The 126,962-nt window shown below is 41.3% G+C and overlaps 2 protein-coding genes across 3 annotated transcripts; one reads left to right on the top strand and one right to left on the bottom strand.

The window, feature by feature from the left end:
- Positions 1-22,984: 22,984 nt before the first annotated feature.
- stab1 (stabilin 1) lies at positions 22,985-124,481 on the bottom strand. Its single transcript, XM_070837451.1, has 71 exons — positions 124,349-124,481; positions 123,973-124,076; positions 120,064-120,191; positions 118,396-118,511; positions 116,988-117,073; positions 116,543-116,612; positions 116,284-116,379; positions 115,445-115,558; positions 114,787-114,974; positions 114,515-114,651; positions 113,189-113,316; positions 112,787-112,863; positions 110,255-110,377; positions 106,101-106,238; positions 105,302-105,373; positions 104,398-104,511; positions 104,046-104,099; positions 103,744-103,824; positions 103,462-103,620; positions 103,222-103,284; positions 102,640-102,732; positions 101,278-101,364; positions 101,070-101,181; positions 100,044-100,230; positions 98,382-98,475; positions 95,680-95,838; positions 93,816-93,911; positions 93,490-93,585; positions 92,767-92,814; positions 91,021-91,154; positions 90,409-90,520; positions 88,312-88,389; positions 86,154-86,255; positions 85,923-86,027; positions 85,184-85,318; positions 84,265-84,393; positions 83,305-83,358; positions 82,787-82,900; positions 82,004-82,199; positions 80,860-80,955; positions 80,710-80,755; positions 80,467-80,546; positions 80,257-80,382; positions 79,183-79,256; positions 78,396-78,467; positions 76,764-76,883; positions 76,611-76,658; positions 75,019-75,099; positions 74,727-74,873; positions 72,944-73,078; positions 72,790-72,849; positions 70,474-70,650; positions 69,802-69,894; positions 69,317-69,463; positions 67,679-67,735; positions 67,421-67,583; positions 66,703-66,852; positions 64,929-65,033; positions 63,149-63,265; positions 61,304-61,436; positions 61,090-61,150; positions 60,059-60,203; positions 56,455-56,588; positions 53,045-53,210; positions 51,859-51,965; positions 49,857-49,976; positions 47,644-47,778; positions 45,392-45,496; positions 39,735-39,884; positions 39,305-39,409; positions 22,985-23,175 (listed from the first exon to the last, which is right to left on the bottom strand). Exons 2-71 carry the CDS (start codon positions 124,024-124,026, stop codon positions 23,116-23,118), a joined length of 7,644 nt encoding a protein of 2,547 aa, XP_070693552.1. The 5' UTR covers positions 124,027-124,076; positions 124,349-124,481; the 3' UTR covers positions 22,985-23,115.
- Positions 107,129-109,746, top strand: LOC139207687 (nuclear factor 7, ovary-like). Of its 2 annotated transcripts, XM_070837430.1 has the most exons (3): positions 107,129-108,500; positions 109,125-109,131; positions 109,567-109,746. In XM_070837430.1, exons 1-3 carry the CDS (start codon positions 107,163-107,165, stop codon positions 109,686-109,688), a joined length of 1,467 nt encoding a protein of 488 aa, XP_070693531.1. In that variant the 5' UTR covers positions 107,129-107,162; the 3' UTR covers positions 109,689-109,746. The 2 variants fall into 2 exon arrangements, with proteins under 2 accessions (XP_070693531.1, XP_070693540.1); XM_070837439.1 differs by lacking the exons at positions 109,125-109,131; positions 109,567-109,746 and having other exon boundaries at positions 107,129-108,557.
- Positions 124,482-126,962: the final 2,481 nt, after the last annotated feature.

The raw sequence follows: 126,962 nt of genomic DNA, 5'->3' as shown, positions 1-126,962 counted from the left end.
TGTGTAGCACCTTTTCTTTGAGCTTTAGACTCAACAGACTTAATAGATTAAAATGATTTAAGTGGGCGGGGGGCAGACACAGTCTCTATGGGTTATAACTGGGTGGATAACGGTTCTAATGGAGAAGCGTGTTGGTGTGCAGCTCTGCCTCCTGGTCTCAACTCTGGATTTTGGCACTAATAAACTCAGCCAAATTTCTAGATTAGAGACCAAAGTGGGATGGAGAAAGACTGCCAATTATAGATGAATGAACCCACATCATTTGGTGGGCACCACCTCGGTAACCAGTGGTTGAATGATATGATGATGATGACATGTGGCTATACATGTCATCACTAGTCAGATTAGGCAGGGGACCAGAGAAAACCACAGACTACGACGTTGTTTTTGCAAAGTTACACAATGACTCCACATTAATTTTAGTGACCTCTGATTGCTGTAATTGGGTGTCGTTCCCACTGACACGAATAAGAATCTTACATTTAGCCTTAGCCAGCAGTTTCAAATTTGGCTCTCTGTCACCCGCTCTGGCCCCTGGGATGCATTTGACTACGGCCGCTGTCGTTGCTGGCTTCACGTTTCTGACTATGGAGCTGCCAATGACCAGAGTCTGTTTCTCAGTGAGTCTGTAAGAGGTCTGTAACATTACAGCTGTTGGTGATTATGACCCACCTGGTTGCAATCTGTCATACAAAGAGGAGGAGGAAGAGGAAGGAGTCGTCAGGAGAAATGAGAGGGACTTGGATGCAGTTGAAATTAACAATCTCCTCAAGAGGCACTCAGCAGTTGACAGGAAATCATGCGATCTCAGCAGCCGGAGCTGCTCCTCTTTGTGGTGTTAATATAGTCTATTAACAGTCTGTCGTTTCTTGGCTTCTGTAGAGTTTTATTCAATGTTGTCAATCAAGCTTTAATATATCAGTCCAGCAAGTGTAGGTATAATAAAAAGTAAGATAATAATTTGAAAATGTTGAGCAGCTCCAAGCATTTAACATAAGCAATTTTGTCTCATTGCTGCAGGTCACGAAAATACTGACTGAAATACTGAAATATTTGTGTGAATGAATCCTGAGTTTTAGTGAGTTTAAGTACAAAGTGTTTGAATGGGCAGCAGGGCTTAGCAGCTCTGATGTTCAGTCTGGCTAACGCCTAGAGCTTTCAGTGTAACATGCAGCTGATGTTAGCTATTACCACATCAAACCATCTATGGTGTAGAGCCTGTCTTAATCACCAAATCATAATAACTCTAGTAATCTGTAGAAAGCCAATACCAGAGGACCGGAGAGACCTGACTGGCTCAGAGCTGACAAGCATGTTGGAAATATATTTGGTATCAGACCAGTGAGAGCTTTGTGAATCAGAATAGATATTAATGGTAGAAATACAAAAGTGTGATTCTTTATGCCTTTTCAAGAAGTTTACTGATGTGAGCTTTTTCCCGTCAGTGCGGTTAGTCTTTTACCCTTCTGGAAAAAAATGCCATATGAGACAGCACAAGGATTGAATGGATCCTTTACTACTGATTCTCAGATTACCATCAAAATCCTGGAGGCCCAAAAGGACAAATCCAGGACCAGGCAGAGATCACCATGGCCAGAGACAACTTCAACCCTCCTATTGTGTTCAGAATACAAATGCTTTTATTAGCCAGGTGCTGCATATTTGCACATACAAGGAATGCTAAATGGTCTGTATTTTGTATAGTTCCTTTTTAGTCATTTTGACTACTCAAAGTGCATTTACATTACATCCTCATTGACACATCATTCATTCAGAAAGAATCTAAGTTGGAGGAGAACTTGGTGGTTGCTTATGTACCTTTAAAGACATGAAGAAAACAACAGAATGCAAACCAATAAAAACTGTACAAAACAAAATGAGGAAAAAATGTGATGTGTTCGTTGCTGATGCTCTGAAGTGTAAACAGTGACGCTGACAGTTACAGTCATTTTTTTGAAGGTTTAGGTTCTTTGGGTTAATTTGACCCTAAACATAAAAAATGCCTGTTTATTTTAAAACAACAGCTTTATTTAACTTTAATATCATCAATATAATATTAACACATGATGCAATACACATGCTCAGGGCCTTGTCTTTCCTCAGTAGCACATAGTCCTCCAGTTAGGAATAGCCTAGTCAATATTCATATTGCTTAGTAAGTTTAAAAGTTTAAAAGTAGTTGTTGAAGAAATTTACATTTAATTGAAAAAAACATTAAAAATTCAAAAAAATTGGTGACTTTCAAAGCACAGGCTGTATGCAGTAAACTGCAAGCTAATGTTGGCTAACTCTCTAACCTCTATGGGAAATTCCACTAGTAAGCTAATAGGCTAGCGGCCAAGAAAGCAGCCCGACGAAAGTCGGAACAAGCACTTAAATTCGGCCTTGTGAACTTAATATAAGTGAATTTTCAGCAGCTGGTAGGCATATTTCTCACCGGAAATTCCCTCACTAACAGCTTTTGGTGGCCTGCTCAGAAGAAGTAAGTCAAAATGTACATAGCTTTCTGAAACGTCGCAGTTCGTACAACGGTAAGCACCTTGCATTGTGGGACACAGTAGATGAAGTAGACTGGTCCCATGCATGCTGCAGACTTTGCTTTTGTTTGCAATACAGCCCTAGTCTTTTGTTGTGTTAAAGCATTAGCCTCCTATGTTACTTCACAGATGATGTCACAGTTGGCCACCATGTTGGATTAGTGACCTCACAGGTGATGTCACCAGTGCTCATATGGAAGATTGTAAACAGACATTGAAAAGATAAAACCCACTGAGCTGGTGTCGACCTGGCTCCCTTAGATGGGATGATGCCGCGGGTGTCCCTCACACCGACAGAGGCCATCCAGTCGAGCCGCTGAGTTTCTGCAGGGTGTTCCCCCCGCTGTCAGATTCAATCAGCGTGCAATATCGGGTATAGGGGACGCCCGAGCTCGACTGGTTTTCGTCGCGCTGCCTCTGTTGGTGTGCCACTTGCGTCATCCCATCTTCGTATTTACTTTTCAAGTATGAATTTTTATCGGGACTCAGGGCTTGGTTTGGGGACCGCCACTTTGAAGCCTTGAGTCCCGCTTTACAGGAGTCGCCATATTGTTTTCAAGGCCCTCGCCATCTTGGTCTTTTTTGGCACCAGAGGAGACAAACTGCAGCTAGTTTGTTTAAGGAAACGGGACAGGTAGCTGAATCCATGCAAAATGTGATACAGAGTTTTACTACTGTACTGCTGGTAGTTTAACGCCATTCATGGCCAGATATCATCTAAGGCAGTGGTTCTCAAATGAGGGTACGCGTACCCCTGGGGGTACTTGAAGGCACTCCTGGGGGTACGTGAGATTTTTAAAAAATATTTTAAAAGTAACGTCAATTCAAAAAACCCTTATAAAATATATTTATTCAATAGATATTTCAATAAAATATAAGTGTACATTCATAAACTGAATTTTATATCAAGTCAAGTAGGCTATTCAATTTCATTACCCTAAACCCAGAGTCTCCCCCATACCAGGATGGTTTGACCCAACCTGGCACGTGCCACACGGCATCACCTGTCACCTGTCTTGAGAATGCAATGGAGTCGTGGTTAAAGTGTAGCAGCAATGCTGCTGAAAACACGGAAATTCGGATAGTATTCAGAAGAATATGTTTTAATGGGATTTACGTCCACGAGTTGCAACCCACCCAAGGCCCTGTGTTTTTTCTGTGGGAAGAAATTAGCCAACAGTGGCATGAAGCCGGCACATCTTCAGCGGCATCTCAAGACAAAACATGCATGTCATGAGTTTTTTAAGAGGAAACTTACTGAATTCAGGTCATCTCAAAACACGATGCGGAAAGCCCAGTTACAATATTTAATAAATCAGACACTGATGACACAGTGCTGTGTTATTCCAACCTAAAATGCTTTGCCTTTGTTAGAGTATACTTGGATGAAAAAATATTTCACAGGGGGTACATCACTGAAAAGAGGTTGAGAACCACTGTTCCAATCCTTAGCTTCTCAATTTGAAATACTGTTTAAAGCGAGTAAGAGTGTCAATTTACTGTTAAAATATATTTCTAATCGATGCACTTTGTATATTTCATTAAATCCATGCGCTCCTTCACAGGGAAGAACAACAAAAAGACCACATCATTTCCTGTCAAGTGTGGAGACGCCTCTTGCAGAGATCTGCCAATTTGTCTGCAGTTGGGATCAATGTGGCCACTGTAATAGCTGTGACACATCAGAAATGGGGGGGGGGGGCAAGGCCTCTCATCAAATAGATCAAAGCTAAAGTCATTAAAATCAAACAACCAAGAGCTACAAGCTCGAGCTTGATTTTCAAGAATAGAAAGTAGAGCTGGATATTTTTACAGCCTGATGCTGACCACTATGAGGAGAGAGAAGACCAACTTCACACTGTGACTTATACAGTATATCTGTCTGCAGAGGAGGAGAGTAACTAAGTACAATTACTCAAACACTCTTCAAACGACTACTTTTTACTGCACTACATTTATTTGACGGCTTTATTTACAGTTTACCGACATACAAGTACAGCTGAGAAGATCAGCTGATTGGCACCTGAGTTTCAGAAAGGCTGCTGTTACAACAGTTCCTCTGTAGCAAGCCAGCTTGTTTACCTAATTAATTTTCACTGTATGTTGGCTACAAACTGTAATGCTAAATAAAAGGCTTTTAAATGTGTACATAACAGCTGCATACACGACATTGTGCTAGATTAGGGCTGAACCTAACACCCTTGGTAAACCTGCTGTGCCTTGTTAAATATGATTGGACAACTGCCATTCAGGGGTTATTTAACTGTAAATTGACAAGGAGTGCCTGAATCCACATTCAAGGTCCGGTAGTAAAAACTAATCTGTAATCTGTACTTTTTTATTGGACTTTATTCTTTATTTAATCTTTATTGAAACAGGGAAGGCCTGTACTTCCCGACTATTAAAGGGCCAGTTCATTATAAATCAACAAGATAGATATAATATTTTCTCACTTATTGCTAGTAGTATCCAGCCATTCAGATAGCTTTAGTTTTATTTGCCAATATTTTGAGATAAAAGATGAATTAATAATCCTTGTGCAAAGATACCACAAAGGGGAGGTGAGATTTATTCATTTATTCATTTTGTAATTGGGGTGAACAAAAATGTTAACAAGTGCTCACATCAGTTCAACTGTGGAACAAAAGCGTGAGCTAAATGTTTGAGATGTCTACAATCAGTGGCCAGTTGTTTTAGCCAACATGTTTTTTTTCCCCTCGTGATCATTTTTAACACAACTAATCACATCCTGCTGATGTGAAATCTTGTTACCAAGGTGACAGCTTCACCGTCGGTTGTGTTGGTGTAGTGTGTCGACCCTGTAGCTGGAGAGTGAGTGATTTAGGGGGGCGCGGTTTGACAGGAGCCCAGGGCCACGCTGGGTTGTTTTTGTTGTTTCAGAGCTGCAAGCGGTGCTTCTGTGCTCAGTCTGCTGACATCATCTGTCTGCTGTGGGAGAGGAGCAGGTGGGGAGCAACAAATAAGAGCCAAAGAGGGAAAAACTAACAATCCAGTGTGTATGTGTGTGTGTGTGTGTGTGTGTAGGGGGGGCACCTTTGATTTACAGCTGTTAATGTCGCTAAACTGTGACTCAAATTTGGGCTGCACTTTTTCTACCCAGACTAGCTCACTAGCTTTCATGTGAATTAAGTGCATTTACAGGTCGACAGGTACATAGGTGGTACAGGCAGGTTGGTTTATTACAGATCTGCGACAGTCACAAACACCAGATTTTTTTTGCTGTTGGGCTGTTCTGACAGTTCAAAAATATAACAAAAACAGTGCTTCGACTGAAGTTGCAGACCCTGCCTTTAATCTGTAAGTGTTGTCTCTTTCAAACACCCGAGGTAGTTCAGCTACCTGGTTGGGTTTCTTTACTACTAGCGCCAAAGAGGTTGAGTTGTCATTGCAGTTTAAATTAATTTTGCAGCTCTTAAATAATTCGAAAAATACATAGCCATGAAATTGAAACCAAAATAGAACTTTTTGGTAAAAACTCAACTTGTCGTGTTTGGAGGAGAAAGAATGCTGAGTTGCATCCAAAGAACACCATACCTACTGTGAAGCATGGGGGTGGTCTTCTGAAATTGCCCATAGGTGTGAGTGTGAGCGTGAGTGGTTGTCTGTCTCTATGTGTCTGTGTCTCCCTGTGATTGGCTGGCCTCGCCTGAAATCAGCTGGGATTGGCTCCAGCTCCTGATGGATAAGGGGTATAGATCATGGATGGATATATTGCAAATTTAAACATAATTTACTGAGAACTTCTCTTCTCTGAGCCAATGGTGCTCACCCCCTTGTAACGGTCTGTCTCACAGGTAGAATCACGATTTCAGTGCCATCAGCATCTTGATGAGTAAGCAGTGCCAGTCGGGTCAAGTTGTGGTCTCAATTTTGACTGATGAGGAAGTCTCTTGCCTCTTCAAAGCTCCACTTGAAACCAGCAGGCTAAAGCGAGTCTGATTAAACTGCAGGCCTGTTGGTTGGACTATAGCTACACTAGTAGCCAGTAGCCAGTGTTACTAATTACTAATATTTTGTGACTGCATGAAATGACATTGGCAGGTTCACCTTTTGTTATAACATTCACTGGCAAAGCTTTTTTTTTTTTTTTAAGCATTTCCCCTTATACACTATATTGACTATGGCTTTTTGTCATAACTGGCAATAAATGTTTTTTTTTTCTATTGAAGCCACATCTCAGAAATTATTACCATTTTTTAATAATATAAAATCAATACTTGGAAAATGTGGCAATTGCAGGACTCCTTAGATGTTACTTGATGGCACCATTCTTTTCTTACCAGCAAGGGTCTCTTTTTATAGAAGGCTTGAACAAAGAAAAAATGAGCAACTTGGTGTTTCTGGCTGTCTGTCGACCATCTTGGTTTCACTTTTTTTTTTCACTTGCAATGGCTTCCCACTGGGTAGCAGTGTATGAGATGAGGCTGTAGCATCCACTGCAGTGGCTGATGTGCAACTATGCCATCAAAAAGGCAATTAAAACACCAAAGTCTCTAGTTACTTTTAGCCCCCTAAAAGGGTTTCCACAGGTCCTTAAAAAAAGTCTTAAGAAGTCCCTAAAATCCCTTAACAGTTCCAAAGAAAGTTAACAATCATGTAGCCTTAACTTTCTTGGTTAATGTTCATTGCTTATGTCAAGTAAAGTTGAATCCCCTCACTGCCCAGAACTGTTCTTGAGGCTTTTAGGCCTCTGTGGACTGAGTGATTCATGATAACAGCAATGTGTGACGTCGCAATCTGGGATGAAGTGAGTAAAAGCAGAATGCATGAAGTACAAATTAATGATTTGTCATGCTATAAAGGATCAAATTAATACGTGATTTTTAAGAGATGAAGTATTTTACAAATGTGATAATTAATAATCATGAGTACAAAATGAGTAAAGAAATGTACTGATGATTTATGTAATGGAAATGTTTTAGATCATTGTATGATTTGACAGTAGAGAGGTGAAAGGAAGACAAAGTGTTATAATACTTAATCAGGAAGTGTATGTGACACAAGAGAATGATAAGCATAATCAATAACAGTTATGGCAGTTGGTGCTCAAACTGATGCCTCCAGGGAAGGGAGATTTTGAGGAACTCCACAAATTGAGTTCCTCTTCTTAACAGTAACTTACGAGAAACACCTTGAACCTGAGATAATAACTTAACATGGAACAAATTGCTTGGAGGCAGTTGAGATTAAAATATAAAAGGAGCATGAAAAGAGGAAGCTCTTGGTCAGTCTTGCGCAGATTCCTGGTGCTAAGACCTTCGAGGGACTTCAGCGGACTCAGAAATCATCTATTCAAGGAGCGAGAATTGAGCAACTTTAACACCACAGAAAAAGGGACTTTGTGAAAATCTCCGGCCGAGACAGACAGGCTCCGGCGTCGGACAAGGGACTGACCACTTCCCTTTGGCCGGGGAGTTTTCAACTCAGAGACTTTTTTGGCTCAACCTGCAGCAAAGGAAGGACAGGTGAAAACACCATTCTTTGGACAAAGTTGGACATTTCATCCTGACATCCAGGGCGCTGCAGGGAAGGAACGATCCACGGCCGAAGGATCTCCCTATTCTCCTTCCCCAGATTAAAAACCAACAAGGAAGCATCAGTCAAGATCAGTTAAGTTAACCTTTCAATATCACAAATATGCACTGGACCAGGAAGAACCCAAAAGCAGGACACCAGACTCACTCAGACAGATGAACGTGTTTAATACGGCTGTCAGGCAAACAATACTCACGGACAACAAAGACAATGACAAAATACTTTCCAATGACTCGATGCAAAGGTTTTCTGATGGCTTGGCAAGATACAAGCGGCACATGAACGTATGACAGGACAAGACGATCTGGCACGGGACACAGGGAGACGCAGACAATTTATACACAAGGTAATGGGGAACAGGTGGAAACAATCAGGGTGGGGGAAATTTTGCTTGAACTCATGATCAACAGCTGACCTCTTAAATTAGAAGCTTAAGCCCTGGTGGTCTGTGTGGTAATTGTCCAGGGCATACTCTCAAACAAGATGTACAGTGGGGCAAAAAAGTATTTAGTTAGCCACCAATTGTGTAATTTCTGCCACTTAAAAAGATGAGAGAGGCCTGTAATTTTCATCATAGGTATACCTCAACTATGAGAGAAAAAATGAGAAAAAAAAAATCCAGAAAATCACATTGTCTGACTTTTAAAGAATTTATTTGCAAATTATGGTGGAAAATAAGTATTTGGTCAATAACAAAAGTTCATCTCAATACTTTGTTATATACCCTTTGTTGGCAATGACAGAGGTCAAACGTTTTCTGTAAGTCTTCACAAGGTTTTCACAAACTGTTACTGGTATTTTGGCCCATTCCTCCATGCAGATCTCCTCTAGAGCAGTGATGTTTTGGGGCTGTTGCTGGGCAACACGGACTTTCAACTCCCTCCAAAGATTTTCTATGGGGCTGAGATCTGGAGACTGGCTAGGCCACTCCAGGACCTTGAAATGCTTCTTACGAAGCCACTCCTTCGTTGCCCGGGCGGTGTGTTTGGGATCATTGTCATGCTGAAAGACCCAGCCACGTTTCATCTTCAATGCCCTTGCTGATGGAAGGAGGTTTTCACTCAAAATCTCACGATACATGGCCCCATTCATTCTTTCCTTTACACGGATCAGTCGTCCTGGTCCCTTTGCAGAAAAACAGCACCAAAGCATGATGTTTCCACCCCCATGCTTCACAGTAGGTATGGTGTTCTTTGGATGCAACTCAGCATTCTTTCTCCTCCAAACACGACAAGTTGAGTTTTTACCAAAAAGTTCTATTTTGGTTTCATCTGACCATATGACATTCTCCCAATCCTCGTCTGGATCATCCAAATGCTCACTAGCAAACTTCAGACGGGCCTGGACATGTACTGGCTTAAGCAGGGGGACACGTCTGGTACTGCAGGATTTGAGTCCCTGGCGGCGTAGTGTGTTATTGATGGTAGCCTTTGTTACTTTGGTCCCAGCTCTCTGCAGGTCATTCACTAGGTCCCCCCGTGTGGTTCTGCGATTTTTGCTCACCGTTCTTGTGATCATTTTGACCCCACGGGGTGAGATCTTGCGTGCAGCCCCAGATGGAGGGAGATTATTAGTGGTCTTGTATGTCTTCCATTTTCTAATAATTGCTCCCACAGTTGATTTCTTCACACCAAGCTGCTTACCTATTGCAGATTCAGTCTTCCCAGCCTGGTGCAGGTCTACAATTTTGTTTCTGGTGTCCTTTGACAGCTCTTTGGTCTTGGCCATAGTGGAGTTTGGAGTGTGACTGTTTGAGGTTGTGGACAGGTGTCTTTTATGCTGATAACGAGTTCAAACAGGTGCCATTAATACAGGTAACGAATGGAGGACAGAGGAGCCTCTTAAAGAAGAAGTTACAGGTCTGTGAGAGCCAGAAATCTTGCTTGTTTGTAGGTGACCAAATACTTATTTTACCGAGGAATTTACCAATTAATTCATTAAAAAACCTACAATGTGATTTCCTGGATTCTTTCCCCCCATTCTGTCTCTCATAGTTGAAGTGTACCTATGATGAAAATCTTTTGCCCCACTTTTTTGCCCCACTGTATGTTGTCAGTTTGGTTGACAGATGCTGGTTGCCATGGGTGAACAGCTAAAGAGGTACCTGCATGCTGAAAGAACCTCCAAGCAGAGCAAACCCTTCTCCTCCTGCTCCAGATGTGTCAGATCTGAGTGACACCTCTTGCGATTTGTTTGCGCCAATCAAAGAGAGAAACTGGTAGATCCCATTATTTAACCTGTTTTGTCAAATTGGTGTGCAGGGTTTCCCACAGAATTTTAAAAAATGACACTAAGCAAGGAACAGAGAAGGTTTTGATTGGATTAAAATGAAGAGACCTTGAAGGCGCTGAAAGGTGAGCGAGTGGGTGCATGCATATGCTAGTGATGTGCAGGTTAGCTCTGCACCAGGGTACACCAGGGTTCCTCCTCGATCAATCAATCAATCAATCAATCAATCAACCGACGCTTTACGCACACTGTAAAAGTCTAATTAATTTAAAATCTTTTATTTACAAATTAGCAATTAAATGCTGTCGAACTTGAACAGCAAAATGGTAGACCATTTCATTGCGATGTTGTGCAAGACACAGCAGTCCATGATTATCCTACCAAACCTAAAATGATGATGGGATGCCCAAAGATTACACAATGCAAAAATATGATGTATTTCTTGTATTTACTCGTTATATTTCCCAGCTGTTCGCTTCATACACACCCGCTCCAGTTTGTAAAGCAGCTTGCCACCTGCTGTGTCTAAACACATCCAGCATCTTTTTAAGATGCTGATGATGTGGCGTGAGTGTATACATGCTGCTGATTGAAGGACACCTCATGGTGAGTCTGAGCATTGGTGAGTGGTGTCATCAACCAGGGGCCAAGGCATATACTCTCCTAAAACAAATCGTTATAATTTACTCTGTGTACATCCAAGCTCCATGAGAACAGCTTGTGGTAGCCTAAAACATCTCAAGTGGTACTCCTCACCCTCAGCAAAAAGATAAATATGATCTTGGAAGATCCGCTCCCTCCCTAAGGGCACGATCTGCAACATCTGGCAGCAGCAGTAAATAGGCCATTGTTCTAGTATAGGTGTAGGATGCAGGCCTACTTTGGGCCTGTAAATAGCATCCTACCTATCCCTTACTAATTACTGGGTGGCACGGTTAATATAACTGATGTGAATATACAGTGGGGCAAAAAAGTATTTAGTCAGCCACCAATTGTGCAAATTCTCCCACTTAAAAAGATGAGAGAGGCCTGTAATTTTCATCATAGGTACACTTCAACTATGAGAGACAGAATGGGGGGAAAGAATCCAGGAAATCACATTGTAGGATTTTTAATGAATTAATTGGTAAATTCCTCAGTAAAATAAGTATTTGGTCACCTACAAACAAGCAAGATTTCTGGCTCTCACAGACTTGTAACTTCTTCTTTAAGAGGCTCCTCTGTCCTCCACTCGTTACCTGTATTAATGGCACCTGTTTGAACTCGTTATCAGTATAAAAGACACCTGTCCACAACCTCAAACAGTCACACTCCAAACTCCACTATGGCCGAGACCAAAGAGCTGTCAAAGGACACCAGAAACAAAATTGTAGACCTGCACCAGGCTGGGAAGACTGAATCTGCAATAGGTAAGCAGCTTGGTGTGAAGAAATCAACTGTGGGAGCAATTATTAGAAAATGGAAGACATACAAGACCACTGATAATCTCCCTCCATCTGGGGCTGTACGCAAGATCTCACCCCGTGGGGTCAAAATGATCACAAGAACGGTGAGCAAAAATCCCAGAACCTAGTGAATGACCTGCAGAGAGCTGGGACAAAAGCAACAAAGGCTACCATCAGTAACACACTACGCCGCCAGGGACTCAAATCCTGCAGTGCCAGACGTGTCCCCCTGCTTAAGCCAGTACATGTCCAGGCCCGTCTGAAGTTTGCTAGAGAGCATTTGGATGATCCAGAAGAGGATTGGGAGAATGTCATATGGTCATATGAAACCAAAATAGAACTTTTTGGTAAAAACTCAACTTGTCGTGTTTGGAGGAGAAAGAATGCTGAGTTGCATCCAAAGAACACCATACCTACTGTGAAGCATGGGGGTGGAAACATCATGCTTTGTTTTTCTGCAAAGGGACCAGGACGACTGATCCGTGTAAAGGAAAGAATGAATGGGGCCATGTAACGTGAGATTTTGAGTGAAAACCTCCTTCCATCAGCAAGGGCATTGAAGATGAAACGTGGCTGGGTCTTTCAGCATGACAATGATCCCAAACACACCGCCCGGGCAACGAAGGAGTGGCTTTCTAAGAAGCATTTCAAGGTCTTGGAGTGGCCTAGACAGTCTCCAGATCTCAACCCCATAGAAAATCTTTGGAGGGAGTTGAAAGTCCGTGTTGCCCAGCGACAGCCCCAAAACATCACTGCTCTAGAGGAGATCTGCATGGAGGAATGGGCCAAAATACCAGCAACAGTGTGTGAAAACCTTGTGAAGACTTACAGAAAACGTTTGACCTCTGTCATTGCCAACAAAGGGTATATAACAGTATTGTATTGTAACAGTATTGTATTGAGATAAACTTTTGTTATTGACCAAATACTTATTTTCCACCATAATTTGCAAATAATTTCTTTAAAAATCAGACAATGTGATTTTCTGGATTTTTTTTTTTCTCATTCTGTCTCTCATAGTTGAAGTGTACCTATGATGAAAATTACAGGCCTCTCTCATCTTTTTAAGTGGGAGAACTTGCACAATTGGTGGCTGACTAAATACTTTTTTGCCCCACTGTAAGTGTTAGTGTAGTGTTTATTTACAGGGTTTACAAAAAGTTAGGGATATTCGACTTTCAGGTGAAATTTATGGAAAATGTAAAAAGTTAATGCTACAGTGATATTATATCATGAAAGTAGGACATTTAAGTATCAGCATGCAATGGTAGTTTCTTCATTTTAAACAATTTATTGAAAGAAAATCTAACAACAGTGGAGGGTAAACGTAAAATTGGGATGTGGCCAAAGGACGTCCACTCCTCTCCTTTCTGTGACTCTTCCAGTCCCTGTATCTCTGTTGCAACCTGCTGATGACGCTCTGTGACCCTCTAAGCTCAGAGGACACTTCTGTCTGAGGACCTGTTTGAAGCCTGTTTGAAGCCTCCAGTGCCTGCTGATCAATAGTTAGGTGTCGTCTTGGTCTCATGATGTCAGAATGTGAACAGCATGATGAGGAGGACTGTTAAAATATCAATTCTAACTGAACCAGGAAATGTATTGGTGGTGGTTCATCCTGAAATTTCCGAATATCCCTAACTTTTTGTGAGTAGTATATTTAAAAAACACATAATGTTATACCATAATAAGTAAAATAGTGAAAATAATTCTTGAAAATATTTTAAATGATAAGAATATCACTTTAAGTTGAATATTATAATAGTGTATATGAGAGTGTTTTTGAGTGAATGATGCCAACTTAGTACTTGAACTAGAGCTGTTTCTGTGCAATGATGTGATATATCAAACAGAAAAACACAGGAAGTGAATATGAATGTATATATGAATGTTGTGAGAGAAAAATTTATTATTTCTAATCTGAGAGACTTTATCCTGAAAAGAAACTGCAAACTCATTACATTTGCTTGAGGAGGCAAATTCAGAGGAAAGTGATCTTGTGGAATCCATCAGTAGAAGAGGAAAGAGGCCCTATTTTGATAATTGACAATAAACCGTGAAAATGTAAAACTGCCTGGATCATTTTATTTCATTCTTATAGGAGTAGATGGCATTTAGTCTTCACTGGTGCAGCTCAGTCTAAAACTTAATGTTTACCATATCATCACCGAAAGGCAATAGGAATATTCCTGGATAAACATGTTAGCAGTGTGTTCATGTGATGCTTCTGAACCAATTTGTTAATGTGTCAGTTGCAGCACGGACGAAAAAAAAATACAGTGATGATCAGAAATCGCAACATCAAGTACTGTTATAGCAAATCAGAACCTTTGGGAAGCAATAGATCTAATGTATGACCCAGTATTTGTGTAATAGTCACATAGCTGATGCTAATGTCAATATGTATGCTAAAGTCACCTGTGATCTACATTTTAAAAAGTTATTACATAACACTGCAATCCCTCTACCATTCCCAGCGGACCAAGGGCAATGTATGAATCTGTAGTTAGGGAGAGTGGCCTCAATAAGTTCACCCAGTTTGATCAAGACAAGTTTTTGTCAGTCCAATCCAATTTATGAGAGGTAATCATTTCATTTACTGTACCAGTCAAAAGTTTGGACACATCTTTTCATTGAATTCTTCTCTGGAATGGTTTTCCAACAGTCTTGAAGTTGAGTTCCCAGAGGTGCTGAGCACTTGTTGGCTGCTTTTCCTTCACTCTGCAGTCCAACTCATCCCAAACTATCTCAATTGGGTTTAGGTCGGGTGATGGTATAGGCCAGGTAATCTGGCCATCACCGTCCTGGTCAAATATCCCTTACATAGCCTGGAGGTGTGTTTGGGGTCATTGTCCTGTTGAAAAACAAATGATAGTCCCACTAGGGGTGAAACAGATGGGATAGCATGTTGAATGCTGTGGTAGCCGTGCTGGTTAAGTGTGCCTCGAATTTTGAATAAATCACCAACAGTGTCACCAGCAAAGCACCCCCCACACCATCACACCTCCTCCTCCATGTTTCACGGTGGGAACCACACATGTAGAAACCATCTGCTCACCATTTCTGCATCTTCAGTATGTCCATTGATGAAATCCTTCTTCAATGCTTCTGACACCTGGTGTTTTAAATTGTTTATTCCTGCATGTAAGACTATGGTCATCCTCAGTTATGATTTTCTCATTACAAACCAGAACATTCTGCAAAACTGCAGAATTCTAGATATTTTAGGACATTTCCTGCATAGATGCAGCTGAAAAGGAGTTGACAACAGTCTGCCCAAACACAAGTCACCAGTATGGGGAAAGAGGTGATTTGAGCACAGTTGAAAATGATCAATACTACCACAAAGATAAAGGAACTCTATGGAGTGCTTAAGTGCAAGTGATTCAATGGAGCTATATTTTGGTAGGCGTGGCCCTTGTTCACTGGCAAGCTGGCCATTGGGAAGTTTGTAAAGACACCCCCAAATGGCCAATCCATTCCAGGTTGACTTAGAAATAAATAAATAAATAAATAAAATTAGTACAAGATGCAGCAAGGTCACCATATTATGCATAGAGTTAGATATATTAGGATAGAGGCATATGTTTATGTTCCAAGTTCATTCACACTCAAGACATCATTGGATTCTCTTGATATTAAAAAATCTGCACTGGTGTTCAAATTACGGCTAAAAGTGTCCCTAGGTCAGACCAGTAAAACTCAATGAATTTTTGATGGTGCACCATGGCTCACCGAGGCAACACTAGGATTTGTCCTGGTGTGCCAGATGGCCAGTAGGCTACACCACTGGAGACGAGCCAAGACAGTGCCGCCATTGCTCATGTTGGAGCACTGTCCAGGGCAAGGCAGAAGTCTCCATAGAGTGCAATACGCACAAGATGCTGCTGGCCTGGCTCACACAGTGTGGAGGAAGTCTATATGACAGCTGCCTCTAGAGACAGACTGTATTTCTGGGGGAATTGTTCTGTTATGCAGCTCAATGCAGTAAAACATGGCCTCGATATATAGATTTTTTTTCTCTTTATGGCCACTTCTGGGCTCCATAAGATCCAGTGTTGAAACATTATTTGATTATTGTTTCAGTGCACTAATATGCTAAAGCAAACAATTAGTTTGAAACCACTCATCAGACTGCCCTCCCCAGATGAGGGAACAACACATCTGGAGACAAGTTCTGAGTTGAACTCAGTGGGGTTCAGGTAAGGCTTACATCTTTCTAAGATGTAGGTAACAGATGGCACTCCGTATATGCTTGTTGTGGCCTGTTTATAGCTGCTCTAGCTGCAAGGCTCAGAGTTAATTAATTTTCCTTGATGTAACAACAAATTATCTCTCCATTATACCTGTGGTGTGACACTAAAGAAAGACATTACAGAGCCACTGATTAAAAACTCTTATCATGCCAATTTGTCTAAACTTCACAGTTCTTCAGTTACAGTAGAAATACAAGCAGGAATGTAAAAGAAGTACATTTTCAAACAAGTATTTGCAGTGACTATGATGCCACAGGAAATAAAACTTTTTGTACTTCCATATGAATAACTCTTAAAATAAGATTAGGGAAATCAAGTTTAATAACAGATGGTGAACTTTGACATGCACTTTGAGGAAATAACACAGCTAAAAGACATGTTTGGAGTTTGTCACACCACAGAAAAATGAATTAACTATCTAGTCAAATTTGAATGATTAAAAAAAAGTGTATAAAATTTGATTTTAAAATAATCTTAAAATAAAATAGTCTAAAAATAGTGTCTTGAAAGCTGACTCTCTTGAAACCACGTCCACCCCGATCTCTGTGAATTTGTCCATTTTAATCTGTTCATTATCTGATTTCCTAGACTTTCACTTTTCAACTGGCACTTTAAGCTGGCCAGTCTAGATCACTGTTGGAGGTAGCTTTGTTAGCTTACTTTAGCCTACCGTTACCAGTTTAGCGTCTAGGCAGTCAAGCCAACCTTGATAACCATTGTTTTGATGGCTTGTGTTGACTGCTCCGCTGTTGTAGACATAACCTGTACGGTTGTAGACAGGATGTCTGTTATGACATATCTGAGAGTTAGAGCAGCGTACTGTAGCCGCAGGCTTGTTAGCCGACCTGCTAGCACCAGTGTCAGTGTAGTTTCGTCAGTAGCTGCTGCAGTCACCCCTCTCTCACCCACCACTGCAAGTCGGTTTTCAGTCCTCGATAGGCCTGTTGTTAGTGCCATTGACTGGCGAGCCTCCTCCCTGCCAACAGGGTTAAACTACACACACCAGTGTTATGGGACTCCATTACAGGTAATAGTTTTGGCCATAGGCTTGTTAGCAGACCTGCTAGCACCATCACAGTCTCATCACAGTAGTCTCATTAGCAGCTGCTGTGACTTTGGTATGTGGAACATGCTTTGGCGTTATGGGAGTCGCCATCTTGGTTTCATAGCTGTCGCCCTCTTGGCTTTCTGGAGCCAAAAGTGATGTTTGCTCCCCAACGATCGCCTCTGATTGGTTAGGTAGTCAAGGTAGTCACACTCTAAAGCATACCCTGCTTTATCGTCTATTTTCCTCTAAGTGGCATCATAATTTACTAAATGAACATCATGCTGTGTTGAAGAAGACTTGAAACTAGTGAAGGAGACCATTCATTAGGTACTGAGGTAATAAATCAAACGAGAAGTATGGTCACTTTTTCTCATAGATCTCTGTTCATTCACGCTTCTTTTTGCAACCAGTGGAGTCGCCCCCTGCTGGCCAAGAATACAGGTTTAACAACTTCTGCATTGGCTTCACTTTTCAGATCCAGAAGCAACATCCATTTCTTATATACTGTCTGTGGGGCCAACGGGCCTGGTGAGGGTTGAAAACCGGCTCACACTTACGAGGGGTGACTGCAGCAGCTGCAGACTAGACTACGCTAGTGCTAGCAGGCCTGCTAATGGCGTCAGCAATGCGATTAAGTCTATCTGGAGTGCCCATGATAAGTAATGTAGTGCTAAGACAGACACTGCTTTAACTCATAGACACATTCTCAAAGAGAGATCTACAACAATAGAGCAATCAGCACAAGCCACCGAAACACTGGTTATCAAGGTAACGCTAACTTAGCAGTGCAGGCAACTGTTACTGTCTTCGAAAAGACACCACCTGTGAAGCATTTATTTATATAGCGCTGTGGGAGGGGTCATACTAAGGACCCTCCAATAAGTCATCGAGCCACAATTTCAGCCCCACTGTTAAGGAGACTTTTCGGGGCTGAGATGAGGAGTAAAACACACAGCTGAGCTTCAATTTCCTCAAGTTCATGTTCTTCAGCTGAGGAATACATGACACAGTCTGACTGTAGTAGAGACATTGGCACATATATATACCCAAAGTGTCATTCATAATTCACACCAGGAAGAGACCTTCATGCTAATCAAACCCTTCTTGGGTCACTCTAGGCCCCCTTAATATCAACACCAGATTGAAGCACAGGGCTGAAACATCAACACTGCATACATTACTTATCAGGAACACTAATACCCACCCAAGAAATCCAGAACTCAAAGGTGGTGAAAAACTGTTTAACAATGGAACTCTTCAACAATTCAGTACTACATTGTTTACAGTCTTTTCACGTTTTCACAGTCATTTTCTAACTTGCTTGACACAAACTTCAGTTAGATAAATTCAATAAATGAAAAGGAGACATGCAGAGGTGGAAAAGGAGCCCCAAACCCCACATTTAATAGACAATCTGCTGAGTGTTTTATAGTTATACATTTCTGCTTTACAACATAACTGCATTAATATTCTATTCTTGTAGCACTTGCAGACACTGCGCAAACTGCAGTGTCTGTGTTTGACCATTCAATGATGTTAAGTCCTGCCAATTCTGCCCTGGTAGTTTGGGAAGCATCAGAAAGTATTGACTAGCAGAGGAGGGACTTTTCTAAACCAATATGGCAGAGGAATGAAATGCAGTTCCGGTTCCTCTGGTCAAAAGGCAGAGGTAAAATTCATCACAAGGTTCTTGGTCCCCTGCTTAACTGGATAGTAGTAGTTGAGTCAAGTGTCTGGGACGACTTAGTCAAAAGGGGCCATATAGCTGGTCTCCAGTGCGTATTTGACATGTGGTTGCACTCACAACAAACTAGCTTCATCACTACAGTTGTTCTCTTCACACCAGTGAAATCTGAAATAGGGTTGATTTCCTGTAAAGTTAATGGAGTTGAGAATGTATCCCCAGGGAGTTTTAGGATATCTGATGCTGCCACACCAAGGTGGAAGCTTACCTATGTGCCTCCAGGGAGTTAATGCTTTGTGCTTTCTGCTGGAGCCTGGAAAATGGTAACACCTACCCACGTGTTTCGCTGATTCAAGGATCAGTGGTCGCCCTTCAGCCCCTTTATACAGAGTCCAGCTTGATGAGGATGATTTGGTAGTAACCACGCATATTGTGGTTTTCAGTGATCCTGCTTTTTCTTCTGCACTGGAGCCTCCTATTCAGGGGGAGCTGTTATGTCGTGTTCACACCTATCCAGGGACTTTTTTTTCACTGTGAGACAACTAGACTCAGAGTGGCTGTACATTGTTCAGGTGTGTTCAGAAAACAATGGGTATTTTCTCAAATGAACGACCAGGACTACAACAAGAGAGACAAAACATGAATAACGTCCTCTGCTAGTATAGTGTCAGTGTGAGAAACAAACTGCCCAATCGAAGCTACATATGTAAATCACATGCTCAGTGCACACATACAGAATCAAACCCTTGAGACGTGCCAGGATGCCTTTCATTTTGAACTGAGCCTTGAAAAGCATGCTGACGTCGTCCACTCCCACAAAAATGATCATGTCAGAGAAGGTTCAATATAATGCAAAAGTCCCATCAGTTGGAACCGACAACCTGGTGACCAAGCAGCTCATTTGAATTCCTTCGTGAAAGTGAAGCACAGAGTCGTATTCTGCTCCAGTCAACTCAAGGTTAAAGAACTTAAATGGGGTAGAAGTCAACAGCTTCTTTAGAGCCTTCCAACACTTGAACAGAAAAACTATGCATTGGAACACATGCCTGGAGAAGAAACTACTTTGTTGTGTGCTAGTATTGGCAATGTGAGAAAATAACTGTCCAATCACAGTATGTAAATTAGGTGTTCAATGGAAATACGCCCGCAAGCTTCAGACTCATGAGAGACGAGAGAGGCCGACTCTTTGTGTGTGAATACATCGTTAGAAAAGAGCTTCTCGGTTTTCTCTACACAGACACCAGCTGTCAATTCCAGCTGTTTAACATGGACACAACGTTGTCTCTGCTGAACATCAGACCTGATCACGATGTGAACCAACGCCATCGGTTTTAAATGAGGTCTGCAGTGGCGCCAACAGCCAGACTGCAGCAGTGGAGGTCAGGGTCTCTGGTCTTCACTGCCACCCCCCCTCCACCCCCTTTCTCTCCCCACAGCACCGCTCCTCAGGCAAAACCATTTCCAAGCTGCTCTGCTCTGCAGCCAGCCCTGCCGCTCAGCTCTTTGTGTGTTGGGGGAAGGGAGCTCAGCGGGCAGAGTAGCAGCCGGAACTGTAACCTCCACAGCTGCTCGCTCTCCATTTTGGAAAGGTTACCTCGTCACAGACATTCTGATCTCAGTATGGCTTGAATGTGTAATTAAACTGCTTCATGTACATTGTGCGCACTGCTTTCTGCTGAACTGTCAAACCAATAAACTGTCTGACAGCCACATGGACAGCAGAGGGAGGAGGTCAGGCTTGTTTTTTTGTCCTGAATGTCGTCAGCAGAGACGGAAAGCTATTTAAAGTGAAGGTCTACAGAGAGAGGAAGCGTTTGGGGTTTTTTAGTGTGAGCCAGCAGTAGAGGCAGCCGAATAACAACTCTCTTTTTCTGCTTGGAGATGCGACGAGGAGCCGAGGAGAGAAAGGAGAAGAAACAAACTGGCTCCTTCCATTATAAACAATATGGCTGCTTTCACACAGCAAACCTGAGTTAAATAAAAACCTGCTGGCAGTGCAAACAAAACACATTTCATGTGTTTAGACAGCCACAAGGAAAAACAGAAGTGGGAGAGGAACAGATGTGGAGGCCAATGAAAGACATAGACACATCAGAAACAACCAGAGTGAGGACTGGGGCAGATTTCTGCTTTTTTGATGTTAACAAAGCAGGTACAAGATCACTTCTGGCAGCAAAGACATCACAAAAAGCCAAAAAGGGTCATAACTTCATGTGTCTCAGCAAATGCTTGAAGCATGATCCTGCATACATACCCAGCTGTACTGAGTTAATACACTGAACTAAGATGGTGAATGTTCAAAAATTGCTTGCAAAACATCAACATGCTTGCTTTGTCATTTTGAGCATGTTAGCATGTATTGATTAGCTCAAAGCACCACTGTGTTTTAATAGAGCATCACAGAGACACCAACTCCACCGTGTTTTCTGACCATTTTTATCCAAACAATAAACGTATCAACTCCACAGATGTTAGCTATAGGCTAGCTAGCAACAGACACATCAACCTTGTAATTCACCAAAAGCTCCCGTTCTCTCCATTATTCCCCTCCAGCCTCTCCTTTTTCATCTCGTCTTTGTGCCTTTATGAAAGTTTCATAAAGCCCAGCATAACCCAAAAGCTGTAAAGTCCTCTTTTTGTAGTGAAAACAATTTCCAAGATTCCAAGATGAGAAACATCTGGTTTTCTCCAACCAAACCAAACGATAATCAGCTAAAAATGATAAACAGACAAAAACTGCAAATCCTCACACTGGAGAAACTGGAATTAGCAAGCATTTGGCATTTCATTCATTGGTGACTTTTGGTGCTTTGGCTGACTATTCAGTCTTTTGTTGGCAAACCACCCACAATGTGAGTAGAACATGAGATGAAAAAGTGACATTGATTTCATGGAATAGTTTTTAGTCTTATAGATGTATCTTTTTGTTTTTTTTTCTCAAACATTGAAGTAGTTGGACTAGTTGATAACACAGTCCAGAAAAGCAGTAACCTCCTGGAATCTCTGCTGGTTGCCTGACGACTTGAATTTTGTCATTGTATTTTTAGTTTCAACCTGCAGAATCAAAATTTCAGCTTCGAGCATGGTGGCTTTGAGAGACTGAATGTGATTCATCTGTGACACCAGCCTAATTAATTACACCCAGCTTTGGGGATATGCAAGTCAAAACATGTCTAGAAGTCTGACTTCAACTTATTCCTGCATGCTTGTGTGTGTGCTTGCATGATTGTGCATGCATGTTGAGGTGTGTAGGGCCTGTCATGACAAGGTAACATTGCCTCATTATGGATCCTTCACCTGCTCTCAGTGCAGCCAATAGAAACACATCACACCAACCTTTTTTTTGTAATCACCCATGATGACATCAGATCGCCATCTGTCTGTGAGGTTTGTGGAGGTCGGTGGTATCACCAGTGTCAGACGAGCCTGCAGTGATTTCCACCATTTAACTGTTTTCTCACCATCTCAGCACATGTAAAGCCTCTCTGCTGACACACAACACCGTCCATGATTAATGACAAACCAGCAGCAGATGGAGTTTAATGTCTTCTCAGAGGTTGTGATTATAAATTATGGTGGACATTTTGGTTGAGGAAATGCAGCTGCTCCAGTGTGGAAGTTTTTTGTGTTTAGTACTTAGCCAGTTTCTCTTGCCCCCACTCAAGATGTCAATCTTTAAAAATTAATTACAAATATATATTTTCATTTTGACACTACAGTTTTTAGCAAACAATCAAATAGGAGGAAATAGTGCATTTGTTGGGGATTATTCTCTGAGTTCAAATAAATCAAGTCCAGACAAGCTCTTTGTCTTAGAGCTGTTGTCCAGCAGGCCTGATTGAAGACACCGTCACTAACACTGCTATCTTTTTTATTTTAATGTAAACATAAGGTACCTGTGGATCACACATTTGCAAATGGCTACCCACGTCCACATCCTCTTCTTTTAGCCCTGTTTTTTATCTTCCTCAACTTCAGAGAAAAATATCAGGCTTTTTAGCTGCTTCATGCTCCACTTTGTCCACCAGCCAGCCTCTAACTGTGCCTGTCTGCTGTTTGGTGCTGAGCTTGTTATGTACTGTGGGTTTGTTGATGAAACACAGACTAAATACAACAGTTAACGTACAACTAGGAGCTAAAACACCCACAGAGCTCCATAGTTCACAACTCCCAGAAACACATTTCAGTTACACAGTATAATTTGATACTTTGCTAATAACAAAAAACATTGATTTGGTTTTTCAGACAACCTTTATTTCTTATTTATTGTTGTTTGTTACAGATGAACTAAGTAAAAACTGACCCATGATAAAGCCAAAAGGTCAGTGTGGTAAACATACAGCTCCATACAGTGTAACTGGTTCTACTGGCCCAGGTCCAGAATATTTGGAGGTTCTTCAGGTTCTTCTGGCTGACTAGAATCCTGTAGGAAGGAGAGAAAATGGTCAAACCAGGAAACCAAAACCAAAAGCGCACTTAAGTATGTGGAAGAGTTACTCTTTTTTATTAGTCACTTTCATTTTAACTGGTGAAATTGACATTCAGCACAGGCAAAAAATGCTGTGACCTTTTTACTAATGATAAGTAGTGATGTAGTTAGCAAATCTGTGCACTTTTCCAACCTCAGTGTCTGAATTTGTAGTCACTGTTGCACCCAAATAACTTTTCATATTCACACACTTAAATTGGAAATGCAAAAAAGTTGCCAGTGCAGAGCCCAGCTGTGGGAAAGGAGAGGAGTGCTCTAAAACTACCAGTGTGGTGGACAAACACTGTAGAGTTCAGTAAAGAAGGATTCGGTATTGATAGGCCTGATGCAAATTTTTTGGATTGACCTGGGACTACTCAACTTAGTAATGTGAGAGGGCAAACAAATGGAAGTGTGTTGTCCGTCAAAGTCTGTCACTCAATGTAATTGGACTCTCTGGAAAAGTACTGAGTAGCACTGGGACCCCACAAGGAACCGTTCTGTCCCCTTTACTCTTCTTACTGTTTACATCAGACTTCCAGTACAACTCAGACAGCTGCTTTCTTCAGAAGTTTTCTGATGATTCAGCAGCTGTCGGCTGTATCAACGGAGAGTGGGAGGAGGAGTGCAGGGACTTGGTCAGGAACTTTGTGGATTGGTGTAACCTCAACCACCTTCACCTCAACATTTCCAAGACTGAGGAGATGGTTGTGGACTTTAGGAGGAAGAGGCCCAAACTGGTCCCTGTCGCTATTCAAGGTACTGAGGTGGAGGTTGTCCCCAGCTTCAAATACCTGGGGGTCCAGCTGGACAACAAGCTGGACTGGTCCAGCCACATGGAGGCAGTGCACAAGAAGGGGCAGAGCAGACTGTAGTTTTTAAGAAGGCTTCGCTCTTTCAACATCTCTAAGCCTCTTTTGTGCACCTTCTACCAGACAGTGGTGGCGAGTGCACTTTTCTTCGGGGTGGTGTGCTGGGGTGAGGGGGCTCGCACAATGGACAAAAGTAGGATCAACAAACTGATTAGGAGGGCGAGCTCTGTTATCGGGGTGGAAATGGACACAGTTCAGCACGTGGCTGGGGTGAGAATACTCAGGAAACTGAACTCTATTATGAGCAATGATACTCGCCCACTTCACCATCTTCAGGTGTTTCGCCAGAGCACCTTCAGCCACAGACTAATTCCACCTAAGTCCAGGACTGAACGCAGCAAGAGGTCCTTCCTCCCTACTGCCATCAGACTTTTTAATGCTGCTGAGCAATAGTGTGTGTATGCAGTAGTTTTTATATGCTGTGCATAGTATGCTCTACTGTATATATGTATATTTCTCTTCCTGTCTTCCTCCTCTCCTTCTCCCTAGCCAGTTTTGCACAGCATATCTTTGTACAAGATATTTATTTTTATTTTTTGATATTATGCCCAATAGATTTCTATTTATTTTTATTTTTTACATTGTATACTAGCCTTATGTTATATTTTTCTATTTTAGATTGTACATATTTCACATTTTTATATTTTCATATAATGTTTCCTTTTTTACTATTGTTTTTGTGCCTTAAGTGTTGGTTGTCTTGTGGTGGCAGTTTGTTGTCTGTGGGGTGTCTGTATGTACTGCTGCGGTGACAAAATAATTTCCTGTGAAGGATCACTAAAGGAACTATTCTATTCTATTCTAAATGTTATGTATATAGTTTCCAGTATACCAGTGCAGCAGTGTTTTGGTTCATTGTGGCTCAGGGCCATTGCTAAGCATGATCCATTGCCACCAGATATTAAAAGAAAATCCAGATATGAATCCAGATATGGTCGCGGCTGATTGTCACGGTCACAGTGCGAAGGGGTAACTATAATAAATAAGCTAGCATGGGGAGCTGTTGCTGTTAATCAATCGCCTACCTGTTTATTGCCATCTCTCTTACCAGCAGAGGCCCAGGAATGGTGGAAAGCTTCAGGTGAAGCTTCACTTCACTTATCATCCAGCTGCCTTCCCTGACAACCCTGCTAAAGTAGCGTTCATCCTCTCTCATCCGGAGGGCAGAGCAGAGGCATAGGCTACCGCAGACTGGGCAAGGCAGTTGCCAGTGTTTAAATTGCTGAAGTTGTTCACAGAAACACTCACAAAAGTCTGTGATCACACTGCCCCAGGAAGAGAAGCTGCTCGAGCCCTTTCTCAGATATCACAAGGAACCCAAGCAGCAGAGCCAAGATTACAACGGAGGAGAGGCAGCATCAGCAAAGGGAGAATCTCTGCTTCTACTGCGGTCAGCCAGGATGTCTTCTCTCAGCTTGTCCACTAAAAGAGCTCAGGATGGAGGGGGCTGGTGAGCCATTTGCAGACCCTGGATATCCTTCACGTGATTCAACCCGAATTGAGGTATGGTACCTGCAACACACGCCTATTTTGTGCTGATAGATTCAGGAGCTGACGAAAGTTTAATGGACTGGGAGTTAGCTTGCCAATGGGACATACAGACCATTTCATTAGCACAGCCACTGGAGGCCAGTGCTCTCAATGGCCACAAGCTTTGCTCAGTAAGCCGCAGGAGGGTAAGGTTAAAAGTGATTTTAAATAAAGAGCACACAGAATTCCTGACTTTTCACCTATTTGAGTTAGCTCACATCCCATTGTCTTGGTTAAGGACACATAATTCCCATATTGACTGGTCCACTGGCGAAATTAAGAGTTCGGGAGAAGGATGCAGTTCTATCCAAGTGATCAAAAAATGACACCAAACTCCACTCATGCGCCTACCTGTCACGTAAGTTATGACGTTAGAAAATTGTGAACTGAAATTGGTTGGAGGGAGTTGAACAGCCCTTTTTGGTATGGACAGAATTAGAGTATAGAGTATAGAGTATATTTACTAAGCAAAGAGACTCAATTCTAGACAGACTAGATGGACCCTTTCCTTTGATTGGTTTAACTTCACCCCAGGATCACAAAATGGAAAGCCTGATGCTTTATCCAGGATCTTTGACCCTGATCCAATTCCTAAAGAAACAGAGAGCATCCTATCACCTGACTGAGTGATAAGAGTCATATCCGGGCCCAAGGAGGACAGAGTAAAACAAGCCAACGCACAAATCCCTGTTCCCAGTGTCAATCCCACCAATTGTCTGTTTGTTCCTGAAACTTTATATTCTCAGGTCCTCCACTGGGCCCACACATCCCACCTTTGATGTCACCCTGAACCCTGTTTATGGTGAGGCATGCTTCCAGTGGCCTAAAATGGAGGAGCATGTCCGTGAGTATGTTTCCGTCTGTACCACGTGTGCATGTAATAAGACCTCTTCTCAGGCTCAGATGGGACTCCTCCAGCCACTTCCAACTCCGGAACATCCCTGGTCTGACATATCCATGGATTTTGTTACTGGACTTCCTCCCTTACAAGGTAATACTATTATCTGTACTGTGGTGGATCAACTCTCAAAAATGGTACACTTTATCCCCTTGTCTAAATTACCTACCGCCAAGAAGACGGTGGAGGTTTGGATCCGTTTACAGATTGCACACATTCCCCAGTGACGTGGTGTCAGACCAGGGGCCACAGTTTGTTTCCCAGTTTTGGAAGGAGTTTTGCAGTCTCATCGTAGTCTCTGTTCACACGAGACCTTCCCATAAACGTGGCTTCCAGGAAGTTGGCTCATTTCTGATGATGGTTTCTCAGCCATAGAGGTCCTCCTGAAGACGCCCCATGACATTAGGAGCACTAGGAGGAGCCAAAGGAACCTGATTGTTTCACAGATTACCTGTTTCACGTAGTACTGTCAGGACATAATGACAGTTGCAGCAAATTTGGCAAAAGATTTTTTATGTTACCAACTGTTGCTTTAAGCTAAAAAGCTTTCAGTGGACTGTTGAATGGAACAAAATGGACTATGGAGTTTTATTGAAGCACATATCTGTAGCAGGAGCAACTGTGTTCTTCACTGCTAGATATACAGCTTAAAACATGAGTAAGTGACCACTTTACCTCCCACAGTGATGGTCCTTCACTGCTAACTCTACCCACGGGATCTGAACTGACTTGTTTACCTTAAGCATAAAAAGTGACAGCAACAACACTTTCCAGTCAAAGAAGATACACTCATTGGCTCAGACAAGCTAGAAACAGACTTGACAAGGGCCTTGTATGTGACTCCAAATTCCTGATAGAACACCCTAACAAACCTGGATAAATGGGATGGATCATAAGGAACTATTATCCCACTCTCTCTCTCTCTCCCAGTCTTACACATAAAGAACCACACACCCACTCTTCCCCCTCCTCTCATCAACTGCATCCTCCTGCTTTTGTGGTTTCCTTCTAAGGTATGAGAACACATTTCTAGATGGACAGAACCCATAAAACACCAAAAGATGAGGAGTGCTAATAAGTTCTGGCTGTAAAGTACAAAGTGGGTGAACCTGACACACATACAAGCAGATTTTCAATATTTTGTGGGTACTGTTTTTGCAGTGTGTGTGGATACAGTCCACTATAAGACTTATTTTAGATCAGCTCTGAAGGAGAAGGAACAGCTACACTACCACTCAATTCATTTTGGGGGGTTCCACAGGGGTTTGCCATGAATAGGCTTTCCACTACCATATTCCCTAGAAACATTAGGTGGCAGACAGGAAAGTGGGGCGACATTATCAGAACACCAGAGAAGGAAAGGCCAAAGAAAACGGAAATAAAGTGGGATCTAAGTAAGAAAGTGGCAAAAAGAGTAGGAAAAATAATCAGAACTAGGGAGTCAGACAAAGAACCAGATATTAAAAAATCAGAACTGAGCAATGCAAGGCAATGGTACATAGGGATAAGAACAAAAGGAAAGATTGCATCTGTTTGATAAAGAAATACAACACCACAAGAGTTAAGGTGGGGAAGACAAGCTTCTCAAGAACTGTACCACTACAGGAGACCCAAAGGCTCACAGTGCAGAAGAAACAAGAGTGAGCTAAAGGAAGAATGCACAGCATGAATATCAGATCTCAAGCTAGCTTTTGAAGTTTTCATGATATACCATGCTTCCAGACTGGAGCAGATGAAGCAGCATTTAATTTGAAGCATGAGCAGTATGAGGCGCCGGTCCAAATGCAAATGCCCCTGCTGGCAAGGAGCAGCCAGTACGTGCAACCAGTATGTGCCATGAACATTCGTGGACCTGGCACATACTGGTTGTGGCAGCCAGCTTACCAGTCCTCACACAGTTGAGCCAACAAATGGATCCTTGCAATGGAAAAAAGTACAGCAGGGTTCAAATTGACAACATCAAAGCCGTATTGATCCATGAGGCAGGACAACATATCAATCTTTGGGTCAGTGAGACTGAATCATCTAGACACAGGAAACAATGTGGACTATGTGGAATTTGAAATCTTTCAAACTTGGTTGTGGCAAGAAGTCCGAAAGCAGTTTCCAGAAAAGATGGATGCATCAAAATTGTAAGGATAAAAGCTGAAATACAATGAATGTCCAACTAAATTCCTGTGTAACTTCCAATTCAGATGGACAGAAGAAACAGGCAACTCTCATGGCATGAAAACATAAAAACATGCTCATGTGGGGATTCTTGAATTCTTGACCTGCTCTTTATGGAAAGCGTCTTGAGATAACACTGTTATGAACTGGCGCTATATAAATAAAGATTGATTGATTGATTGATTGACTAAAAAACAGAGAACTTATTCAAGACAATGATAAAGAGGGCCATGCAACAAGAGATGCAAAAACATCTGAACAACATGGGTAGTGATTGTGATTGTGATAGTGATGAACTGGGACTTTTTTGCAGAACATGTAGTTCATCATGTGGAACAGTACAGTAAAGAAGAAAAATAATAAGAAAAGCAGAATAAACTAGTATCCACAAGATCTAAGCCCATAAGAAACTCAGAGTGCAATGGTGCAAAGACACCTGTTGTGCCAAAGTGGCAGAGGGACAAGACAAACTCATTAAGGACAAGCAGCAATTCTGTCAGCAGGAAGTTTAATCCTAATCATAAAGCAAAGCAAGCAGGCTGCTTGGTGACAACAGGTATATTGCTGACTCGCAAATCGAGATGGTAACCAAAGCACCCAAACCTCAAACTGTGACTCAGGTGCTTTCCTTTTTGGGCATGACAGGGTATAGCAAGCAGCGGATTTCTGACTATGCATTAAAAACAGTGCCACTGTGTGCAATGATAAAAACAATGGGACAAAGTGGCAACAAAGACACTTTATTGTGGACTGAAGGCAATAAGACAGCATTCTGTGCCTTTCAAATAGAGCAACAGCATGTGCTAGGCACACCACATTATACAACACCTTTGTGTTGTATGTAGCTGAAAGATAAGAAGCCCTAATACAGCAAATGCCAACAGGTAAACAGCAAATAGCCCCTTACTTTACAAAGCTCAATACTATTGAACAAGGTCTACCACTGTGCAGCCAGGCGCTGGCAGCTGCAACATTTGCTTACCAAAAAGCTTGTACAATCACAATAGGACATCCAGTATCTTTGTATATATCTTACCACCTGCATGCACTACTTGCAAGCCAACGATTTGTATTCAATCAGTGAATGGTTCATGTTTGATAAATGGCACAGGAAACCATACTGGCTATGCAATCAGCTTGTTGAATGATAACAGACAAACATTTCCTGTGCTGTCAAATGGGCTTTAACAGCAGCTGGCAAAATATCAGTATGGAGAAAGGTTAATATCTAACAGATTCTGCATATGCATATGGTATCCATGCTTATGGCAGCATTAGTGGACAGAGAGGTTTTGAGAGTGCTGATGGAATACCCATAAGCCATGGAGCTGCAATAGCACATCTATTTGCAGCCATGCAGATTCCAAATGGATTGGAAATGGAGTCCATTTCATCAACCTGGTGTGATGTTGGCAAAGTTCCTTTCCAGAGAAGTAGAACCAAGGTTTTTCCATAACAGACAAAATCAGTTCAGACAATGGTCCACATTTTGCCAACACGACAATAGAGATTCTGACAAAGTGCTAAGGAATCAAGCTGAGGTTTGGGTGTATATTCCACCTCCAATCACAGAGGCTGTTATCTCTCGTCGTGTCTGTTAAGTTGGTTTTGTTCACTCCTGTTTTGTCTCGTCTCTCACTTCCTGTTTTATTTTGAAAACTAAACTCTCCTCTCATTTCAGGTTGTTGACTTCCTGCCCTTGTGTGTTTTCCCGCCTTGGTGATTGTCTGCCCCGCCCTGATTGTCTCCACCTGTTCCCCATTACCTCATGTATAAATAGTCTGCGTCTCCCTTTGTCCTGTGCCAGATCGTCTTGTCCTGTCTTCATGTGGTCCTTCTACCAAAGGAAAGTATTGCTACTCTTTGCCTTGTATTCAGAAAGTATCGTGAAATCTTGTGTATCATTAAAACCTGTGTTAAACTGACTAAAAGCGTCCTGGTGTCCTGCATTTGAGTCCTCCATGTTCTTGAGCCACTGGTCCTAATAGAGGCAGGTAGAAAGGCCCATTGGCACTCTAAAATCACAAACAGGGACCACCACTTAAACAGATTAACATGGAGTTGGCAAATTATGTTAACAGTCTAACTGCTATCCATAAGACCACCTTTCCACAGGTCGAGTGACATTGCTGAAGACCTACAAACACAAAAAGGAGATTGGATGTACATCAAAGTATTCAAAAGAAAATAGAACAAACCCAGACACACAGGACCTCATAAGGGGATCCTTGCTCCACAAACAGCTCTCAGAGTTGAACCAGGAAGGACACTAATGTTGGGCCTCACCACACGGTGAAGACCACATAGTGAAGACCACATGTTTCTTTGTCTGTGGAACTATGGACTCCACTCCCCAGTGTCCCCAAGTTTCACAGATAGGTGTGAAATCACCCCTGCACCCAGCTCCACAGCCACCATTGGCCAGAGTGGGACACATGATTTTACGACCTCAGGCCACAAAACCAAGTCAACCCCACTGAACTTTTTCTTTCTGGACCTCTCTCCTCAAGAGGAGAGAGACCTCTCTCCTGAAGAGGAGAGAAGCTCTCAACTCAGCTAAGCTCTGCCTCAGTGTGGCCTGTAAAAGAGCAGCCACCTCCTTCGTGGTAGCGACACAAAGTCCTGCCTGAACCAAGCAGATCAGCACCAGCAGGTACGACCCAGAGTCTGCCAGCTGATAACCAGAGCAACAGGAGCACACCAGCAAGTTAGCATCAAGCTGCTAACTACCCAGGAACCAAGGAGCGACTGGATCCTCCAACCTGTAACCACAGCAAGGACACAGAACTAAACCCCTTTCTCTCCAGCAACAAGCTGACAACAAGCAGCTCACCTCAAGGACTCTTCTTCTCCCCCTTTAAAGACTGGTAACAAACTCTAACTGGGTATAATTAGCATAACATTACTGCATACATGATTTATCCTTGTTAATGTATTGACTTGCTTTAATGTTCACTGAGTTTGATTATTGTGATGTGTTGTAGATTACTGTGCAGCCATTAAGTTTAGTTGATGTTAGTTTGTTCACACAGACACAGGGTCTACATGCAACTAACCATCCTTTCTTAACCTGGCACCTTTATCTACACACACACACACACACAGTTTTACAACAGGCCTAGACTGAGGGGCTAAGCTAACAGCTACAGCACTTAGCTTTTCTTTGTTTCCTCTGCCCCACACCCCAGGGGGTCTGGCCATCACTATTTGGGCTCTCCCACCTTTATGGACCCATCTCACATTTCTCGGCCTAATCACACACACACACACACACACACACTCTGCCCCTGTTGTTGTTAGTTAGTCATAGACACATAGTTAGATTGTTTGATTGATTTTGTTCTGTTTAATACATGTTTTAATACCTGCTGTCTTCTTTAATGTTGTACAAGGGTGAATACTGCCAACCTCTACACTGTCAAGAACTCCAAAATCCTTCAGCTGGCTATCAATGTGGTAATTTTGGTAGTAATCATTAAATTAATTATAAAACATAATTCCAAATTGATAGTTTAGTATTTTTATGAGACTAAGTCAATTAAAACGGCTATCTTTTCCTTGTTTTTCGAGGTGGTGCCCCAATTGAGGTGGACTTTATTCAAAGTTCCATTAATTTTAATAATTATTAATTATCTTTGATAATTATTAATTATTTCTGATAGCCAAATTGAACTTACCACTTGTTAAATCCCAACACTTATGTCTTCCAGTCAGGATTTCGACCACATCATAGCACTGCAATGGCTCTTGTTAAGGTATAAATGATATTCAGTTAATCATGGACAGTAGCAGAATTTCAGTCTTAGTATTACTGGATCTCAGTGCTACATTTGACACCGTCAACCACAACATATTACTAGACAGGCTGGAAAACAACATGGGACTTTCTGGTACAGTATTAAACTGGTCTGAATCCCACTTGAAGGACAGGGACTACTTTGTGTCTATAGATAATTACACATCTGAGAGAAATAAAAATGACACGGCCTTTCCCAAGATTCCATTCTCGGGCCTTCTCTTCTATTCAACATCAACTCCCACTGACTAAAATCATGGAAAACAACAAAATATGTTACCATAGTTATGCAGAAGACACAAATAACCATATATAACATAACCATATCATAATTTTCTTTAATTAAACAAAGAAAAGATAGTAATCATTGTTTTTGGAGCCACGTAAGAAATATTAAAACTGAGCACTCAGCTTCATACTGTAATGTTATAACCCATGAACCAAGCCAGAAATCTAGGTGTAGTCATGGCCTCAGACCTAAACATCAACCACATTAAGCAATTACGAAGTCAGATTACTATCACCTAGCAAATAAATTATGTATGAAAGGATTTATGTCAGCAGGATTTTTAAATATCTGTCCAAGTGATTATCTACAGCAGGCTTGAGTGCTGTAACGTTGTCTTTACAGGCCTCCCCAAAAAGTCAATCAGACAGCTAAAGTTAATTCAGAACGCTGCTGCTCAAGTCCTCGCTAAGACGAAGAGAGTACTACATATTACTTCAGGTCTTAGATCTTTACACTGGCTTCCTGTCTGATTTCAAAATACTACATTTAATTTAATTTAAAAATTGCACTAACTGGTTTAAGGCAAAAATACATTTCTGACCTGCTGCTTTGCTATGAACCATCCAGACCTCTCAGATCATCCGGGACAGATCTGGTTTCTGTCTGGGACAGGTCTGCTTTCTGTCCCAGAGTCAAAACTAACTAACATGGAGGGGCTGTATTCAGTTTTTATGCACTACATATCTGGGACAAACTCCTAGAAAACTGCAGGTCTGCTGTAACTTGCAGTTCTTTTAAATCAAGACTGAAGACCTTCCCGTTTACCACTGCCTTTCATTAAGTCAAATATTTTTTAATTTCTTGACTTTGTGTTCCCCTTCTAAGAAGCATGTCGCTAACAGACAGAAGGATTAGGAACATCAGATCCAGAAGGTCAGATTATGTCCACTAGCTTTGTTAATAATCTGTTCTTCAACAGATTTGATGCCCAGGCCCCTGCACTCCCTACAGACACTACCATCAACACCTCGATTGTTCTGCCCCCAACAACACCCATTCCACTCTCTCCCCCTCACCCTCCTTGCAGCCTCTCATCTTCAAGGGAGGGCCACTCTCTCACCTCTATCCCCATCCCCTCACCCCCATCTTCAGTGACTATACTGATCTTCAAAGCCCTCCATAACCTCGCCCCTCCATACCTGACTGAACTCCTTCACATAAACACACCCAGCCGGACTCTCATCATCATCATCCTCCATCAACCTCACGATCCCTCCTGCCCGTATGACCACCCTAGGGTCCAGAGCCTTCAGCCGCTCTGCCCCCCGCCTCTGGAACTCCCTCCCACCGGACATCAGGAACATCAATACTTTGACCATCTTCATATCTCACCTCAAAACCCACCTGTTTAAACAAGCCTACTCACTGTAACATCACTCTACAGATCTCCCACCCCTTGGTTTTTTACATTTTTTGACTTAACTTGCTTTTTCACTGTTTGTTTTTAACTGTGTGTTGTACAGTGTCCTTGAGTGCCTTGAAAGGCGCCTATAAATAAAATGTATTATTATTATTATCACAGCTGAAGATGTTAGAAGACAGCTGGGGAAACTCCACTCTGGCAAGGCTGCAGGCCCTGATGGTATCAGCCCCAGGGTGCTCAAAACCTGTGCCATCCAGCTCTGTGGAGTTCTTCAGCATGTCTTCAACATGAGCTTGAGTCTGCAGAGGGTCCCAGTGATGTGGAAGACGTCTGTTGTAGGAGTGAAGCTCGACTCTCTGACGGTGGTGTCAGAGAGGAGAATGCTTCACAAAGTGGGAGCTATTCTGGACAATGTGTCCAACCCACTCCATGAAGTGCTGGTTAGATATAGGAGTTCTTTCAGTGCCAGACTAATTGTACCATGATGCACTACAGAGCGCCACAGGAAATCATTCCTGTCTGTGGCCATTAATCTATACAACTCCTCATTCTGAGTGTACATGTTGTTGTATGTTATTACTATTGTTATCATTATTATATGATTCAGCTCCTCACTCTGTGTGTACATGTTGTATTATATTATTATTATTATCATTATTATTATTATAATTATATAACACATCTCCTCACTCTGAAGGTACATGTTGTTATATATTATTATTAGTAGTAGTGGTATTATTTGTATCATTATTATTATTATAATATGGTACAGCTCCTCACTGAGTGTACATGTTGTTATATGTTATTGTTGGTTGTAGTAGTAGTGGTAGTATTATTAGTATTATATAATACATCTTCTCACTCTGAGTGTACATGTTGTTATATATTATTAGTATTATCAGTAGTGGTATTATTGTTGTTATTATTATTATTATAAGACTCTGGACTCACCTGGTGCAGTAATTTACCTCTGTGATAATTTGTAATAATAATTTTTAATACATCTTTTTTTATTCATACTTTTATATATTTATATTTTACTTTGTGTTTGAAGCTTATTCTTATTCTTATTCTTTTGGAGCTGTGTGTAACAAAAAGCAATTTCCCCCTGGGGATTATTAAGGTAATTCTGATTCTGATTCTGATTAACAGGGTGGCTCTTAGTGATTACCTTAGTTGTTTGTTTGCTGTTTTCCCACAGAAAAACAATTGGTGCAAAAACAAAGAGCAAAAAGAGCTACAGTGAGTTGGTGAAGGCAAGATTTGCAGGTACACACAGCATGGACTCAGGAACTTAATGGCGCACCAGAGGAACATCAGACCATCAGAATATCAGAGGGTTGGATAATATCTGGTCAATCACAGGAGCAATCCCAATAAGAGGAGTTGTGGGCAGAGCATCGTCAGTGGCATAGAATAGTAGAAGATGGGTGAACTACCTGTGGTACAACCAACAGTGATTTGCTCAGTGCAGGCACTGGAAGGAATAAAAGAACAGCAACATGCAACCTCAGTGATGATGTTGCAATTAGATTCATCCTGCACTTATTTGTTGTGGTAAATCATATATTCTGTGTTAAAAAAAACATAATCTGTGTGTAAATCATAGTGTTCTGTGTTTGACCTGTATGAATTAAAGCATTCCAATAGGGTAAAAAAAACTGTGTTGGAAGAGAGGAGAAAACTGTCCGGTCTGGACCGTCCTGGATTTAGTCCAAGCCAGAAAGTTGCTATCTGAGGAAAAGAGGGTACCAAAGGGAAAGATAACAGTTATTCTTGCTGAGTCAGGATGATATTGTTAAACATTGAAGGAGGACACAGAGCTACACAGTCAGGATGATACTGTTAAAAAAAAGTGGGTGAAGACTCAGCTACACAGGAGAAACACCACAGGGATATAGGAGAAAGTTTAGAGAACGGAGATTTAGTAGCAGTCCGAGGACCAAGTCGGGTTTGTTGTGTTTGTTTGTCTGTACACAATAAACTCTTTCACATCGGATTCTGATAGACTTCAGTGACTCTTCCTTCAAGACTTGTTTTTTGACATCAAAGGTCTACCAGAAGAGGCAAACAGAATTTTTGAGAAATTGCTGGTGAAAGCTCCAGTCCTGATCTAGACATGGTGCTGAGGGTCTTTTCCTCAACACAATGCTGGCAGAAGAACAGGGAGTACGTGAGTGCATAGGAGAAGAATGTGGTACGTCATCCCACTGCACACAGATGAAGAAAGGAATTTAACCAAGGCATTACAACATTTGGAAAAATTAAGAAATTATCATGTTAGGAACAGTGGTGGTGGGCTCGGTTACAATCCACATCATGGAAAGGGACTAAACTAAGCATGGTCTTGGGAGTGATTCTAGTGATTTTGGTGCGATTGTGCTGCATACTTCCATTTGTCCAGGCAGTGGTAAAAAACATGGCACCTGATGTCACTGGACAGTTTCCTGTAATTCCTGAAGTTGAAGCTGAGGGTGACGTTACTGATATTAAACACTAAAAAGACAGCCCTCATGTACAAATACAGCATAGATGAAAGCACATAATTGTACTTGCTGCACATAGTATTCACAACAATGACAGACGCTCAGCGGGGACAATTAAGACATCTTTGCTTCTCCTTTGCGATTTGTGTGCGTGAGTGAATATGGGGAAAATCTATTCATGTTTCTTCAACTTTAGAGTAAGTTTATTTACTTGTAGCATGCATATGTTTGTGTATTTTACACTTTGATGCGTTAGCTTCATAGCAAGTGAATGCCAGTTTGGGTTATGTTTGTATAGCCATGGTTCTCTGAGTACCGCACGCAACATTTGTTTTAGAGCTGTTTCACCAGACATATTTGTCAGATTTAAACTTTGTAACTGTACATTGATATTGTACTTTGCTATTTGTTATTGATATTGTACCAGTGTTTTTAGCGAGGTCCCATCCACAATTGGGAAAGTAACATTTAGATTAGTTTAGAGGACGTAGCGTGGTAATTATTTACAGGTCTGTATTTTGTATCTTTCAGGTGCCGCCATACCTACAAGTGAAGCACCTACTGAGTTTCATTCATGAGAGTCATGATTTTAAGCTCATGGGTTCATTCTTCGCGTCGGAGTCTTCACCTGAAGGCAAAAACCAGTTATGCCACCTCAACACAACATAAAGCTCCAACCACTTTTAAATAAATTGCTCTCTGGACCAATATCATTGTGCCTTTCCCAAACACGACACAGACTGATTGGCTACTCAAAACAGTTGCAAAACAGATGAAACGCAGAGAAGTGTAGAGAAGCAAAGAAAGCAAATACAGACAACCTAAAAGTGGCAGGAACTATAGGCTTGGTGTTCATGAACTATGCATCAGGTGAGGTGGAAAGAATGTTTTGAATCTAGCAGAGGCAACGCTGTCAGAAAGTCAGAGAGAAAAGACTTCAACAAATGGCTATAGTCTGCGGTCAGTGTCACAACATAAATGACTGAATTTCATTGTAAATCATAAAATTAAACATTTATTAGATCACACTACATAATGAAGGGACAATTGCTTACAATAGTAATTACACAATCTTAGATGTACTAATTTTGTTATAGTACTAACAGATAAGGTATGGAGGGACACAGTATCTGTGGAACAACAAGCAAGACAGGCTGTTGACAGCCAAAGAATCCATATTCAGTGATCAGTTTGGAGAATGGGAGGAGGATGACAGAATACTAACAATCCTAGAAGGTATACTGGGACCACATTGAGATCATACAAAAACCCTGATTATGGACAAGACAGAGCATGAGTACTTCTGCAGAGCACCTTTCCTCAAGTTTCCATTCATTGCACCATCTACATCCTGAGGAAAATGGTGATCTTTAGCTACGACGTGAGGCAGATAGTAAGCTTCATATAGGAAATGGTAAACCTCTACAGGATATATGTCAGAGTCAGGTGGATGTGGGATGTCTTTAACCTGGTTTGACAAGCGTCATCTGGAAAACTGGATCCCCACATGTAATGATAGCAACAACAACAGAAAGCTTGTTGAGGACAAGCCACCATCTGCCAAGACAATTTGCCCTACATCATGAACACCATGACTCAGACTCAGACCAATGTGCTTGGATGACCTAGTAACCTTTTTTTACAGCAAGGCCATCGACCATCGTACACGGGTTGAGCATGGGACAGATTCTCACACACGAAAGGCTCTGCATCTTCACATAATATTATTGGTAATCATTTCATTTCAAGTAAGTTCTGTAATATTTTGGACTGATCATAACAGTTTTAAGTAATCAAAAGATTTCAAATGACCACAAGCCCCTAATTTTTTTTTTATCTAGGGTTAAGACAAGTCCAGAAACATTGGTGTCTGGTGAGAGAACAAAAGGGTTCAAGGAAGGTTCAAGGTCACCATGACCTCAAGTTGAGGGACTCATACTTTCAGAAATTTCTAGGGAGGACATGGAATAGTGGCAGGAATCTAAGAATGCAAAGCTTCCCAGAAAACCAGGGAAGCATGAAGACATTGATTGGAAAACCCCAAAAGTGGAGGTTAGAGGAGGATCACTCAGGACACACCCACAACGAGTGCTTTTCCATGGAAAATTTCCTTGGTTTACTCTGTATTTGAACATAAAAACTCAGTAAATTGTGTTTTTTCTGCCTCTGTTATGTCTCGTCAAGTTTAGTTCATGTGTTTTTCTGTTACTTCCCGTTTTATTGTGGCGTTCAACTTTTCACGTTTCAGGTCCCTTGACTTCCTGCCCTAGAGTGTTTCCCGCTCCTGTGATTGTCTGCCCTGTCTTGATTGTTTCCACCTGTGCTCCCTTCCCTGGTTTATATATTGTCTGCGTTTCCCCCTGTCCTGTGCCACATCGTCTTGTACTGCTGTGTTGAGCGTTCCAGCGTCCTTAGTCAGTTTTTGTGAGAGTATCTTGTTGTGAGTGTTTTGAGTCTAGTCAGGTTTGTATCTATTAGTAAGAATTTTTTGATAGTGTCTGTTTTTTGGTGCCTTGTCCTTGTTGTTTTTTGTGCAACATTATTATGACTCGTGTTGAGCTTTTGAGTCCATCTTCCTGTGTGTGCATCTGGTCATAACAGCCTGATTCTTAGGCTGTTAAATTCTTAAGTAAAATATTGTTGATGTAAATGTTCAGAAAGACTCTGATTGGTCAACTTACCCCAAACGGCTCGGTGAAGGCTCTGGAGCCGCTGTACAGAGGGTTTGGGATGGAAACCAGCGTGGGCTTCTTCCTGCCACCCACCGCACCGTCCTCATCCTCATTCTGTCACAGAGGAAACAGGAGTGACTGTCAACTGTTAGCAGGGTGGCAGTAAATTACCAGCAGCTGAATCACTGATTAACATCTGATGTTTTTGTAATGAGCGATTACAATATCAAGCACTCCTAACATTAAAATCTGTCCTACAGCTCCAAAATTCACAGTTGAGGTATTAACACATACAGACATTTGAAACACTCAGAACTCTTTGAACCAAAGAGTATTTGGTTCTGGGCCGCATCATCTTGTACTGCTGTGTTGAGCGTTCCTAATATTGTTCTGGGAACAATATTAGCTGTGTGTGTGTGTGAGAGAGAGTGTGTCTCACTCTGAAATAGTGGAAGCGGAAGGCGTCGGTCTTGTGTTTGAAGACATAGTATCCAAGTGCTGCCAACAAACATGCCAGCAACACCGACACCAAGATAGCTGATGCTGTGCCGCTTGAGTGGGCGTGGCCTCTAGAAGCATGATGGGAGCTCTGTAGACAACAGGTATGACAAACATGCATGAGAATTAGAGAGAGAGAGAGAGAGAGAGAGAGAAAGGGAGGGGGGATGTGACTCAAAGGGAAAAAAGAAAAAAACAGGACTGATCCGGGTCACAAACTGATTCTAACGGCCATTTTGTTTTTGATCACAGGAAGATTTTTACAGGATACAGAGGAAAGAGAGAGATGGCCACCAACCACGTTCAAGTAAGTCATCAAAGATTAAATGTTGGCTGACTTACAGATTTTATTTTTGAGGTTCTGGCAGTTTACATATAGGTTGAAGTTTTTGTGAGAGTTTGGACTTCAACAGAACTTCTTTTACCACACAGAAAGGTATTTATTTTACTGTAGTGACAGGACCCTCTACATTAGTGTTCCCCAGTCGCCATGAATTTTTGGTACTTATCTACTGATGGTGTTGGTGCAGCAGTTTGACTAGTGTTTGTCCTCCAACCTCGTAAAACACAACATGTGGTTACTCACTACTCTATTTGGATGCAATGAGGAGTCTCAGAGTGGTATCAGTGCTTGTGAATTATTTTGGTGTAATTCACAACATACAGGAGATATTCAGTGAGAGAAGGTTTTTCTCATGTAACATGTTGCAGGAACATGTATCATAGATGGTATATATGTCACCCTCAAGTCAGCATTCTATTTTCCTGACTCCACTCCGGTCCACGGAAAGGTCAAGTCCATCTTTGGGGTACCCCCTCACATACCCGAAACTAGATATTACTTGCAGAATCCTACATTGTGTTTGATTTGTGCTGCACCTCATTCATATGTGTTTCCACTGTGACATCACAGCAGGACATCTTGACATGTGATATTAAACTTGTGGTAAGATCACATGGTCATACAGGAAGTAAAATGTTGATTAAACAAGTATCATTAGACTGTAGTAACAGCAGCAGGGACTGACTTACATCTTAGTTTTCACCAGCTACTTGACCCAAATACTGAAGATCCCGACGCAGAAATATTCAGGTGTTTTCAGGCAGAAGACAAAGCCAATGAAAAGATGTGAGTGGGTGCAATTTACTGGACGCGATTTACTGGATTTGATCCAATAGATCGTCTCCTCCAGCAGCCAAGAACAGGCGGTGAACTGGCCACAAAGGCTGTAATGTAATCCTTCAGAGAAATTGTGCCTGACCAAAGTACGTTGTCTAAAAGTGCTTGTTTTTGCCACTGACAATGAGTGTTATAACAGCTAATTATGGTTAAATGTAAAGGATCTTACAGGTCTTGCTCTGTAGGGATACTTTCCATTATGTTGTCAAACACTTTGAATAACTGAGCCTCTTAATGGCAAAAACAAGCACTTTCAGTGGACTCTGATCGGTGCAGTTGCCGTTAAAGGGTTACAATATAGCCATTGCTGCCTGTTTCGCGGCTGCTGGCTGAGACGATCGACTGGACCAATTCCAAAACTTTTTGTACCAATCCAGTCATTTCAAACTCAAAGTAAATCTTATGTAAATCTAAGGTCCAAGTTTAGAAATACCAGAGTTATGCTTCAAAACCTGAAGATTCATGTCTGAGATTAAAATGTGTTTGGCTGACTCCACAGCCGGTATGCAGAGGGGATGAGGACGAGTCATCATGAGATATAAATAATTATTTAGCCAAAGGCTTCAGATTAATCCGTTATGATCATCTTTTGTGTCCCACATCATGAATATTGATCAGAGTTGTGATGTTATCAGGGTGGAAACTCGGCTGATTGAATCTTCATTTCCTGAAAACTGTGCCAAGGAACTACACACAGCCATCTGCTCTCTGCCCACATCTGTAGCTGTTGCCTGGCAACAACAGACAGGTCATCCCATTAGGAAACGCTGCAGAAGGGGAAGGTCGTCATGGCGCCTCCTGGTGGCCGCAGTCAGAATGGCAGCATTTCATGATTCGGTAAAGGGTTAATCTCATTGTTAGCGAGCTTGTAATGTTATAAAATCATCAATTAATGACGCCCGACTGTAATGACAAATTAACGTGGAGTAGCCAGAAATGCTGAATATACCATGTGTCACTCAATAAATGTTTCCATTAATCACTAAACTGCTACATATCAATTTATGGATTACACATAAATTTATGAATAGAAACCGTGGGGAAAAAAAGCTCTGTGGATGAAGAGAAAGTGAGCTAAAGACAATCAAGACGTTGCACAAATATTGGAATTTATTTTGAAAAAAACTAAGATGAACATTTGGAAAACAAACCCATTACCTAAAATTTTTCTAAGTACTTACTTGATTTAACCTGTTCACATTTTTTTCATCTTCTCTCCTTTTTCAAGGTGGAGGCATTTACATTTAGCCTGAACCTTGTTTATTAACTGTTACTAACTGTTACTATGCTAACCTAACCTGCCGTGTATAACTAAAGGTTAGGTTACTATATATGTCCTGAGATACAATTTTAGATCAAGTTTTTTGCCTCTATGTCCACAGGTTTAAATATCTGAATAATATTAAATGCAATTGCACTCAAAATTATTCAACCTCCGCCACAGCCATGCTTCACTGTAGGCAGGGTGTTCTTTTCAGCGTATACCTCATTCTTCCTCCTCCAGACGCTGATCCATAGACCTGAAAAGTTCCACTTTTGTTTCATCGCTCCAAAGAAACTTCTGTGGCTTATCTATATGGTTTCAAGCATATTAGAGCTGACTTGTCGTGTGCTTTTGGGTCAGTAGTGGTGAACGTCTTGGAGTTTGAACATAGAGGCCATCAGCGTTTATTCTGTGCTTTACTGTAGAAACTGAAACCTCAGTACCTGCTGCCATCAAGTCTTGGTGCAGGTCTTTTGCAGTCACTCGAGGGTTTTTGACCACCTGCCTCCTCAGAAATCTGGTGGCAGCCATTGATAGCTGCTTCTTTCTGCTTTGTCCAGGTAGTGTAGCCAGTGTTCCTTTAGCTTTGGACTTGTGAACTAGGCTTCCAACAGCTTTTAGCATTTAGTGCCTTTGGTATATTTTTGTATTCTTTTCATTGTTTGTGCGAAGCAATGATCTCCCCTGTTAACATTTTGGACAGTTCTCTTTGCTTACCCATATTTCTAAAATGCATCCAAATGTCACTGTGAACAAAGCCCGAGCCAGTCTGGGTATTTGATGTGTTCTATCTGAAGCACAGCTGATGCAACTAATGAGGCTCTTGATTAGTTGCATCAAGTGTGCTTGAGACAAAACCTGATTTGCAAATAATTGCTCTTATGAGGGATTCTAATCAGGGGGTTGAATAATTTTGAGACAGCAGTAGTCATTAAAAGTGGCATGAAAAGTGGGTAATGTAAACTGGAGGTGTAACGTTAGTTAGCTGTGAGCTACGCCTTTAGCACGTTTGTATTTAGCCTGTATATCTTTTGGTGAACCCGCACCATTAAAAATACCATGTTGCATTGGCTACTATCAGTTCCTCTTTTCACTGTAACTACGGAAACAGACAATAGTAACCTGAATTACTCTTAAAGCTGAGGAAAGCATCAGCATAAACACAATGATTATGAGGCAAGATTGGAATTCAGATCCTCTACCACACGATTCCTAATTAAACAGTATAAAGTCTTTATATAGTAGATTTATTGAACTAAAAGAGCTGATGTCTGCCAGGCAATCTCTGCTACACTTAGCCATAATCTAACCTCAACCTATAACCACTTTAAGCTTCACAAGATATTTTTTAAAGTTTTAATTTTTTTCAAAATCTTTATTACCATCATTGGTCCCCCTGCCATGTTTTTAATGCTGACTCAAGCAAGCAACTGTTTCAAAAAAGTTGTTAATGAAAACTTATATTCAATATGGGGATTATTGGTGTCAGGTTTGGAATTAATCTGGAGATGCTCTGCCTCAGAATGAGACCAAACTTTTCTTTGGGTGTTTGTTTTGACACAACTAAGGCCAAAATGTGGCCTGCAACAAACAAGTCAAGGCTTGATTTTAGCCTTGCTGTTTGTCTTTTGCTCTGTGATTTCAAAATGAAGCAGTGGTGGATGACTTGCGGCCCTTTAAGAGGACTAAGGAGTCAGCAGTCAATAAAATTAATATTTTAACTTAAATATTTTTGAAAAAATGTCGTTTGGGAAAATTCATAAATTAGGTTGAATATCTTTAGTAGGCAGACAAGACCTCATAGGCCCAGGACATGCTCAGGCAAGACACCAGTAGAAATCCCCTACTTCCCCCTGAGTGGGCGGCGGCATTACATCATATCAATATCAATATCTATCTGACCCCAAATCAACGTGAAGATTTTCACAAACAAATGAAGGGCCATGTGTAACGTTAGTGTTGGCTGCAGCCTGATGCTGTGAGCTGAATGTGAGATGATGGCTTGTGCCGACTTCACTCTACAGGATTGTTTCCCTGATTTTCCACACACCAATAGTTTTCCAGGATTGCAGACAAAAGCTCCAGGTGAAAGGCTTGCACCCCTGAGCACCCATCATTAATGTAAACTGTTCAAAGACATGATCAGAGAGTGATCATATGATCCAAAGTTAAATAAGAAAAAAATTAAAAGTTATCCAAGACTCTTGAGAAGTTTACAGTGGTTATAGGTTTAGGCCAGGTTATGGTCAGACGTAGAATAGATCGCTTGGTAAAAATCTGCAGTCCACTGAGTGCAGATCTGTAGTGTTTTGTTTTTTTTAATATTGTGATAAATATGGACATACATAGTGTACTGTGAGTTTTTGGTATCGTTAGATTCCTAAAAACAATATCATCACAAAAAAAGATACTGTTATCAGTCAAGTTAATCTTTTACTTTGTTCATACTGCATTTTGTCTCTCCTTTGAATTACACTCAAAACACAAGTTTGGGGAGGTGGAGAGAGAGTCTGTCACTATCACTGTATGAAAGCCTCAAGATAGCAATTACACTTAATAGATGGGAAAAGGCAACCGGATGAACTGATAAGAGATCCACAAGGCCGTCAACACAATGTCAACTGAAACATAATCACAGGGAGCTTGTGTGTGACATCAAAGGCTGACAACTAACCACTGTGACATACTGAGTTAATGTTGTCTGGCCATGACCTTACATACTGCTTTCCTCTTTCAATTTTTCACATTCTGTTCGTGACAAACAACCACCATTGTATCAGATTTCAAGATGGAGAAAAACACTGTCTGAATGTGCACATGGTACAGTATTATCATATGTGTATTATTAACATGATATCAATATTTAATTTCTAAATATCATGGTTATCGTATTTGCATAACGCGACACTTCCGGTCTAGAAATTATTAGTAATCTTGATTGTCCACATATTGATAAAACGAAGCAGAAAAATATTTCCCACAGAATGTCTTTTCTCCATGATTTCTAAGTATCTTTATACGTCTTTAGATGTTTACATTGGAAAGCAGAGGTCATGCTGAGTCCAGCAGTACAATCAGTGTATGAGATTTTAAAACTGTGTATGTGAGTAACGAGCTGGTTTCAGCAACTCTGAATTAAACCATCTTCACTCACCGGTGGGGGGGGCGCTGTCAGCGGGGCCTCGATGACGTGGATGATCCCGTTGACAGCAGGAATGTCCCAATCTACCAGCAGCCGCTGGTTAACCATCTTATAACTCTGATGGGAGATCAAGAATAACGAAGACACAAAATTTTAAAAAGCACGTTATCAAATACAGCATGCTGACAATAATGATGATGATGATGATGATGAACAATTCCACATCTTTCACAGAGAACTGATGCACTCTCTTAAACCTCATCACCTCTGGGTCATAAAACATGCCCTGCAAGAACTCCGGGCTGGCATTAATGATCAAGGTCAAGTGACTCCCTGATTTATGACAAGCTTTGAGTCAAACTACTTTAACACTCCCACATTCCAGGATATGGGCTGAAAAGTTCACAGCACTGTGAACACGAGAACAAATGGATAGAACCTTCACTAAATTGAATATATGTTCCAAAAAGAACAAGAAATGTAAGCTGGAGGTCCAAATGTCACATTCAACAAAAAAAAACATGTCTGCGTGTTGCTGATTTACATCCTGCTCTCATCCTCCTCAACGAGGGGGAAAGATTACATTCCTGTAACACTGAGCACCTTTATTGTTACTCTTATCCCCTTTTATTTGTTGCGTTGGTGCCTATGTGCAGTTCAAAGAGGCATATGTATGCATACTGTTTTTGCATGTGCTAACTTTATGTGTAAACCACATTGCCATAATGACAAATGTTAAGGGACGTGGGATCATCAGACAGACAAAACTTGCACTGCAAGCCAGCATGTAGCAAATCCTGCTAGCTCCTGAAGTGCTGCCCCAGTCTGTCCTTTAACACCATCAAGTTATCCAGCAAACTATTCAATGTCTGAGAGAAAGACTTGGTGTTAAATTTACGTTTAGTGACAGTTATGTGTTCCTACTGTATTGTGCAATCTTGTGAGTCACATAAGAAACCCCACAAGTGAGTTGGAGTTGAACATAATTTGTCCCATTATACAGACTTTTGCATCTTTTGCTCTTCATATTAAGCCCAGCCACCTCTTTACCTGCCATGCTGCCAGTACTCACCCAATTCAGCCAATTCTCTGGGAACTACAAACTAAATTTGCACAAAAATGAACTTTTAAGTAAAAATTTCAAATTAAATCACTCTAAAATGGTAATATTCTCATAATCCAGCTGACTGTCTGTCATGTGTGACAACGGAGGTGAGTTCCTTCAAAGAACTTCATTTTAGCACTGCATGGATTTTCAATCCCTCTTCCTCCAAATAACTTAATGGATAACTTTGTAAAGCACTGTGAGACAACTCTGTTGTGATATTGGGCTATACAAAATAAATTGAATTGAATTGAAATTCTCTCTTCTCTCTTTACTTGACTCAGCACTTCAGGAATGGCAAAGGAGGGATTTCACATGTTTTAAAGATCTTTTTATTAATAATAGTTTTGCAACATTTGAGCAAATTGCTGAAAAAACACTATTTTTCTCAGGTATCTGCAAACCAGACACTTTCTCCACTCTAAGATATAAAATTTCCCCAAAGCACCTGAGATAAACACAGCTGAGGTGTTTCTTAGACTACATCCGTTGCACAAAGGTCTATTTTCATCTATGACAAACTGACAGGTATAAGACACATTCCTCTTGACAAAATAACTATAATGGTAAAAGTTGAAGAAAGGTGTACTACAACATCTGTATGTTGGGGGAACATCACTAACATCTGAAGGATTTGGGACACAGAAACAACGCATTGTAGGTGGGGCGGAGTCAGGCTTTTTACCGGCTGCTACACAGGCTCCATCTTTCTGTCTTTCAGATTCATTGTGTGCATATTGAATCCGGATTAGATCTAATTACAATGATTCACTCACGTACACTCAGTGGTTAGTTGTGTGCTTAGTGAGTAGTTCAATGGTAGTTCAAAGGGTTTTGTGTGTGGGGAGTATAACACTAACAGTTTTGAGCCAAGAACTTATATAACTTCTAATAAACTTCAGATTGAGATGAAGTTGATTAATTTTTTCCCTTTTCTGTGGGCAGTGCTGTGAGGAGAATTTAATGAGTGTTAAAGTCTGTTATCTAATATAAATACTGATCATGTATTGTAACTCACTGATCTGAGTTATTTTTCACAATATTCTTCATAATATTTTAACGTCCTCTTGGCCATTGTTGCATCATATACATCTTAAATGTTTGTGTTTGGATTCATGAGCCCGGGAGGTATGTGTGTGTGTGTGTGTGTGTTTCTGACCTCACTGTTGCCGTGGGTAACAGTCAGGTTGAACCCAAGTCTGGATATGATGACGTCCTGGTGTCTCAGATCCTTGAATGGCCGTCTGCTGTGATTGGCTGAGATGTGATACTGAAGATCTCTACCAGACAGAGTCTACACACACACACACACACACACACATACTGGCAGCTCCATTAGTTGATCCATGCAGGTGTTCTGATTAAACTGATTCAGTTCCAAAGGCTAAAAACTTAATTAGGAACTATCAAGGTTAGTATAAGTGTAAGGGTGAGTATCTGTCTAATTCTTAACAAAGAACACAGATTAGAGTTTCATTGGAGCATATGTCAACCGTATGCTTTGATTTTGTCATTCTTTACTGAAAAGCCTACATTTTGAAAATATAAAATTAAACATGATCACGAAACACAATAAACACATTAAAAACATTCAAATACTTGTAGTCTCAGATATTTCTCTTTTATAAGAATGGCTCCAACAATATGTATTGGTTATAGTTAAGTATTGTCAGTTAACTATTAAACATGTTAAAGTAGTTGTAGTTGTGGGTTTTTAATAATTCTAATTCTAACATTTAATTTCAACTGAATAGACTTACTGTAACCATTCCTACAAGGCTAACTCTGTTTTAATTGCTTATTATTAATTGCGTGTTATGTATCTGAGAGAAACTTTAGATATTTCCATTAGCCAACCTACTCAGTTTATTTTTCTATGGTTCAGTCTTTTTCATAATTTCTGTGAAATTTGTTTATCGTTTTGTCTTAAATCACTGATTCTTTGTTTCTAGATGTTAGAAGGTTTTTCTTATGTTACATATTGCAGGAACATGTACCATAGATGGTATGTATGCTATCCCTAAGTCAGCATTCCAAGGAAAGGTCATGTCCATCTTTAGGGTACCACCTCACAGACCTGAAACCAGATATTACTTGCAGAATCCTATATCTGTGGAAGCTTTACTCTGTATTCTTTGGTCTCTCATCGATGCCTGCGATGTTAGACTCCAAGCTTTAAGATCCAAGCTCGTAAACACATGAAGCTTTTGAATGCATCCCTACACTAGATGTCTTCTTATGTCTTTAAGGATATCTCCAGTATTTTCAAACCTGGACAAAATGACTGGTTGGTACAGAACGTTTTGGATTTGGTTCAGTATGGCCTCATCCAGCAGCTGCAAACCAGCTATAATGGCTGTAATATATCAGTTTAAAGTCACCAGACTGCACTGATGTAAACAGTAATTTTACCCCAAAGAACACGATAGTTGCTGGTCTATTTGCTGTGATTTAACATGTTTAACATGTTAGCTAACATCCAAACTAACTCTTTAAAACACCAAAGTCACACAATAGCACAAACAAACTAACCAAACAAGGCAGCAGTAGACTGTTCTCGTCCACTCTGTACACTGCTGACTGACAACTTCTCTTAGCTCAGTGTGTCAGCTGAGTCTGTCCCTGAGCAGCAGCTCTGGCTCATTGTTTTGGCTCAGTGTCATTGTGCTACGGGTTCACTCACTGAACAACTCATGGACTCACATGACTGTGTGTGACTTAATTCCCTGCTCAGGTCACCATTACTCCACTGTCTTTACATAGCAATGAGTCGTTTAATGCAATATGAATGTTGTATAATGAACCTTTTCACAAAAAAGATCTTACAAGTCTATCTTTGTAGGGATCCTTTCCGTAATGTTGTTGGACACTTCAAATAGCAATCTGAGTCCGTCAGTAGCAGAAACAAGCATTTTGATGGGCACAGTTGCCTCAAAGGACTACATTACACCACTGTAGCTGGTTCACTGCCCGTTTGCGTTCTACCATCTGAGATAATCTACAGGACCAATTGCAAAGGTTTATGTGCCTACAAGTAATTTCAAACCAAAAACCTGTAAACATAGTTATCTTTTAAATAAAGCTAGTTCAGCTGCCTTTGACTGTGAAATAGAAATGAACTTTCCTTGAATTGGTAGATGCATTGTAATTGTAAAACAGTAACAGTTAACCTAGTAGCTGATTGTTATGTGGATATATGCAGATTGGCAAGTTAAAAAAGTAACATAAAATACTGCTGACTTGTTTAAATTATTGGTTTTATATATGGAAAATAGTTTCAGTCAGTTAATTTGAACTCATTTTAAAAAAGTGTCGTTTTGTAATGAATTGAGTGATTAATAGGTAATTATTGAAGGGTTGGAGTTGATGTACCTTGTTTTGGGTGAAGCCAGCGTTATGAGGAACAAACAGCGTGACCTCAGACTTCCTGTGGGACAGAAATTCAACAAGCTGTCTGCCTTCTGAGGATGAGCCGCTATAGTCCAACAACATCTACAGAGAGTGAAAGAAAGAGAAAAACACACAGGATGGTGACGTTATTTAATGTGTAGACCTGGTCAGGTCAGGTCATCTGGCTAGGGTTAGTGGGAGTGGGAGTGGGAGTTCAGGTATTGCCTCCATGCCCACCCATTCTTTAGTTGTTCACTCCACTTATGTCTTAACTAAATACAAATCAAAAGTCTTTGTCCTGATTGGTTCACACAGCTTGCTGTATATTCCTAAAAGCTGTGAAAACAGCAACACACTTTTACACTTTACACATGACATGACAACATACACCACAGATATCAGATTAAAAAGATTTACTCTTACTTTCAGAGTTAACTAGTTTACAACCAGCTCAACTAGCTTACTGTGTAGTGCAGCAGCAGCTCAATGTTCCTATGGTGAACATTTTCAAGAGCACTGATATTAAGTTATAAACATATAAACATTGTTTCGAGAGAGAGAGAGAGAGAAAGGTGATGACATGCGGCAAAGGGCCACAGGCTAGAACTGAACACAGGTCACTGCGGTTAGGCCATAAGCTTTAATGGTATGCAGTCTACTGTTCAACTATTCAATAAACTGTTTACAAAAATATACTATTTATTGATAATATAATTTGGAATAACTCGCTTCCTACACAATAATAACCCCATATCATGGAAAACTGGACTGTGTGAGTCTGTGTTCTGGATGAAGAAATATTGTATCAACAGACGTTTTGAGTAGACTTGAGACTACTAAAATTATATCATATTGTTATAAAGACACAATAAAACTACAACACATAGACCAGTCACCATGACTATTATACTATGACTATAGCAACATAAAAATGGCTGATGTTTGTCACACTGCTGTAGAAGATGGTCTCCTATTTTCTTTCAGCTCTGTCGAACTGAACATGGCAGGAAGTTAAAGGACAAAACAACTGAGTCGAAGCACTTCCTAGTTGCTGACACACACAAGATCAATTCGAAAAGGTCATGCTGTTTATAACACACAACAGGACTTTAAACTCAATTTAGAAACTAACAGGGAAAGGGAAGAAGAAAAGAGGAACTGAGCTGGATTAATGTGATAAAACCACAGCAGGAATCAAACAGCGTAGCAGCTTAAACTTTTCACCTTTTCTTCCTTAACTACAAGACACGAGGACATCTGTAGTTTTGTACTTTTTGAGCTCCACAATATAATCTCTTTTATTGATCAGACTTTCTCCTGAATCTTCCTGCAGCTTCTTTTTGGAGGGCGGGTCAATAAACAGTGAGCCTGTCTACCTTTCAGCTAAAAGTAGCTCCCTTTTCTTTTCATTAACTTGTCCTTGTTGACTGGAAGTCTTCCTAAGCTCAGCTATCCTCAGGAGCCATCTGTGCTATCTTGTCTTAAAATACTGACTGCCCTTCTATTCTTTTATTCTTTAATATATATAACAATATACCCATTAATTATCTTGCTAATGTATGTATAGTTTGTAGTTCTTGTTGTAACTTGTCGTCTGCTTTGTTAAGGACATTTGTTGAAAAAACTGCTTTTTATTCTGTGTGTATGTCACCGTTCTGACAAACTACACTTCTCTGTTAGTTCTGACACGCCTCTTTGTCTGAGAACACAGACTCCATGTTGAAATCCACCTGGATCAGATCCAGGGAGTTCTCCATCTCAAAATAAGGAAACATTAAAGTACTGATCACAGAACGTAATGATTGATGTCTCCATGAATGAATGAATGAATTAAACAGCTGATCAATTACTGCAAGCACAACACTGTGGTCAAGTTGTAAACACACTGTATGTTCCTTATCAATAACAGCCAACACTGAAAATACTGAGTCAAGTTGTAATAAATAATCCGTATACAACTAAATGGTCCAACTGGCGCACTCACCTTGTAAAAGATGGAGAAGTTACTGTACGTTGCAAGGACACTCGTCAGGACGTCATTGCAGAAGTCTCCATTTCCAATGTATTCAGCGGGACACACGCATGAAACATCTGCGCGAACGCACACACACACACAATCACTAGGAACAGTTTTGATATATTAAAGTTGTTAGAGGTGTGTGTTGGTGACTAATAGCAGGCGGAGGTAGAATTAACTGTGATTGATATTAGACTCACTGATTCATGGTAATTTCATTTATTAATCCTTATTGCAGCACTGGAGCCCACATATTTTAAAGTCTTTTTTAAAATCTTCTGCTCATTTTCAAGTTTGTACTCGTATTTGAGGGTCATACTGGAAAATTTGAACATGCTGTCATGTACAGAAAACACATTATCTTTCTCATACTGTGTATACTACATACTGCTCTTTTCACCCTCTTTCTGAACGCTCTGTTTTAGTGCCTGTCTCTTTCTGGACGTTGTCTAGAAAAGCCCAGTCTGCTCTGATTGGTCAGCCCCAACAGGACTGAGCAGGCATCCCCCACCAACCTTTGCATAAGCTCTACCATTTCCTGAGCACAGTCTCCGCTCCAAAGGGGAACCACATTATCCGTGCAACATGCTAACACAGAATTCAACACTAACTAACCTGCTAAATAAACAGTATAACAACATAGTTAAGAAAGCAGTCCAGAGTAAACTAACATTTACACTGAGAGGACATTTCTAACACAAGTTCATCTGCTGCATCTTCACTTCCTCAGATGGTGTGAGGACTTTTGTGTTGATTTTTGCAGCCAAAAACAGCCCATTTTAACATGGACACTTTACTGCTAGAGCTAGCTTTAGTGGACTACAAGGTGGATTCCTGTTTTCAGTGGGCAGGACCGTCGCCTGGCTGAGGGGCTGAAGGAGGTCTCATGTTCACTGGATCCCTGTGTGTGCCGTCACAAAAGGGCCCAATCTAGTTGGTTTTAGTTGTTATCTTCGAATATTTCTTAATGCCAGACATTGAATGCTTCCATCAACATGAACATTGATGGAAATCAGACCAGGACTTTATGCCCCTATCCTGCTAGACTGAGTCAGAGGAAAACTCTGTGACTAAACAACAACAAACTAAATACGCTCTTCAGGAACTAAAAATGAAAAATTGTCTGAACACAGAGACTGTGCTGCCGTAGTACCTTTGACCCTGTAGCAGTAGGCGTCATAATCGCTGCTCTGGTCCACAGGCTCTTTGTAGATAACCAGGCCCACGTGGTTGTCTCCACACTTGGCTGAGGGGAATTGGGTCGGATAGCCCACCTTCCCCCCCTCCATCCAGCCGGCCACACACAGATGCATCCCCAGCTGTCAGGACCACACAAGAACAACCACACAGCATAAATGACTCATCACAGGTACCAGCATGATAATAATACTTAAATAATACATAACAGTCACAAATTGTGTCCAACTGATTGATTTAACAGCCAATTTTACACTTCTTTCTCATACTTCTTTTTCAATACTGTGCTGTTACTCTGCCTCGCTGTCTATGTGAAACTTGCGAAGATGGAAAGGGGGCATTATTGTTGTTCTGCCCTTAAGCCTCCAGCTGAGGTAGTAACTGAGCGTAATTAGCATCTCTGCAAAAAGGATGAGCCAGCAGGACAGAACTGCAGTACACTCCTATGCTGTTGTGTTGCAAGTCATGCTGGTCAGGCTTGAATGTCATCATGATATCTAAAATCATACAGTCAGGCAGCATTGTGTTGATGATGTTTGGTTTGGCAACGTTGGGTTAGTAGTGAATCTTTACAACAATATTGTGGAAAGGACATTTTTCAGTCCTGTTAGTATATTTAACAAGATATCTCAAAAACTTCTAAGAGTTAAGCTTCATTTATTTTTTTGATAAGGGGTTATGCTATATCAGCTGTGGCTACATGGATAGACTCTTTGAGGCGGCTGCAAAGGCACCACATGGGGACTGGAAACTGTGACTGGGCGCTTGCTTTCTTCCTCATATTTCAGATAGTGGCGGAGATTGTTGATAGTGAAGATGACATTGGTCACATTGCAAATAGACTGTTATCTTCTCAATTTCAGTAACGACAACTTCTCTATTGCAACTCCCCGTCACAGTAAATGAAAGAAAGTAAATAAAGTGACTGCAGGGAATAGTCCCATGAACAGTAATGAAATGAGACAGACCTTCCCACCATTGCCTGTATCTAACTAAAGGAAACAAGTCTGCCTGTATAAATGTATGTCTGTATGTATGTATATGTGCGTGTGTGAGTTTCACTTTTCTCAATAACTGTTCATTCAGTGTACTACTTGTTTGGCGGACGTATGGTGAGAGACCCAAGGAAGTGATGTGAAGTTGAGTGTCAAGTTGGTTTGATGTGAATTGTTAGAGATATCATTAAAAGTAAACATTTAGCAACTTGAAACCTCTCCAATATGGTGACCACAAATGCCAGGTCTCCAATATGGTGGCCTTTTTACCTCAGATGTGTGTGCCTATCTCGAGAACTATTAATCCAATTGGCTTTACACTTTGTGGGTGTATTGTTGAGGACCCATCGGATGAGTGGTTCTCAAGAATGGTGCATGCAGCAATTGGCCCACTCTTAAACGGCACTGCACTGGTCACGAAGTAAATGAAAGAACGTAAACAAGTTATTGTGGTGAATGTGTGTTGTGTTCAATACTTCTTTCTGGCAGTGACATCAATGCTATCATGGTAGAACTCCATCAACGCCTTGTGTCAAGCATAAATCTGGCTTCATAGTTCAACATATGGAGAAATAAACTGCCCTACTCAAGAGAGCAGATGAAGAAAAGGAGCCTGAGATACTGAGAGACTGACCCACTGCAGTGAACAGGTGTTGTGCTATTTTTGACTTTGCAAGAGACAACCTTCGCCGTGCTCATGATAAGGATGGGGCCTTCTGATGCTCTCTGCTTTCCATGGATCACTGCTGCAGATCGTCGCCCTCCGCTCCACTTTTTACTGTTATTAGTAATATTATTATTATTCATCTATTCATTATTGTCATGTTATTCACTGTTACCATATTGCTCATTGTTGTTCTTGAGTCGTTGGACCTCTCTCTTAACCCTCCTGTTGTCCTCGGGTCAAAATGACCCGCCACTGTGTTAAAAACCAAAAAAAATTCCCCTAAACGATATTTTTTCAACTTGAAATTTGATGACTTTTCCTAGAGTGATCCCAACATTAGAAAAAGTGAATTGTTGCCTTTATTCACATTTCCATGTAAGCTGTACTAAAAAAGGTACAAAGATCGTCTTCGGGTCAAAATGACCCGACAGTCAAATTGAGTTGAAATCACAGTCACAGAGTTAGTTACACACCACAGAATGTGAGAAGGTTTTAGTTCTGTCTCAGATCAATCAGTAGCAGACATAAACAAGACAAGACAGGTGGTCTTCTTGCAGACTGCACTGCCTTTGATCTGACCCAAATGTAACAATATTGCCCCTTTGTCTGTGGATTCCCAGAGGCTATAAAGGTGCTGCAGATGACAGTACCCCGAATTATTTCTGTGCTGAAGCCATGAGTGCTCGTCATAACGTCGAACAGGCTCTAGAGCTGATTTTTTCAGATGTCCAGCAAGACAACTGTGATTCAGAAGAGGAAGTGGAGGATGTATCAGAAGAAGAAGATGGGGAGGAATACCCTATAATACCCATAATCTTAGCAGGTGTATACAGTCATGCGACTGCAGCTAGTCTATGGGATGCAGAGAGTGGAAGGCCAACTTTCTGAGCCACAATGCCACTCAAACTCTTTCACACCTACTGAAGACTGCTACGATTTGATAACCGGGAGTCAAGACAACAAGAAACAATAATGCAATTGACAGTGTCATAGCAACGAGTGGTGTCTTGAATAAATGCAATCTTTCTGCCAGGTGAAGAGGGAAAACTCAGGTATTCACACAATTTGTGGTGAATGACAAGTTGTTTCTTTAAGCAAAATAAGATTTGGTGTTTCAAATTCAATTAAGTTGCTTATATTGGGGGTTTAACGAAGATGGGTCATTTTGACCCGGAGGACACGGGGTGTATACAGAATATGAGGACAACAGGAGGGTTAATTAAAGAGTTTGGTCTAGACCTTCTCTTTATGGAAAGCATCTGGACATAACATTTGTTATGAATTGGCACTATATAAATAAAGATTGACTGAAGATTGATTGAATGTATAGAAAGGCAAATATTTTTCGATCTTGTGGTTCCTTCATGCCACTCATCCAAGGCTTCTTTAACTATGCTTTGGTGAGACCCCTTGCTTTCTAATAATACTCGAAAACATTACAAATGCTAATGTGTGCCTCTCAAGAGAGGGACTAGTGTTGGGGTGGTAGGACAGGAACAGCTGAACACTGCAGTTTTCAGCAAACGCTACCGAAATAGGAGGAAGGGTGGCTGCATTATCTCCTAAAAACACGGTCTTCATTTGCTTAAATATTTTTTATCATAAATTTATTGTGTGTATATACTGTGTGTATGTGTGCATATGAGTGAGGTGTATTGACCTATCTGGTGTCACCATGGAAACCTCTTTTGTAGCTGGGTTTACCTGTTGTGCGTCTCCAAGCTGTTTGAAGTTGGCCAGCGTGGCACCCTCGGCCTGGCAGGCAGCGTTGGCCTGACTGAAGTTCATCTTGTACTTCCCCTCCGAAGAGCGCAGGTGAAACACTCCGGCTGTGTTGGCTGAACCACAATAACCATGTTACCTTTACCTCAGCCTCATTTTTACTGTCATCCTGCTCTGTTCAGTACAACAGTTAAATCACTATTGGTGAAAAGAAAATTCAGTGCATTGATTTGGGGCTGAAAAATCTGACATGACAAACTGCAACAGATTACAATGGATAACCACAGCTACAGAAAAAGATGGGCTGTATTCGAAACTGCATACTATACTAGCAGTAAGTACTGATTTAGCAAAAATGTAGCATGCCGTAGATGTTAAATATCTTGCAAGTTAGTATGTTCGCAGTGAATTAGGCAAGCTATTGCTGGTCACTGATTGTGCAAACATTGCGATATTATATTCAGATATTTTCTAATCCGATTTACATAACTGGCAAGACAATTATCAGTTTATGGAGCAGTTCCATACTGCATGCTACTGAGAAAAGCATCACACAGTATGGAGTACATACTGCATACTACTTTTTTCCGGTTGTATGTAGTAGACAAATACAGCCCTCAGGCGTTTGTTTCCCTCATTCTATTAAAAACATAACAAACTTTGACCTCCAAACAGTATGTATGAAGTAATGAACTCTGCATAGCCAATACATCCTGATTAATGAGCACCAGGTAAGAATAATCTCTGGGTATTGACAGGCTTAACGAGCTCTGCGTTTAACGAGCTGCAGCAAACCCTGCGCCTTAACAAGCTCGGGGCGTTGCCTGTTGTATTCCAGCTGAGTGCTTATTCACGTTTGTTTCCCAGTCCCTGAAAAAACACTAGTCAAACCTAGAACTAATGAAAAATGTTCTCCATAACATCACCATGGTTACATGAAAGCTATAAAAGGTCAGTTGCTGTAGAATCAACAGTTACCATGACAACTGCAATGCAGTAGGACTGTGGAGCCAACACACAATACGTACGCTGTGCCATAGTTCAGGGGCTGCATCCTTTCAAGGCTGCATTTAAAGACCGACTGTGTTGCGTCTTATTTCGAAGGCTCCTTCAAATGTGGCCTTTTTTCCCTGAATTTTCAAAGATTCATTGCATGTCGGTGGTAATCCGAAAAGAATATGGTGTCCCCAAATCCAAGATTACACTTTTAGATATAGCTACGTATTGGGGTTCAAATCACTTGATTACATAACAAGCAAACCCTATGAAACCAGTCTCAGATTTTTATTACCATAACAGGCTAAGTTACGTGATGTTAGGGTCTGTTAGGGACGTCTGACTTACAGTTACAGCCTTCCAAAAAAACCCATTAAAGCTTAAACGGTTCATCAGTTGACTTATACCTTACTGGCACTAAGAAGCAATTTTAGAGATAATTTATACTTCATGTACATAAATTGACGACAGCAAACAAATTTCGACAGGTCGTGGACTATGCTTGGTTTTTTAGACAGTTGAATACCACTTTCAAAGTCCGGTTTATTGATTAGCTATCCTGAACTTGGTTATTTTGCTACTGGAGCTTCCTTTGTTTGTTGGTGTGAAGCAAAATTTACTCTAACATTTCACATTTTACGAGGCAAGGAGCATACTGCTCTATGCATAAAACTCAGGGGGGGAAATGGTAACCTGTTCACCAAAAACTTGTCCACTGTAGCTTCGAGGTAAGGCAACAATTGTAACATGTCCATTTGACCAACTTGTACTTGAGGTTACAGTTAAACTTGCCCTCATCCTATACAAAGCTCATCATAATAAGACAACAATTAGACAAAACCAGTTTTCTTTGTAGTGTTTTTTTGTGCTGTCACAGGGATGAAAGCTGTGACTTTCAGTCTTCCTAAGTTTGCATTGCTATGTTAAAATGATTGATTGAAGTATTTCATTTTTCTCTTGTTTTCTGTCCTCCAATGACTGTACTTTATTTTAAGTATTTTTGTCATACATGTAAATATATTTATCACACATGTAAATATATTTATCACACATGTAAATATATTTATATTTAGCAATAGCAGTTATATTTACAGTTTATATTTATATGTTTTATATTCTATTCTATCCTCTCCTTTTTCACTCTTTGGCATTCGGTGCGGATGGCAAAGCAAGATTTTGTACAGGGAAACTTGTTTCTACACTGTATACATGACAATAAACACTTTGAATCTTTGAATCTTGAATCTGTCTGTGATTAGGAAAATTATAGAGAAAAATGAGCCTGTTGAACAAGGTGGCTGCCATGCAGGACAAGAAAGGGACAAAAAAATACAGTAGTATGTATGTACATGTATATGTGATTTAAAACTAATATAATGCATTTTAATCATGTGCAAAATTGTGTTTTGCAAAAACACAATTTTGTGGTTTTTTGTTTTTTTGTGGTTGTTGTTGTTAATTGCCACAATTGATTTCCTCTGCCTTAAGATTGCAAGTATCCAGGGTCAGGAAACCTGCTGTAACTTGGTTGGTCTTGGTTTGTCCACATGGATGAGGCGTTGGGACAAAGGCATTCCACCAGTACCCTGTACCGACTGCCTCCATCCCTGAGGACACACCGGGGCTAAGTACAAGAGGAGGAGGAGGAGGAGAAGAAGGAGGAGGTGGAAGAAAGCCATGAAGATAAAAAGGATGAGCTTCTTCAGCTAATTAAGGAGGACGTGAGGTTGAAGAGAGCCGCAGAGGAGAGTACAGAGAGGATGGATAGGCTCTTCTCCACTTAGGGATTTGAAAAATAAAGTAAAATATTGAGCGAGGAATCTACCTACCTACCTACCTACCTACCTATTCAACCTATTGAGCTGACTAAAGTTTAGGGTTATTTCAAATATTAAATACTGTCAAAGTTAAATGAAATTATCCTTATAAACTATGCTAATTAACTGTTGTCAACTAGCTAATGTTAACATTACTGTTGAATAAAAGTACTCAGCTAACCAATCTATTGACCCCTCTCAGCCTGAGATACATCACCTGCTGTGGAGCATCTCAATTTCCTCCAATAAATGGTCAAACAAAATAGATAAAATTAAAATTTCTGGCTCCATTTCTGCTGTGCCCCAATTATCACTGCTCCTGTCGCCTAGTAAACAGCTGCAGTTGACGAGTGACACAAGGGGAAGGGCGGGAACAGCTGGTGATGCAAATTCTCGGTTTGGCCTTTGCTGCCTACAAAGGCCATGCCTGCGTCCCTCAAAGGGATGCGGCCTCTGAATTAAGACACAGCTGCTATCATATGTTAATATGATTACACTGCAGCTACCAATTTGTTACTGTAGTATAGGAAGTCACTGTGGATGTTACCATGGTAAGAGAAGTCATAGTTAATGTGTTACCAAGGTAACGCCAGCCATTGTGGATGTGTTACTATGGTAACAGCAGTCATTGCGGATGTGTTACAATGGTAATAAAAGGCTGCACATATGTAGTAACCTCTGTCACCAAGGTAACAGCAGTCACTATGATAACAGAAGTCATAACACATTCATTACCATTGTAATTACCAATACAAATCAGTCCAGATTGTTACCATGGTAATGCAGGTCCTTGCAGGTGGCCACTGGGTCGCAGCCTCCATTGTCTTCCAGGCAGCGGTCAACAGGGGGCACCACTTTCTCCAAACACTGGACTCCATTACCCACATACCCTGGCAGGCACTCGCACTCACGCTCATTCTGGAGGAATCAGATTAGTGATGGTTAAAGCAGCAAGTAGTCACCCAGCCATTCACCAAGAGCTGCAGAACTGCCCCCTTTATTGGAGGCGTCTACTGGAGGGGGGTGGGGGGTGGGGGGGTGGGGGGGTGGGGAGACCTCTTCCTCCTCGTCTCCCATAGTTAAAGTGCCAAATAAGAAACTTTCCAGGCAAAGACATGGATTTTTTTCTCCTGAGGAATGTATGTTCTGTCAACATAACTAAGCAACAGCAAGATGTAAAGACCTATCAGCCTAAGCTGTGGGTGAGAAGCAACTATTTATTTGAAAACAACGTAAGCAGTTATACCTGAACTGGAGAGTATTTCTTCATTGAAGTAAGAGCAAAGAAGATCTTTTAAATATGAATTTAATTTCTATTTTTGTTCATTTGTTTTATTTCGTTCATTTTTTCATCATATATATCATCATACAATATTTATCTCATTAATGCCTCATTTATTCAATTATTAGAAGGCATTCAGGTAAATAAATGTCCCCATTTGTAAGCAAGAAGTTTTCTTGGAGGCACAGTTTCTTCTTGTGAGACTCACCTTCAATCTTTCAACAACTGCAAAGGTATTAATTTCAAAGTAGTTATCACGCTACATATGTCATATTAGACCTGATAAGAAACCTGTTTAGGGTCATTTGATAGTTCAACTTGTGGCACGTTGGGAGAAGAGGATCATTATGGTTTTGTTTGTCGAGTTTGTGGCACCACTGCTGTCTGCCACTCTCTGTTCTGGATTGTGTCAAACAAAAAATTGTTTGAAGAAAAAAACAAATTCTTAATCCTGCCAACACAGGTAAACAGTGATAAGAGGAAGGTTTTGAAGAAAAAAGATAAACAAAGGTCTTTACTCACTGGACCAGTGAACTTGCAGGAGGCAAAGTCACTGCAGCCGCCATTCGGCTCTTCAACACACCTGAACAACAAACAGACAGAAAATAAGCAGCCTGCTGTCACATCTCTAACTGTGAACATCGCACATTCATGGAAAACCTTCTGTGATAAAGAAGAGAAAACCACAGTCGCAGAACAGGAATTTAATGCAGAGAAGATGATGAGCCACGCCCACCTGTTGATGGGCTGGCAGGAGTAGCCGTCTCCTTGGTAACTAGTATGACACGTGCAGTTGACGAGCAGTCCCGTCTGGTTACAGTCTGCGTTCTGGTGACAGCCGCCATTATACTCAAGGCAGAGGTCTGGGGCTGCAGAGTGTTCAATAAAAACTGTCAACCGATCTGCTCACATGGTGGATTAATGTCAGAGCAAATGAGTATCTCACCTGCAAATGTGCGTCATCCTCATATTTACACATCCCTTTTATGCAGTATATGGAGAGCTTACATCAAGAGATTTCTGATATCAATACATAGCATAAAAATTCTGCAGCTTTAAAAAAAAAGCTTTTATATCTAGATTGGGTGAACGTTACAGTGAAGCTGTTCTGAGCAGCTGGGTGTGGAAACTGTGATGATTGAGGCTGTAAGTAAGAGATTATCCTGTTTATACCATGCTCGTTAGTCAGAGGAAAAAAACGAAGACCATTCATGTATATTTTCCATTCCATTTGCAACCAAAATCGAAATTTTTTTCACAAGCTGTAACTGCGGTTCCCAGGTAACGCCTGAGGGTCTGATTAATACGTGGATCAATCATTACCATCCCATTAGGCTCTTATGCAATGGAAATGCTGTTCACTCCTCCAGTCAATAGGATGGACCATGGATACAATGTGGCAGCAGGAGATATTTCTAGTCCCTCAGTTCATAGATCCCTTTGGCTCAGCTGTTAGCCAGAAAGCTAACGTTATGCTAGCACGATTTAACGTATATAATGCTGCATACAGTTGAAATTGACGTTGAAGTACAAGACTAGCTAGTTAACCAGCTGTGTCACTGTGCCCAAATCAATATCAAGACTTTCACAGACAAATAAATGGTGGTGTATAATATTACTGTTGGCTGCAGCCTGAAACTGTGAGCTGAATGTGAGATGACGGCTTGTGCCGACTTCACCCTACAGGATTGTTGCCCTGATTTTCCACACAGCGACAGTTTTTCAGGATCGCAGACAAAAGCTCCAGATCAGAGAGTGACCATGTGATCCAAAGTGTCAGTGAGTTCAGAGGGGATCAGTCTACTTCCTGCAGCTCATGTGTCTCCACGTTGTGGTGTTCAGAGGATGAGACACTGAAGGACCAGTGGTACAATCACTGTTTTTGATTGTAAACAGAGGCTCTGACTGTGTCCCTGTTGCTATGGTTACTCCAGCACGTTAAGTGAGAACAGTGAAGAGACAGTTTCACAGGAACTACTTAATAGGTGTCCATTATCACTTTTTAACGGACACCCAGCAGCCAATCAGAATCAAGTATTCACCCAGACCATGATATAAGAGGAAGTAATCTTAACCAAGTCCAGTCTCATTACCTCAAACCGCCTGTGTCTCTCTAAAGATCGGACTGAAACAGGCAGGAAGCGAAGCTGGCTGAGGGGGAGTCTGATAACTACGTTTAGGTTTATGAAAGCTTGTCCAGTTACCTTTTGTCCCCAAAAATAGTAAAATAAAAGCTACAGTCCCTACACTGTTGATCTAATGTGGATGCAAACTCCACACACTACACTGGTGTATTTTTTGTGAATAAGAGTTTGAAGTTGTTTATGCAGGGTCAGGGTGATCAAACATTCTGACCTTCTTGTTATATGGTATGAAGGAGGATGAAGAGTTTAGAATCTCTTCCAGATTATCTCTCTTTGGTGGCTGCAAAACACTTTGCAATTTGTTTTTTAAATAATTAAATATATTAAAATATAAGACATTATATTCAGCATATGACACCATTACCATGTCTCTTTAAGTTCCTTCATGTGCAAATGTTCGACTGGTAAATACTCCTCCTGAGCAGCACAACACTCACGTGGTTCTGGACTGCAGAAGGTGCCGTTCCCCTGAAACCCAGATTTACACTGACACCCAACACCTGACACACAGTCGGCCTGAGCGTGGCACTGCCGGCACTCCTCTGGGATCGAGCCTGGACAGACAGATGGATGATTCATCAAGGAAGGAAGTTAAAAAGATGAACAGAGTTTAAAACTGTAAAGTAAAGTAGTTGGTAAATTGCCATTTGGCAACAATGCACAATTGTGGGCAGTGCCATTAAAAGTATTTTTTCTCTAAAAACATTATTTTATTGAAGACAAGACTAAACAAATCCAACTCATACTTTGTGAAATGTAAAACCAAATATTTGAATAGTGAAAATAATATAATGTAATATAATTGATGGCTTATATAATCTAAAACAGCACAAAATGCTGCCTACTATTTCAATTACCATCCTGTCTTGACTACACTGTACTACCACCGTGTATTTTTCACCTGTAGAGCACCTGTATTGTCTTCTATGAGGAAATTATTGTTGTTAAAACTAACGTATTCACTCGCGTATTCACTTGAAATGTACACAAAAGTGGACCAACATATAGTTTGGGTGGGATCTGGCAGTTCCTTCTGTTAACTATGATTTCCAATGATGTAACTTACATAATCCAGATAATACATTCCACTTGACAAAATATCTGTATTTACAAAATATAAATAAAAATAATGTTTGTTCACTTAAATATAATCAAAAGTTGTAAACATAGTTTCAGAGTAAGCCAAGTGTGACAAGAGGCTGCCTGTGGGGGCTGTAGGGGAGAGCCAGGCCCCCCAGAGAACAGCCGGAGCCCACAGAGAAGGTCCAGAGCACAGCCTGGGACTGGCTGGGGACGCTGCAGGATGCATATAGTTGCCATGTGGCAACAAACTAATTTTAACATTTAAAAAAAATAAAAAAATTATCACATCAATCATCACATCAATCATGGTTTCAGTGATGCCCCAGACACTATTCCAAATTTTCCTTGACAGAACTTTGCCAAAATATTGAACAACTAGTCGTCTTTGGGAGTCCTCAGATCATGACCTTCTCAGTGTCAAACTTCCATGGAAAAAGGAGGCTCAAACATAATTTAGTGGTGATTTGATCTGTTCAATCATTTGTCCTAAAATAGTAAAGAAGACGCTTTTCACAACTAAACAGTAAAACATGGATTTGATTTAACTGCCTTTTAGTGAAAGTGGGATGAAATAATTGTTGCCACATGGCAATGCCATGCAATAGAGGGCTGATGATGGCAAAGGAACTTAAAATCTGGTGGAGGACATGTCTGGTGATATTCTGTTCTTGTTATTGTCAACGAAGACCCAAACCAACACTGAAATGATCCTATAAACACGTATTATCTGAGTAGCCAAAGCCTGATGCATATTAATCCTCTATATCTGCTATAGAGCTGAGTCACATTGTTACACTGGGTAACACGTTCCTTCATCAGTATGAACAAACACACACTGTAGTTTGTTTTGACTCAATCACACATACACGGTCCTGCTGCCCCAAATACTCACTAGAGCACCAGATGGGATTATTCAGTCGCTGAAAACAGTCCCCTCCTGTTTGAGGTTGGGACAGCGAGCCACAGACATGGCAGGCAAGTCAGCCAGTATTGAAACATTGTCTGTTTTGGCCCTCTCATGGGATTTAATGACAATAAGAAAAATACAGAGTAACACCAGACTTAGTCTTTCAATATCCTGGACCATGATCTTTTACTCTCATTCCGGTCCTCACACTGAGGAGGGAAACTCACCGATTTCATTCTGACAACGATCGCCCTCCCAGCCAAGGTTACAGAGACACTGTCCAGAACCTTCAATGCCTTCATCACATCTTCCTTGTGTCCCACAGCTGCAGGCTAAGAGATAGGGAGAAAAACATGAGTCCATCTGACTCTGATGATATAAAATACCTAACAACACAGTTGTATGGATGGAGGAGTTATTTCCAGGGTAGTGAATGTCAGGTGACTGATAGCTGGAGCTATTTGAGGTTTGGTTAGACATGAAACCTTCTTGGTTGAATCATCAGTACAAAAGATGAACAACTTTGTTGGAAAATGTTTGCGGACATGAAACATGAACTACAACTCCCAGGGTGCACTTCAGTTACAAACACCCAATCACAGAATTTCAATCTCTCTCATGCGCTCCATTAACCCTGAGCTGAAGCTGAAGATTACATTTTGTGGAAACCTAATGGGACATTCAGCAGTTTAAATCAGTTCACTTTCTGATTCTGGATTAGTCTGGGATTAATTCAGTAACCATGGCAACAAGTTTTGTGCCTAACTGCATCAATGAAATGTTTTGAATTCGCTTGCACTCTGATTCACACCTGTGACTGGCTTCATCTCCATGGCAAAGAGCCTCGTGTGTGGATAAACATCGGGGAGATCATTAAGAGAAAACTTTGAAGCGTGAACAGATGATGATCAGCTCTTGTGGCAGCAGCTGTTTAATATTTTTAACCCAGTCTGCTGGCTGACTCTGTGTTAAGACAGCTGGCAGGTTTGTCCTGAGCTAGAAGCACACCCAGCTGTGTGATGGTGAGTGTGGACTGTTGCTATGGTGACAGACTGCAGGAAAACTGATGGGAGGGGGAACTGTCTGCTGACTTCTGATGTTTTTTTGGGTCGGTGGGGGAGTAAAGACATTAATCAAGGATAAAGAAAACTTTGTGGTCCAACAGCTGTATTTATAATTGTGTGTTAAGGGGTTATACTGTAGCACCGCAGCTCACACTCACCTTCTCAAAAATTTAACACACACCACATGGGGACAACAAGAACTTGATTGGTCACCTCTGCATGATTGGGTTTTCTCCTGTTTCTGATGCCATTGGGGATTGTTGGTAGAGAATAGATCATGAAATTGGTGAAAAGCTCAGCTCCCCTTTGGCAATATACATCTAGCAAAGCAAGTTCTGCTGCAAACCTTCTACTCACCATCATCACAGTGCACTACAAAGACACAGCAGTAGTCTCACTGATCAGTAATGAAACAATAGATGCATGTATGCTGATGACACAATCTACTGTCAGTGGTATTTGTCATTTCATCCAGTGACAGCAACGGTCAGCAGCCCTGCCTAAACATGAGAAGCTGCTACCAAAATGTTTTGAGCATTGGTCTTTGCTAATGAAAAGGAGCAAGGAAATATAAAAGGTTTGAGGGTTTGTTCATTTCAACTGGACTACAGTATCGTGATTCATTCAAAGATTAATGAGTGATGGACAACCCTGCCTCTAAGACTAGGATATGATACTAAAAATGTAAATATATTCATAGATCATGATAATGCTTCTGCTGTGTAGCTACGAATTAGCGTAGCGGTGAAATAATCCTCCCCCACATTGCATTTTTTTCCCTAACCAACAACTGATTGGTTTAAGTGTAAGGAACTTTTTCTTTGGTTCACTACAGCCCTGGAAAATTTTACTTTATTCTGGTATCTAGTTTGCATTCAAACACATTATGTTTTAGCTTTGAGTTGAAATCACAGCCGGCTGTGTGTTTTGAGTGTACCTGTGCAGTTGGGGCCGTAGTGGCCGGTAACACACATTTCGCAGGCCTTTCCTTTGAAGCCTTTGTGGCACATACATGTTCCTGATCCACGCAAACCATCGTCGCAGTTACCATGGTTGCCACAAGGGGCTTCCAGGCCACCTGGACAAACTGAAACGCAGGGAAGGGACAGAGTCAAAAAACACAACAAGGACCAGGTGGGATCTTCCTGGCAACAAAAGAGACACAAATGCACCGTCACTGGGGTTCAAACTAACTGCTGACATTTCGATTTGCCAAACACAGGTGTAACTAATAAATTGAACAGAATCCGTATTCCTGTGACTCTTCAGTGTCACCTGTACTTCTGCTACGACAGCCCATAATGTCTGCCACGAAAAAGTTCAATAAAATTACATAATGGGGAAGATCTTCATCACCAACACAAACCCAACGAGCTGTGTTTCAGGGAGCGAATATCTGCTGGCCAGATTTCCTTTAAATCAGCTCCAGAGGATGATTTCAATTGGTTCTGGTGACCCCCTGAATTTCTTTATAACAGCAACATGCAGACAAAATTAGAAACCTAAACCTAATGTGTTGATTGTCATGAAAAGTCCTGATCTCACTCCTGCCCTCCAGAGGGTAAAACCTAGATTTGAATGGCCTAATGGCCTCTCCTCCTTGAATGAGGTGACTACAGGAGCATCTTCTCGATGCGTCGTCCTTTAATCCTTACCTGTACAGTCTCGGCTGTAGTGGTTTTTGCAGCATTTCTGGACCCAGGAAGAATACTGACAAACTCTCTTACACATCATGCCATGATCGTCCAGGCCAATGTACCAAGGTGGGTACTTGAATCGATAATTGGAGCCGAAGCTATGACAACGCTCCGTCTTTCCCTGGAAGAAGGCGGTACTGACATTCATCTTAACATAGTTCACATACATACAAGCGGCTAATGTGCAGGTTTGTTTAGTAGACAGGCAGATCTTACCGTATCCTGGTGTCTGTAGGAGCAGAATGGAGGGAAGAGGCACCGTCCACAACGCCCCTAAGACATTTTAGACAGAAAGCTTCAGTACAGCTTCCAATACGAGGCTGAAGGCTGAGCTCAATATAATGACCATGGCAGTGTGGTATTGATATTTGCAGTTGTGGAGTCATACTTGAAACACCTGTGTTAGTAATAATAGTTATAGTTGAAGCTCCATTAAGGCCCAGTCACATTAGAAATAGGCACAGTGAAATTCATTCCTGTGTGTTTGTGAAACATTTTGTTCTCGTCACAATAGCTGCCCAAGCTTCGTTCTGCTAGAAAGTGTATGGTGCTAACACACTAGAAACTTTCTGGTGTGTATGTATCATATTTTGACCTGTAATTTAGTCTCAGGATTGTACATCTTTTAATTCAATACAGAGTTACTTATAGGGAAAAGGCTGTCTGTCATTGAACAAGTTTGTTAGCTTGATTGATGACAGTAAGTTTTTGTTGAAGACATTCAGAAGACACATTTATACCATTTTATATTTTTTGTGAATCACTGCATCTTTTCAATTTAGTTTGTAGTGAGATTCAGTGATGGTGAAGTCGATGCATTTCATCAGTGCCAACCACGGGGGTCGAGGTCGTCACTTATCAACCCCAGTCTTGTCTTTAAAATGAATGAATGAGTGAGTTTGGTTGCCGACCTTTTTTAAACATTTATAGATGAAAAGCCAGGTTAATAATCATGGTCAATAAATATGGTTGATCAGCATACTTGCCAATCTTGAAATATCATAGCCAAAATAGACCAAACGTAACCTTTGTTTCTGCAGATTTTCCCCTAGAAAATTGTTAATATTAGACAGTTTTCCTGCATTCTTGTGACTTTAGGGTGATTTTTTTTTCCGAAATGAAAGAGTTGGGTGGATGGTGTGGATGGGTTGGGGTTAGGGAAAGGGGCATTAAAAAAGGACTGTCTGGAGAATCTGGAGGGTTGACAAGTAGCTACATCTACAAATTGTATGAAAAGATTGTTCAAAGACAATGGATCTTGCAGGATCATTTTGTCCAGAAATCAAACAAACCAGAAACAACTAAGGCAGTTCATCTTCACCTCAGCAGCTACAGGAAGCTATTATCCAATGGGCTAGGATAAAAGCATGATGCACTACTGCACCATAATGGATAAAGTGAGAAGGATAGTTAAATTCAAATCCTGGACCATTCTGAACTTATGTACAGAGCCTAACTGTATGAGCTGAGCAAGGTGTGAATCCCTTTTGGGTTACAGGGTTTGCATGAGGGGATGTATGAGGCTTTGTTGTATCTACAGTACCTGTAGCAGCCAGACACAACCACGGACAAACAGCTGTCTGTCAACATGGTATTATCAGTGTGCATGGACATGCAGGCATTATCAGTGGTTGGACAGACCGCCACACTGTGCAACCGTGGGGATACTCCGTTATGACTGACATGTTATAAATTAGTTTTTCATGTGTGCGTGGCATGAGAGCGTGTGAAAAGAGCCAATTGCGAGTTGCGACAATTGGCATCGATGTCAACAGGCTATAAAAATGTTGACATTTGCATTGTGAGTATTAAGGCGGTAGCAGTGTTACAATTATTAGCATTAGCTGTACTAACGTAAGAGGTTCTGTTCTCCATGCTGTCACAGTGCGCTCCCAGGCCAGGCGGCTCCAGTAACTGGTCGATGCCATACGCTATACCCTCTTTGAAGGTCAGGTGACGCTCCACCAACCTGGCTTCATTTTCATTAATCAGTACACCCCCCTGAACACTCACACACACACACACACACACACACACACACACACAAAATCAGTAACTCCCACTAGTCCATCATAGTCACAGATCAAAAACAGAACAGAAAAGAACAAATCACAATTTGTCACGAATCATTTACAATAACTAAATGTATAATTTATCATTTATACTGTATAATACTATATTTTCTAATAACCATAGTATGTCAATATGAAACAATGTTCTTTCCAACAAAACCATTGTAACATGAGACAACACTAGTTGCTATAGCAACAGCCAGCTGCTAGGTGCAGAAGCCAACATGGCTGCCTCTTTGGTGTGTACAGGTGTATGTGTGTTCTCACCACAAGGGTCCTGTCACAGCTGCACTTGAGGGTGGATCCATGCATGGTGCGGAACACTGTGAATTTTTTCCCAGGCTGACTGACACCCATCAGCTACACACACACACACACACACACACACACACACACACACACAGAAAATCGTATGTTTCTAAAGCTACCAGTCAGGCACTCTCTCCTCCTGCTCTTTATCCTATACCTATACCTTAGTTCTTGATTTGGGTGAATATTATTTATGTCTTGACAGATACTCTGCTGTTTAAAATACTAAAACATGAAAATTGTACACTGATCACAGGTGTGGAGCTGAAACAATTAGTTGTTTAATAGATTAGACAATCAATCTGCATCATGCTGATTTGATTTATTTAACAAACAAAAATGTGAAACATTTGCTGCTTCCCTGTTCCCTATAATAAAGAAATATATCGTATGTATCATGATTTGACATATTTGACATTTTACAGAAAAAACGACAGATTTATAGATAATTAAAACAGTTATTAGTTTCAGCACGCACAGGTTATTTTTCTTAATCATTGTTGTCCTTGCGGGTTGTAATGTTGTAATGAACTTTTCATCCATTGAAATATTTCTGTATCAAAATATCAGTATCAAAATATTAACAACTTTGTTATTGATCTAGCCATCTTTCTACTGCTGTTCTCTCACCTTAGAGTTGCGTATGATGTGAGCCCTCACAATGGCAGCCAGTTGGTCTTGGTGGTCGGGGCTGGAGAGCCAGCGCTGTCTTTCAGCTGGCAGGGCGTTAAGGGCCTTGTCCGTGGGCCAGAACATGGTGTACGGCTGGTGGATGGACATCTGGAGCACAGGGAGTAACCCTGCATCCTGCACAGAGAGGTGAAAGTACAGACTACTACCAGTATAAGGTAGAGTAATAGTAAGGTTTTTTGGCCTCAATCCTACTTGTAATGTTGAGAATCTGCTGATACCAAGTGTGATCTCGTATCTATTTATATATGAATTTGTATGAGCCCAACTGCAAGAAAACTTTACTCAAAATAAAGTATATCTACTTACCACCAGATATATTGCAAATTATCAACAGTTCTTTTCAGTCAGGCCTTTTTCCTAGGGCCCTGAAGACAGCAGTTATTAAACCTCTCTTGAAACAGACTAATCTAGATGCCTCAGGGATAAATAAGTACAGACCAATATCAAACTTGCCTTTTCTGGGAAAGGTCATTGAAAAGGTTTTTCTGCAGCTTAACACCTTCCTGGTACAAAATAATTCCCTCAGTCTGGTTTTAGACCACACCACAGCACTGAGACTGCACTTGTTAAAGTTTTAAATGACATCCATCTGAGTAGCGACATATCAGAAATCTCAGTTCTAATTTTATTAGATCTCAGTGCTGCATTTGATACTGTTAACCATGAAACCATGAAATACTGTTGGACGGATTAGAAAAGTGGGTGGGACTATCTGGCACTGTGTTAAACTGGTTTAAATCTTACTTACAGGATAGGGACTGCTTTGTGTCAATTGGTAATTTTAAATCTGAGCAAAAAAAAATAACTTGTGGGGTTCCTCAAGGGTCCATTCTCTGACCTCTTCTTTTTAATGTTTATATGCTCCTCTTGCTCAGATCATTGAATCTCGTATCATACTTGTGCAGATGGCACACAACTCTACGTAACAGTGTCTCCACATGACTACAGTCCATTACATGTGCTAAACAAGTGCATCAAACTAATCAATGAGTGGATGTGCCAGAATTTCCTACAACTAAACACAGACAAAACTGAAATGATTGTTTTTGGCCCCACACCCGAAAGATTATAAGTCAGCACTCATCTTGATTCCATGAAATTAAAGCCCATTAATCAAACCAGAAATCTTGGTGTTATAATGGACTCAGATCTAAATTTCAATTCCCACATAAAAACAAAAAACTCATGCATTTATCTTCAGCAGGCTGGACTATTGCAAAAGTATCTTCACGGGTCTTGATAAAAAATCAATTAGACAACTGCAGCTTGTCCAGAATGCAGTGGCCAAAGTCCTCACTAACACCAAGAAGGTGGAGCACAATGCACCGGTTCTTAAATTCCTCCACTGGCTCCCAGTGTGCCAGAGGATAGATTTTAAAATCCTTTACTTGCTTACAAAGCAAAAAATGGTCTTGGACCCAAATGCACAACTGACTTTCTTATAAGGAATGAGGCACCCAGACCCCTCAGGTCATCTGGTGCAGGTCTACTCAGCGTTCCAAGAATCAGAACCAAGCAAGCTGAAGCAGCTTTTAGTTTCTGTGCTCCCCACCTATGGAACAGCTTCCTGAACACCCAGGTTCTGCTTAAACGCATTTAAATGAGGCCATAAAGCGTTACTGTTACTGTGGCTTTCCAAAAATAGAGCTACATAACTTTCTTTTAATTTGTAACTATTTATGCACATGCTTTTATTGTCTTCTCTTAAGCTGTGTTTTATGTTCCTGTAAAGCACTTTGAATTGCCTTGTGTCTGAATGGTGCTATATAAATAAAATTGCTTTGCCTTAAAAACTTACTCATAAACAATATTAAACACTAAACTTCTCTCCAACTCAAAACATACTTTAGCCACATTTGCAGCCACATTTATGATGCCAGCACTGTTTCTGTCTGAAATGCCTTGAAAAATGTTGGATGGATTTCCATGTCATCCATGTCCCCCTCAGGACGAATTGCAGTGACTTTGGTGATCCCTTTAACTTTCAAACGTAAGGCTTATCTCCAATTTTATGCAACAACATTGGTTCATAAACACTACGAGTTCATAAACACTGTGGCAGTTTGTGTAAAGCAAGATACCAAACCACTGTAAGTCTTAAATAAAGTATGATAGCATTGCTTTCTGAAACTGTCCATTTTGCATAATTAGGTACATTTAAGTGACTGTACTCGTACTTTTACTGAAGTAAAACTTGATACTCTGGCGTATTAATATTCAGGTTATTGACACTCAGGTTGATGAATTTTTTACCTCAATGAGTTTGTAGAAGCGGCTGTAGCCATAAAATGCAGCTGCTGAGGTGAGGTTCATCTAAACAGAGAGAGAGAGAGAGAGAGAGAGAGTGAAAGGTCACACTCCCTGTCTGTCGATTCCAGCTGATCATCAATCATTTAACTCAGCGCACCATCTTGGTCTGGCTGTTTGTTTTGTCTTCCAGCTCGTAGGGCGTCAGCAGCGTGTCAATGTGGTGAATGACTCCGTTATATGTGGTGTAATCACTCATCACAATCCTCGATCTGTTGTTGATCCAGACTGAACCCTGCAGGGAGACACAGACAGGTGTGGAGAGAGGAGGAGGTTAGGCACACAGTGAGAAACAAAGATGAAGGGAGTGGATGGATTGTGAGACAGGTGAAGACGCAGAGATGGAGAGAGAGAGAGAGGCATTTTAGCTTAACTCAAGCTTGACACAGACATTTGACATCAGTCATTTTGTGTTAAAGTCATAAAACAGCACAGATCTATTCAAGAACCTGCTCCATGTGTAGCTACTGAAGATAAAATCCACAGAAAAAACCTCTCAAACACTCACTTTCTTTAAAATGTTGAGTGTTAATCTTGCTCCGTACTGGAGGACAGAAACTACACAAACCTTGGATTGACAGCAGTAACCATGGATTCTAGTCAAGGATGTTTAAAATGACGCTAGCCTGTTGCAGCAGGTATGTGTAGGTTCAAACATAACTTAGGCTGAACATAACAAAGGTGTTATGCTATGACTTGGTGAAAACGGGATGCACCATACAAGTTAGTAAGAATGTTCAGTTCTGACATCTCTCCTCAGAAAGCATTTCTTTTATGGTTATTTCCTGTTACAGACTACATTCCTGTATATTTATGGTGACAATAAAGAGACTTTCACATCTAATCAAAATTTGCTTTATTAGCCTGAAGTCAACTGAACTTCACAACCAGGCTGTGACTGATTTTACCATAAATTCAGTAACTAAATTGCCATATATCCATTAGTTAAACACAAGCTATTAAGAAAAAGATCTCCCAATCTGTGTAAGAGCTGCCTTACATTAAAGGTACTGTGTGTGTCGGTGTGTGAGTGCTGCAAGTAAAACGTATCTTGTATCCTATTCTGTGTACAAATAAAATGAATTGACCACACAGTATCACAGTCCATTTCTGCCTGTTTGTCCCTATTAACCCTCTAGGGTTAATAACATGAGGTACAGGTTCAGTCTTGACTTATAATGCTTGCAATCATTTATTTAATCGTGACTTTTTTTGTGGCATTAAGAACAATTTGGGGATCTGTGTTTTGAACAAGGAGGCAGACATATCTGCGCCATCAACTCCTGTCCAGTCTCTTTTATGGAGCAGTTTATGCTGCAGAAGATACGGGTTAGATAAAAGTGGAAGGTCCAACACAGCTTAGAGGATATCATAACCTCTTTTGGTTTGTTCTCTCCAGCTCTCAAAGATCAGCACTGTCAAGACATCTTGCTGTTGGTCGGTGGCATGAATCTGCAGTTACATTCACAATTTACAACCTAATTCATAAAACTATAAATTCTTTTTTTAGTGTTCAGCAGTGTAGTCTCACTGCAAGAGGGTTCTCGCAGCCCTCTAGGCTTTCTGTGTGGAGTTTTCTTGTTCTCCCACAGTCCAAAAACGTGTATGTTATGTTAGTTGTTGACTCTACATTGCCCGTTGGTGTGAATGTGAGCAGTCTGTCTGTGTGTGTGTTAGCCCTGTGACTGACTGGCGACTTGCGAGCAACCTTTGACCTGATGTCAGCTGGGATCACGCCCCACACCCTTCTAGGGGAAAGTAGTTGGGATAATGGATGGATGGACATATACGCAATGTCTCCATTGAGTAGATGATCAATATTATTCAGTCCCACACGTGAGGCAACATTATGATGTGTGTGTTTGTGCGTGTGCATACGTTACCTGCTGCAGGCTGAAGTGCAGTGTGTGTCCGGAAGTTGCGATGGCAACCTTGGTGGATTTGAGGTCACTCAAGGTCAAAGCTTCACAGGAAACTATGTGGTAACGAACCAGGTCAGCAATTCGATCAAGTTGCTTCCAAGCATCAACCTGTACACACAAACACACACACACCGACACACACACATGCAAGACAGTGATGGACACGTCGTACACTAGCAACCATATTCCAAACTAAATGACTCGTTATCTACATATACATCTAAGATCTAGAAGAAACAGATGTTGTACACACAGAGGAGTCGTTGTTTGTTTCCTCTACAGGGACGAAGACAGTGAACGGTCCGTCACCATAAAGACTACGAGAACCAGATGCCTGAGAAACATAAAGAAAACAAAGAGAATTAATATGATGATGGCTTAGGGGTCTCTTTCATGAAGCAGATTCAACCTAAACTCCTTTTTGACTAAAAAGTTCAAAAACCTATGGATTTAGAGAACCAAATCTCAGATTAGATCGCAGATTAGGTAAATTAGGCCCATGGATGAAAAGCAAGATGGCAGCAATACAAGTGTCACACTCAAGAAACCTGGTTTCTTGAAACCTGGTTTCCACTCTGCTGCCGGCCATGATTGAGGGTTTAGGCAGGGCTCAGGCGGCGGTTCTCAACCGCACGGATAACATCTTGGAGAAGCTTTCGGCTCTGCAAAAAGGATTGGATCGATTGAGTGACCAGAATGGACAATAGAGTAAGCCAAGTCTATTGAATACGGCTGTCTCGCTCTAACCCAAATAATCTGATCTGAATTGGCCTCCCCTAAGCAGTGGCCTTGGCCAAGGTCACTGCTGGAACAATCTCCCCTCTGAGTTCACTGCAGCTGGGACGCTCTTCCCCATGCCACCCCCCATCCACCTGGTGCTTGTTGGCTTGTCTGGAACCAGACCAGGGACGTCTCCATAGCAACCGCCATTCGCCGATGACCGCGAATGAACTGAGGCGGGTTTTGGGAACTGATGAGCAAACACATCAGGACTTACTCCTGCCCTACATCCAACGCCTTCGCCAGCTTCCACCCCTCCAGTACGAGGGGCGTGGTCCAAGGGTTCGCCTATCGGGGCTGTAGCCAGCGGCCTGCCTTCTGCGGTGCTGGAATATCTCCACTCCCCTTTTCCCCTCCCCTGTTGCAATGTTGTTATTGTCATGTGATGTGCTAAAAATTTGTGCTGAGGTTTTTTTACCGGTCCCACACTGCACTCCACATGAGTACAGTCTGGTGTCGCATGTTTTTTTCTCCTCCCCTCTCTCTCCTCCTGTTTTCCTCCCCACTTTCCCCCCCCCACTGTAAAAATGGAATTTCCCCCCTTGGGGGATCAATAAAGGTGAATTGAATTGAATTGAATTGAATTGAATTGAATTGAATTGAATTGAATTGAATTGAATTCACTGAAAGTAAACCAAGACATGAACCCCTTGGATTGGCTGTAGTAGCTGACTGCATAGGGATTTAGTTTCAGAGCAGCTTGCTGGCAAACCAAACTTGTAGCGCCTATGATGAAAAAAATGAATTACTACAACAATTTCTGTGTTTACTGTCAGACTCAGAGACAAGGAATTACTTCTGCAGGAGGCTCGTGCTACACACTCTCAATGAACACAATTATGAGACTAAGGCAAAATATTTTTCCTTTAAGTTTATAAGTTTTAATACAGCTAATGATTCCTCAAGGCTTAGCGCTGTCAGGTTGGGTTGCTACTGGTCAACAGCAGAAACTGCGGGTCACACTTCAAGCTTCAAAATGCCACATTCTCACAGAGCAACATCTAAAAATCATCTTCATTTGATTAACAGACCGTAAGCTGTGTTTACTGTGTGGGTTTGACTCACAGACATCATTCGACGGAAGAAGGTGTTTGCTGAATTCCGGGAAATCTCCTGTAAGACAGACAGACAGACAGACAACACAACTGTGAGGGCGGAGGGATCTGGCAGTGGGAGGTCACAGGTGAGGAGGATGTCAGGTCAGGTCACATGACTCACACTGTTGGTGCTTCCTCTGCAATCGATGCCATCACCCACGTGGCTTCCAAGGCAGGTGCAGTTCCTTTGACCCTGACCCACATACTCACAGCGAGCATGCATACTGCAGCCGCCATTGTTCTGCAAAGAATAGATTTTGGTTATCCAGAGTCTTAGTTCATATGATCTCACTTTATAAACTTGGAGTCTGTGTGTAACAGCTTGCTGTCAGCAGACTTAAATAATTAGTGAAGACACCCAACTGTGTGATCTGTTTGTAAAATGATGAGCTTTGTACATGCCTGCTACAGGACTACAGGTATTTGACTGTAGAGATACAATGAAAAACTCAACAAAACAGAATTATTTCACCAACAAGCCATAAAAATAGCTCTTGTGCATAAGAGTTGGTCTGAGCTGTAGATGCTGTAGATACATAATCCACTGACGAAATGTAGGACATCTTCTGCCTCTGCGATCTGCATGTATCTTTCAGTTCGTTCTATGTTTTCTTTTTTAATATTCACTTAATGCCCCTGGTCATGGTGCACCCCTACAATACCCTGTTGTCCCTTGCATTTCCCTTTATTGCCTATGTCAGCAGCCACCTCTGCCCTGACAAGCCTTTATCTGGCCCTGTTGCTGGAGGGCTAGATAAAGGATAAAGGAGTTTTCCTCCACACATCAAAAACTCTCTCCATGGTTCTATCTGTGCCTGGGAGTCAGGAAAAAAACAAAACAGGCACTGGAAGAAGGCAAAATCTGTTGTTCTGGTCTGAGTTTATTGGGTTCAGCAGCACCAACAAGAGTTCTCCCAGCAGCACATAAACCATCCACTCATCTACTAGCACAGGTTTCAGCCAGTAGGCAGGAATATAGTCATACAGAAACCTTTTACTAATTGGGTTCAACCTGTAGACACCTATCTAGTGATACTGCCCACTGACACCATCCCAGAAATTATTCCGCTATCCAGTTCAAATAGCTTTCCTATCGGCTATCCAGTTCAGCTAGCAGGCATGTACATAAATTTAAACAGATATCATCAGGTAATTGAGCTGCAGCTGCGTTCATAAATCACACAGATACCGTCCACAAATTGGGTACGTGCTACAGCTACATACATAAGTCACACAGCTGCTAATTGGGTTGAGCTGCAGCTACGTCCCCTGATCTGACGGCTGGTGCTCGAGGTACCTGGTATTCTCAGTCTCTGTTTGGCTCAGATCTCACTTTTCTGTGCTTTTTAAAGCCATTTTAATACTCCATACATTTGTGCATTACACCATACATTGAAAGTGTTAAGTGCTCTGACTGAAATCACATGTAATACAATAATTTGATTTTAAAAGGCTCAAATAACATAAATCTTAATTATGTCTAAAGCAAAGAACTCACTATTCAACCACACTTCAACTAGATACCGTCTGCACTTCAAACAGGTTGGATCACTACTCTAAAGGCAAAAGATTAACACAGTATACACACACACACACACACACACACACATACATACATACATATCATGTGTGTGTTTATGGCACACAGATAATATGTATCTAACAAGAAAAAATCTATTGCTAGGAAGTGTTAGCATCTTGTAACAGGACACATGAAATCAGGTAAAATTGGCACAATGACACACAGACATACCTTCCTGCAGGGGTTGACGGGGTAACAGAACCTCCCTGATCCTTGAAAGCCCAGTTTACACAAACAGGCCGTCTGGAAACAACAGAGCAAGCAGGTTTGATCTGACTAGTTTTTTCTCGTGTGATTTGGATGGAAGAACGGGTGATAAAAAGGATTGGCCAGGATAATTTGCAGGATAATCTAAGTTTCTTTTTTTCCAACTGTGAAAAAGAAAAAATATTTTGTTTTAGCTCATTTTTAAATGTTTCTTGTTTTAAATAGGACTGGCAGTGTTTGATAAATGCCTACAGCTATTTAGTTCTGTGCGTAGAACTTTTGGCTAATGATCACAGGGCTGATAGTACAACTCTGAGCTTCTTCTATTTTGTCAGTGACAACAACACATTTTTTCAGTGTCATGTTGTTTTGACTGATGCCAATTAAAATATCCTTGAATGAGATGAGGCAATGACAATACATTTTTGAGGACATTTCGAGGTTTATTGGGAGAGGAGGAAGCTGGGAGAAGGAAGTGAAATGCTGCCCTTTATTTTTTGGAGCAGGTAGCGCAAATATTCCACATTGCATGTGTAAGCTGCAAACATAGTACAGTTGCATTACTGTGGACATATTAAGAGGACTGGCAGCTAAAACTATAAATTTACTTAGTGATGCTATTTGGTCCTCACTAAAATGAGACGCTCCTGAAACTTTGATCTGACTCAGCCTGAACCGAGTCTCAGTGACTGCTCAGTGTCAGGTCAGGTCTATAGAAATCTGACATTACTGCAGTACAGTGTTGTCTTACAGTGTTGGCGCCTGTTCTGATGCACTCTGCTGACTTGTGGCAGCCTCCATTGTTGACCAGACAGCCGTCAAACTCTATGAACACACAACAGGTTGGAAATTCATTAAATGACGCATACCACATGTAAATCAGACAGCTTTAGAGTGATTTAGAGGATGGTGTTTCCCTCTGCTTTGTTCTAACCGAAGCCAAACAAGTCCTCGACCTATCTCTGTGCTGCTCAACGATGAAACAATATCCATCTTCACACCTGGCTCTGGAGGACGTGAAGGACAAGAGGATTTCCAGACGTGCCAGAATTTTACTTTAAAATTCAAGTTAACCCATTTAGCCTACGAGCCCCCAAAAGGTCATAGTGGGATTTTTTTCTGAAATTCTTCTGCATTCCTTAACAATACATTTTGCATTCTCCGACTACTGTTGAGGCTGACTGAGACAGACTGTAGCTGTGATTAAGATTTTAGCCATGTGATGACAACTTTGGACATTGCTGTTGTTGTGACTGTAGGCATGGCTGTGTCTTCAGTTGTTTGATTATGGCTTGTGTTGTGCAGTGAGCTGACCTGACCTGCATATCGAATATTGAGCACTATGCTTCGGTGCTCCACCCTGCTACCATGAGCTGGGACAAAGTTATGGACGAATGTCCCCCTGGCGTATCGCTTGGTGAGCGCACAGAGCGTATATGAAGCATATACATATATGTAGACATTTCCACCATACATTAATGCAGAAAAGACATAAATTGTTGCATAATAATTCACCGGAATGCAGGGAATTAAGCATTTGGCTCTCAAAATTTCCTGGCCATGTTTGTCCCTTCTGGGCTACTGTACAAACATCTGATACATGGCTGACCCAAAAGAAGGGGACCCACTCCCTATGTAGATATAAAGGGCTAATTCTAAGATAAAGAAAACCCAATGATATTTAGTTTCAGTTGATTATAAACTGCACGTTGAACTTTTAAAGTCTTATTTCAAAAATAACTTTCAACAACACTTGTTCTGGTCTTGGTAGGATATCAGGAGCTTCAGGTTAGGGGTTAGGGGTCAGAGCGTCACTCTTACATACCCAGGCAGATGACCCCGTCTCCAGTGTACCCCTCTTTACAGGTACAAGTCCTCTCTCCTGCTGACACCTTTGTGCAGACGGCAAACGTTGAACATCCACCATTAGACCTGCTGCACAGATCCAGCTCTGAGAGAGAAAGGGTACTCAGATTTGATACGCAACATTTGTGTGTGAGTCTGTGTGTTTGTATGCATGTGTTTAAGTTTTTACCTTTGCAGTAAGTTCCGTTGCCTTCATATCCAGCCACACACACACACGCAGCAGCTGAACCCTTTGGTCCTGTTATACAGCTGCAGCAGAGGACGAATACTTATGTCAAACATTTCTACTAAAGCTGTGAGATGCCTATTTTTAAAGGAAAATGTACAGCTTTTCTACACCCAGACGCTCATGATCGGGATCTTTCTCACACCCATACACACCAGCTGCAGACACAACACCAGGAGGACTTACTTGGCGTTCTCATCACACACACCTCCACAGGCGTCGTCCTTGATCTCTGAGGCACACACAACGTTGATAACAGGTGATAACAAGCCAGAGAAAACACTGAGTATGGTTACAGTTCCACTGTGTGTGTGTGTGTGTGTGTGTTCGTCTTACCTGTAGAGCAGGAGGCTCCTTTCCACCCTTTATAACACACACACCTGCCACTTCCTTCCAGACCGTCCTCACACTTCCCATGGTCACACACACACTCTGCACCACACACACACACACACACACACACAGGTTAACTTTGACAGTAGCATTTCCATGGAATTTCATAGCATCATTGCATCATCACTGTAGGTTTGTTAGCCTCATGAGTTCCAGGTTGTGTTAGCATTATAGTTTTGTGAGCATCGTCAAACAGGTTTGCTAGCATCCCATGTGTATTGGGGTCATATAGGTTTGTTAGTGATGTGATGTGATGGTTTGTCTTGTAAGCTTTTTAGCCCTCCAAGCATTTTAGCATCTTGGGTCCGTTAGCATCACTGGTTTCAGGGGTTTGTTAGTCTTGCAAACATGTTAACATCACACTTTTGCTTGCATCATTTGGATTATTAGCACGTTTGTTAGCCTCTTACTGTGTTAGTGTCACTGATTTGTTAGTCCTGCTGTTTTTTTTTGCGTTTAGCATCCCAGATTAGTTTGCAGTAGATTTCTGAGCTGCTTAGGTTTGTTAGTCTTTCAGGTTTTTTAGTATGACAGATTTTTTTAGTTTCTCAGCTTTGTTGTTGTTCACCTGACAGACAGCGTCTCATGAGCCAAATTTTTGGTGTGAAATATATACAGGAATCAATTCAGCACATTCCAATGAATTAACATGCATAAATAATAAGCAGACTTTAAATTTGTGACAAAGTCCAGTGGACGTGTTTAAAGGTCCATCTCATTGCCCATGCTAATATTACCTCAGCTGAGCTCTGTTCGCTTGTTGTCATTTCTCATTGTGACTATATATATATATATATACACTGTATATCCACTATCAGTCTTTCTTAGAGGCAGAAACATGTTCCAGGGGTTTTCTGTCCATAGTCTAAGATAAATAAGTGACTTCTGGTGTGCAAGACAGCAAAACTGGATCACATCATGGTCTTAAAACCCTTTATTTTGTTAGCGTTTAGCAACTACAGCTCCCCTGAGGCTTGGATGATGCGTCATAAAGTCTGCTGTTGTTATACAGTCAGTCTAACCAACCAGCCCCCTCTTGTGGCCAAAATATATTTTGTGTTTCTGTCAGAATGTGTGTGTTCCTCACTGGAGGAGCAGTTGACTCCATATCGTCCTGGCTCACAGTCCTCGCATGCAGTACCATGGAAACCCTCGTAGCAACGGCACTCCCCATTGCCATGGTTACCATCCTGACACTCCCCGTGATTGGAGCACCAGCTGCCGACATCTCCAGGGCATTTGAAACACTCATGACCATAGTAACCTGGGCAACAGGAGTGATCCTGCAGGACAGACCATCAGTATGATCGTTATTAAGCCCTTTAAAGACCTGGAATCTGCAACACTGCTGACTTCATCTGTCTGTTCAAGACAAGTCAGACACTGACACTTGTTAAATGTTTATTATGTCTTTATTCAGGTATCCCAAGACCATATAGGAAAGCGCCCTGATGCTCTGTGATTTTTGTCATCTGGTCCTCAAAGGGTCCTCATTGAGTTGGAAAATTATGATACCAATGAAGAAGATTCTTTACAGTTCTCTCACAGGCTGCATTAATGCTAGATTTTTAAAACATATTCTGCCCTGGAAGACAAATTGACCTTTTAATCCTCCCATCCAGAAAAAAACTAACAAGGTGTAGAGTTGACACTTGCAACAATCTGCATTAAATGTATTTTCATTAAAGTAAAATAAAAGACATTTTTAGAAAGAGCAAAACAGATTGAGAAAAAACTAAAATGAGTTACTAGAGGTTAAGTTAAATTTCAATTCAGAGCCTGTTCTCTATTCACAACCCAAACTATGGTACTTTGTAGAAGTGGTCATACTAGTGGTCGAACTAAAGGACTAGTAGTAGTGTCATCATACCGTAGTCACCCGAAGACATTTTATGACACAGCCTGGCACGGACTTCCTCCTGGATCCAACTCGCTTCCTGTATTTACAGTTGGGTCGCATGTTGGCTGAAAACTGTCTTCGGACCTGCAGTAGAACACATTCGAAACACAGCAGAAACCAAAACTGAGAGCTGTACGAGGAAATAAAGGCACCTACAGAGGTCATCGAGACAAACTGATGGCTGAAAAACTGCATATAAATACATCTCTGGCTTTATTCTTTTTTAAATAAGAACCTGCTCAAAAGTAAACACAACACTGATGGAAACATTTTCTCAAGTGTGTGGTGCAAATATCAGCAACACCTGCACAGCGCTGTGTGATTAAATCAAATCTAGTTCCTCTAGTCCCCACTTTGCGAATGTTACAGTTTGGTAGTTTATTTAACTCTGAGGTCACTTTTGGAGGGCAGTGATTGTGTTCCTGGGTAATGCAGCACAGGTGCCGGTGTTATTGTGTCAACCCCCTGAAGACTAACAGCTTTCTTACTGGTTTGTACTTGAACAGACATCGAGGTGATCCTTCACAGTCTGAACACCTTCCCTGGAGACAAGGACAGAGAGAGGGACAGAGTGGCAGTATTAACTGGGACAAACATCCATCCATCCTGACCACAGACATCTCAGAGCCTGTCTAACCTGTCTAACGATTTTGTCTAATGATGCAGAAAAACTGGTCCACACATTTGTCACTTCCAGGTTGGATTATTACAACTCCTTATTATCAGGCTGCCGCTAATAAGTCCTTGAAGACTCTCCAGCTGGTCTAGAAAGGTGCTGCTCATGTTCTGACGAGAACTAAGAGAAGAGACCATATTTCTCCCGTAGTAGTTTCTCTTCACTGGCTTCCAGTAAAATCCAGAATAGAGTTTAAAATCCTTCTCCTCAGCTACAAGACTCTTAAGGGTCAGGCTCCATCATATCTTAAAGAGCTCATAGTACCGCACTACCCCATTAGAGAACTGCACTCCCAGAATGCCTAGTGGTGGTTCCTAAAGTCCTCTAAAGTAGTGATGGAGGCAGAGCTTTCAACTATCAGGCTCCTCTCCTGTGGAATCTCCTTCCAGTTTGGGTCTGGGGGGCAGACACCCTCTCTACATTTAAAAACCTTCCTTTTTGATAAAGCTTATAGTTGAAGCTGGCTCAGGCCCTGGACCAGCCCCTAGTTATGCTGCTATAGGCTGAGACTGCTGGGGGACTCCCCATGAGGCACTGGGCTCCTCTCTCCTCCTCTTCCTCTCCATCCTTATGCCTCATGTGTCTTTAATGTCTGTTACTAACTTGGTATCTTCCCTGGAGCCTTTCTGTGCTTTTCTCATCTCTCAGGTTCCTGTGTTCATCCACCCATCCATCCATTCATCCTTCTGTCTGTCTGTCCACATGCACATTAACCTGTCCATTGATCCATCACTCCATCCATCCATCACTCCATCCATCCATCCATCCTTACGTTGACCTGCAGGGTGATCTGCCTGCTGCATCTGTTGCGTTGGATTTTGAGGACCTTAGGGAGGACCATGATGGCACCGTACTGTGTTTCAATAAAACTACCGTTGAGAGGAACGTCGTTCACAGCTGTCTGGAGGACAAGAGGAAGAGAAACAAATCACTCCGCCTGATTAGACCGCAGACCACACCAGTGTGGTTGCATGTTTTAGAAGATTAACTATAACTTAATATTATTATTCACAAAAATGTTTCTTTCTAATCTTCCCATCAGTTTTTAGATTAATTTCCGTCTTTCAGATGCAGCTGTTGGTCTCACTTAATTTCTACGAACATAAACTTGCAGAGGCTTGAAACTTAGCATACTTAACATAGTCCATCACAGTCAGCATTTAGGAATCTTTAATTTCCTGTCAAAGTTTCAGTATCATCACCTGATGATGCAGCTTTGGCAGGAACTCTCCTCAGTGGAGCGTTCAACCTAGAACTGACAGTCAGCTGCAGAAAAGCATTTTATTGATAATCACTGCTGTACTAAAATTGTCAAAAAATAACAAAAAGCAAATGATAATTTTGCTGGTTTTTAGCCGAATCTCAGACCTCAGATGTCAGAATGTCCTTGAACACACCATGGGCATATTATTCATATATATCTATATATATTTGTAAACATAACTGCTCTCAGCTGTTCCACCAGACAAGAATGATGTAAATTATGTAACTAACACGTGGTTTGACCATTTGTCTACATGATGACTGTGATGGATTGTTAACCTTATAACTGCCTGAAAGGAAGGAAATGTAAAAGCTGATAGGAACATAGCAGCTGCAGTCGACAAGTCTGCAGTGCTCTGGTGTGATAAGAAGCTCTTGGAGCGTTGGTCACATGACTGTACAGCTTGTGCTGGGACAGTTGTTGTTACCTGGTTGTTGTTGTTTAAGTGGAACTGGACCTGGTAGTCGCTGCCCAGCAGTGTACTTTTCAGCATGCCGTCAAACAGGTGGTCGGGGAAGAGCAGCTCTTTGGGAATCACATGGTACTTGAACACATCAGAGTCCTGGACAGAGAGCCAGACAAATGTAGAGATACAAAAATAGACGGACAGAAAGAGTGGGTGAAAGGATAATTCTGGTTTGTTGTTGTGCTGATTGGCAGCTGTTGGAAAAAATCATCTGACCAATCAGAACCTTTTAGGCAGAACTATGAATAAGGAAATCATCTTCATGTGACAGAGCCAGAAAAATGTCTACTGGTGTGGATGATGTGTTTGCAGTGATAAAGGTTGCCCTAACTCAACATACAGACGTGACAACTCTTGAACCAACATATTTCAATCACTGACAGATAGACTGCTCTACCTATGATACGATGCTGATGGGCTTTATGCAAACAATATTTTATAATTAAGCAATATGATGATTTTGAAACAAGTTCTTCAGCTACGTAGACATATTTCTATGGTATCCGGATGAATTAATGGAAAGATAATGGTGGGCACCATCATGAAACCACAGAGTATAAAATATTTTCTCTAAGTAGAACACAGAACAAGTGAGTTACAGAGCAGAGCTGTATTCTATGGCAGACAAAATAAATGCTATTTCATTTCAGCTGGTCATCATTCATAGAGGCGAGCACTGGCTCAGATCATCTGGACCTACCAGGAGGGAGGAGTTAGTACTGCTGAGGTGCTCCCTGATGGCTTCATCTGTTGGCAGCAGGAGGGTGAAATCAACTGCACTCAAATTCTCTGACAGATTGTACATCTGTGGAAACACACACACACACACACACACACACACACACACACACACACACACACACACACACACAAACTAAAACACACTGAAAGAAGACAAGGTTGAATACAGAGCCACAGACAGATATCTTACCAGAGCGTACTGTCTGACCAGAGTGAAGGTGGACGAGGAGTTCAGGAAGGCCATCAAGGTGGGAGGCTCGGGGGGGAGATCTGAGCTGGGTGGGACCAGAATCTGAGCACACCCAAACAAACCAACAAACAAAAGATTTCTGTTTATTGGAGTACAATGTGTCACCCAGACCTGCTGACCCTCTTCCTCCTCAGCTTCCATAGTTAAAGTGCCAAATAGGAAACTTTCCAGGTAAAGACACGGACTTTCCACCACTGAGGAATAAATGTCCTGTCAACATAACTAAGCACCAACTCTCTCTCCCCCTGTATTACCTGAGATAAGATGAAAGCCAGACCTGCATTCCTGAGGAATTAGCACTTTTGCTTTATTTCTGTTAGAATTAATGTAAATTAGTTAACCAAGCAGTCAATGAACCAGTCAATAAAAGATTTCTTGATAAACTCCTACGGTTTAATACAATGGAAAATTAACTGGTTATTAGAGTAGCAGTTTAATACCGCTACTCTAATAACCTGGTTTATGGTGGAACCACATTGTCATCTTTTGGCCAACAGACAGACATCTCTGTAACAGCAAACATCAATCTGAGTCCCAATCTGTCACCCACTGTAGTGGTGAAAGTTATGTTTTGATAGTTAAGTAGATAAAGTAATCTTATGTGACAGATTGAATAATCTGCTAAAATGTGTTTTCCTGAATGTTTATTTGACCACTACGCCTTTTTATACCTCCAATTTCATGAATGCATGACCATAGTGATATATTGAAGTGTGTGACTTTTGCAGGTAAAACTTCAATTAATTCACTAAAGTCAGGAAATATGAGCAGCCAGTTTAAGATTAGATGATGCCTCCCCCATGACAAACTCCACCTGCTTTGGATAGAGGACAAAAAGGAGTGGACTGACAATTTGCCTCTGGGTGGTTCTCAGCTTCAGCTCAAGAAGATCCATCTATTCATTCATCGTCTTTAACACTTATCCTCAGGGGTCGCGGGGGGGCTGGAGCCAATCCCAGCGGACATCGAGCAAGAGGTGGGGTACACCTTGCACCAGTCGCCAGTCAATCGCAGGGCCAAGCTCAAAAAGATCCTTTTGTTTATTGTATGTTAGTTTTCAGGATTTCTTTAGCTTCTGTTGTTCCTCACCTAAAGTCGGCGCACAATGTAACTTTTTTATAGGAGACTCTGAATGTCTCAGTGTCTCAGAAGAACTGTTGTTTTCATTTTCCTTTCGTTTTCCTTTTTCTTTTTCAGTTTAATTCGGCCAACAGAGTTGTTTAGCTAAAGTTAGTGTAGCCAGGTTAATTTTATTCAACATTTAGTCACAGCGTCCCAGGGACTCAACTGGAGTTGGTTTGCAGAACAATTCTGACTTCCTCTAAGAACAAGGCAGGGACTTCCAGGCTCAGATCCTGCCCTTTGACCTCTGAAGTGACTTCGCTGCAGGCAGCTGTTGGGCCTTTATTTTGCTCAGCAAAATAATTCCACTTCAGAGACGTTAATCAGCCCCAGCATTAGTGTCTCACCATTGTTAACTGAGTAAAGTTTATCTCACTATTCAAGATCTTTTACTTCTTTATTTCATTGTTGTCTTCAACTCAGTTTCATCTTTTGAGAGTGATCAATGTAATGATTCAATTGGTTTATTTATTTCCCTTCAAGTAAAGCTGGCGTTCCCTGTCTTTTTTAACAAGTGCAAGGATTCAATTTCAAAGTCTAATTTATTCATGTCCCTCTCATCCTCCACCTCTTCATCTGACAACCTACACAACAGTCCTCTACAACAGCTCTATATCACCCTGTATCCTCAAGAGACTTGTGTTTGCTGAGCTGCTTTTGGATGATCCGACCAAATTCCTGAACAATTTGATGATGATACCCCTCCCACGAATTCCTTTTCAGTCAAACATGGAGAAAACTAACGCTGCTTCACTGGGCCTTTCAGGATAATGTTGTCTGTCTGTTCAACGTACCAGTTTGCCATAAAATCTGCAGTGGATGTCAACACCTTCCAGTGGATGAATCTTTTTAACAAACCTATGATTTTTTTGTCTAGTGCCACCATCAGGAAAAACTAGATCCACTACTGGTAAAGAAAAACAAAATCACTAATATGTTGTTCACTGTTCTTGGCCTCCCTGCTGTAGACGCTCACCTGGTCTACGATGTGGATGTAGCCATTGATTGCAGGCAGGTTGTGGGTGAGGATGGAGGCGTTTCCAATGTGGATCCCCTGGAACAAAACAACAACAGTTAAATATATACCCTGAGTGTACTCTGTGTGTGTGTGTGTGTGTGTGTGTGTGTGTGTGTGTAAACTCTGAACTAGTCCTTAAAATACGATATGTCAGGTGTGATTGTGATGTTTTTGACTGAGTACCAGACGCTGGCAAATTGTGTGTAATTAATGTCTAATTTGCTGAGGCAGAAGTTAATTACACCACCTACACATGTGCCTGAGCTCTCCAGTCTGTGTGAGTGAAGCACAGATCAGAAGACGCAGTTCAGAAAAAGGGTATTTATCTGAGATCACCAAGGTCAGAAAATATGATGTGATGCTGCATAGAATGATTCAATAATGAAGTAATTAAATGAATATTTGAAGTCATTCACTGAGGCTGTAGTTCATCTCCGCCTGAGAAAAACTGTATTATTCTGTGGTTTGACATTCGCTTGTGAACTGGAGAGATAAATTAGAAGATAGATATCAATCTCATGTCTCCTGTGGGTGTACAGAGCTGGATGTGGTTTGACAAGGTTAACAGAAAGAGTAGAAACAGCCTTGCTCTGTTTAAAGTAAAAAAAAAACACACCTACTAATGCCTCTAAAACTCACTAATTAAGATCGTTACTGTTTACATGCTAGCCCTGTGATTGACCAGTCCTTGGTGTACCCCCCCTCTCGCCCTACAACGGCTGGTATTGACTCCAGCCCCCCCTGCAATCCTTAAGGACAAGCAGTATAGACAATGAATGGATTGAAGGATGTTTACATGCACTGCAGTAACCTGGTAAATGTAAATATGTGGTTACATGCAGCAGGGCAGACTACTCCTCACAGCATAAATGTGTCTACATAGACACCAGCTTTCTCTAATCTCCTGCACCAATTATGGAAACCAGGTTCCTTGTTTACATGATCATCAGAAATCAGCATACTGGAAAAAGCTGACTGTAACCTGAGGGGTGTGCTATGAAGCAAGATTAGTGGGTTAGTGAGGTTAGTGAAAATCTTTAATATTAAACACACTAAAAGAATGAGGAAGGCACAGTAACTACAGACCTTCATGTTGGATCATGTTTTTATCTTTGGTCCTGAATAGCTGAAAGTCTGTTTTACACTGCTGGTACTGCTGCTACACCAATTAGAAAATTGATTAGTCACTTTGATTTGGCCACATATCCTTCATTATATGCACTATGCTCTACGTTGAAAATAAATCAGGCATTTAGAGTCACCGAGTGGTAAAATAAATATATTAACTTATTCTGCCAGCTTTCTTCTTTCGCCTTATTTGGAACAACAGTTTTCATATTCATGTTTCTCCATTATAATGATCCGTTCCTCTTGACTGAAGTAGGCAGCATGCGATCGATTGCTCCTTTTATTTATTGAGAAAACATTAATTTCATTCAGAGTAAAATGACGCATAAAACACCTCTTTTAGAGAAAGATTCACAGAGTCAGAAAGCCTGAGTTACCAGAGACAGTCGATAGAGACCTTCATGATAGCTCTGATTGCACGCTTAGGGTTTGTCGAGCCAGCTCGAACTTGTTGAACTTGCTTCGTAGTGGTTACTTGTGCAGTGAGTGAGGTTGCCAGGTTTGTGCCAACACAGAAACCAAACCCCGTGCTCACCGTGTCAGAGCCAGAGACGGCGCAAAGAGGTTCTGCATGAATAGATACATTGTTTGCCAGCATCCAACTCTCCTTACAGCCACTAACTGTAGTCTTTACATTTCTGTTTGCTGGTTAAACTGTCTTCTTTTTCCCTGCTACACTGTCAAGATATGTGTAGCTTACCTTTCAAATACTCTGCCGTGCAACTGCAACTCCCACATGGGCGAGACTGTGAGTGTGTGCACATGAATTGTTGCAGACGGTGTGCACATGCTAATAACCAATGTGGTATTTGCAGAGATGGAGAGTTGTACACAAAACTGATTCTCACAAATGGTGCCTTAGTTAGTCTTTGTAAATCCCACTAAATGCACCTACAATGCGGTCTGTCACAATTATGCCCTTCTTACCTTGCTGCTGTTGCTGATCTCCCAGAAGGTGGGGGGGTTCAGGGTGGGCAGCCTGCTGCCCACCAGTCTGCCCAGATCTTCTACAGAGTAGATCCCCAGCAGGAAGTGGGCCCTGAAACAAGGAGAGCAAAAGGAAATGGTTACAACTCATTTCATTGACCACAAACTCACAACGGGCTCTGAGTGTGGCTTCAGGCCTGGAGGATCTGTGTTCCATCACTGTCTAAAAAGATTTACACCATGACAGATGAATACTGGTTACTCCTCTTCCTGATGGATCCAGTGCATACATGATTATGCATCACCATTGTCAGAGGAAACAGTAAGCTTCCTCAGCAGGACAATGGGCACTGACGAAGGTCAATGCTGACAATATTCTACATTTTTCACACATTTCTTCAGAACACCAAAACCAACAAAGTTCTCCTTAATCTATGCATGCACCCATCCACTTTCTTCTGCTTATCAGGAGTCAGGTCGTGGAGTCACTCCAGACGTCCTTCTCCCAGACAACACTCTCTAGATCCTCTTGGAGGATCCCGAGGCACTTCAAGGCAAAATGACATGTACACAATCCCACCAGTAGTCTAATCAGTGTGTGAGGTGACTGACCGCAGGAAGTGAGGCAGGTGGTGTCGACTTCTCCAGAACTTGTCCTGAGCTGTGGTCATGTTCCTCAGAGCCTCTCTGGATGGAACCAACACTGTGAGGTTCCCACTCAGGTCCTCAGAGGAGTGACTGTAACTCTGACAACACATACACACATATATATATACAGTGGGGCAAAAAAGTATTTAGTCAGCCACCAATTGTGCAAGTTCTCCCACTTAAAAAGATGACAGAGGCCTGTAATTTTCATCATAGGTATACCTCAACTATGAGAGACAAAATGAGAAAAAAAAATCCAGAAAATCACATTGTCTGATTTTTAAAGAATTTATTTGCAAATTATAGTGGAAAATAAGTATTTGGTCAATAACAAAAGTTCATCTCCATACTTTGTTATATACCCTTTGTTGGCAATGACAGAGGTCAAACATTTTCTGTAAGTCTTCACAAGGTTTTCACACACTGTTGCTGGTATTTTGGCCCATTCCTCCATGCAGATCTCCTCTAGAGCAGTGATGTTTTGGGGCTGTCGCTGGGCAACACGGACTTTCAACTCCCTCCAAAGATTTTCTATGGGGTTGAGATCTGGAGACTGGCTAGGCCACTCCAGGACCTTGAAATGCTTCTTACGAAGCCACTCCTTCGTTGCCCGGGCGGTGTGTTTGGGATCATTGTCATGCTGAAAGACCCAGCCACGTTTCATCTTCAATGCCCTTGCTGATGGAAGGAGGTTTTCACTCAAAATCTCACGATACATGGCCCCATTCATTCTTTCCTTTACACGGATAAGTCGTTCTGGTCACTTTGCAGAAAAACAGCCCCAAAGCATGATGTTTCCACCCCCATGCTTCACAGTAGGTATGGTGTTCTTTGGATGCAACTCAGCATTCTTTCTCCTCCAAACACTACAAGTTGAGATTTTACCAAAAAGTTCTATTTTGGTTTCATCTGACCATCTGACATTCTCCCAATCCTCTTCTGGATCATCCAAATGCTCTCTAGCAAACTTCAGACGGGCCTGGACATGTACTGGCTTAAGCAGGGGGACACGTCTGGCACTGCAGGATTTGAGTCCCTGGCGGCGTAGTGTGTTACTGATGGTAGCCTTTGTTACTTTGGTCCCAGCTCTCTGCAGGTCATTCACTAGGTCCCCCCGTATGGTTCTGCGATTTTTGCTCACCGTTCTTGTGATCATTTTGACCCCACGGGGTGAGATCTTGCGTGGAGCCCCAGATGGAGGGAGATTATCAGTGGTCTTGTATGTCTTCCATTTTCTAATAATTGCTCCCACAGTTGATTTCTTCACACCAAGCTGCTTCTATTGCAGATTCAGTCTTGCCAGTGTGGTGCAGGTCTACAATTTTGTTTCTGGTGTTCTTTGACAGCTCTTTGGTCTTGGCCATAGTGGAGTTCGGAGTGTGACTGTTTGAGGTTGTGGACAGGTGTCTTTTATACTGATAACGAGTTCAAACAGGTGCCATTATTACAGGTAACGAGTGGAGGACAGAGGAGCCTCTTAAAGAATAAGTTACAGGCCCGTGAGAGCCAGAAATCTTGCTTGTTTGTAGGTGACCAAATACTTATTTTACAGAGGAATTTACCAATTAATTCATTAAAAATCCTACAATGTGATTTCCTGGATTCTTTCCCCCCATTCTGTCTCTCATAGTTGAAGTGTAGAAAAGTTTGGGGACTTTAGATTGTAAGTTTTAAAACATGAGTGACTTTAGAAAAGTAAGTCTTACACACCTGAGTCAGTCTGTAGAAACTGTACAGCTTTGAGTTCATTTCCAACTCCTACAAACACACATACACGTACAGTTATTATAGTGTCAAGTCAGATTTTGCACGGTAGACAAATCCAGGTAGTTGTAGCAGTGTGCCCAACATTCATGTGGCAGCTTCTCATTTCCAGCTGGCACAGACCGTCAATTTCACCAGTTAAAATGTGCAAACGTCGCAAGCGGCAGGTCATATCAGCTGTCAATATTTAATGTTGAGGAACTTAATAACCGGCTGAAATTAAAAACGACTGCTGGGAGGTTTGTGTTTCTCTCAGCAAGCTGGTACTCATCATCAAGATCATTTGTGAGGGAAGACCCTCTACTCTGTAACACAGCTGCACAATCAGAGTGTGTTTTCCTGGTTCCAACAAATCCAACTACATAAATAAATATTAGAATAGAAATAAATAAACTAGCTGATCAAGTCGTGTCAGTCATAACATTTTCCCGGCAATAATTTAAACTGATCAATTTATTTGGTTTGACTCCCACATGTAGTTTGAGAAAAACAGGATGTACTAAAGTCAGTAGGTTACAGCTATTATTTCAATGTGTCTCATAGATGTTTAAGCAACATGCCATACTCTATGTTCTGCTCCTATACAAATAAAATCAATATTTAAGCACACAGATCAGGTCAGGGGCCAAAAAAGGGCCGTCCTTATATGATACTGGTCTGAATACTTACATCCAGTAATGATCCATAGCAGATGACTCCATCTCCAGCGTAGCCATCAGGACAGGTACAGGTATGAGATCCACTCTCCTTCATCTCACACTTTGCCTGGCAGAGTGTACAGAAGATAAGGATCATGAAATGTATGTAGCAAACTGAGATCGAAGCAATCACAAATGATTACCAGTTCTCTGTTATTCTCTGTTAGCACAACCCACAGTCAGAATGGCCACAACTAACTCCTTTAAATCCTCAGTGAATTAAACAAACTCTTCCTTCATTGCTGATCAATGTGTGTGTGTGTGTGTGTGTGTGTGTGTGTGTGTGTGTGTGTTTACCAGGTCATGGCAGCCTCCGTTGCTCTTGAGGCAGGGGTTAATGAGGTCACACACGTTACCATTCCCCATGTAACCAGTTTTACATACACACTCACTCTGCAAAGACAGACACACGTGAATAAACAGTCTTCTTCAATATTCATAGTCAGAAAGCTCATCAGTAACTAGTTGACAAATCACATAGACAACAGGAGATAATGAGAATAAAACAGAATAGACTTGGAGTGGGGGGTGGTGTCGTTCAGGTTCAGGTGTGTCAGCCACACCTATTGCCAACAGGTGCATAAAATCTCCATAGCTAATCAATTCAAATTTAGACTGGGTCATAAAGAGCTCAGTGACTTTAAACATGGCACTGCCATAGGATGCCACCTTTGCCAGAAGTCAGTCTGTGAAAATTTCCAGGGCTGCCCCCTAGTAGTCGACCAAATGTTATTTGATGGGAAGAGCCTTTGTCAGACATTGGCTGGTTGGCTGCAGGAGAAAAAAAAAACGTAGAACTCCTTTCGTAGTTAGGTCAGAATTAGGTCAAAACTCATATGGCAGGACTGAGTGTAAAATGTTTAATTTGAAATGACAAACACAGGAAGTGACGTCAGTCACGGACAGATATTGTGGCGAGTCCCTGCGGATATTAGCTTGATTACCGATAGTAAGTTGTTGGACAAGAAATGTTAAGTGTAGGATCATTTCAAAAGGGTGATAATAGTCTTTGGGCTGTTTTTCAGGGTTTGGGATTGAGCCCTGAGTTCCAGCGAAGAGTCTAATGCTGCAACATGCACAGACATTTTAGCCAGGTGAGGTCCCCAACTCTGTGGCAACAGTTTGGGAAAGCCCTTTGCTAATCCAGCATGACCGCCCCTGTGCACAAGACATGGCTGGACAAGTCTGGTGTGGGGGAACTTGATCGGCCTGCGCAGAGCCCAGACCTCAACTCCACTGAACACCTTTGGGAGGAAAGGTGAAGGCCTGGCACACCAGCTGCATCCAACATTAGTGCCTGACCTTACAAATGTTCCTTTGGGTGATTGAATCAGAAAAGAGTGTCGGCTATGATAGCTGCAAAGGGGGTCCAACTCTATAGTATTAATGCCCATGGCTTTAGATTGGGATGTCCAACAAGCTTGTGTAGGTGTGATGGTGAGGTGTCCACTGACTTTTGGCCATATAGTGTATCTCTGTGAGTTGATGTGATGGTTGAATATGTTAACCTTTTCATGCATGAATTATGGTAACCTCAGTCAGGATTTTTTTACAATTTTTTTTTTACAAATTTTATAAAGATATATTTACATGTCCAGTAGTTGAAATATAGCCAGTGATGCATGATGTACACTTCAGTGGACATGTGGTTAATCATAATTTCCTCCTAAAATCAATACTTGGAAAATGTAGCAATTGCATGACTCCTTAGATGTTACTTGATGTCCCCATATTTTTCTTACCAGCAAGGGTCTCTTTTTATAGAAGGTTTGAACAGAAAAAAATTAGCAACTTGGTGTTTCTGGCTGTCTGTCGACCATCTTGGTTTCACTTTTTTTTTTCACTTGCAATGGCTTCCCACTGGGTAGCAGTGTATGAGATGAGGCTGTAGCATCCACTGTAGTGGCTGATGTGCAACTATGCCATCAAAACTCATGCATATACAAGAAAACAGCTTTTGAATAGCTGTACACTGTAGTGACCTCTATGCATGAAAGGGTTAAAGTAAAATCATGAGAGAACACTGAAAACATCAAAAATGCTTTAGAGAACGCTGCTAGAGTCAGGACTACTGGGTGGGCATCACAAGCAGAGAGAAAAAAGGTGCAAAAAACTAGAAATTGTAAAAAATTTCCAAGATCATCATTTGTCAGTAACTGACCTGTCCAGGTCCGATGTGGTTACAGTTGGCGTTGAGGCTGCAGCCTCCTCGACTCTCCATCTGACAGTTGTTGATCTCCACACACACTTTGCCGTCACCTGTCCAACCCTCAACACACACACACGACACATTGCCTGGACCCACATAGACACATTCTGCCTGTGGAGAGGCAGACGGAGGGGGGAGGGAAAGTGAGGGTGTTATAAAGACATCTTTGATGAACAGTCTTCAGTTTCATAATTATCCAAGTTTGAATATGAAATAGTTTCCAACAACACAACCCAGAAACTGTCAGTTTACAATCCGTATGAACAGAAGTGATCCAGGGCACTCTGACGTGTGTCTGTACTCTGAGCAGATGTTTAGTGGGCAGTCAGATTCACACAGAATGAACACAAGGACACCTAAGCAGCTGTTGTTACTGGGCTTAATAATGCAAAGAAATGCACAGTAAACCGTAGACCAATGGAACAGTAAACCCTATGCATTTAATTACATTATTTACCTACTGGTTTCTCTCTCCCTCTCTTTTTAACCAATTTTAAAGATTTCCAGTTCAGTGTTCATGGACAATGAGGTTTGCTTAAGAAAATTATTTGGGTGGAAAAGAAAAGAGGAAGTATTCTTTTTGATGAAGGTGACTGATGACTGAAGGGGAGGTAGTTTGATTGGCAAGCAGGGCTTTTTCATTTTTTTCTCTGGCCCTGTGACATTATTAGGTATGCGTCCTGCTTTTGTAACACGTGTAACATGAATAATGATAAACTCATTATCAATACACACAGGTGATGTTAGGCTGTGGGTGTGTTAACCAGAGGTGGAAAATGAGTATTCAGGTCCAACCACGAATCTCTAAAAACAGCTTGTTATCCAATTGATCCAAGGAGGGTTTAACTAGATTATTTTGCTTACAAAGGAGGAGAATTTTCTCAATCCATAACCCATTTTACAACTCATCCCTCAGTTTATCACAATCTGGAAATACATGGTTTTCACTGGACAACTGTAATCTGACACGTAACTAAAACTGTCAGACAAATGAAGTGAAGGGAAAAAGTAAAATATTTACCTCTGAAATGTAGTGGGGTAGAAGTATAAAGTTGCAGGTAAGAGAAATAAAGCACTTACAGCAATACTGTAAAATATTCACGCTTTTATACCCTTCCATAGACTTTTGTGATGCTTCATTTACCTGCCTTAATGCTCAAGCTTCAGACTGTGCAGAACTCTACAGCCAAACTCCTGACCAGGACAAAACACACTTCTCATTTAAAATCCTGCTCATTACATACAAGGCTTTACATCGGACCAGAGTACATCTGTGAACAAAAGGCAGCCACAGGCTCCAGATTAAGGTCAAGGTGAACTTTTGGTGTACTGATGCCTTGGGCAAACCGTAAAAGATTATATAAAGCTTTTGATAAATTTTCATCTTGAATAGTTGTTCTACCAGCTGACCGAGTTTGAAGCTGATCGCTTCAACCCCCTCGGACTAGTTCGCTCATTTACAACCACTATAAATCGCTGAAATTTTGACACTTAATTCAAAATGGCCGACTTCCTGTTGGGTTTACGTCAACGCTCCAAGAGGCTTTTTTGTCTTCCTGTTAGTATTTGGTCTGCAGGCACTATCTCAGCTTTCAGGCCTTAGAACACATTTTTATAGATTTGCCCTCTTGTCTGAACATGAGACTTATTTGTTGGCGTGACACAACTACAGTTGCACTCAAAATTATTCAGAGAAAACATTGTGCCGTCTGTGAGGAAGCTGAAGCTCAGACATCATTGGACCTTCCAACAGGACAATGATCCCAAGCACATTTCAAAGTCCACCAAGGCTTGGCTCCAGAAAAACTCCTGGAAGATACTAGAGTGGCTTTCACAGTCTCTTGACTAGAACCCCATAGAAAATCTCTGGTGGGATTTGAAGAAGGTGGTTGCAGCGAGCAAACCCAAGAATATCAGAGAGCTGGAGGCTGTTCCTCATGAGGAACGGGTTCAGATTCCTCAGGAACGCTGTCAGAACCTGGTGTCTGGCTGTGCATCAGTGCAGCAGGTCATAACAGCAAAAGGGTGCTCTACTAAGTACTAAGTACTAAAGATGCTTGTCAAGACTGCATTAGTCATTAAAAGTGGCATATTGTGTTGAATTTGGAGAAACCACCTGTAATATTAGTTGTGTTGAGCTATTTCAATTGTTCTTGTTTGAGTTGCACATTGAACATAGCTGAAAGTTCGTAAATTTAATTTAAACACCTAATTTGCAACGGAGGTTGAATAATTTTGAGTGTAATTGTAAGTGATATATTGTGTTATTCAGTAGCTCAGTTTAAAAATAAACAATGGTGAATGAATATGGTGAATTTCATTAGTTTTTCCATAAATGTGACAATATCTAATTTCACTTCTGCTCATCTGTGGTTATAGTGAAAAGAATTTCTCCATTAAAAAGATATTAAACAAAAAAAGAAGATGTGAATATTTTAATGCGGTTACTCAAATTAAAACTCTTTCTGTCTTGTCATAATTAATCAAAGGTGAAATCTTCTGTACCAATTCAATATCTTGATAATCTGGTTTTATCATTTTTAGTTATTGGTGAGAGGGTGTTGCAGATTATTTTTGAGTCAATTGGGAAACGAGGTTGAAATAGTTATGAGTGCACCATTCACACACACACACGCATGAGCAGTAAGTCTTACATTGATGTTGCAGCCTCCACGGTCGCTCTTCAGGCAGAAGTTGATTGGAGAACAAGAGTGACCATCACCCTCATATCCATCCCTACACACACATCTGGTACAACACATACACACACACACACACACACACACACAAACACACACAGTAAACACAAAGTAATCACAGGGCCAACACATAGAGACAGAGTCACCAATTAACCTAACCTGCATGTCTTTGGATGGTGGGAGGAAGCCGGAGTACATGGGGGAGAACATACTAACTCCACACAGAAAGGTTCAAGGCTCAAACTGCAAACCTGCCAGCCAGCAGATTTGAGCCCAGAACCTTCTCGCTGTGAGGAAACAGCACTAACCACTGCGCTGCCCTCAGCTGTGATATTCACTGAATGCTCCTTTAAATCATGGTAAATGATAACTGGGTTGTAGGTGATCAGCTCTCAGCTAGCGACAGTCATACGGGATGTACACGTGGATGTATGAATGGGTGTAAAGTTAGTACAGTTCAGGGTTCATTGACATCAGCTGATGATTAGCTGATCAGCCTGAAGTGTCGCTGTAAACCAACAGGTCACAAACACACGTCAGAGAGGAAAGTGCTGCAGTGGTTCAGGTGGGAGATGTAAAACACCTGGATGAGCACCTGGACAGCCTCTAGTGCGGAGCTGAAGCCTCCTGGTGTTGATGAAATGCTAACATGGTCAAAATAATTATGCTAGCGTGCTGATGTTTAGCAAGTGTAATGTTTACCATCTTAGTTTAGTGTGCTAGCATGTTAAGATTGCAAAGTGACACTAAAGGCAAACAGCTGCGGCCGGTATGAATGTCATTGGTATTGCAGGTATTTGGCCATAAAGCAAACCAGTGGTTTAATCAATCAATTCCCTGAGGGACATGAATACTGAGGTTTTTCTCTGTAGACCACAAATGTCAACCTCAAGGTTGGCGCTGGCAGAAAACGCAGGGGATCACCAAAGTCAGTAGCGTTCATCCTCTGGGAACCATGAATGTCTGTACATGTCATGGAAATCCATCCAATAGTTGATGAGATATTTCAGTCTGGACCAGCAGTGGACCAACTGGTCTGACACTCTCCTCCCTAGAGCCTCAAGTAACACGTTTATGGACTAAATCTATCTACAGTCCTACTAACAATTACACAAGATGTGGAACAAAGAATTGGGCCAAAAAAAAGAAATAAAAACAGGGAGGCCAACATTGCAACAATGACACATTACCACTAACTGTGGATCAAACATGAGCAATAATTTCAGTAGACAATTCTCTGTGTTTAAGGGCCTTCAGAAGTGCAGATTAATGTTGGCTGTCAGCCATCTAAATCTTCCTCTAGATGCTCACTAAAGGAACATTGCTGCATTAATTGCATCTAATGTTGTAGCTGCGTGTGGGAAGCGAAACCCAGTCAGTATTGTAGTGAACTGTGAGTGAATCCTGCTTCTGTCACATGACTGCAGAGCGGAGTGACATGGGCTAAACACACTGTAAACATCAAGATGGTGATAGCTGCTTACTAAAAATGCACACCATAAAAAGTGACTAAAAAGTCACAGATGAAAACAGAACTAAACAAGGTTTTTGTTTAGTTGAATGACATTTTCATTGGATGTTTTATTAATAACAGTCATGGTATTAGTGGTATCTTACTTAGTATTCAGTCCTGTTTTTTCACAGTATGCGTGGATGTGACAGTGTTCGAGCAGCCCATCAGAGTTGCAGGGTGTGGCCCTTTTGTCACAGTTTTCTCCAGAGAATCCCTCCATGCAGGATCCTCTCCGACAAATACCACCGCTGCCTGGACGGTTATCACACACACCGTGGAGACAGCGACACTCTGCAGACACACAAGTCATTTGATCATTTCAGGTTCGTCAGTCAAGAGTCAAGCAGTGTAACACCAGGTAAAACACACCACTGGGCACAAACTACTTTTCTATATGAGGGTTCTTTGCAGCCTCTGAATGCAGCAGAGTAACGCTTACAAAACTGAACAAGTTGTACACTTCAAGTCTATACAGGTCTGCAGGTCTATACACAGGTACTGTTACAATAGAAAATAGAAAATGGGACTAATGGATGATTCCTTGTCAGAGTAAAAATCATGGACCAGAAGATGAATCCTGACTTGGATGATCCCTTAATTCTGCCTCCATCATGACGTTGCCATTTATGCTTTTAAGTGATATGTCTCCGCAATCTTTGAATGAAGTGCCAATAAATGCATTCTCAATGAGTCACTAACATGGATTCAGACTCTTCGTCTGTGTGCAAACTCACTCCCCATTTATTATATAGTGCGCTACATTTACTGTCCGTCATTGTGAGTGTTTAAATCTATCCACTATAATGTGTCCTCAAATATCCCACAATGGAACAGAATAGTAGTGTCCCTGGCATGCACTTTACTTTCTGCCAACAATCCCACAATGCAATGCTTGGCAATTTTGGCAAATGAAAATTGCTGTTGAGACATGACACAGGTGTCCGAAATCTCAATTTACCACTCACTATACTGTTGACTATTGAGTGTTTATTACATTGGGAGTGGTGAATTAGTGAAGCGGAGAGTGATTTCAGATGCAGCTGTCTTGTTTGAATGTGTGAACTGGCACTTTGAACATTTCACAGGTGTCAAGTTGCTCTTTGACTTCCTTGCGAAGGAGGAGCCGCTACCTTCGTCACACTTGTCTCCATGCTTGGATGGATCCAAGCAGATGTGGCAGGCGACACCCTTGAAGCCTGACTGGCAGCTGCACGAACCATTGCCATGGATACCGTCAAAGCACTGCATGTGGTAATATGACAGACAAACAAACAAATGAATAAAACGCATGATTGGCAATCAAGGCTTGGATGACAAAGTGGTTTGTTTGGTGCTCACCGTTCCTTTGTCGTAGCAGGGATGCTGGAATCCTCCAATGCAGGGTTTACAGTCCGGACCGTAGAAACCCTTACAGCACTCTGCTACCTGTTACCACACACACACACACACACACAGAGTTTAAAACATACATAACATACACAAACTACACAAGATACTGAATACAAGGAGTGAACACACTGACATCTTATCATCTCTTAAGCTGATATGGTTTGAATGTGTTAGCAAACAGTTGCTTATTTACACATTCAGCAGATACAGAACAACAGTGTGATCCATTTGGAGTGATGTTTGTGATGCCCAAATGATGGATGTGAGTCCAATATTCACTCTGTTTAAACTCCGTTTATGATCTCTACCAACTCCTGAGGGAAGTATCTGCTTCTTTAGCTGCTAAATGCTCCACTATGTTCACCAGCTGGTCTCTGACTGTGACTGATGCTGAGTACGTAGTGCACAGTGTTTTTGGAGCTTTGCTGAAAACAGCTGCCTGCTGCAGCCACAGACAACGTTATCAGAGCGGCGAGAGTGAACCAAAACATAAAAGTTGCTGAAAAACACTGAAAGGTTCTGTGGAGCTGAGGGCACCTGCAGAGTCAGGTGATGTTGACCTTTGGGTTGGTTACTATGAGTCACCCTGTTCACACACAAGTACCTCTGTTAATACAGAATACTGATTATAGCCGCTTAAGAGTTGAAAAACTATCATAATTATTGTACTTTTAGGCAAGGCAATTTTATTCATATAGCACCTTTCAGACACAAGGCCGTTCAAAGTGCTTTACAGGGACATAAAACACAATAAAAACACAGAGACATTAAATTTCATGTAAAAGATAATAAAAGCACAAGAAAATAAACAGTTAAAGCTTAAGAGAAGATGCATTCAAATACAATAAAAGCATGTATATAAATAGTTACAAATTAAAAAAAACAGTGATGTACCTTTATTATTGGAAAGTCACAGTAAACAACAATGTTTTAAGGCCTGATTTCAATGCGCTGATAGTTTATGTGTTCAAGAAGCTCTCCTAAAGGTGGGGAGCACAGAAACTAAAAGCTGCTTCACTTTGCTTAGTTCTGAGTTCTTCTGGGAACGCTGAGTACTTTTACTTATTATGTCCTCCAGATTTCAATGAGATTCTTGTGAGGTTTCTAATTTGAGGGGGGTTTGTGGGTGATGTCACTAAAAAAAGCTTTTGGTGACAAAAAATGCTGAATCATATTTCCCTGCATTTCAACACCAACCAGAAATACCACACAAACAGTCAAAATAATTTTTCACTTGAAAGCATCATTCATAAGAAAGACACCTGAATGAAGTTAACAACAAAAGCAAAGCTCCTGATGCAGTGATCTCACCTGTTTGGTGGCGTTGCAGAATTTGGCGCAGCCCGTGCTGAGTGTTGGCCTGAGAGGAGACGTGGTGTATTCACAGCCTTTCTGATGACTCTCCTGGAGACAGACACACACACAGCTGCTAGCTTTCTGTTCTCGTCCATATTGCCCACCGGGTTTCACATAGAATGTTGCTGGAAATATCTTAACAGTCTGGGAACACGTGAGTTAGCCGTTGTACAAGTGGCTCTCAGTGTCTAAGTTAGACTGATCAATTGATCGTCACTTTCTTCTGAGAGAACAGCTGTTTTAGTATTTTACTTTCACAACATCAATTCTAATCTGCGCTCTCAACTGACATCACCATAACACCATAAACTTCAACTCTTTTATTCTGGAGGGGCAGAGGTCACATCGGAAGTATTAATGTTTCCATGAACACAACTTTACCAAAAGCTCCTCAATATATTTTCCACCAGTTTACTGATCCATTTGCACAGATTTCCACATCAATATTTTTTTTACCGTATGACTGCCTGGGGTGCTCTGTAGAACAGAACAGAACAGAACAGAATAGAAACTTTGCAGTATAACAATGTGTTTTACCATTTCAGTGCTGCCATCTGGACACGCAGTCTCAAAGAGGTAACTGCAGTGAACACATGGACCCTGAAAACACACACACACACACACACACACACTCCTTTATATTTAGTTTATAAGAGGATTATCTGTCTATCAGAGGAAAAACTACCAAAATAGTACAAAAGGACCCCAAATTACGAGAAGCCACCCAAAATTATTTCAACCATAATTTAATTCAACTCTCAGCCTCCCTCTGCTCACCACAGTGATTTTGCTCTTGATGACATCACAGCGGTGAGGCAGGATGGGAAGGATGGAGGGCGGGTAGAGAAGTCCATCAATCATATGGATGATCCCGTTAGAAGCCACAATGTTGGTGTCTGCCAGATGGACGCCCTTCTCACCCAACAGGATCTGACCCTGAAGAGGAAAGGAGGGGGGGCACCTGGTGTTAATGTAAAATTGCTAATGTTTACTGTGAATTAGTCAGAAGACGAGTCAAGTTATGAGAAGCTCTGTGAAGAACCAATCAGAGACACTTACATCATCGGACATCGTGATGGTGACAATTTGATTGGCCATCGTCTGAATCTGAGGGAGAGCAGCCAACTCGTCCACTGTCAGCTACAAAATAAGAAAAATCATAAACTAAAATGTTTTGTTTTTAACAGCCGTAGAGATAAAAATGTAAACTTTGTCCTGAGGATGGCCTTAACAGAAAGGTTGTTACATTTAGAGGGTTCATCCTCTGGAGAACAGGAATGGGATCAGGAAAAACTATGACAGAAGGGAGGTGTGACAGGAGGGTGGATTGATTAAGGAGGGGGGGGGGGGGGGTGACTTACCACAGCCTGCGAGAACACATGGTGTCTGAGAAGTTCCTGAAGTTTATGTTTGGCCTTAGAAAAAGAGCAGAATTCATTAATTCATTGAAAAGTCCTGATAATGTGTACATAGCATAGTGATAGCTAAAATGGCTAACGGTTGGTGGCTGGGGGGGTTGTTGACATTATGCTATGAAATGACTGAGACTGAGGTTAAGAAGTCACAGTGTATTGATATTTAGACTTAAACAGATTGTTGGTTTTCGTCTTATAATGTGATTTGTTGTTGCTGATGTGTCCTTTCAAGCATGTTATCTACACAAATCCCAAATACACCCAGTAAATTAAAGCATTAAGAACTAATTACACCTACATCGTTCAGCATGTACAAGATGCTGCCATCTCTGGCTCGGTCCACGGCCTGGTTGGTGGGGATGAACACAGTCAACGGTCCTGGACCCCGCAGTGGGGGAGGCGACCCGCAGTTCTGCAGACACACACATGCACATCATATCTGGTCAGTGTTGTGGAAATCTGAGAGGTTGTTGAAGGATTGTGGAGGCAGACACAGAGAGACTCAGATGGCTTACGTTGTGGTAATGTTTACTGATCAGGAGAAGTGACACTAGCAGTGCAGCAGTTCATGCAGGCAGTGCCAGCATCAATTCTGAGGATCCTCTCTTACCGTTATAGGTATATATTGTCCTTTGAGTGAGGGGCCAGATTTAGATTACGGACCAATATGGAGGCAGCTAGTCTGCTCAGTATTGTTAGGAATAGACAAAATCTAACCTTGACTAGAACAGAGAGTTCTAGCATATCTTCCTCCTACTCCGGTAGTGCCTGTCTGTCTGGAAAGCCATATTAGGGCAACATAAGGCCTTAACATGGAGACAGGGCTCAGGCCTGTGGAGGTTAAAGTCACCTGCTCTAACCTATAGGATCATTTGGGATGACGTCAGCTAACAGCTGAGAGGAGAAACCTTGTAAGGGAAAAGGGTAAGTTTTCCCTCACAGTCAGAACCGAGGATTTAGCAACAATTCCCACAACTGGCTCCAAGTTGTCTGACAAGTGAATAAGTCCCACCTTCTCCTTAGTTACTGCTGTTATGGCTGTGAATCTTTCCATTCTCCCACAGTACATACACTACATATTGTACGTACGTGTGTGTGTGTGTGTGTGTGTGTGTGTGTGTGTGTGTGTACATATTTCTAGTATATTTGTGGGATGAAACCAAACGTCTGTGTGATGTTATTGGCCAGAACAAAATGCTCACATCAACCAGAGACAGGAAGCGGTTAAATTTTCCATCCTTAGCCAGAATCTCTCCGATTGTCTTATCAGCAAACTGGAAATGAGAAGGACATGACTATGAAATTGCTGACATTCACTTTCAAAACAGTAAAATCATCAGTGTTAAAGATATACAGTTAGATGTTAGACAATTAGACCCTCCAGTTAGCAGGAAATAATTGAGCAAACATTTAAAGTATAATTATTTCCAAGATTCTTATTGAAATGATTGTCTGTTAAGGCACCATCTATTGACAGATGAGGTAACACAATGATCTCAGAGCTGATGACCCACTAATGAAACTCCTTACATTAACATTTGGTTCACCTGGGAGGGAAGGCAGAGCAAACCAGCAGACTCTTATACATCCATGTCTTTAACTCGCTTATGTGTAAAATGACATACTATTTTATCTGGTCTCTGCTAACGTCAAGAGCAAACCATTAAAATGGCCAAATAAACATAGAAAGGTCTGATAACTACAGACGATGAGACTTTAGACACATCAGCCATCTGACCGATGTCACAAAGGAAACACTGTTTGGATCTCTGTGATGTGAGGTCCAAAAACACATCTGGAATCACTGCTTATTGCTATAGGTGCTGCCAAAGAGAACGACAAGGAGATCTTTGAGATTGTTACTTAAACAATAAACGCATTATGGTATTCAAATTCAAGACACTATTCTTTTTTTGTTCTCCATTTGATTCAAATATTTGTTAAGTTGACCTGTGTTTTTAGGTAGTTTTCCATATTTAGTGAAGTGACCCTTTAACTCACCCGTTCATCACGAGCAGGTGTGTTGGAAAGTGTGCTTGTGATTGGCCGGTCGATGATGTGGATGATCCCATTGGCTGCTGGTAGGTCTTCCTGGATGATGGTGTACTGCTTGCTGGGGTTGTCCATCAGGATGAATCTCTACATAAATCACAGACCTCTACATCAGTCTAAGCATAAAGCCATAAAAGTCGAAAAAGAATGAAAACACTTGAGCAACGGCGACTAACTACTGCTACTAACTGTCTCTAGTGTGTTGAATGAAAGATACTGCTGTTGAATGCTATAAATGTAATTTTGGTGTGAGCAGCATAATCGAAATTCTATTCACTTCCATCGTATTACAGATGATTTGGACACTTAAACCAGACTTAGTTGCTAGTTAAGATCCTGCGTTTAGTTCATCTGGTCCCGTAGTTTCTGGAACATTTTGTTAAAAGGGATTTTTTTTCATTTTGACACATTTGAATACACAACTTCCTTACACTGCTGTAACTAACAGGAAGTCCACACCCATCATCCCACAGGAAGCCAAAATGCTTGGTGAGCTCTGTACAGTACAGATCATTGATGGCCAAACACAACCAAAATGTGTGGACAAGCTATGTGGTCCTATCCTTTAACATGCAATAACTTGGTGAGTAAAGACATAAAGATCTTTTGTGATGACACACACAAGGAACTAGACATTTTTCATCAAGTCACTGATAACACACACCTATTAGGATAAACATGATCAGTCATGGCAAAAACTCCACCCCCTCTCAGACTCAACACAGACAAACAGGAAAAACTGCCTATAATTCCACGTCCCTGAGGAGAGACACGCACTGAGAGACAGACAGCAAGATTCACACCAAAACCACCAACACGTCCACTGAGAGAGGACAGCTGCAGGAGGGAATACTGGATTTACTGGAATACTGAACACTTGCACTTCAACCTGCTGGTGATTCAACATAACGAACTGGAAGAGCCACGACTCAAAGTGAAAGTAACTTTCTGGGAACGTTGTGAAGTGTGAACTGTCTGCTTGCTGTGTTTTCATCTTTGCTCAGAGACAAAATGTCATTCAGATCAGAGGAGGACTTCTGTTGTCCCATCTGTCAGGACGTCTTCAAAGGTCCTGTTATTCTGTCATGCAGCCACAGCTTCTGTAAGTCCTGTCTGCAGAGATGGTGGAAGGGGAAACAAAGACGCGAGTGTCCGTGCTGTAAGAGGGAATCTTCAAAGAGTGATCCACCCTGTAACCTCGTGTTAAAAAACTTGTGTGAGGCCTTATTACTGGAGAGAGATCAGAGAGCTTCTGAGACTCTCTGCAGTCTGCACTCTGAGAAACTCAAACTCTTCTGTCTGGATCATCAGCAGCCAGTTTGTGTCGTCTGTCGAGACTCAAAAACACACAACAACCACAGATTCAGACCGATTGATGAAGCTGCACTGGATCTTAGAGAGGAGCTCCAGAAGTCCCTGAAGCCCCTACAGGACAAACTGAAGCTCTTTGAACAAGTTAAAGGAAACTGTGACCAAACAGCAGAACACATTAAGGTCCAGGCCCAGAACACAGAGAGGCTGATTAAGGAGCAGTTTAAGAAGCTTCGTCACTTCCTACAAGAGGAAGAGGAGGCCAGGATCTCTGCTCTGAGGGAGGAAGAGGAGCAGAAGAGTCAGGTGATGAAGGAGAAGACTGAGGCTCTGAGCAGAGACACAGCAGCTCTTTCAGACACCATCAGAGCCACAGAGGAGGAGCTGAGAGCTGAAGACGTCTCATTCCTGCTCAACTACAAGGCTGCAGTGGAAAGAATCCAGCAGCGCCCCCTGCTGGAGGATCCACAGCTGCTCTCAGGAGCTCTGATAGACGTGGCCAAACACCTGGGCAACCTGAGCTTCAACATCTGGAACAAGATGAAGAAGGTGGTCTCCTACACCCCTGTGATTCTGGATCCAAACTCTGCCGACCCAGAGCTTATCGTGTCTGAAGATCTGACCAGTGTGAGATCTGGACAGCGACAACAGCTTCCAAAAAACCTGGAAAGGACCAAATTCTCCTGCTCCGTCCTCTGCTCTGAAGGCTTCAACTCAGGGACTCACAGCTGGGACGTTGAGGTTGGAGACAACAAGGACTGGGAACTGGGAATGTTGGGAGAGTCCATCCAGATAAGCGGACGCCCGCAGGCTGGATTGTGGAGGATTTTGTTCTCCAATGGTAAATTCACTGCGTTCTCGATGTCAGGTCAAGAGACAGATCTGACAGTGAAGAAGCAGCTCCGGAGGATCAGAGTTCATCTGGACTTTGACGGAGGAAAACTGTCGTTCTCTGATCTCCATACCAACACACACATACACACTTTCACACACAACTTTACTAACACCCTGTTTCCGTACATTTACACTGAGAATCGTGTCCCACTGAAGATTTTACCTGTGAGTGTCTCTCTGATGGTGAAAAAGCACAGTTAGAGACCATTAAAATAGGGAGGGGTGATTTTTTTTGTTCGCTGTTTACCATGGTAGCTTTTGCTAGTAGCTCGTGGTTAATTAGGCCACTTTGAGCAACGCTGTGAGTCAATGAGCAGGGATTATTGCATCAATGTGATTAAGTACTCTGATATTATTTTCTCAGGTTATGATGTGTGATTGTTGTTGAAGGCTCGTATTATGTAGCTCATGGAAAGTCTCTGCAGAATAATGTGGAAAATATATGTGAAATGGTGCCCTATGACTTTTGAGGCAAAAAATTTACTTTGAAATTGACTTTTCTTACAACAAATTGGAGGTCTTTATAAGGCATGATCAAACCAACAACCAAGATGAATAGTAATGTACACAATTAGGCTAAATTAGGCTTTATAGTCCCCACTGTGTTTCCATTCATTCACAGTGTGGTATACGGTGGAGTGACGGTGAGCTGCTGCAGAATATTTGCATCTTTGTTAGATGCGTGTCACTACAAGCTTCCAAACACTGTTTTCACTTGCGGCAAACTGAGCATGAGAAACTTGTAGGACAGACCAAGAGCAGACGGAGCTGAGACGTATCAGTTCTTGTTGTAGAACAACTTGAAGTGGAGGTCAGCGTGTACGCAGCCACATGGTAACAAGGTATTCCTGAGACGTGCACATATCAACGTAGCAGGCACGCTTAAAGTTTTTATTCCAAAATGTTAAAGTTTTATCTGTAGTTGCTTCAGTCAGTTTCTATTTATATATTTCCCCAAATTAAACACTGTATGCTTTATATCGTTTCCCCACCTCAAGGTTATGATAATTACATATGACAACAACGATGATAGAACATGTGACTAACAGGCTGATCACACAGGCTGAAAAACTGCTGACCAGATTAGTGGGTAGTAGTGAGCTGTAGAAATACCATTGACTTGACTTAAAAAAGATAATCTGACCGGAGAGAGGACACGTGTCAGTAGTTTTCAGCCTGGACTTAAAAATGATTGATATTGAATAACTAGTCTTGGCATCACTGGACCTCCACAGGGCCAGTCCTGATGATGATGATGATGATGATGATGAGCATTTTGGCGTGACCACGGCGCTGATAGAGGTGATATTAAGTTTAAGGTGCAGGGGTTGATTGATGATCAGACAGTTTACATTGATTTTCAGTTTTCAGACAGTTGATTTTCATAATATGTCTATGTCTACGTTATTGTCTTTAGTCTTGATTTTACTTGTGAAGAAAGTCCTTTTGGAAAAAGGATGTTGGTGACGGGACAAAAGGATGAATATCAATTAATGAGAATACAGAGGTTTCATTTGACAAACAGGCAGAGGGGTGGTATCAATTGAACCTGTGTGTTATGAATATCAACAAAACTAATGAAATGAAAATTACAAATGAAATTTCTTCAGCAAAATCTATAATTTGTTGTGCTTTCTCTCTGCTTTTGCTTTGGATTATTCTGATTGTGAGACCAATAAAAATGAAGTGTTGTATCCTTGTGATCATTTTCAACTATATGGACAGTTTGAACATTAATACCTCATGAGGCCTTTTCCAGCATCAGGATCACTGGAATATTTGTTCTATCCTCAGTTTAGCTCCTGTGACTCATCGTATTGTTTTAATATTTTAAGACTCAGGTCAAAAAAATGAAGCTTTTCCAGTCACATTTACACTCTGTCTTCTGAATTGCAAACCTTGTTGTCTTTGCTCCTCAGCCTGGCTCCTCCATACAGGTTGAAGTCTCGTCCCTGTAGATCCTTGTAGAGGTGCTGACCCAGGATCAGGTGGTTTTTACACACCAGCTCCTCATTAACTCCCTGTAGAGACAGTGTAGGGGGGTAGATCAATAATGTGGCATTTATCTATCGATCATTTGTCGCCTGTTACAGTTGTTAGTCCTGGAACTACTTCTGCACTCTCTCTTTTTAAAAATATCTAAAGTGCAACTGTCTAAAGGCGTTATGTTGGAAAATGAAACAAAGCTGTGAATGAAGGGAAACCAACAGAAGCCCAACTGATGCGACAACAAAAGGCATTTTACTCACAGAGTGAAAGTGAAATAAAAGGCCCGAATGATTCAAAGTTTAAGGATTCAGAAACATTTAAAAACACAAGATGTTATGATATGTAAAATGTAGAAGAGACATTTAAGATTCTGCACTATTTCTAGCAATCAGATTTAGGCACATTTGTGGCACCGACCTGTTAATGTTAATGCAGAAGGGCTTAAGTATTAAAAAGACTAACTGAAACTGAATAACTGTTGTTCTTGTGTCAGTATATGCATTGTCGGCCAGTGCTGAAAAATCCTTTCACACAATCACTTAAAGGGCCAGTTTGGGTTATTTGTGGGGTTGTATGAGGTTGTATAAGAACTCATAGTCCAAGCACAGACACTAAGCAATGTACTGCTGAGGACGGTCTCAGCAGAAACTTAAAAAGGAACACCTACAAAAAAAATCTATATCAGTTTAAATGTAGCTATATTTAGAATATGTTCACCGCTTTACATTGCCATCAGACAGCCCTTTTGATGAGGAACTGAGGTCGTTCTCTTGCTCACTTCAAAGCCACAGAGTCTGGTGGCTTTGCAGCGAGCGAATGTAAAGGAGGGAAGAGAACGGCTTCAGTTCCCTGTTGAGGCGGCTGTCTAATGGCAATGTGAAGCAGAGAAACTATTCTAGGTAATGAGTACGCTTAAATTAATGTTGATTTTTTTAGGTGGGCTATTTTTGGTGGGTAAAATGTGTGTTAACCCTGTCTAAAACAGTTCATTGCTTAGTGTCTGTGCTGGGACTCCTGTCTGCTCTTCCAAACTGTGGGCGTAACAGCCCAACATCTAAAGTAATACACTGAGGATGGATCCCCATTAAAAAAGTCCAAACTATCCCTTTAATAGCTCTTATTATTACAGTATGGCTGTGCTGGTGCTCCCAACTTTTAGTGTTTTGTTGCAGGTGTACCTCTGCCAGGTTCAGTGTCACCCCTATTGTTAACTTCCCCTGGATTCTTCTGGCATCGATAGATTGAAACACTGATTGCTTATTTGTGCAAGATAATTGAACAAGATATGGGTTTTTTCAGGATTTAGCAGTTTTATCAGAGCACCAAGATCCAGTGCTGGTCAGCCCTGCATCATAACTGGATCTACTGAGTCAAAGTCAAATCACAAGACTTCACTGGTTTTATCAAGCTGAGATGGAAACACTCAAAGTCTGACTCAAGTCCACATCTACCCTTTACAGTCTGCACGTTGTTTTTACAATTTTACTGTTTTGAATTTTTCTAAACATCAAGTCTTTCTTTGAATATATATATGTGTGTGTGTGTGTGTGTGTGTGTGTGTGTGTGTGTGTGCGTGTGTGAGGCGTCACACTCTTGTTTCTTTGAGCTTGTACTGACCATCTGCCACCAGTCGTCTCTGTTTTTAGGCTGAGAAATGTGTGCATGTGTGTAATTTCTATATGTTACCATCTGACATTCATTGTTTTATCTGCTGATGTTTTACTAGCTGCCAGTCTAGCAATTATGGTACATAGTAAGTTGATGCACATCTTCCCCACGCTTCTGCAGCATGAGGAAGCAACTCCTCAGACAAAACAACAGAGTAGTGAGATGGGAGAGGTTATTTTGAGCGACCACGGTTTCTGCACTCACAGCGTGGTTAATTTCCTCATTGACAACATTAGGTGACTCACAGTTGGAGCTCTTTGAAGCTTGGATGGAAATGAAATTTGCAATTGAATAATCAGTACAACAGTGTTAAAAAAAATATCTGTTTCTTTGGTTACAAAAAAAAGGTCACTATCAGCCTGTGCACTTAAAATCGAAGGAGAGAGAATAACCACAACTCCCAGGGTGCATTTAAGTAAGACACATCTAATCCCACGGTTTCACTGCCAGCTGAGGCTGAAGAAAACTTTATAGAAACCTGATGAGACGTTCAGCACTTTAAAATTTGTTCGCTTTCATATTCTAGATCTGTTTGGGATCATTTTTCCAACTATAGTGATGGTTTTGTCCCCAACTGTGCTGAATTTGAAACAGCCCTGATTCACACATCTCTAAAGCCATTCACCAAAATGACTGAAATGCTAATTGAATAAATCTATGGTATGTTACAGTGTCGGGGAGACTAGGGTGCTTCTGTGCTGAGGAACATCATTAAAAGAGAACTATGAAATGGTTCAGTCGAGTAGCTATCTACAGACAGGCAGGCGACCTACAGTCAGAGGTGTTTTCAGCAGGGGGATAAACGCTGTGAAGGGTCCATTGTGACTCAGCAGCAGTGAACAGCCTTTCCCTGAAACACACATATACCAAAGGTCAGAGCAAAGATATAACATACCAACATGCCACTTATTTTATAAAAATGGTCAATTTTTCATCTTGTAGGAGACTCAGGATAACCTTGCATTATCGTTTATTTAGTGAATATTCAGTTTTTGCACTTTTCACAATTGTACTTTTCAAAATAAAACCCAGACAGAAAAATAATTGGTGTTGAATTATATCACCAACTTGAAGAATCAAATTTAATTTCTGAGTGACCACTGACATAGTGTAGTGCTGAATAGTAAAACATGCTATAGTATAACAAGCATCATGTTACAGTGTACTTCTTTTACCGAACAGGGCGACGGTGCCGGTCAGATTTTCTCTTTGGCTTCCACTCCTGTCCAGCTCTATCATCCGCTCCATCAGGTTACCATAGCAACGCCTGCCATCACCAATCTGACCCGCGCCACACACACACCTGAGAGAGGGGGGGAACTAATGACACAACAATACACACACATTCACACAAACTAAGAAAGAGCCAAAGAAGAAAAACAGTATCTGACATCAGCTGCTTTAGCACTTGTCCTTGATCTAGAACTGATTTCGGTGCTAGTCCAGGTTCAGACGGAGTCATCCTTTAAGGGTTTACTTTTTATTTTAGACCAGTTTATGGTTTTAGCTCTAATCCTAGATACAAACAAATAAATAGATAGAAAAGACCAGCTTTGCTTCTAATATTAGTTTAGACTTGGTTCTAGTTCAGGTTTTAGTTCTGGAGAGTAACAGAGTTAGATGAACAAAGAAAGCCTGTTCTAGTTGTAGTTCTTATTTTAGACTTGGTTCTAGTTTTGATCCTTGTCCTAGTTCAAGATCTACAGAGCAAACCAGGGATAGAAAAAGAGAATCTGTGACATTTTTAGGGATAAAAGACCTGGTTCTGGTTCTCCTGGGGCTTGTCCTAGTTTTAAAGAGGTTTTACAGAGCAAAAGAAACATGAATATATGTCTGGTTTTAGTCCTGGTTCTAGTTCTAAAAACAAAAAACACACTAAAACTTGTTCTAATCCTTGTCTGCCTCCAATTTAATTTTGGAGTTCTAGTTATGGCCCTGCTCCTGGATCTATATCTTGACAGCAAAATAACCCTTAATAGTTTTAGTTTGAATGAGCAAAGAACTGGTTCTAGTCATAATCCTGGTCCTGGTTCTAGTTTTAGTCATCAATAGAGAGACAGAGACAGGACGAAAAAAATTATAATTCTGGTTCTAGTCCTGGTTCTAGATCTATCAGTAGAGAGTGAGTGAGAGAGACCTGATCTTAGTTCTGGTTCATGTCCTTGTTCTAGACCTGTAAAGTAAAAGATAGCCAGGAACAGAGACTTGACTTTAGGTATTACTCAAGACCAGGTTCTATTATTTTGGCCTGGTGCTTGTTCTAGTTGTACAGAGCAACAGAGAGACAGAGAGAAACCTGGTACTTGTTGTGTTTCTAGAACCTGATTCTACACTGGTTCTTGGACTTTATCCTGGATGTAGTTGCATCTGGTTCTGGTCTAGAAATGTTTCTCGTGTTCATCTTTTTGTGGTTCTAGCTCTAGTCTTGTGTCTAGACTTGGATCCAGCTATAGTTCTGGAGAGCAACAGACCGGCAGAAACAAAGTGTTTGTGTGTCTGACCTGGGTTGTCCGTCCAGTTCAGTTTGACAGACAGCTGTGGGGTCACATGTGTCCGCTGAGCAGGCAGAGACCAGCTTACAACCAAACTGAGCGTCGCCACCTATAGGGGACATGCCGAACATGCACTCGCAGCTGGACTGAGAGACAGACAGAGACACCGTGAGGGTTAAACACTGTTGCCTTATTCTAGTCAAGGACGAGCCTTGTTCTAATCCTGGTTCTAATCCTGGTTCTAATCCTGGTTCTAATCCTGGTTCTGGAGGCGTCCTAACCTTGTTGGGACCTTTGAAGACACAGACGGTAGAGTTGATGGGGCACCCTCCGTTGTTCTCGGAGCAAGGGTTTTTGGGTACACAGATCCTGCCGTCTCCCTGGTAGTCGGGCTTACAGGCACAGCTGACCTTTGACCCCTGTGAGGAGCACTGGGCGTTGACGTCGCAGTCCCTCGCTGAGCAAATGCCTTAACGGGAACACGAAAATAGAACTAAGTCCAGATGAGATTCAAAACGGAAACAAACATTCACAAAACTTCCACAGAAATAAAAACAAGAACAAGAGTTAACTCTAGAGCTAGTCCTGTTTGTGCCCTAGTTCTGATTCATTCTGGGTCAAGGTCTTGTTCTGGCCTTGATTTGAGATCTGGAGACCAAACGTGAGACATGTAACTAGACCTGGGTCTATTTCCGACCCTAGTCCTTGTCTAGGTCTTGTTCTAGGGAGCAAAGACCTGGTTCTCATTTTGATCTGGGCCTCAGCAGGCTAAATGGAACTTTGGCAGCCTTTGCTCAGCTTTGAGGTGAATGCTAATACTAGCATGCTAACACAAATTGAACCGATGGACCGACAGGCTAAAATAACAACAGTTTAAAATAACAGTGTGGATAAAATCAAACAGAGGAATCTGACGTGACTGTTGAGCTCTGCGTTTACTTGCGCATTTGCCCTCTGGTGTCCTCCTGTGTCCAGGCATGCATTCACAGCTGGAGGCGTCTCCCTCTCCTTTACAGTATGAGTAGGGGCTGCAGCTACTGCACCCGGTACCCACTGCCAACAACAGACACAACAGCAGCTCAATGTGGGCAACAATTAAACATCATACCGACAGAGAGTAAAAACCGACTGGAGCAATAAATGCATCATCTTAATATGTGTCACCTTGTGTTTTCCTGACACCCAATTCATGACAACAAGAAAACTATTTGAGTGGTGTACCAGACATGAATAAGATTTGTGTTAGTTTTGTTTACTTATTCTCCAATTATCGATTATCAAGTCATCTACTCTGCTTCAGTTGTGACTGGGAGCTCACAAAACAGCAACAAGCGCCATTTTTGTCTCAGTTTCAACTGACCTTCTAATTGGTGAAGCTTAACATGTGCAGCCTAACAGGAAGACCTGCAGCTACTGCAAACACTAGCAAAACACTACTTCAAAATCAGTAATAATTTCATGAGTATTTGGTTTGACTACCTGTGTTATGTTGGAAATTTCAGCATGATGCATTTTTTGCTAGGTTGATGTACATGCAGGAAAAAGCATTCAACTAGTTCTTTTCTTTTTTTTCTCTCTCTCTCTTTTTGACCAAACAAGCCATGAATTCATTGTGTCCTCCCAACCTCTAGAGCTTCACCTGAGGTAAGATGTTACCAACTTTGACTGAGAATTCACTAATGACACTTTTTTTTAAATAATTTGCAATGCTATGGTCTGATATAGTTCAATATGTCTCATGTAATCTCATAGTAAAATCCAGGGTGTCATGGTCTTACCTTGGTCACAGCGTTTCCCAGTGTACGGAGGCTGGCACAGACACTGCCCATCACCCTCTGGACCTTTGTTACACACTCCATGCGCGCAGTCACACTCTGCGCAGACAGACAGAGTGACGTTTTACAAACAGCTGTGGGGCGTTCTTGTAGCCGTAGTCTTCCAACTAGGAGATTTCTTTTGGTTTCAGTAGTTTTTCCTTTTGACTGAGACTCTCATGACCACATCTTTAACAGAGGGGTAAGAAGCCACAGAGCCTACCTTTATCACAATTCTCTCCAAAACGGTTTTCATTCTTACACTCCTGACAGGCAAAGCCAGAGAAGCCGTCCTAAAGAGAGAAAAGGGGCTGTTTTTAATGAATTGTAATGTTTATTTAGCAGTATCACCACATCATCAAAAATCTAAATGAGACAAAACAGCAAAAAAAAAAAAAGCCCATCAATCCAATCTAACAACTTCCCCAGTGTCCCTCCTCCCCCAAACACAAAAACAAATCAATTACACACCAAAATGCAGTCAAACTAGTGAGACTTGAGTATCATTAATGTCAGTGTTGAATTGTTTAATAGGGCACAGTGCCCTAAAAATACATGAACAATACTGACCTATGAACTCTTAGACAAATATGGAGGGCAGTCACAGAGAGAGAGAGAGACAGACAGACAGACAGACAGACAGACAGACAGACAGACAGGATACTGACATCACAGACGCAGGTCCCGTTGCCGAGGTCTCCGCCCACACAGGTTCCGTGGAAGTTACAGGTCTTCCCTGACCAGCTGGGGCAGGCTACAGACAGACAGACAGACAGGCGAACAGGCAAAAGGGGAGATTGGTGATTAGAAATGATAAGTGGGATTCCATTTTCCATTTGGTTATCTTATTGCATTTGTCCTTCTGATTGGTTAGAGGACAGATGTCAGGAGGAAGGAAACACAAATGTAAGAAAGTGCTGCAGATATAGAGGGGGGCTGTTTTGCTGTGACTGCGATGACAATGAATAATAACCTTCATCCCTGAAGCATTTTGGATCACTTATATGCTGTGTTCTGTTAGTAGCTGGTACAGCTGTCAGGCTCACTGACAATTAATTCACCTAAAGGTAACAACAAATAACTGGTTCAACACTGCCTGTGCCATGACAAATTCATGATGTATTCTGACTGGTTGGTTTCTAGATGTCCGAGCAGCAGTCACATAGTGGAAATGTGCTGCTTAACAGCTCCAAACAGTCCCAACTTCAGCCACAATACCAAAATCACAGCACAGAGCAGCACTGATCCAAGTCTTCAGGTCCACAGCTCCAGAAACACTCAAACTGTACAAGCTATCATATATTAACAGGACGTCATCACTTACTTCACAAACACAAGTGACAGCACAATGAATTAAAATAAGCCGACTGAAAGTTACAATTAACGAAAAAAACTGTTTTTTCAGACATAAAATTTGATGTAAAATTACAACCAATGAAACAACCAATCAGAACTACAGAAAACAGTCCTGCCTTGTTATTAAGTGGCCGTTTAAAACTGTAAAGTGTGTGTTTTTTATATTGTACATGTGAATTTTTATATCTGTTGTTTCTGAAATTTACAAAAAGGAAATTGTAAAAAAAATCCATATAAAATGAGAGAATTCATGCCTCGTACATTTCAGAGCAGCAGCTAATCATTATTGATTAATCTATTAAGTATTTTCTTGATGAATGGATTAATCACTTAATCTGTGCTTCCCAGAGCTCAAGGTCTTCAAATGTTTTATACCTTTGGGTCTATAGCCCAATATAGTTAATTTATTATCATATTCAAGAGAGAAGAGCAGCAAATTGTCACATTTGATGAGCTGAATTTTAGTTTAATTTCCAGTTACTTTAATGACAAACCGATAATCAGAATAGTTGCCAAGTAATCTTACATTTCAATCAACGCAAAAAAGTGGTTAAATTTCCCAATTAGGTTTTCACTTGTTTATGAAACTCACATTGTTACAGCTTTTATTTCCCTCCATAAATCACAAGGGCATTTAACATTGAGTACAGCATTACTGTATCTGTAGGAGTGTGTGTGTGTGTGTGTGTGTGTGTGTGTGTGTGTGTGTGTGTATCTTACGGAGGCACAGAGGTCCCCAGTGCTGTGGGCAGCATACTGGCTGCATGTACCTCTTCACACAGATGTGCCGACATCCATCCATCTCTGTGTCCCTGCCACCAATCTGCACCACATAACTGCAACACACAGAGAACATGAGGTCAACACACTGCTTCATTCACACCACATAATACTACTGCTACTACTAGCATTACTGCTACTATTACTACTACTGCTACTGCTACCGCTAACACTACTACTAGTAGAATCCCTCATAAGAACAATAATTTGCAGATCAGGTGTTTTGTCTCAAGCACATCTGATGCAACTAAGCAAGAGCCTCATTAGTTACATCAGCTGTATTTAAAATAGAACACATCAAATACCTGGACTAGCTCAGGGTTTGTTCACGGTGACATTTGGATGCAAGTTAGAAATATGGTGAGTAAAGAGAACTGTCCAAAAAGTTCAAACATCATTGCTTCACACAAACAAGAAAAAGGATACAAAAAGAGCAAAGGCACCAAATGTTCCTTGAGATACTGTTGGAAGCAAAGTTCACAAGTCCAAAGCTAAAGGAACACTGGCTACACTACCTGGATGAGGCACAAAGAGGAAACTATCAACGACTGCCACCAGATTTCTGAGGAGGCAGGTGGCCAAAAACCTCTGAGTCAGTGCAAAGGACCTCCAGCAAGACTTGATGGCAGCAGGTACTGAGGTTTCAGTTTCTACAGTAAGGCACAGACTAAATACTGAAGGCCTCCATGCCTGAAATCCAAGACGTTCACCACTACTGACCCAAAAGAACACGACAAGTTGCCTCCAATATGCTCAAAACAATATAAATAAGCCATAGAAGTTTCTTTGGAGCGATCAAACAAAAGTGGAACTTTTCAGGTCTATGGATCAGCGTCTGGAGGAGGAAGAATGAGGTATACACTGAAAGAACACCCTGCCTACAGTGAAGCATGGCTGTGGCTCAGTGACGCTCTGGGGCTGCTTTGCTTCTTCTGGCACTGGAAACCTGCAGCGTTTGGAGGGCAAGATGGATTCAATCAAGTATCAGGAGAACATTGTGCCATCTGTGAGGAAGCTGAAGCTTGTTTGTCATTGGACCTTCCAACAGGACAATGATCCCAAACATACCCCAAAGTCCAACGAGACTTGGCTTCAGCAAAGGCCTGGGAGATACCATCACAGTCACCTGACTTGAATCCCATAGAAAATCTCTGGTGGGATTTGAAGAAGGTGGTTGCAGCGAGCAAACCCAAGAATATCAGAGAGCTGGAGGCTGTTCCTCATGAGGAACAGGCTCAGATTCCTCAGGAACGCTGTCAGAACCTGGTGTCTGGCTGTGCATCAGTGCAGCAGGTCATAACAGCAAAAGGGTGCTCTACTAAGTACTAAAGATGCTTGTTAAGACTACAGTAGTCATTAAAAGTGGCATATTGTGTTGAATTTGGAGAAATCCCCTGTAATATTATTTGTGTTGAGCTATTTACAAGCTACAGTTGTTTGAGTTGTTCATTGAACACAGCTGAAAGTTTCGCCACTATACCTAATGTAACTGTAGAGTTAACTACATTTATGACAGTCACAAAGCTAAAGTTTATGAATGTATTAGTGGTGAAAACAATCACACACTGCTTTGTAGAACTGTGGGTGTGTAACCTGGTACATACACACCTGCAGTTGGTCGTGCCCGTGCTAGTAAAGCTGTGGGGGCAGCTGCTGGTGGCAACGGCGGCACAAGAAGTGCAGGAGCTGTACATATCCTCCCTCTGTGGGACATCACACCGACCAGGAGGAGCAGTCTGAGGGAGAAGAAGACGTTTACAGTGTGACTGGACAACCAATAGTAGTCTGATACTTCTGTCTCTCCACATATCTCAACACTTCTCTCTCTATAAGCAGAAACAGAAACCTGCACTTCAGATGGTGCTGTTGGAATCAGTACAGCCCTGTTTTAATAAGCAACAGCTTCTACTAAAGCCTTAATCAATAGTGCCACCACTGGCGTCAGTAGCAGTGGCATGACTGGAGGTGGTAATAGGAATAGTACCAGAGGCAGTAACTGTATTACTGAATATATGGTAATATATGTTACTGAGATAAGAATAAACAAAACAAAAGCGAGTAAATATATGACACTAAAGAATTTCCATGTACGTATTCAAACATGAAGTCGACATTCAAATAGACTGGAAGACATTTTCAGGAAAGGTTTAATTAATAGAAAAATGGCAGTAACAGCAGAAGTCATAATAGTGACGTCACTTCATTGATAAAGCCAGTGGTTCAAAGTGCTTTATTATCATATACACATCAGATTATTGGATAGTGATGCATTCATGTGTTGTAGTATTTTCATGTTGCAGCTGGTTGAACCTCTTTGTATACTGATGGAGAGTTTTATGTATAAAAATGCAGCATGTTTTAATAGTTAATCACATATATTGCAGGAATAATTTGAAAGTAACTTATTAGACATAGTATAAAATGGAAGTACTCAAAGTACAAGTAAGTGAAAACTGTAGGCATAAATCTGATGTTGTCATCAGTTTGAATCTTGATGCTCTGATTATTTCAGATTTTTGGAGATACATTTTCTACCCAGAATCAGCTAGATAACACAATGTTAATTTTATTTTTATTGTGGATTTTCCCTTTAAAAATGGCAGAAGATACTATGTGTCTTGAACAGAAAGGGAAGAATATTATTTATATCATGACATTATTAAGTTGTTCAGCTTGGCCGGCAACCTGCGCTTAATGAAAGGCTAAGAGGCTGACTCTGAGTCAGATCTGTGTGTGTTTTACAAATACAAGGAACGTTTGGAGGGTGGTATGAAATCCATGAGCAGGTGTGAACAAGGGAAAACTAGCCGCTGCATCAGGCTTCATGTTATTGTCTATATCTATTGTCTATTGTCTAAAGACACCCTTTAACGCTGGAGGTGGCAGATATCCGGGAAAGGCATGAAAATGGAATGATAATGAAGATAGTTGCTGAGTAATTAAAAATTTCAGCCAACGCTAAAAATTTCACAATTTGGTATTCATTTGATTATGAGACTTAAGGAACCACAGCTATTATTTGGCTCTAGATATCACAAAAGCATTTAACATTAAATACTCCATTACAGCTGGGGTTGGCAGAAATCTGTAAAAGGAAAAAAATAATTTGAAAAATGCAGCTCTCCTCCTGCAGCTCTTGCACCATACAGAGCTTCATACACGTACGAAAATGCCCATAGACTGTACATTAAAAGTGGATGTAGCCACAGTGATGTCACCCAAGACTGTTGTCTTGATGCGTCGAGTTTGGCTTTGAGTATCCGCATGGCCATCTCGGCTTCATGGCCATCGTCATCTTGGTTTTTTGGAGCCAGAGGTGGCGTCCTATTCACTCTGATTGGTTAGTCGTAAGGTAGTCACGCCCAAAATCATACCCTGCTTTATTATCTATTTTCCTCTAAATGGGATCACGATCTACCAAATGAACATCATGCTGTATTTTAGAGGACTTGAAAATAGCAGCTGAGACCATAAACTTATTAGGAGTGTGAGTATCATAGATCAAGTAAGAAGGCTAATTTTCACATAGACCTCCATTCATTCTGCCAGCCAACAGAGTCGCCCCCTGCTGGCATTAAGAAAGAATGCGGGTTTAAGGCACCTCCACATTGGCTTCACTTTTCAGACTAAGAGGCTTCGTCCACTTTTGTTATACAGTCTATGAAAATACTTCTATCATCCCGACTGTGATTGTAATCCCAATGCTGTTACACTGTGCAGTGCCAGTTCTCTGTCCTGTTTTCTTTGCAAACATGTGGCTCTGTAAAGCTCTCCGAGGCTCTAAAGTTAGCTAGTGTTAGCTACATAAACATGAGCTGGAATTAGCTACAGCCAGGAGGCCAAACTATCAACCTCAACAGAACTCCTCACCTGCGTTAATGGCAAACCTCCACAGCAAACCACTACAGCAAATTTAGATATTACAGGAAGAGTAAGTTAGCAGCCTCAATCGTTCCTATTATAACTGTGATCCCGATGCTGTTATACAACATTATATAAACATGAACTTAAATTAGCCACAGCCGCTAGCCTTTGGCTAACTTTACATTTAGCAGGAGGCTAAACTATTAGCATCACTCATCATAGCCACTCAAAGTCTGCATTCATGATAAATCTACATACACAACATATGGATGTCTTATAAGAGGTCTCATGATGCATCTATGACACAACATAACAAACCACTGCAGAACCTGTAGATATTACTAGAACATTTTGCAGCATCGTCCCAAAGTTCTCTCCATGCCCGAAAAACACTTCTTTGCTCTTTGCACTCTGCTTTTGATAAGTCTGTCTTCCTTTGTTTGGGTTGCTTTGCAGCGCAGACGGTTGTTGCCAATGTTGGACAAGCAACTTTTTCTGCAGGACTTAAGCACTTAAATCTCAATACGGTGAAATGTTATTATAGATTAATTTGCCCAATGACACCAAAAATAAACAGCCTACCCCAGCTATAATGTCTTTAACCATTTTAATGGTCGGTAACAAGGTTCAAGAGTTCTCTGTTTGTGTCTGTGGAGTTGGAACTAAGACCCCAGACAACTATTGAAACTCATCACGAAATTGCCACCACAGCTGTTTAATTACGTTTTGGCTCAGATTTCTGAAGTTAAGTTAAATTGTTAAAGGAACGCTCCACCAATTTTATGCAACAAAAGCTGTTTTCCAGTTATGTTTTGTACTGCTCAGCCTGTGAAAGTGGTTGTGTAACATATTTTGTGGTTCTGGAGAAGTGTATTTTGTCAGAGAAGTCTGAGCAGAATAATCTGGAAGGATCCGATAAAGATGTGTGTGTGTGTGTGTGTGTGAAGGTGTATGTTTCTGTTCATGCCAGCCGGCAAAGAGGGGGCATGGCCTATTGCGTGAATGGCCATAACTTTTAAAAAGATGCGCAGACTTGCACAGCTCTTGATTAACAGCTCTGTCAAAAAGGGTGAGTGGCCACTGCATAACTTCACATAACATGGCCAAACTTTGTAGAAACATACACATGCACATACACACACGCACACATACATGCACACAGAGATAGACAGACACACACATACAAACACAGACACCTTAATTGATGATGGTTTTCCCGTCCCTACGTGGAATCTTGTGGGAGGCACAAATGCACTTTAATTTCAACTGAAATTCTATGATTCAAGATAATATTGTGCAACACGATAAAAAAAAAAAAAAAAAGGTTGTAGTTTTTGTGAATTTACAAGTTCCCCAATTTTCAGGAAATACATTAACAAATTTCTTGAATTCCTAGAAAAACTTTTTTTCTAGGGTTTTTGTCAGGACTGTATTTGGACTGTTACTAGTAGTGTACAACTAACAGCAGTTCATTTTATGCAAAAAGCTTAAAGTGATCCACAACTTTTCATTCATTTGGTGACCAAAAATGGCACAAGGAAAGAAAAGGACAAAAATATAATATTATATATATATATAATAATAACTTAGAGATCAACAGAGAGTAAGCAGGTGATTTGGTATCTCAGCGTAACGGAGTTGGAGGTGTGTTACCTGTTCATGCAGTGAAGTTTGCAGGCAGAGCAGCAGCAGATGTAGCAGCAGCATGATTCACAGTATCACATCCAGGGGAAAAATTAATCCACCAACCCAGCGTCCTCCTCAGTCAGAAAAAATCAGTAGAAAAAGTAGACACTGTGTTCAGCCTCACATCAGTTCACATCTAAGTCTCAAGTTTAAACACAAGCTGCTCTATTAGCTACAGGAAAAAACACAAATAACATTCTCCGTGCAGGAAAAACAAAACTATTAGACAACAATAGACGTCTAGTGCAGCAGCAATAGGTGTAGCAAAGCTGAGAGTGACCTTCCGTTAATAGACACAAAAGCTCTGGATATACAGAAGTACTTAAAGTATAAAAAATAAAACCTGCAGGGTGGGTCCAGGCAGAGTCAGGACTATCAGCAGTATTCTTTGTTCATTTTCAGCCTGAAGCCAACAATCCCTGTTATGTTGGAACTAACAAACAAATTACAACTAACAAATGAACTCTCAGCTCAGTGTCCCGCGAGGCAGAGAGCAGCCAGAGAGGCTGGAGCGACTGCTGGCGTCACGTCTTTCCCTCTCTAATCTAGGAAGAGAAAGAAAAAAAGAAACAACAACAGAAACTGGCAAAGTAGGAACCTCCCAGCAGAGGTCATCTCCTCACGCCACTCACAACAGCAACAGTGCTACTAGTAGCAAAGCAGCAGCTGTAACAGTAGCACTTGTTTTAGTCACAGTGGCAGCAGTACAGTACAGCAGAGTACACATGTAGTAACACACACTGTCTGGACTATTAACCAGCAGTTCCCAACCTTGGGGTTGCAGTCATGAAATAACTAAGAAATAAAAAAAGAGTTAGAAATAACATTTAATCTACACAAAAATAAGGTTATTTTCCTGACTTTTATCAAATCTGTTCCTTACTATGGAAACACTGAGTTTTACTTCTTCGTGAATCTAAAAACATTTAAATTAAACAATATGAGAAGAGAGAAAGTAGTGCCTGTCTAAGAGACATACGCAGCCTGTGACAGTATTTGTGCACACACACACACACACACACACACACACACACACACACACACACACACACATCATACATTTGTAATACTTACACCCGTACACTTACTACTGCACTTACACTTATTAGGCTAAACTGATGAAATCTGATACGACAGCACCGCTAATATTAACACAATATATAAAATTGCAGCATCCAAAATGCATAACCTTCTCTTCTTATAGATAAAAACTGAACTCTATATATTAGATTCACAGATAACACCAACACTAAGAGCGTTATTCTGCTTCTTTAGTCTTGCTAGCACCTCTGCTAAGCTAGCATGCTACATAAAAACATTGGGCCCAGAGAAAAATAAGACAAAATATAACCTCCAAAACATAAAATACTAATTGAAACATTGATTTTGACAAACATTATTTTACTGACCTTACACAGGATGTAGGTGTTGTAGCCCCGACAGGGAGCTAGCGTGGACGACGAGGACGTGGCTAATGTTAGCCAGCGCTACTGTTATTAGTTACATCTTTTCTGAGTCAAAATGTAAAATGCTGAGAGAAAGGTCTACAACACGTGTACACTGCTTTAATGTTAAAGTTTTTAAACGCAACAATACTACACATTATACATGTCCTCCATTCAAGTAACTAAAGTAAGTACATTATCGTTGTGAAGAATGCTTTGTTTGACAGACCAACTGGAGAACTACAACATCAAGAAATATTGGTATTTAATATTGGTTTTTCTGGATTCATTACATAGTTTGGGGTTTATTATAGCCCTGGATTCAAGGTATAATTGCTTGATTAATGCATGTTGTATTTTTACTAAATTGTACCAATTTTCTGTCCATCTTTCTTACTTTTTTCTTTTCATGGTCTGGAGTTTGTCCAGGAGCTGAACTTTGATATTGGATGATTCAAATAACGTGGATATATTGACAGAAAAATAGAATCCCTTCATCACTGTGACTGTCTGAGAAGAGAGAGAGAGAGAGAGAGACTGTGAGAGCTCCTCTCTCTTCCTGACAGGAAGTTTTGGGCGGATTTCCCCTCCTGGTCGTCCCAGCGGGGCGGTGTGATTTGGACGGATTTCCTCGTCAGCTGACACAGCTCTTCGCCTTCTGCTCAGAATGAAGAGGCACAAATGTGAAAGCTGAGTTTCTTTCCTGTTTGACTTGAGGAACACATGACAGATTCAGCGAGGTGAACCAGACCAGTAAGGGGGTCAAACTGTGAGCGCACAGAACAATCACAGGAAGCAGGAAGACAATGACCCGCTGCAGGACAGCAGAGTTTACTGCCTTGCTCACTGGCTCTTACTAGAATAAACTAGATTTTTCCCTTCTGGACACAGAATGAAGATTATAATCAACAACCTTCCAGCCACAATTTTCTCAGTTTTTGCCAAAAACTTCAGTGATGGTGACCACCATGTCTATCACCCTGTTTATCCAATATAACATAACGAACATAACTATGAAACCACATTCTCTGGTTAAAAAGGTCTCCACTGCCTCTTCTCGAGCTGATCACCGATCACCCCGTCCCCTTCTCCCTCACACCCAAGATGGCTGCCGCTGCCCTCGGCTGCAGGATAAAAGTTTATATTCCAACCAAGGACGTAATAATAGCCAGGATGCTCGCCTAGAGTAACTAGAGTCATAACTTTACATCGGTCACTAAAGAGTCAACTGATTCTGTTGTTTATCTCCTAAGTAGTTGCCTTGTTCTGAGAGACTGGCGCTCTGGTGCTACAACTAGTGGTTCTGAATCTCGTATATGGAGCCTTTAAAGATATTAACCATGGCTAGCTAGCAGCAAACAATATGGCCTGACAATGTTAACATGTTGCAGTTCAGACTCAAACTGTTCTCACTAAAGCCCCTTTCACACATGCAGTCTATTCCTGAAATGTTCACGATCATTTCCTGCATGGGTCATGTGTGAATGGGAGCAGGGGTCGATAGTCAGGGAA

Source organism: Pempheris klunzingeri, chromosome 2 (assembly GCF_042242105.1).
Source record: "Pempheris klunzingeri isolate RE-2024b chromosome 2, fPemKlu1.hap1, whole genome shotgun sequence".
In the NCBI taxonomy this organism is placed as follows: Eukaryota; Metazoa; Chordata; class Actinopteri; order Acropomatiformes; family Pempheridae; genus Pempheris; species Pempheris klunzingeri.
This window is presented reverse-complemented; position numbering and strand designations above follow the sequence as displayed.

Excerpts from the sequence above, each read along its gene's own strand:
- LOC139207687 (XM_070837430.1), top strand. The coding sequence starts at position 107,163 with ATGTCATTCAGATCAGAGGAGGACTTCTGTTGTCCCATCTGTCAGGAC.
- stab1 (XM_070837451.1), bottom strand. The coding sequence starts at position 124,026 with ATGCTGCTGCTACATCTGCTGCTGCTCTGCCTGCAAACTTCACTGCAT. Across the intron at positions 101,182-101,277 it reads CCTGCTACGACAAAGGAACG|TGCTTTGACGGTATCCATGG; the intron begins GTGAGCACCAAA and ends TACCACATGCAG. Across the intron at positions 100,231-101,069 it reads TGGAGACAAGTGTGACGAAG|AGTGTCGCTGTCTCCACGGT; the intron begins GTAGCGGCTCCT and ends GTGTGTCTGCAG.